Raw genomic sequence first — 127,416 nt, 5'->3', positions numbered from 1 at the left:
ATACCAACAGCTCACACAATCAGAAACCAAACCATAACTAGTCAATTAATATTTTGGAAACTGTATGCAGTAATAGAAAACTTTGATATCAGCTCATCATAAAATGAGATAAAATCAGAACTTAAATTACGCCTAGAAAATATCAAAGAAAGTGCTACGTGGCCTAAATGGCTTTATATTATTGAAAGAATATGTGAAAATGCTTTGTGTTGGAAAAATATGTGACATTTTTAAAACCAAAAATCGTTATGTATAATTTATCCAAAGCATTTCTAACCCTGGAAAAAAACGGTAAATCAACCACATCACCCAGATAAATTAGATTATTCATGGGAATTAAATTTAAAACTCAAATAATTAATAAGGTTTCTAATATAGCTTTGAATCGAATGTAAGCAAAAACACCAATATAATGCTTAATCCAATGTGTTTCAAACTAAAACAGAAGATGCATATAAGGATGAGGGTGAAAAGAGAATTTTATAGTCCTAAAGACAAAAAGAAAAAGAGACAAAAAAGAATAAAAAGGATACATTCCGTGTTTTATTTTTCGTAAATGCTTTAAGTATTAACTAGTGATTTAATGTCACATCTAAGCTTTTTGACTTCTAGTCACCGTATAAATATTTGTTTATGATATAATAATCCATTGAGTGATTAATAATTCTATATTAAATTTGAAAAGGATAATGCAACAAATTGCCAGCAAGAAACATAATGTTTCTAGTTAAGCGGCATAACATCTTTAAAGTAAAAAGAGAGAAAAATAGTTAAAAGTAATTAACCTCTCGCCTAAAGAGAGAAAAAAAGAGTGCAGTTATATATATACAAAATTGAGTGTTTCCTATTACTATATATGTAACACTATATGCTTTATGGGTATTCCAATGCGAATATTTGTTTTAGATACAGCCTTATTTTTTGGAAACCAAATTTTTCGTAACATCCTTTCGGATCAATTTTTTCAATCATTTTTTGACGCATTTTTGGAAAGTAGCAAGTTTCGAAGCAAGTTCAATTATATCCTGATATCAGCAGCTCACAGCATCAGAAACAAAACCATAACTGCTCAACTAATATTTCGGAAACTGTATGCAGTATTCAAGAACTTTGCTACCAGTTCATCATAAAGTGAGACAAAATCAAAACCTAAATTAGGCCTAGAAAATATCAAAGAATGTGCTAGATGTAGCCTAAATGGCTTTATACTATTGAAAATAATGTGAAAATGCTTTGTGTTAGAAAAGTATGTGAAAGTTTAAAAACCAAAATTGTTATGTATACTTTATCCAAGGCATTTCTAACCCCGGAAAATAAACGGTAAATCATCCACATCACCCAAATGAATTAAATTATTAATGGGAATTAAATTAAACTTAAATAATTAATAAAGTTTCTAATATAACTCTAAATCAAATGTAAACAAAAACACTAATATAATGCTTAAGCCACTGTGGGTCAACCTAAAACAGAACATGCATATTAGAATGAGGGTGAAAAGAGAATTTTATAGTCCTAAAGACAAAAAGAAAAAGAGACAAAAGGGAATAAAAAGGATACATTCCGTGTTTTATTTTTCGTAAATGCTTTAAGTATTAACTAGTGGTTTAATGTCATATCGAAGCTTTTTGACTTCTAGTCAACGTATAAGTATTTTTTTTTTTATCTAATAATCCGTTAAGTGATTAATAATTCTATACTAAATTTGAAAAGGATAATGCAACAAATTGCCAGCAAGAAACATGATGGTTCTAGTTAAGCGGCATATCATGTTTAAAGCAAAAAGACAGAAAAATAATTAAAAGTAATTAACCTCTCGCCTAAAAAAAAGAAAAAAAATGCAAATATATATACAAAATTGGGTGTTTCCTTTTACTATGTATGTAACACTATATGCTTTATGCGTATACTGATGTGAATATTTATTTTAGATACAGCCTTATTTTTTTGGAAACAAAATTTTTTGTAACATCCTTTCGGATCCGTTTTTCAATCATTTTTTGACGCATTTTTGGAAAGTAGCAAGTTTTAAAGCAAGTTCAATTGTATCCTGGTACCAACAGCTCAAACCATCAAAAACCAAAACATAACTGCTCAACTAATATTTCGGAAACTGTATGCAGTATTAAAGAACTTTGTGTGAAAATGCTTTGTGCTGGAAAAATATGTGAAAATTTTAAAACCAAAATTGTTATGTATATTTTATCCAAGGCATTTCTAACCGCGGAAAATAAACGGTAAATCAATCACATCACCCAGATAAATTAAATTATTAATGGGAATTAAATTCAAAACTCAAATAATTAATAAAGTTTCTAATATAACTTTGAATCAAATGTAAGCAAAAACACTAATATAATGCTTAAGCCAATGTGGGTCAAACTAAAAAAGCACATGCATTTTAGAATGAGGGTGAAAAGAAAATTTTATAGTCCTAAAGACAAAAATAAAAAGAGACAAAAGAGAATAACAAGGATACATTCCAAAAACTGATATCCTAGGAAAAAAAGACATGGTATATGTTGGGCCATAAACATTACCCTAAGGAAATCCATTGAGGGTATATGCACAGAGTGACCCAAAAATGGCAGTAAACCATGTACAAAATTAAATTGTTTTAAAAGTAAAATATTGAGAGTTGGAACAACTCTTCTCAAAATAGGGAGTATTGTGGTCACGCTTTCAAATTAAGTCAAATTTGGAATTTAGTAAAAATATTAAGACGCAAATACAAAACTTTCGAAATGCCACTTTTTATTAAGATAATGAACACATCCTGGTATGTGTATGCTTAATAGGAAATCGAGAAATCACCACTTCCTAGCTATGTGCGTCAGTGGGCCCCAAAAAAGTGGGGTTGATAAAATCTATAAAAGATACATTTTATGGGGACGGGGAGTGATATACTAATTTTATGTCGGACTGACCTCAGGTTCGTTAATCTTAGAAATACCTTGGATTATATGTCAAATATCATAAGTGTTCAAGTGCCTTATTATATTATATCTCACCTTAGTATTCGTATAATTGTTGACTCCCTGGGACAAACGGTCCCAGCGGCTTATAAGTTATCAGACTTGTGCTGGTGTATGTTAGCTGAATAAAAGTATGGTGTTTTAGCTCAACTCTCTACAATCTAAATCTAGTCCCTCAAATATTCCCAGCTGGTACGCCTCATTAGTCAGGTCATAGCCTAAGGCACGCTACAGAATTTTAATTGCCGTAGGGCAATAGTTATCTCCCCTATAAAGGGACAAATAAAGCCAACAACTAAAACTTCACCCTAATACCTTAAACTCACTTTACCACAATTTTTTTTCTCGCGAAACTGATTTTGTTTATGGAACTTGTTGCATGATGATTTTAGCTCGTAGAATTTGCTGAGGGCTGATTTTTGTTCGTGAAACTTTTTTTTCTGTCCTCGAAAACTTGTACAATGATTTTTCTTATCGTGAATCTGATTTTGTTCAAAGAAATAATTGCTTACCGAATTTAGTTCATGGAACGTGTTAAACGTTCATTTTTTCTTCATGAAACTTGTACATGGATTTTTCTTCTTCAACGTGAAACACGTTGCTTTCTATCTCCTTGAAAATGTACAATGATTTTTTTTTATTTTGGAACTCGTCTTGCTCGTGAAACTCATTACATGCTGATTTTTTTCGTGAAACTTGTTGCATGTTGATTTTTCTCCTCATGAAACTCGTACATTGATTTTTTTTCTCCTCACGATGGAACTTTTTTTCATCTTTGAGAAAATTCAGAACTTGAGCAGAACTTTGTTTCTTCTTTAGGGAAACTCAGAATTAAAGAGTAGCTTTCTCTCTTCCCTGGAAAAAAAATCCGGATCGAAGTGCAGGTTTTTTCTCTACTATGAAAAAATTCAGAAGAAAACTTGGACTTTTTCATCACTTCTTTGAGATAACTCAGAATTAAAATGGAACTTTCCCTCTGCTTTGTAAAAAATTCAGAATCGGAATATAGTCTTTCTATCTTCAACGGATAAATTCAGAACAAAACTTGAAATGTTTGTCTTCTTCGAGAAAATTCAGAAATTAAATGGGACTTTTTTCTTCTTCGAGGAAACTCAGAATAGATTTGTAACTCTTTTCTCTTCTTTTCGCTATGGAAAAATTCAGAAGGGAACTTGAACTTTTCTTCACTTCTTTGAGGAAACTCAGAATTAAATCGAACTTTCTCTCTTCTTTGAAGAAAAATTCAGAATCGAAGTATAACTTTTTTTCTCTTCCATGGAAAATTCAGAACTGAAGTTGTTTTTTTGTCTTTTTTGGGAAAACTCGGAATTTTAATTTCCAATCGAATGAGCTCTCATCTTTTAGAAAATTCGGAACTTAAGCAGAACTTTTTCTTCTTTGGGGCAGCTCAGAAATGAGGTCTAACTTTTTCTCTTCTTTGAGAAAATTCAGAACTGAAGAGGAACTTCTCTCTTCTGTGGAGAAACACAGAACAGAAAGGTAACTTTTTTTTCTCTTCTTTTGAAAAAATTCGTAATCGAGGTGTAACTTTTCTTTGATAAAATTCCGAACTTAAGTGGAAATTCTTTCTTCCATGAGGAAATTTACAACTGTAGTTTGACTTTTTCCTCTTCTTCGGAAGAAATTCAGAACTGTCGTTTAGTTTTTTTCTCTTTTATGTAAAAAAACAGAACAAAACTCGAACTATTCTTCTTTCTATGAAAAAAATACAGAACAGAAGTGGTACTTGTTCTCTTCTATGGTGAATCACACGACCAAATTATATCTTTTTTCCTCTTCCCTGGAAAAATATTCAGAATCGCAATGTAATTTTCTTTCTCTTCTATGAAAAAATTTAGAAGAGAACTTGAACTGTTTTCTCGTCATTGAGAGAATCCAAAGAATTTTTTCCAAAGAAGAGTGAAAGTTCCATTTTAACTCTGAGTTTTCTCAAAGAAGTGATGAAAAGTTAATGTTCTCTTCTGAATTTTTCCATAGAAGAGAAAAATTTTACACTTCGATTCTGAATTTTTTTCAGAGAAGAGAGAAAGTTACACTTTAATTTTGAGTTTCCCTAAATAAGAAAAAAGTTCCGCTTAAGTTCTGAATTTTCTCAAAGATGAGAAAAACTTCCATCGTGAGGAGAAAAAAAATCAATGTACGAGTTTCATGAGGAGAAAAATCAACATGCAACAAGTTTCACGAAAAAAATCAGCATGTAATGAGTTTCACGAGCAAGACGAGTTCCAAAATAAAAAAAAATCATTGTACATTTTCAAGGAGATAGATATCATTGTGTAACATGTTTCACGAGAATAAAAATCAATATACAAGTTTCACAAAGAAAAATCAACGTGTCACACGGTCCACGAACTAAAATCAGCATGCAATTATTTCTTTGAACAAAATCAGATTCACGATAAGAAAAATAATTGTACAAGTTTCGTGAAGAGAGAAAAAAAAACAAAAAAAAACAAGTTTCACAAAAAAAGCAGCCCTTAGGAAGTTCCACTAGCTAAATCATCATACAACAAGTTCCATAAACCAAATCAATATTTCGCGAGGAGAAAAAAAATCAATGAAATATTAAAGCCAAAAAAGGCTGATGCTTCAGGAATATTCATAATCCCTGAAGTTTATACAATGCAAGAAGAGAGAAAGATGACTCGTTTACAAAATATAAGTTTTAGTCTTACCTTACCTCACAAAACGCGATTATGCCTTATCGCCATGAAATATTAAAGCCAAGAATGGCAGGCGTTCCAAGAAAAATCATAATCCCTGACATTTTTAAAAAGCAAGAAGAGAGAAAGCCGACGCGTGTGCAGAATATAAGTTTTAGTCTTCGTTTACCTCCACAAAGCAAGATTATGCTTTGTCGCCAAGAAGTATCAAAGCCAAGAAAGGCAGGCGTTCCAAGAAAAATGATAATCCCTGACGTTTTTACAAAGCAAGAAGAAAAACGACTCGTGTACAAAATATAAATTTTAGTCTTCTTTTACCTCCACAAAGCGCGATTACCCCTTATCATCAAGAAATATTAAAGCCAAAAAAGGCAGGCGTTCGAGGAAAAAATCATAATTCCTGACGTTTTTACAAAGCAAGGAGAAAGAAAGCAAACTCGTGTACAGAATATAAGTTTAAGTCTTCCTTTGCCTCCACAAAACGCGATTATGCCTTATCACCATGAAATATTAAAGCCAAGAACGGCAGGCGTTCCAAGAAAATCATAATCCCTGACATTTTTAGAAGCAACAAGAGATAAAGCCGACTCGTGTGCAGAATATAAGTTTTAATCTTCTTTTACCTCCACAAAGCGCGATTATCCCTTATCACCAAGAAATATTAAAGCCAAAAAAGGCAGGCGTTCGAGGAAAAAATCATAATTCCTGACGTTTTTACAAAGCAAGAAGAGAGAAAGCCAACTCGTGTACAGAATATAAGTTTTAGTCTTCTTTTACCTCCACAAAAACGCGATTATGCCTTATCGCCATGAAATATTAAAGCCATGAACGGCAGGCGTTCCAAGAAAAATCATAATCCCTGACATTTTTAAAAAGCAAGAAGAGAGAAAGGCGACAGGTGTACAGAATATAATTTTTAGTCTTCCCTTACCTCCACAAAAACGCGATTATGTCTTATTGCCAAGAAATATTACAGCCAAGAAAGGTTGGCGTTCCAGAAAAAATCATAATTCCTGAAGTTCTTACAAAGCATGAAGAGAGAAAGGTGACTCGTGTACAGAATATAAGCTTTAGTCTTCCCTGACCTCCACAAAGCACGATTATACCTTATCGCCAAGAAATATTAAGGCCAAGAAAGGCCGGCGTTCCAGGAAAAATCATAACTCCTGGTGTTTTTATAGACGGAAGATGATCTTGTACAGTAAACAGTGGTCACAGATAGGTTATATAGTTCGGGGTTATCAGAACAATTTTCCGTTAGTAATTCCAAGCACGAATACTGACTAACAAAGCTAAACAATCAAGATCCACAGATACAAAGGTTAAAATTACGTTTGAAGATCAAACTACAAAAGCATTCCAAAGTAATTTATCAAATGAAATCTTTTGCTAGTTTTTTTCCAGTACCTTAGCAACTGCTAGCATGGGCGCCCATAAGGGGGAGCAGGGGAAGCCAACTCCCCCCTGGTTGAATGACACTGCCTTATATTTGTGGATTTTGTTTTGAGATTTCTATTATACACCATTCGAAGCGCCGATTACACCAGGTAAGAGCCCCCCCCCCCCAAAAAAAAATCCAGCTTATGGGCACCCATGACTGCTAAAAAAAATTATCTGGAAAGAAGACAGGCATTTAATGTGACATCAACGTTTTGGTAATAGAACATCTTAATGTGTCTAGCTCTAACGTGTACCTTAACTAAATCGGCTTTCAACCGCTTGAGGTGAACGCACCTACGCACGCCCCTCCTCCATCCCAATCTGTTCAAAGTTTCTTTCTTTAAATCCTCCCAGGAAGTTCCCATTTCCTTTAAATCTTTCTTTATGACATCCACCTACCCCAACCGTGGACGAATTGCTTTCCGTTTCCGTTTTTCCTGCTTTTCCGTTCTGCTTTCCGTTAGACGGTTGGCCGAAAAGGACAATATTTGGCAATCAGTCATCTTTCATTCGCAGAACGTACCCTAGCCATCTTACTGTTTCTCTCATTATAGCCGTAGAAAGCGGGATTGAACTACATTTTTCGTACAGCATATTCTTTGAAATACGGTCAGTCAGCCGGGTATCTAGAACCATCCGTAGGCAATTTCTCTAGAAAACATCTAGAAAATCTTCATCCGCTTTACGGAGGGCCCATGCTTCAGAGCCATATTTAACCACGGTCATCACTGTAGCTTCCAATATTCTAATCTTGGTTTGTAGACTTATCTTCTTATTCTTCCAAGCTTTTTTTAACTGTGAAAAAACACCCTGAGCCAAGATAAATGAAGCTATCCACCTTATCAATCTTTTCGTTACCCAACGTCATCTTTTCATCTTCACTTATTCCTACCCTCAGTGACTTAGTCTTCTTAACATTTATTTTCAAACCTATTCTAGCACTCTGAACTTGCAAAGCCTCTAAAAGTTCATTCATTTTGCTCACACTTTCATCTAGAATTCTTAAATCGTAAGCATAATCTAAGTCCAGGAAAGTTTTTCCTCCCCATTTGATTCCGTGGTCTCCCATTACCTTTTCTGGGCTTCTTAAGATAAAATCAATCAAAATGATCTATATAAAGGGGGATAGAACACAACCCTGCTTAACTCTTAATTTAATACGAAATCAGCTGCTAACCTCATTTCCTACCTTAACCACAGCAGTGTTATTCTCGAACATTGCCCTAATCCCTTTAATATATTTGTCTAGTAGACCATACAAGCATAAAACCTTTGCTTAAGCTCTTCTATCAACAGAACTGAACACTTGCTCATAATCTATAAAACTGAGGACCAAAAGTGCTTGATAACTTACTTTTCAATTATTAACCTACGAGTGAAAATTTGGTCGAAACATCCTCCATCTTTTCTAAAACCAAACTGTTCTTTTCTTAAAACTTTGTCTACAACATCTCTCAGTCTAAAAGGTATCATATTTCTAAGTAATTTGCTACCTAAAGAGACCAGACTAATGCCTCGATAATTACCACACTCACTCTTATCGCATTTCTTATACAGTGGTTTAATTAGGGTTTTCCTAAAATCGCTATGTACTTCCCCTTTTTCGAAAATCCTATTCATAATCTTCAGTAACTTATTTCTAACCTCAGAACCATCATATTTAAGAAACTCAACAATAAAAATTCAAATGGCTAAGGTGAACGTTTAATAGAGTTGAAATGAAAAATTATTCTAGTGAACAGTTGTCCTATCCAAATTTTGGGATAGCCATTTCATTCAGCATGGTTGAAAGGACGAAAAAATACCTTTAGAGGTTTCATGATCCCCCACTACCCCTGGGAAAAGGTCTTAAGTTACAAAGTTTTTCCACTGTTCACGTGTAGTATTTGCTATTAGGAAGTATGCATACATTTTTCGGGCGAGGGGGGCGAATTTTGTACAGGTGGGATTTTTCACGGGGACAATTTGTCGTGGGGAGGGAATTTTTCACGGGGTGAATTTTTCAGAGAAAATCTTGCACTGATGAAATTTGCCAGAATTCCAATACGAGATTCTTCTTATGTCTTGGTTTCTCTTTGTCGATTCAATTTTACGCGTAAAGATGTTAACGGTAAATGTTCCGGATAAATTTTCACCATGATTGAATTGTCTAGAGCAATGGTTCTCAAACTTATTTAGACACTGTGCCCCTTTTTACCCACAAAACATTTTAGGTGCCCCTAAAAATTTGGTGTACCCCCAAGGGGTACGCGTACCACAATTTGAACCACTGGTCCAGAGAATAAATCGGTCAAGATGAGGAATTTTTCCGTGGAGGTGTAGCCAGATTTCCCGGAATTATTTAAAAAAACATCAGAAATTATATAAAAAAAACAAGTTTTTTCAACTGAAAGTAAGGAGCAGCATTAAAAACTAAAACGAACAGAAATTATTACGTATATGAAGGGGTTTTCCCCCTCGTCAATACCTCGCTCTTTACGCTAAAGTGTCTTTTAGTACTTTCTTAAGAGTTCTTTATTCTCATTAAACTCTGTTGTGATTTAGGGGTCACTCTTAAAGAATTGGAACAAAATTCAAACTTTAGCGTAAAGAGCAAGGTATTGACGAGGAGGCGAACCCCCTCATATACGAAATAAAAATATAAATGAAAGTTTGACTCTTTCACACAACTCTATTTTTTAAAACAATAGAAAAATTTAGCGTAAAGAGCGAGGCTGTTTTTTTTTATTTAATTTCAGAACATTTTTGAATTAATGCAGGGTTTGGTTTTGGCTCACCGTACATGAATAATTAAAACACAATTTACCTATTAATTTTGCTTTTTTTGGCTAAATGGCTTTCTCAAAAATTTTATCGGACGATTTTGAGAAAAAGGGACGACGGGGAGGGCCTAGTTGCCCTCCTTTCTTTTGTTACTTAAAAAGGGCACTAGAACTTTTAATTTTATTTACGAACGTTTTTTATTAGTAATCAATATATACGTAACTTACGAATTACCTTACGTATCAAACTTCTATATTGGTATATTTTATTACGTATACGAGGGGGTTCGCCCCCTCGTCAATACCTCGCTCTTTACGCTAGAGTTCAAATTTTATTCCAATTCTTTAAGAATGATCCCTGAATCACAAAGAGTTTAATTAGAATAAACAGCTCTTATGAAAGTACTAAAAAAAACTTTAGCCTAAAAAGCGAGGTATTGACGAGGGGGGGCCCCCTTCATATACGTAATTTCTATTCTTTTTAAGTTTTAATGTTGCTCCTTACTTTCAGTTGAAAAAACTTGTTTTTTTATTTAATATAATATGGATTGTTGGGCAGTTCTGCACTCCATGTGTATGGTCCTCTTCTGAGAGAGAAGGGCAAGGTAGTCACTCCATTTCTTCTGTCACGTCTTTGGATGACACTATTCGTTCTAGTCCTAACCCGTTACCAAAACTATTTACCATTACCTTTGCTCATTTCATTTTTCCCCCAAATTAAACATTATTTTGCAATACTTTTATGTTTTGGTAAAAAAAAAAGAACCTAAATACCAAACAGTACCAATTTAACAATTGTTTTACCAATTTATTTCGTACACAATAGATATAATAAAAGCAAAAAAGGAAGTCTCCATACGGTCAAACCAAACAAATTTAAAATTGTATCAGATTTTCTATATTAACTAGAAAAACAACGAACTTTTGAAAAACATTGGCCTTACACATTAGGATCGCACTTCATTATTTTCAGTCAGGGATGGCAAAGATCTTCTCGACGGCTTTGAAGTACAAATCCGCGGCTTGTACAAATCCAATGTGTCATAGCGTTGGTTATTCCTAAAATGAAATAAAAAATAAATTAACATTATTACGAGGCTTTCATAACAATTTTACACTCCCTCCGATACATTGGGCTTCAGCGTCAAATTTACACTACTATGGCGTTTTAATTTTATTTAAAACGGTTTTTTTTTAACTTCATAATTTTCATTACACTGCTTTTCCATTGATTTGTGATGCAAAGGGACTCGATAAACTATTTTTTTCTAGCAACATGTACAGCAATGACAAAGGAAAAACTGCACTAACCATTTTACCGAGGAGAGAAGACGGGGACATTTCCGGCCAATCTTGGGGGGAATCCCCCATCTTGTGCGCAGGTATGATTAATATAGAAATATATATACATACACACACACACATATATATACATATGTATATATATATATATATATATATATATATATATATATATATATATACATACATATATATATATATATATATATATATATATATATATATATATATATATATATATATATATATACATATATATATACATATATATATATATATATATATATATATATATATATATATATATATATATATATATATATATATATATATATATATATATATATATATATATATATATATATATATATATATATATATATATGTATATATATATATTTCCAAAAGGCTAAGGCAGGTTCTGAGAAAACCAGATTCGTTTTGGAAATCAACAATAAACAACTCTAAAATTTAAAAACCTTACCTCATTAGCTCAGAACAAAAGGTGAAATTGAATAAGAAAATAAATTATTGGAATATAGTAAAAAATAATCGAGATATTTAAATAAATGACATCCAAAAAGTATCTTGGACAAAACGAGCTTTACACATTAAATGAATAGTACAAAACTACTGGATTATAAAAAGAAAGTTAAATGAAAGAGAAAAGTCCCAATTTATAAGAGAAACAAAGATTTCTTCTTTGCAAAAGATTTTGGTTGGGTAAAAGAATAAATGAAAAAAAAAAAAATAATAATGGAACCGCTTTTATTTAAGCATAGATGTTTCCATGCCAAAGGGGATAAAACTCTATCGAAATATCTCAGTAACAGCGTCAATCAGCGAGTAAGCTGGGATAATGAAGGAGACTAAACAAGGGAAACAGGGGTCTAGTGGGTTGAAAAAAAAACTTTAGGAAAATGTTCTCACATAGGGTTATGGTAGAAATAGTAAAGTGCAAAAAAATTCCCTCCAATCTTGGGAAAGACGCATAGAAATCGTTAAAAACAGAGTTAAGTTATTTTTTATTGAACAGGGGTGCAACTCACGGGCACCCTGCTGGAGAGAGGAGGTGCGGGAGAGAACGGGCCCCTTCTTATCTCTTGAAGGCAAAAAAATGCAACGGAACGATTTCACAATATTTGGGGAAATGAAGACTTTTTCAATAAGGAAAAAAATATCTAATCTCTACCGCTCTTTTCTCAAATTTCTAGTCTTTAGATATATTTTTAAGGTTAAACAGTTGAAATCAATCAATTAAGAGTCATAAAATGTACGTCTGAAATCAACCAAAAAGCAAAGAATGAATTCTCTATCATAACTTATAGGAAAGCTATAACTAACAAAAATCGCAACGAGGAAAAAACGAGGATAATCAAACACAGAAATTTTCAGAGTTGTTTTATATTTTTCATGAAAATGCCAAATATAAAACTAATTGATCATTTTACGCATTAAGGGCTAGACAGGTATAGCGTTTTTTCAAGCTTTAAAGAACTGGGGCTTGAGCCTAGCAGTGCTCAGTCTTATTCGGTGCTTGAGTCTTTTACACCAGAGTGTATTTTATTCCGATTCCATGGGTAAATTTTGCATTCATTTCGTTTTTGGCCGTCCATGTTTTACAAAAAAAAAAAAAATTCCAAGAATACACATCCTTTTTCATGGGAACAACTCATTTATTGATCGCACATGAACGACCTTAAAACACTACGTCTGTTTAGCCTTTCTTGTTTTGTTGTCTCTTAATATTCTAGTCGTTGACGATTATTTTTCGGACTATAGCTTTCTTGGACAAACGGCAGTCCCGCGGATGAAAATTAACTAAGTATGGTGAAATTCTAGTTTATGGGCTTTTTGGTATCTTGGAAAGTAGTTTAGTAAGGTGAACAAAAATCTCAAGAATGTACACAGAGCTTTAATAATTTCCTGGGAGATGCTTGACTTCTACTCCTCCTGGAAGATGTTTGACTTCTACTCCTCCTGGGAGATGTTTGACTTCTACTCGTACTTCTACTCCTCCTCCCTCCAGAGGGAATTACCCTATGGTGACCTTTAGCAATTTTTGTGTTATAAAAGTAAAACATTACAAAATAGATCTTCTGCTCCAATGAGGCACAGAAAGCGTGTTTTGGGCCTCATATCTTTGCTTAATCCTGATTTACAAGGTTTTTAAAATCAGCAAATGTATTTCTTAAATCTGAGGAAAAACCCTTGATTGGCTTAAAAATTGACTGAAATACCAGGGATTACATTTTCAAAAGTACCACCAATGGAAAAAAAAAAAATTGGAAACTGAAAATTATGGTATAATGTTTTTTCAAAATTCAGATTGGTATAGAACTGTCATGTATGCTATCTTCTACGCCAGAGGAATCAGAAAAGGTAAGACATAGTAGCTTGGCAATGCCTTCCCAGAGTACAGTTTTGGCCCTGAAATAGTTCCTGAAAGTTTCCTTCCCCTAACTCATCTACTTGCCAAGATAGCAAGAAGCCCCTAAAATAGAATTTTACCCTGAATACAAAAACGAAAAATGGTTTCGGAGATTTGTACGTAAAGACTAGCTTATAGCTTACAGTCAAAGATTATGCGCTACAAGAGAGCAGAGTGTAATCAAAATTCTAAAAAAAAACATAGATTACCCGTCATCTAGAATCACTTTTCAGAACTTAATTGGTATATAAGTAAATTAGGCATAATAATAGAGCTAAACAAAAGATCTTATGGGAAAACACCTCCAAGTGACATGTGTTTTGCTAGCCTTTATTTCGCTTTTGATCTAAAATACCTTTCGGAGACATCTACAATACAAGTACTTCCTTGATGTCACTATTGCCAAACAATTATCGTGGACTAAGCACTGAGTTCAGGTATACAAAAACAATCATTTAAAAAAAAAATCAAGTCTTCGAAATTGAATTTGTTAGTGAAACTTTATATCATAATTTTGAACCATCATAACTGTGTATTTTTCTATAAAAAGTGTATTTGTATAATTATCATTAAAAAGTCGTTGATATTAGCGAAATATCAATAGTTAACAACATTGGCAAAACTGCTGAAAACTGTTGCTGGATCTCCTCTTGTTTTTTTGTTTTTTTTATTATTTGCCTTAAAGTATTCGAGCCGTCCAAGCCGAGTGTTTAGCGCACTGGACTTAAAATTCTGAGGACAGGAGTTCGAATTCTGGTATCGCTGGTTATTTGAATTTGGAACGGGGTTAATGGTGTGACTAAGCTCAGCCCGAGTCGACCCAGCTCTAAATGGGAACCTTGAGAAATATGGGAGAAAAAAAAGGGGAGTGTAGGATGATTTGCCCCCAACCACGCACTGCACTCCCGGTCGAAGACTGAAGATCAGAATCGGTACCTTCATTGCCCCGACTCAATCGGTCAGAATGCAAAAAAAAAAACGGTTTAATTATTCAAATCATAAATAAAGAAAGACTTACTCAATAGACACCTTTTGCTTCTTCTGACTCGGCTGTTCATTAGACACTGTTCTTTCTATAAAATAAAAAAGGGCATAAAAAGAAAATTATATTTACTAAGAACCTATATCTTGTAGCCATAACTAAAAAAAGAATGTTCTAATCCGACTGTTGCCCATTATGAAACTTCGTGTATTCAAATCATAAATATTCAAACGTGCGATTACTGTCATTGCACGATTCAGCCCACTCTGAAATGGGTGACTAGGAAATCGTGGTCTGCCATGGCACGAGCAAATATTTTCGATGTGAAATTGGTCACTAGTTGTGACAATATCCCAGTATGGTAGGCATTATACCTTCATATTGTAAATATAACCTAGAATTTATCTTAACTATATCCTTTTTTTGAATAATCCCACCTCCCCTCCTTTCAGAGTACCAAAATCTTTAAATTCAACAACTGGTTACAAAATTTATTAAAGAACAAACAAATGACAAATCTGTAGGGGGGAAGGGGGAATTCTTCGGTTTTTTTCTTGTTTTTACTGATAATACTAAGAAGGGCATTTTCAACAAAAAACAGCAAAAAGATTATTTTCAAAATCTAAGAGAAGAGAAAAAATCTAGGGGGTCACTTGCCCTACCCTTGGTGTGAGTAAATATTTCCATGGTTAAATTGTTAATAGTTGTGATAGTAACCTGAGGTAGTAAGCCCTGTACTTTCACCTTTTAAATATTATGTAAAAGTTTGTAAATATAATTTTTCTTCTTTTTTTTTAACAATACTCCCTTTCCTTTCCTTTTAGTAAACCTCCTCTCCTCTCAGTGCACCAGCATCTTTAAATTCTAAAACTAATAACTATAGATATTTACCACCACTGCTTAAAAGAAAACATATTTAAAATTTTTACCTTGAATCCTAAAGTCACAGCGGTTAAAAACAAAACAGATTTAATTTAGGGGCATTCTACAATCAACTACCATCATCAAAAAACTCTCGAGCCACCCAGAAACCGAAATTACAAAAAATTCAACACAAACACTGTTCACCTTAGCTGTTCAATGGTAAGAGGGGAGGGGGCGACCGGGGAAGCTACCCCGGCGCCGTGGCTGGGGGGTTGCCAACTTTGATAAAAAAATTTCACTTTGATCCATGCTTTTGCTTATATTTGAGTAAGGAGGGAGCAATGTAACTAATTTTTCCCGGGCAACAGCAACCCTAGGAACGGCTCTGCTGTTCAATCTTTCTGTTTACCATCGATTTCTTTCCTCGCAAATACTATAAACTTACTCCAATGAAAAACCTTGTCTCTACACCATTTTACACAAGACCACACTTAACAATTAAACAAGGTTTTTTATTTCCATTCTTTAATAAATATTAAATTATTTTTACACAACCCTTTCTAACTACCCTTTAATATAATTTTTTTTAACATGGTGTATTTCAATTCACCATTTTATGGAAAATTATTTTTGTGGCATTAAAAAACGAAACTGAAAAACGGACGAAAATAAACGGTAAATGTAGAAAATTATAAGGAAAATCTAATATTTTGGCAAACCAAGCCCAAAGTCCTTCCCCTACTTTTTCGTGCAATGTCTACGTTCCGATTCTGTACTGATTCAAAATCAGAAATAAATTCAAGCTTGACTTAGTTTTAAACTTGCAAGGGTTTCTGTAAAGCAAAATTTCAACCGATACAGATACTGCTGACGAGGCAGCTCGTGAACGGCAAAATTAATAGAGCAATCCTGCCCAGCGATAGGGCAAAACTAAGGAAATTTTGGAAAAAAACATTTAAAACTTAAGATTCGATTTATAGATCATAAATGGAACATTACGATAAAGAAAAACTTTTCTTTTTTTTTTTTTTTTTTTTTTTTTTTTTTTTTTTTTTTTTTTTTTTACAGGAAAGAAAGAAAAGAAACTATATAATGGAGCATCCGAAATTACACTTTCTTCCGTGATAGTAAAACTGATTATGGGGATAATTTTACTCTAGAGGTCAGCACAAGCCAGTAATTTTTTTGAGGGAGAGAATCAAGACGCAGAAAATCTCAATAAATCATTTTTTACTTATATTTCTAACAAGTTCAAGCAATACTTTTTTTTATTTTAATAAAGGGGACAATTACTTCCTTTATAAACCTATAGCCCCCCCCCCCATTCTAACCCCAATAGGGTAAGGTCTTTGTGTTAATATGGCTATGCCCATGAACTAAGTTTTTATATTTAGAATAAAAAAAAACCTTTTCGTGTTGTGTCTTTGCTATCTGCCTTCTTTTCACTGATTTTAAAATTCATCATTTTTCTATCCGTATCCGAATCAGGGGGTGTTTCTTCCCTTATGGATTCATCTGTTTGAGGTGGTGTCATATTCTCTTCTTCACTAGATTCAACAACTTTACTCGAACGACTTTCTTTGCTTTTTCTTCCCGCTTTTTCAACACTGGAATGTTCCTTCTCTGAATAATTGAGACAAATCGAATCAACATTTGATTTATTTGAATAAGCCTTCTTTGCACCTTCGAAATTTCCTTTTTTATCCACTTCAACTTGGTTCAGCTCATGTCGGTCTCTTTTCAAAGAGGGTTTGCTAGTTGCAATTCTACTGCTCAAAGGACTAGGCTGGGAAGGGGTGTAGTCCTTATGGCCAAAACTAGGGGGACTTGGGGATGATGAGACAGGGGAGCACATACGAGGCTTAGGAATTAAGACTGTTGGCTTCTTTGACCCTGGGGAAGGTGGATTTTTTCCCGCCAAAGTACTATTCACATTGTTGCAGGCTTGCAGTTTTGGTGAAAGGTCAAAATTTTCCTTAGCTCTTGGGCTTTTAGCAGTAACTTGTGTTTTTTGCTTAGTTTTTTTCAGATGGGGTTCATAGTCCTCGTCTTCTTTGGTGAAAATAACAGGATGTAAACGCTCTTCCCCGGCTTCCCTGTAACTTTTAGGCACCATTAAGAAGTCATCCCCGTATTTAGTACTTAATTTCCTTATCCTTTTCCCTTCAACGGTATTCGTCACAGGAGAACTCATTTCCTCCCTCTTTACGGGTTTAGATTCTTGTTCTTTCTTTGTATATTTTTCTTTATTCTGTGACAGCTTTTCATCTTTATGTTTCTGGTCATTTCTTGATGGACGTTGAGGGACGTTCTCTGGTTTTATTAACGAATTTTCGCTGTTCTTTGCATTACTAGCAGTCTCATCTTTGATGCTTGGTTTCGAGTTGGAGCTGAGAGACGGCCTTTGCTTTTTCGAACTCAGAGAGCCGCCATTTTCTTCTTTTATGAGTGGGTTCCGGACACTAATTTCTGGAGTATTTTTTCTGGATTTTAATGAAGGGCTTTCGTCCTTTATAGGCTGATTTTTTGTCATTTTCTTGCCGCTCAACACATTGCTACCTTGTTTTTCAAGACCTTTCTCTTGTTTTATTGCTGGCGTCTTTGAGTTTTTCAGAATTTTACCAATACTTCCTTTATCATCAGTTTCCATATCTGAGCAAGCAGAGAGTTTTCGCTTTTTCACTCGGCGAGATTCAACTTTATCTTCTTCTTCCTCTGTTTTAATATTTTTCTGTTGGGGAGTTACTGCAGCACTACTTCTATGGCTGAATGGAAAATCACTAATAAGCTCACTGCCATTAACATCATGCTTTGTCAGTTGGCCTTTAGGTATGTCCCTACTACTTTTTCTATGATCTTTTCTTCTAGGGGCGCTTTCAATTTCTTCTGATTTGACCTTGTATTTGTTATTAAAACTGCTGGCACCATCTTCCTTTTTATTAATTTTATAATCACGTGAATCAGACAGACTGTCCCTTTCTACATATGAAGAGGATCGGCTATTAGGCGTATTCTTATTACTTCGTGTATCATCTTGTTTTTTAGGTGTATATTCTTGTTTTTCTGATTTGATCTTATTGGTATTTCTAACATTACTTGTGTCATCTTCTTTTTCATTTGTACGCGAATGAGGGACATTCCCCTTTTCTACAAATACAAACTCAGCCTTTTCTTTTTCATGTATGTTCCTGTCGGTACTTTTACATGCGGTTTTTTTTAGAACTGGTGATGGAGGACCAGTAATTTCATTGTCTACGTATTTACTGTTAATTTTCCTGGTTCGTTTGCCACTGATCTCCTCTTCCGTGTTTGTAACTGCTGTCTTTGTGTGTTTCATCAAATCAGAAGGATGCATGGCTTTTTGGACACCACTCACAGTCAAATCATAAGTCTTATTTCCTATCTGTATCAACATATAGGACTTCTTTCCCCATGTACGATATTCGTCAAACTGATACAGATCTAGGGCAGGAATAACGCTATCAGTATGTTTTTTATTTTCTTCTAATGATGACAAGATTTCATCATCAGACTTGTTGATAAACAAGTCAAGGATTGTTTTTCTGCCAGGAGGTGGCCTCATTGCACGTTGAAGGAGTTGAGCATTACTCGGCATTTCCTCTTTCTTTGGTGTTACTCCAGGTTTCACAGATGTCTCTTCAGTACCATTTACTGCCTGCATTGTAAGATTTGTATTTCCATTCGATTTTTCAATCACATCAGAGTGATTCGTCGCATGTACCGCTACTATGTCTTTTTTTACATCTTTATCAATCGATGGTTTATCGGTCAATGGAGCATAGACCACCATTTCAGCATCTTCCCTTGATTTCTGAGGCTTGCTTAGTACAGCCTGATCTTGTTTTGTTCTTTCATCCGCATCACATTCCATAGTTTCAAGTATTTGAAGTGCCATTTCTATTTGATTTTCTAAAACCGAATTCTCTTTTACATTTTCTTCAGAATCACGACTATCAGCGAAGAATGCTTCTCTGTTTAGGACTTCACCTAAATTCACAGAAGCATCACAATTTTCACTTTTCTTTACAGCTTCTTCCTCCATGTCAGTTTTAATATCTTTTTCTTTGCTCAATTCTTTCATTTTCCTTCTTTCTCGCATTACTTTACGCATTTCTTCGAAACTACTAGCAGTTTTTCGCTTCAGTTTTTGCCCATTTTCTAGATTATCCTTTTTATCGTTTAAAATTTTGTCACTTCGATTTTTATACATTTCAGTAGATTTCACAGTATCATCGCGCACTTCTTTCTTTTTGGGTTTCTCATGCTGTACTTTTTCTTTTCGGTCTTTTCTATCTTTGTGACACCGACTTGACGATTTACTAACGTGAGACTTGTCACGAGTTTTATCCTTCTGTTTTTTATGTTCATCCAGAAGTGTTTCCTTTTTAGCTTCTTTTGCGTTATCCGTTTTATTTTTTAGAAAATCAACTCGCTTTCCTTTAATGTCGTCCTTTTTAAATTCTTGGTTTCGTATCATATCAGATGCTTCTACTTTTAAAAGCTCTGTTCTACTTTTAAATGTTCTTCTACTTTTAAATGCAATAGCATTGTTTGACAAATCAGCATTTTTTAAGCTGGTTTCAACACCAGACTGATCCTCAACATCTCGCACAAGAGGAGATACCATGGACTCGAAATTCTTAGAAACTAAAGTAGATTCTGGTTTTTCTCTTGGAACTTCTTCTACCTCGACAGGAGATATTAAAGATCCCGAATCCTTAATTAAAGAAGTTACGTCTATTCTTTTATTTGGGACTATGTCCGTCTTAAGAGAAGATACTGTAGGTTCAGAATCTTTCAAAATTGAAGTAATCTCTGATTTTTCCTTTGAGATTATATCTGTCTCAGATTCAGAATCTTTTAAAAGTGAAGCAACCTCTAGTTTTTCATTAGAGACTTTATTTGTCTCAAGAACCGATATTACAGATTCAGAATCTTTAGAAATTGAAGCCAATTCTGGATTTTCAGTTGGGACTATATCCGTCTCAAGAGTAGGCATTACCGCTTCAGTCTCTTTCGAAAAGGAAGCTACCTCTGATATGTTAGATACATGCAGCGTTTCAGCAGATTCTTCAACTTTCAAGACTTCACCTTCACCTATTTTCTCATTCCCAGCATCCATCTGGCGACCCTTAGTGTCACCACTGCGATAGTAATCTTTGCTTCTACTTCCATAATAAGAGCTTCTTTGATAATTTCCTCGGCCATCATCTTTTCTATCATAGGAGCTTCGTCGAGAATATTCATTTCGATCACGATCATGTCCTCGGTCCCTGTCTCGGTCTCTGGACCGTCGCCTTCGATCTTCCTGAGACGAGCTTTCAGTTTCAGAGGTTGAACTGGTAGATGTGCTTCTGCCTCTTTCTTTCTTTTTCTTTTTATATTTATCCGAAGAGCTACTAGATATTTCGCCACTATCAGAATCTGCTATTTTTTCTTTTCTATCTTTTTTGTCATGTTTCCTTTTATCTTTATCACTTTCAATCTCTCCTTCGTCACTAGGACTTTTTACTAAGGCTTGTTCAGGGCTGTCACTGATATCACTTAGCATTGAATCTAGCCCTCCTTTTTCGTGAGGTTTTGACGGAGGAAGAGGCGATGGCGAAGAGCTGGCTAGACTGATGGATGACACTGAATCTGGAGATATAGTACCCATCTCTTTTATACCCATACGTTTCACAGATGCAGATACATTCATAACTCTAACTTCAATATCCGAGTCTTCAGTAGGCGATGAAACTTTAGATATTTCACTTGCTGACGAAGTTTCATCTTTAACAATATCAATATCTGTCAGAGGAGAGGAGTCAACCGACTCAGTAGGTGGAAGAGCAGGTGGTTCAGGTAAAGCAGGCGCATTTTCTGGTAAAGGTGGTGTTGGTGGGGGAGGCTCTTGTGGCGGTTCCGGTGGAATTGCAATATCTTCAATTTTTGGCGGAGGGGGTGCAACTACTTCATTATCAGACGGTGGTGGAGGAGGTGGCGCCTCCTTGGGAGGCCCTGGTAAAAAGTCAGGAGGTGGTGGTGGTGTAATTGACTCATCAAGCAGCGGTGTGCGGACACCGGGTGGTAGTGAAATATCGGAACTTATTTGAGAGAGTGCACTTCCTGGAGGGGCTTGCACTGCAGGAGATGATCCACGTATGCCTGTCTCTTCCAATTGTGATGTTCGCGTTTCTTCCTGAAAATAAACAACAAAATATAAAAATGGAAGCATTTTATACTGAATTAGAACGAGAAAAAACCTCAATTAAATAAGTTCATCCCTACGTTCCTAGGAAATCCAAACTTTCAGTGCTTAAGTATAAAGCAAAAACTAACTCAACATTTCATAAATAGTCAAAGGATGAACAGAAGCAGAGCAATGTGATTAATGTTTAACGGACTGAATATCTTCATCGAATAGCTTTTTTCAAAAGAGACTCCTCGATAGTCTATAGCAGTGGTTCTCAAACTTATTTAGACGCTGTACCCCTTGTTACCAAGGCCGTATCCAGGGGGGGGGGGGTCACCCGGTTTGAATCCGCCCGAAATTTTTGACAGACTCGAAAATAATTCGAAAATTAGTAAAACCTAGGTAAAAATCAGTAAAATTAGTCGAAAACTGAGTCAAAAATTAGTAACCCCCCCCCCAAAAAAAAAAGTCAAAAATTAGTAAACCCCCCCCCCCCCTGAACAAAAATCCTGGATACGGCCCTGCTTGTTACCCACAAAACATTTTAGGTACCCCTTTTCAGTTACCGGTACTAAGTAAACTATAGCTAAAATATAAATAAAATTGCCAGCCCCAGAGTTAAAGAGTTGTTTGTTTTTTTGTTGGCCGGCTACGTACCCAATACAAATTTTTGCGTACCCCAAAGGGGTACGCTTACCACAGTTTGAGAACCACTAGTCTACAGCATTGAGTTTTCTATAGATTATAGAGTAATACAAAGTGCTCCACCTCGTTATATAGTATTGACGGTGTCGGCAAGGTAAGAGAAAACCCGCTTATGGGAACTCGTGTGTGTGTGTACAGTAATGCTGTAAAGGTATGTAACTACATTTCAAGCACAGTTCTCTCGGCTGACAGAGAGAAAGGTTAAAGATAGAAACGGATTGTCAATAAGTAATAAAGAAAGTGTAGAAGAAAGAGAGATGGGCAGAACATTTGATAAACCAGGACTAAGTTGTAGGAAAATATATGAAAAGAAAAAAAATTGACAATTTGGAAGTGAGGGAAGACTTGTTTTACTACCTCAAGATCGAGAGAGTACTAAGAGGATTGAAAACAGTAAGGCACCAGGAACTGATAGGTGTGGCAAAGGAGTTTTTGAAAAATATTGGCAGCAAAATTAAGAGAGGAATTACTGAAGGTTATGAAAATGATGTTTGAAAAAAGGGAAGTACTTAATGATTTTGGGAAAACTTTAATTAAATCTCTTTATAAAAAAGATGCTAAAGAGTGAGTGTAATAATTATAGAAAGTAAGGATAGATTACATTCCGTATGGAATCATGAGTGTCCAATCTCCATTTATATGGAGTAATTTATTTGGCTTTGTCTTAAGGAACACGGCAAATGCTTTAGGAGAACACGGCATCAAATCAAAAAGTAAAACTCGCCCGATTACGGATTACTTTTTGCTCTAAGTTTGCAGATGATTTGGGTGCCATAGATAAAAATATTACCGAAATGAGTGATGTTTTGGAGATTTTTAGAGTTCGGGGTGTAAAAATAAGTTTAAAATTAATTTTAAGAATAGTAAATCGCTCCGACTAGAAATAAATGAAGGTAAAGGAAGACTAGATTAGAGACCAGTCATGCCTGAGGTCAAGCATGGCTCTGAAATTTGGTACTGCAAAAGGCTTAGGAAGATTTCTTAAATGTTTTTCATATGAGTTCTCTAAGGAAAGTTCTGGGTACTCGTTGGACTGGCTGTATATCAAACAGTAATTTGGACGAGAAATGTTTTTCATGGGAGTTCTCTAAGGACAGTTCTAAGTACTCTTTGGACTGGCTGTATATCAAACAGTAATTTGAACGAGAAATATTCTTCATATGAGTTCTTTAAGGAAAGTTCTGGGTACTCGTTGGACTGGCTGTATATCAAACAGTGATTTGGACGAGTACTGTTTTTCATAGGAGTTCTCTAAGGACAGTTCTAAGTACTCGTTGGACTGACCGTATATCAAACAGTAATTTGGACGATAAATGTTTTTCATAGGAGTTCTCTAAGGACAGTTCTAAGTACTCGTTGGACTGACCGTATATCAAACAGTAATTTGGACGAGAAATTTTTCTCATGGGAGTTCTCTAAGGACAGTTCTAAGTACTCGTTGGACTGACTGTATATCAAACAGTAATTTGGACGAGAAATGTTTTTCAAAAGACGTTTTTAAGGACAGTTCTAAGTACTCGTTGGACTCACCATATATAAAGCAGTAATTTGGACGAGAAATGTTTTTCATATAAGTTCCCTAAGGACAGTTCTAAGTACTCGTTGGACTGACCGCATATCAAAGAGTAATTTAAAGGACAAATGTTTTTCGATCACGGGTCTATAATGAACGAAAGGTTAAGATGGCTTGGACACGGTTTATGGATGAAAGATGACAGATCGCCAAAGATTGCGCTTTTTGACTATTAATCTGGGTACAAACGGAAAGTAGGTCGTCACGGAATAGGATAGGAGAGGTCATAAGAAATATTTTCAAGAAAATCGAAAATACATGTCAGGAGGTAAAAAGGGAAGCTTTGAGGAGATTTGGGTGGAGGAGGGTCCGGCAGAGTTGTGTTGACCTCAGTCAACTTGGTGCTCCAGTGAGTTTTTAGTAGTAGTAGCAGTAGATACATAGCTAATTTGATCCAATGGAAGGCAGGGATTTTTTCTATTTGTAAATGAGTCTTTCTGAAGTTACAATTTTGGTAAACTATCCTGTTTTATCTTACGGAAGGGATTCGAGTTGCAACTTTCACCAATAATGATGTTAGGAGGGGGGCGGGGGCGAGCTCAAATTTTTGTTGAGGACGCAAAACTATTTTGACTCGATCTTCAGAAAAGAGCAGGCCTATCTGCTTCAGTTTTTTTTACGTTTATTCGTATGGAATATATTACTACTAATCTATTTATGATTTATATACTAATAATTTTATTAAACATATTTAAAATTAACTACGAAGACGTTCATTTATTTTAACCTACGAAGATCTTCATAAAAAGTCTTCAGTTATTGGAAGTGCTTTTTCTTTATATTTACAATTTCACGGTAATTTATTAATTTAAATAATAAAGTAGCATAAGATCTTTACATTAAATACAAAGCCTAATATAGATTTACCGCTGGAGCTAATCACTTATGAACCAAAACAAAAACTAATGAACGCACACCGGTTGTTCAAAATCATAATATGTTATATTATAAAATCATAATATTTTGTGAAATTGAACAGACGTATTAATGTTACTGGCTTTCATGTAGCCTATCGACTTTTAAAAAATTGATCATACATAAGTCACTGTTTCCGGCACCTATTTTTATAAATTGGAAACTTTCAAGAAACATTGTTTCTATTTTTTAAAGATCAATAATCTGGAGGATTCAAAAGAACGCTAACATTTCAGGACGACAAGGCTAAGTAAAAAAAAAAACAACGATGAGTCGATTTCAGAGTATTTTTTAAAGTATACAAGACATTAAAATGCAATCTGACGGTTTGAATTGGTTTACGGAGAACTTAGACAACCATATATATCTTAGATCACTTAGATCACCTCCAAATGCAGTTATACAGTTTTTGGTGGCAGCGGCTGTCAAAGTTAAAAAAAAAGAAACATTGTTGAAAAAGCGACAAAAACAGCTTCAATGGTGCATCTTTCAAACAGTTTCAAACAAACGAAACTCTAAAAACAGAATTTTGAAACCAACAGATATATCAAAAGAATTGGCCTATTATGCTGATTTTAAATATGTAAGTTTCATTCAGTTTAGTCTTACCCATTCACGGCTATGAGCCTGAGAAAATTTGCCTGATTTTCAAAAAACGGGGGAATCACCCCCCCTAAAAGTCATAGAATCTTGACAAAAATCACACCATGAGATTCGACATATCAAAAAACCCTGCTGTAGAGGTTTTAAGCTCCTATCTGCAAAAATGTGTACTTTTTTGCCATAAGAAAGATCATGGATGTTTTTTTTTTTTTTTTTTGTTTTTTTTTTTTAAGGCTGATCATATCGACTCAGTCGTCCTAGAATATCGTGAGAGGCCTCAATCAAACAGAAATTAAAAGTTCTAGTGCCTTTTTTAAGAGACCAAAAAGATTGGAGGACAACTAGGCCCCCTCCCCCGCCCCATGTTCTCCAAAATAGTCTGACCGTATTTTTGAGATAGCCATTTTGTTCATAATAATTGAAAGGCCCAATAACTATGCTTTTGAATATAACATAACCCCCCCCCCCTCCACAGCCCCGGGGGAGACCTGTTTAAGTTATAAAATTTGCCCATTCTTTACGCATAGCATTTGTTATTGGGAAGCATGCATACATTATAGGGTGGGGGGGTGATTTTTCTGCTGGGGGGGGGAGGTCTCCACGGCAGAATTTTCCGTGGGGAGGGTATTTTCCAGGGAGTTAACTTGTCAGGGGAAATTATACACGGGGGGAATTTGCAAGAATTCCTATACAAAATTCTTTTTATATGTCTTACTTTGTCTTTTCCGTCTCTATTTTACGCGTGGAGTTGTAAAGGGTAATAGTCCTAGATAAATTTTCAGCGAGATTGAATTGTCTAGAGGATAATTCCGTGGGGAGGGTATTTATCCCTGGAGATGGGGCCAGATTTCCTGGGATTGTTTAAAAAACGATTAGAAATTAAATATTTAAATAAAACAAGGTTTTTCAACTGAAAGTAAGGAGCAACAATAAAACTTAAAATGAAGAGAAATTATTACATATATGAAGGGGGTTACCTCCACCTCAACACCTAGCTCACGCTAAATTTTGAATTTTGTCCTAATTCTTTAAGAACGACTCTGAAAACACAAGGGTCGTTTAATTAGAACAATAAGAAGTTTTTTAAAAATACCAAATAACCTTAAGGTAAAGAGTGAGGTGTTGAAGAGGAGACAATCACCTTCATATACGTAATAATTTCCGTTCGTTTTAAGTTTATTGTTACTCCTTACTTTCAGCTGAAAAAAACTTGTTTTTTTTGTTTTTTTTTTAATCCTTTGAAGGTGCAGTCGTGTTTGGGAATCAACAGACTAATAATGTTTGCACTTTAACGAACGAAAAACGTTGTCAAATTTAACTTAATCATAATTTCTTAATTTTGAAACAACTAAAAGAATTGTTGTCAAATTTAACTTATTATTTTTGTCTATTTACTTTCACTGTTCAACATGGCAACACTGACGAAAATACGCTACTACCCTAATAATTTCATAATTTTGAAACAACAAAAAGAATTGTTAAAAATCAAGTAAAACTAAAACGTAAAGGTATAATAGGTTCTAAACTTTTAAAAACGTTCCATCTTCTGGAGAAAAAAACTACTCTACCCTCCTACCAAAATTTCTTCGCATGTTTTCTCCGTTCCCCTGAATATCAACACAGATCCGCCTTCTGGCACTGAAATACGGGAAGCAGCAAAGAAAATAAAAACGGAAAATCACCGGGACTGGACCGCATATCCGCAGAGACGATAAAAGTATCAATATCTTCATTTATCTTCCTGTGGTCTTTACTTTTCACTCGGATTTAGACAACGACCAAAGTACCATCAGACTGGAAACGCAGTACACTCCTCAGGATATTCAAAAAAGGAGACACTACCGAGCCGGGCAAGTGGCGGGGTATAAGTATACTGTCGATACCTGGGAAGATGCTCTCACGTATTATGCTACAGATGATCCGAACACAACTTGATCATCACCTCGAAGACGAACAGTATGACTTCCGGCAAAATCGCTAATGTGCAGACCTTATATTCACGCTTAGACTTCTAACTAAAGAAAGCAGAGAGTTACGAAAGCAGAAAGTCCCCCCTCACAAAAAAAAAGAATCAAATAAAACTAAAACGTAAAGGTCTAATACGTTCTAAACTTTTAAAAAATTTCTCATCTTCTGGAAAAAAAACCTACTCTAACCTCCTACCCAAAATTTCTTCGCATGTTTTCCCCGTTCCCCTGAATATCAGCACGGATCCACCTACTGCCAGTGAGGTACGAGAAGCAGCAAAGAAACTAAAAAAAGGAAAATCCCCGGAACTGGACCACATATCCACAGAGACGATAAAGATATCAGTATCCTTATTTAACTCCCTAGTATTACTCATCAAAGGCTCCCCTACAAGTGAAAGAATTTTAATGAAAATCACACCGTCAGATTCAGCGTATCAGAAAACCCTATTACATTGGTTTCAAGCTCATATCTGCAAAAATATGCAACTTTGTATTTTTTGCCAGAAGAGATCACGGATGCGTGTTTATTATTTTTTTTTAAGGGGTAATCGTACCGACCCCGTGGTCCTACAACATCAAGAGAGAGCTCATTCGAACGGAAATTAAAAGTTATAGTGCCCTTTTCAGAGACCAAAAATGCTGGAGGGTAACTTGGCGGTGGTTTTTACTTTTCACTCGGATTTGGACAACGACCGAAGTACCATCAGACTGGAAACGTCGCACACTCCTAAGGATATTCAAAAGAGGAGACGCTACCGACGATAATTACCACCATATATGAGGATAGCGAATGTTGCCTCAAGACACCAGAGGGCCAAACTGGTTTCTTTCGGATTTTGTCAGGAGTAAAACAGGGGTGTGTTCTATCACCATTACTTTTTGTGACAATTGTTGATTCCTGCGGAACATACAGACAGGAGGTATCAGACTAAGCCCCGAAGTCCAGGTTAATGATACTGACTTCACAGACGACTTAGCAATGCTTAAGTCAAGCAAAAAGCGGCTTCAAGAATTACTAAACGAGATCATGGTATGGGCAAAACATCTTGGCCTATGTTTGAATGCTAAGAAAACCAAATGCATGGCGACTAGTGACTATCCTCTATCCATTCAATGTGGCGACCAAGACGTTGAACAAGTTGTCCAGTTTAAATACCTAGAAAGTATCGTCGAGAACACTGGATCGACAGTGAAAGAAGTACTCACCAAAATTAGACAAGCGAATGGCGCCTTCAACAAACTACGTCAAGTATGGAGATCTCGGAGATTTTCTCTGCGCCTGAAGCTACGCCTTTTCAACAGCTATGTTATCCCAATACTAGCCTACTCTACGCAGCAGAAATATGACGAAAATTTTTCAACGAGAAAGATAATTTTACGATATTTGTATGGAGAGTGAATCCCCTCCCCCTCTCCCCTTGTTGACAGGTATAGTTAATAATATATAAAGTTAACAGATAATACAGTGCTTTGACACCGTATTCATAAATTTTAGCCTAGTTGATCGGGTTTCTTCTGAGCAGCTCAACAATAGGAATAACTTACAAGAAAAACGTTCTATGTTCTTCAAAGACGCTTTAACCAAAGTATAATATTTTTTTTTCTTTTTTTTTCATTGTTTGTCCTTTAAATTTCATCTTCTGATAATGAATCTTATCAGTTTTAAATTTAAAAATGGGAGACAATAAGCAAAGATTTAGTTTATTTACAATACAAAATACATATAAAAGCATGATAAATTACCGAGTCGCCCAAGACTTTCTTTAAAAAAGAAACAAAACCGTCCATAATTTTTTAAGCAGTTATTTTTTTATAGAATGAATGATCTAATACAATTATAAGAATATTAAAATAACTGAGATCAAATTATTCCACCTCCCCCCATTAACAAGCTTAACAGGAATTTTGTGTTAGGGAGGGGGGATTTTCTCCAAATCTTCAAAGAGTATATGCTACAGGTTTTCCTCTTTCATGCCAGTCACTCGACAGGCTTTGTTACTAATTACGAACAGTAGAATAACTTTTCTTGGCCAAGACTGTGTAGCTGATTCTAGATTATTTTCGTAAAACCAACGAGACAAAACCTATACTCTACGGATCTCAATTAAATCCTTGGTCCTCTTATTAAGATTGCTTAGGGTTTTATAAGCAACCTTTAAAACATACTTTTATTTATAACAAACAAACGCATCTAAATTCAATCTTATCTCAACTTGAGAATTCTGTATTTTTTGTAAATATAAATTTAAAGAAAAACACACCTGAACTATTTCAGCAGATCCTTTAATCATTTCGTTCATATCAGGACTGCATGATATATCCATAGATGAAGCATCACTTTCGCTGAGACTTCGCCGCCGAACCCCTTCCATATGAAGTCTAGGCAAATTGGGGGATAAGTTTACATTTTCTGGAGATATTCGCATTGGTGACGAGTCACTGCGAGGGCTAGGAAGGCCTGCACCAATCGGTGAATAAGCTGGAGGTGTGGGGCTAGAAGAGGAACTGTCACTTTCTAGTGCCATTTCATCACTGCCGACATCAAATTCTCCTGAAATTTCTAGATTAAAATATAAACTTGTGAAGCAAAGTCGTCAGAAATAATCAAAATTAAGACAGAATTGGCAAACCATGGTGAATAAGAAGCATCCAAATATGTATCCAAGATTTTGAGATAAAAATGAAGGACGAAAGACCAATAATACTGAAGGAAAGGCTAATATGTTGGGCCGATTTTTACAGTATATCCCTCAGCCCCATAACAAATACCAAGAAAAAACGAAAAAAAGAAGGAAAAATAAAAAGACCCACGAAAAAAAAAACTAAAACTAAAAACACCCAAGAAAACAGACATGTCCTTGACCTTAATATTGAGCCTCAACAGAAATGAGCCGTCATCCAAAACTATCAGATTCCAAAAATAAACTAAAATTAAATTAAATATTTGGCTGATTCATTGCATTTCCAGATTTTAAAATTAAAAACTAGTAAATTTAGTATGACCGAATTAAGCTTATTTAAATGTTGTGGAAATTTTATAATCAATTTATAATTAATGAAAAAAATCTTTTTAATATCGTGTACGCCTCTGAGGGGGGGGGGGGTCCTCCCCAATCCTTAGAGAATGAAAGGATCCCACTACAGAAATTATCCTGTCCTTTTATAATGAAAATTTTAACCTCCTCCACAATAAAGAATAAAAGGAAAAAAATATGCCCCTTTTCGGCTCAAAATTGCCACCGCCTATGACCCAAGATCACGTCCAATAGACCACAACCTCTGTCATACTCTAGCAAAAGGAAGAGCACCAGTGACGGTTCTGGGCCCTCTTGCGCCCAGGACAAAATCTTGTTTAGCGCCCCCGCCCCTCGTCTCCCACCAAATTTTCATTTATTAACAATATTATGTTCAATTTATAAATTAATTAATAATCTTATTTCTCAAGTACTTTTTAATTTATTATTCAAATTAATTAATTGTTATTAATTATTTTAATTTCGCTATTTTAACTATTACTACCTGATTTATTTTGTTTTATTAATTAATTCGTTCATTGTTTTCATTTATTAACTGCATCCTCTACTTTGTTGATAAAAATTTCAAAAATTACAAAATTATTAATACCTTTCAGATTATTTGTTTGAAGTTTTGCACCCCTAACATTCTGTGCCCGGGGCAAGTGCCCCTCTGTCCCTTCCCTAAAACCGCCTCTGTAAGAGCACTCAGGTTGTGTCATGAACAAACTAAACGCAAGTAAGTTCATGAGATCAAAACTTGAAGTGTTTGGGATGACTGGAACAAGCGATGCTTGGCGTATTTCCCCTTTAGAAAATTCCCCCCACGGAAAATACCCCCATATGCAAAACTGAGAATTCAAAAAGAATTCGTGGAAAATAAAAAGAAGTAATTTTGGAATAAGATAAGATTTTTAACAGCAAAAAAAAACAAAAACAAAAAATCAAGAAATTATTAAGCGAATACTCTACTTATATTCCAGAATATATGAAGAATTTGTGGTGCAAAATGGTGACCCGAGTTTATCCTTCGCCCCCGAAAATACCTCCGCGCGGAAATCCCCCCTTGGAAAATACCCCAACGGACAATCCCCCTTGGAAAATACCCCTTGGAAAATCCCCCTCAGAACCGTCCCCCTCGAAAAATAGCTCCCTCTGGAAAATACCACCCCTCGCGGCTGGTTGGTCTCCAATACCTTTGGACCTTAAAAAACGAACTAGAACTCTCAATTTCTGTTCTAATGAGAACACTCCGAAGTTTTTGCGACCATGAGGTGGAGGTGTAGATGAAAGTGGAGGTAAGAGGAAGAGAATTGGGGTTTAATGTTACTCTTTAGTCTTTACTTTCATATTAACAGCGTAGACCAGAAATGTTAGCGTAAGACCATAGTGTTTTCGAGGGGGTAAACGCCAAGAACCGGTGTAGAGTATTCTATAAAATTTATTGTTGCTTTGTTGTTTAAATTAGTTACTTTTTCGTGCTTTGGGGGCTGAGTTACCAAAGCAGGGTAAGATAAAGGTTAAAGGAAATAATTTGAAAATATTAAATCAGTGGCAACTGTGGAAGAGTTGTCATATGAAGGAAGTGCACAGAGATCAAAAAGTTCGTGGTAACGCACTGAAAGTAAGGAGCGCCCCGGCTCAATTGTAACCGAAACTCTAAAAAACGAAACTTTGATACCAATAAATACATCAAAAGAATCGGCTTATTATGCTGATTTTAAATTTATAAGTTTATGGTTATAAGTTCAAGAATTTATTTCACTGTATTTTTTTTTTTCAATGCTTTAAGAACTGGAAAAGAAAATATTTGTAATATAATTCGTTTTCAGTTAAGCGCCAATGACGCAGTAATCTTTTGGTTTTCATTTACAGTTAAGGAAGGGGGAAGTATCCAAACTCTTGTCTGTAGTGAAACTATATGCGTCTTGAACAACTTTAGAAAGAACTAATAAATAAAACTGGAAACTTGATGTATAATGATATTAATTGCTGATAGCTCATCAGTTCAAAATTTTACTATAATTTTAATGTTTATGTTCAATATTAAGTACAAAAGAAAATATTTCTAATAAAATTGGTTTTTAGTGACTAAAATTACATACTAAAAAAAGGTGACTAAATTACATACTTTAAACAGGTATGGATGGAAAAATACTGTTTAACTATGTGCTGCCACCAGGCAGCTTAAAGATGCAACACGTTTTCAGTAGTAGCAGTTAAATCCTAGGTAAAACACTTCCTATGGGATCTTTTTTGCCAAACTAGTTTTTGTTTTTACCTTGTTTGCTTTCATTAATGCTTGGGACTGGGTAGAGTCCAGGAGGTGCACCAATATGTGGTTGAAGATTCAATGCCATTAGGGCTGGGAGTTTTGGTTTGGCCTTCTTGTTTGGATTTTCAATCCCCAAATAGCCGTAAACAGCGTCTTGTATAACAGGTAGAAACACTCGGTTGGTTTTGGGATCAACAACCTGATCGGTTATTCTATCTAATCCTTTGTCCAGAAATCCAGCACTAAAAAAAAATAAAATAAAAAAATAAACAAATATATGGCTTGATGTTTAGAAACTAAAAAGACGCACAAACTAAAAGAAGCAGAATTTGGCCAAAGAACCTAGAGGATAATACATATATTTGGGTGAAACACTTTTAGGGGGAGAGGGAAACCTGAAGATCTTCTTAAGGGTTAAAGGTTGAAAGGACCCTCCCCCGAGCCCTTGCATTTCAAATCAACCTTAAAATATTGTTTTTCTTAAAAATAAAGTCAAGGAAGTACTAATAAAAAAAACTGTACAAATAAATCATTGTTGGTCCAGTTCTGCACAAGTTAATAGAGTATACAGAATTTGACACTAGCCTGACAACAAAGAAAATAAGATCTTAGGCTGTCTTTAAAGATGTTGCCAGTAAATAGTTTAAGCAGGACAGATGATGTGCTTTTGTCTTTGTTCTTGTTATTATTTATTTGTTGTTTGCAGAATTCACAATAAAACTAACTTTTAGATGCAACAATCCGAGATATAAATCACAAGACTATAACCAAAAGTGGATTGGGTGAGATAAAAAATAAGACATTATGAAATGTTGAAAATTGGGTGGAAGTGGTTTACCATATGCTAATAACTTCTAAAATAAAGAAGACTCAATAAGCATAATCAACAATTAATGTGCAAGACCAGCTCAGACATCAGAATTACAATTTCATCTTCTTCTTCAGCTTAGCCCAATGTTATAACGAGGACAGGATCTAGAGAGGCTCTAATGTTCCAGCACACTTCGAGAAGCAAAGTGAGCGGAGACCCCATAAATTTGGCACAATGCTTCTATGGGAATGAAAAAGCATAGTTCGTAAAGACCTTGATGTTGGTGCATACATCAAGACATCTGCAATACACCACACGGAGACATCTGCAAATATATCTCCTCCCCATAATTTGGTCCTTTTCCACCAATATAGCAACAACATAACAGCAAAAACAATTCAATATGTTAAAACAAAATAGACAAAGAGTAATGTATGCACATCAGTAAAAGCTCTTCTGAGAGAGTTAAAACTCTCAAAAGAGAGTTGAAACTCCTTATAATGTTCAAATTCTTTCTTCGTTAAAAGAATAAAATTTGCTCTCAAATATCCTGAAGTACAGGGGTGCTGATCTCGTGGGGGAGCAATCTGTTTGCACTACTGATTAGATTCAAATGTAAACGCTCATTTTAACTGAATGAAAATTATAAAATAGCTAGTTTTAAAAACAAATTAAGAAAATCATTTACTTTTTAATGAGTATGTGGTACCATCATTTAAGCCATTATGTAGGGCCATTCTTTAATTCAGCTTCCTATTAAAATCATTCGGTCATTAAGCCAATAATTTTAATTAGAATAAATATCTCTGATGAAAGTAAAAAAAAACTTTAGCGTAAAGAGCGATGTAATGACAAGGGTACCTATATGACCCAATCATATACGCAATAATTTCTGTTCGTTTTAAGGTTTGATGTTGCTCCTTACTTTCAGTTGAAAAAACTTAGTTTTTAATTCAATTTTTGATCGTTTTTTAAAATAATTAATTTAAAAAAACAAAGTTTTTCCGAGGGAAGTAAAGAGCGAAGTTGAAACTTAAAACAGACAAAAATTATTACTTTACAGCCTATTTAATATATATTACTATAACTAGTATAAATAAACCAACTAATAATGTCTCCCTATGCTTTTAGGATTATACAAAACTAGCGCTATACTGAAAACACAAAATAATATAGGACTATGGTACAGTAAAAGCAAACCAATTATGCAGGCTTTTCAAACAATGAAAATGTTATCAGTCTTTCTTAGGGTCAACCCTTTTAATATAAGACAGCACTCCACTTTAGGATTTTATATATTTTTTACATTTAATTTGGTATCACTTCTGCAAAATAGTTTAGTCCAATGACTGGCTCTCGGTTTGGTTCTCAAAAAGAACATATCAAGATTATTTTATAGACAAGTTTGAAGAAGGACCATATTCATAGTATTAGGAATATAGACTAGACTTAGAATTTGTATCATAGCTTGAAATTCACTGTTGTACAGAAAGAAATATTCAGATTTCTAGAGTTCATATTATTTCTTATTTGATCTTAATTTCAAGTGATATTTAAGCATATTTCTTACATTTGAAGATTGTTTATTACCCCCTATTGGTATTATAGCTGGTGAGAGTAAAATGCTGCTTGATAAATCAATCCAATATTTCTGTCTGCTGTTCAATTACTTCGCGTTTATTAAAAAATATTTAGTTTTACGCTTATGTTTTTAAGATAATTTTAACTGTATACTGAAAGTTACTAATGTCGAAACTGGTGTAAGACTATGAAAAGCTCTTTTGACTCTTAAATCAATAATCCTGTTTTGTATACTTAACTTTTGTGTTTTCAGTAAAGCGCTAGTTTTGTATAATCCTAAAAGCATAGGGAAACATAATTAGTTAGTTTATTTATACTAGTTATATTAATATATATTAGATAGGCTGTGAAGTGATAGCTTTTTTCATTTTAAGTTTTAACTTGGTTCTTTACTTCCCTCAGAAAAACTTGTTTTTTTTTAAATTAATCTTTGTTCGTTTTTTATTAAAACTTAATGCAGAAACAACGCTGCCATGATCTTTTTTATTTATACGGAATAATGTATGCTCGTTTTGAGTTTTATTGTCACGTCTTAGTTTCAGTTAAAATTATTCAAAAACAAGACTAGTGGTTCAAGGGCGCATACCCTCAAAAGCCTATTTTTTAGGCTCCTTCCACACGCATTAACCGTCTTTGGCGCAAATGCTAGCTCGAGTAAATGTGAAGAAAAACGGTAAACACTTTGCATTCTATATGAAACCCAACCTTTTTTATTGTTTTTTTTTTATATAAAATGTTTTTCTATTCTTCTTTCTTTATTCAGTTTATCAAAAAAATGCATTTTCCCCTTAAATCAAAGATCAGTTTATTTCCGCTATTCGCCGAAACGGTAAATGAATAAAAGAAAACACTCTCCAGTGAATATGGAGAAAGTAGGCAACATTTAGACGTTTTGGAATTAGCACTGAAAATACTTCCTAGAATACAATATTTCTTATGCCATATAAGAACACCGAATTTTCAACAATTCATCATTCATATTTTGAACTACCTCATATTCACCAAGTACACAAATTGAAGAAAAAACGAATTACATGGATTCAACAACTGATTTTCAACAAAAAATGGTAAGTCTGTTATTATTTTCCTGAGGTTGTGAATGGAAAATATTTATATTGATAGCTTGTTCTATTCAAATATTTAATCATGTTTACTAAGGCAGCCATTGATGCCATAAAGAATTGCCCCTTCTCTCTCTGAAGAAATAAAATTTCAAACAAAATATCATTCAAAACATTAATCTAATAAGAAATCACTAATATTCTAATGAAGGGAGTGTGCAGGGAAAGCAGGCTTGCCACCCCTAGTGATTTATCACTATTTCTAGTGATTTCTTATATTGCCTAGTGATTTTTTTCTAGCTAGTGATTTCTGTTCTAAAACTAGTGATTTTTACCAAAAACTAGTAATTTTTCACGAGATAGCGCGTAGATTCATGATTCAATTAAATAAATGATAAAACCAGCTAACTATTAAAAAAACACAAAATAGCGATCCATTACAGTTCCTAGTAAGTTTCAGATTAACCTTTATACAAAAATAACACGATTTAAAGCATGTGAATATGAGAAACAGATTTCTAATTATTCATTAAGCATCTCTTTATGATGTTCTGCTAAATCGCTGGCCCCGGAAAAAAAAGAAAAAAAAAGGGAGACAGATGATTGCTACCCATGCAAAAAGGTCAATTTCATTGATGTTCATGGTGGGGGGCTGCAATCATCCTACAACAGGTTTTCGACCATGCTGATTCCAATGGTGCACTTTTTATTCAATTTGACTCCATTTTCAAGCGGTTTCGGGCTCTTTTCGAAATCACCATAAATTTCTATTTGCAATAAACTTTTACTTCCAAAACAAACCAAAATAATAGTTACCATTCCTAAATTTTAAAGAGTTCATAATGAATTCTTCCAATGGACTAGTGAGACTTACTAAGGGGGCTGGGAGGGGGATTATATGGTGAGAGTTCATTGTAAATCTCCAATTAAGGGTTTTGGACCATAATTATTACAATGGTACTGTTTTATACTTCGAAGCTTTTCAACATAAGAAATGGCACAAAAGGTGCCATTTTTCTGCTATTTGGCACTTACGGATGGCAAAACTGATTAAAATCACGTAGATATGAGCAATAGCTTTCAAATCAACCATTAAACATCTCTCTAAGAAGTTCTGGCAGACAACTAGCCCCTAGCTTTTCCACTTAAGACACGGCATCTATAGTACCATTTATAGTGCCATTTGGCAGTTGCAGGTGGCGGAATTCATAAATAAAACGTAGATATGAGAAATAGCTTTAATGTAAGCTATTAAACATCTGTGTACGATGTCTTTGTAGCCTGCTAGCCCCACCCTTTGAGAAATGGCACAAAATGTGCCGTACAGCACTTGCAGATAGTGGAATTTATAAAAAGCACGTAGATGTGAGAAACAGCTTTCTAATGAGCCATTAAGCATATCTCTATGATGTTCTGGTAAACCGCTAGCCCTGGAAAACAAAAAAGAAAAAAAAAGGGAGACAGATCAGTAACCATGCAAAAAAGTGATTTTCCTTGGTGTTCAAGATGGGGGACTGTACTTATCCTACAACAGGTTTTCGACCATGCTGATTCCAATGGTGCACTTTTTATTTCGATTTGAGGCCATTTTCAAGGGGTTTCAGGCTCTTTTTCGAAATAACCACAAATTTCTTTTTGCAATAAACTTACTTCCAGGTTCAACAAAGACAATAGTTACTATTCATAATTAAGAGTCTAATGGTAATTCTTTTTCACTAGTCAGTTTTTTGAAAACACGTTTTTCAACTTTTGATTACTATGGGCTCCTTACTTACAGTTCGTTACCACGAACTGTTTGATAAGACTTATACTAAATATTTTGGCAAGGAGGAGCGACGCGGCTCAATAATAATAAGGCTCATTAAGTTTAGTGTTACTCATCAAAAGCAACGACCCTGAGAAAATCTCCCTGATTTTCGAAAAAGCGGGGAAACACCCCTAAAAGTCCAGGAATATTAATAAAACCCACACCATCGAATTCAGCGTATCCGAGAACCCTATTGTGGAAGTTTCAAGATCTCACCTGCAAAATGTGGAAGTTTGTATTTTTTTTTTTTTTTTACAGAAGAACAATCACGGATGCATGTTTATTTGTTTGTTTTCCCCAGGGGTAATCGCATCGAAACAATAGCCCTAGAATATCAGGAATGAGCTCATTCGAATGGAAATTAGCAGTTTTAGTGCCCTTTTCAAGTGAACAAAAAGACAGGAGGGCAACTAGTCCCCCTCCCATCTCCCTTTTTTCCCCGAAGTCGTCCGATCAGAATTTTGAGATAGCCATTTTGTTCAGAATTGTTGAACAGCCAAGTAACTATGCCTTTGGGGACAACATACCCCTCCCCCGCAGCCCCTGAGGGAAGTTCTAAGTCATGAAATTTTCCTTTTTTACGTATAGTAATTGTTATTCGTAAGTATACAGACATTTTTCCGGGGGAGGGGCAATTTTCTGCGGAGAGGGGGGATTTTCCGGGGAGAGGGAAATTTCCGGGGCTGAAAAGGGAAAATTGTACACTGGGGGGTTTGACAGAATTCCTATACTCAATTTTGCATTCGGAGATGTTCCAGGGGAATTATCCAGGAGCCATTTTCAGCATGCTAGGATTCCCAGGGAAATATTTCAACAGGAGAGGGAATTTCCAGAGTGACAGGGAAAACGATTAGAAATTAAAGTGTCTTCAAATAAAAGTATGCTAAAGGGAATTTTTCAGACTGAATTATCTGCAAGAATTTTTACAGGGGTGGGGTATTTTCAGAAAGTATGGAATTGTCCGAAGGGAATGACGAGGGGTTGTATTGTGCGTGGGAGGAAATTGCCATGGAGTCGTTTCCCGTGAGGGGGGGGGGTATTTAATAAAGGACGAGCGAAATTTACTGGCATTACTTGAAAAACGGTCAGAAATTAAACAATTTTCTTTTGTTAACTGAAAGTAAGGAGCAACATTAAGACTCAAAACGAACAGAAATTGTTCCACATAAGGAGTGGTTTCCCCCTCCTCAATACCTTGCTCTTTATGCTAAAGCTTGGCTATTGTCCAAATTTTTTAAGAACGGCTCCAGAAACAAAATGGCCATTCAATTAGAATAGGAAGCTTTTTTAAAAGTGCTAAAAGCATTAGCGTAAAGAGCAAGGCACTGAGGAGGGATACAACTCCTTTATACATGGAATAATTTCTGTTCGTTTTGAGTCTTAATGTTGCTCTTTACTTTCAGTTAAAAAAAACATGTTTTTTTAATTTAATTTTGGAAGAAAAGGGCAACCGAATGCAAAAAAGAAAAGTGCATGGAAGTGACCATTCCATGATTTTTGGATTCAGTCACCTTTATCGTTTCAATTACAAAGGTGCTGATTTTTTCAGTACTGCATTTGTTCCTACTTTTTTTTTACTTCTTGCTGAATTCTTTTAAAAATATTGTCTTTCATTACTATTAGCACCAATGCCGCTCTGACATAGATCCTTGCCAAAATATCAGCTTTTTCTTTTATGCATCTATTTAACTAACTGAAATCTTTCTTTGTTCACATTTTCCTTTTCTTTCCTACGATTTTTTGTGTAAATGAAACAACCCTATTTACAACTTTCTTTCCAATTTCAAAAATAAACCCTATCCATCAAACATCATCCCTGAAAGTATATTTCGTCATTAATCAATCAGTTAGTACATAATAAGTAATCTAACCTTATAACGTGTTTCCGAAGTCTTTCACGTAATTGATTCTTATTCAATTTCTCACTCCAATACTGTTTTTCAAGAAATTTACTTACAGTTGATTCAACTCTCTGCTGCAGGTTCTGGTATGCAGGCTGAAAAAGGGAAGATTGTGTCAATACTTTCTTTGATTCAGACTTTTATTATCATTTCTGTATCAAAAGTTTTTAACTAAAAATTTTACCCATTTTTAAAATGTATTTTCGTTTCAACTATGGTGGTCAAATTTAGCATCTTAAAAGTCTCCATCATCTTGTTTATGCAACAATCTACAAATATTTTAGTTTTAACTTTAATTTCCAATAAAATTGATTGTCCAATAAAAGAGATAGAGCATATTATCTTGATTTAGATTTTGACCATTGGGTCAATAAGAACCATATCAATGGTGTTAATTTCAGAAGACATAACACAATACACATCAAATAATTATTTTGCAACAAATATATCAAGAGAGGAGGAAAATGCTCCATGTCAGATAAATTTAATTCTCCCCCTGCTGTATTTTCCTGTTATACAAGTTGTTTATTTTGACCTCAACCAGTTCCTGAATGCTTAAACCAGTCATGGACACTCCAACTTTTTTTCCTTATTTTAATAAAAACTTTTACCTTTTCCAAAGGTCTAAGTACAAAATGGCTAATTTTGACGCTTATGTCATTTTGACAAGAAGATACAGCCATAAATTCAAATGAAGCAGCTCAGTTAATTAAATTTAACCTATTTTAATGGGAATAGACAAAAGACCCAGGGCAATTGGCTAAATTACACCAAGACTTGAACTCTTGTTTCTAAAGTCATTAGGAATCTGAAATCTGAATATGAGGAAAAGCTTGCATCTGAAATTTAAGAAAGTCCCAAATCTTTCCATAAACATGTCTCTACTAGGAACCATAGCCATCACACCATTCAACAGCTTGTATATAATGTTATGACCCATTCATCACCAATAGAAAGACTAGTGTACTGAATTTTCATTTTGCTTCATCTTGCACCAAACAATTTTATGCATCTGTCTCTGCAGTGCCATTATATTCTATAACTAGTCCAGTGCTTTATTGTCAGTCAATGAGCAAATGGTTTTTCCTAGTTTTGGTATACTTGGTACCAACAAATTTAAAGGATCAGGCAAGATACATCCCCAGCTTCTCCGGGAATGTTGAAATATCCTCAACTCTTCCCTATAGAACCTCTTTCAGCTATCTCCAAAAAGGACAACTAGCTTCTGATTAGAAAATGTCATACATTACTCTAATCTAAAGAAAAAGACCTTAAGTTTGCCCTGAAAATGAATACCCCATCAGCATAACTTTTATAGTTGTTGAGGTTTTTGAAAGGTTTGTGGACAAAGCTTTAATGCAGCACTTTCAGGCCAATAACTCACTCCTTCTCAACATAACTTCAGATCAGGCAGATCCATCAACACTAACCTTCTACAGGTGTATGATTATGTCACAGCACTACTTGACAAAAGTTTTCCTGTCAACATGATCTTCCTAGACTTAGCAAAAACTGTTGCTTTCCAATGAGTTACTTATCATAAAATTGAAAGCTGCAGGTATAGAATTTTCTGTTATACAATGGATATAATAATTTCTATGAGACAGAACCCAAGTTGTCAGAATTTTTCAGCTCTGGTGGTGTTTCATGGCTCTGATATATGCTCCCAAAATAAAGAGGATTTTCCAATGGGTCTGAAGTGCACCCATCTGCATTAATAGAATTGGTGAGTTTGTTGTTTCCATCTCTACACTTAAGACTGGGGAAGAGGAATGGTATAGTGCCTCCTAAAATTTATTAGTTCTCTCGTTGATAACAAAATTGGGGCCTACCCATTGATGGTTTATAATTATTAATATCAGAAAATTTCGCCTATAGCAAAAAAAAAAACAAATTTAAAATAAGCCAGATTAGTTTTTATTTTTAATGCTGATTAAATAATCTTTGGAGAGCTAATACAAGTATATGGCATTGTTTTTTGTTTTTGTTTTTTTGTCCTATGGCAAACATTAGAACAAAAGTTAGATATTTACTTTGCACTAAAGTGAGCAAAGTCCTGGTTTAGTGCAAAAACAAGCTAACTTCTGATTTGATGCCAAAACATGCCTTACTTCAACTATAATTTTGCAAGGAGTTTCAATCAGCATGATAAAAGGCATAAAGTGCACACAGGGCACCTCTCTCTACAATCTCCTCACCAAGCATTTTGTACAAGCATGGAATGCAGAAAAGCAAGAATGCAGCACTCTTTTGTAAGCAGAATTATACAAGAATTTTCAACTCACATAATTGGAGGCATAAAACAGGCCTGTGACCCCCCTAGCTGTCAACTTCTGAGCATAAAGGTAGACAAGCTGCGCCTTATTTGAATAAGAATTATACAAGAGTTTTCAATTGGCAATGAGTAAGAAGTGAAGGGGCAGAAGGACCAAAGCAGACCCAACGCCCCCCTTCTCCTATCTTCAGTTTTTTGTTTTTTTTTATCAGAGATGTATCCACATTCTATCTTTCATAATTTAAAACATAGTATGATTTTCCATCTATGTCATTTGAGGCACAGAATGGATCCATGGTCCCTCAGAGACAATCTACCTATATCCCCCCTACTTTTTATAGCAGAAATGTTGACATTTATAACCACACCCGTTGGTAATAGTGACCATGTTGTAATTATTTCATAGTTATGTATGCCAACTAAACAAGCCTCTTCCAAGCAACAAAAATATGTGAAGTACAAACTAGTCCCCAAAAAATTTGCCAATTTCAATCAGGAACAGCTTATCACCAATGATATTGATGAGAGTTGGTCTAATGTGAAAACTGTAATTTTGCATGCTGAAGTTTTGCACCAGAATTATTTGGGCTAAACAGACCAAAAGTATACCTTTTTAACTACTGAAACAAGTAAGATAATTAATAGAAAACATCAAGCATGGAATTGTTACAGGGAAAAGAAAACCCCAGAAAATTATTAACTCTTCATTACTCTTTTATAACCAGACAACCAACAATATCAAGCAGTTGAAGAGCAGTTATACCTCTGAAAAATGTTGCAGCAGACACACAGTCCTTGATATCCAACACAAGAGTAGTTGATCCAACACAACAAATGCTGATCCTGAGCTGAAAGTTGAAATTTGCAACCAAAAATTTGAATGTTTTCTCCTCCAATTCCAGTATTGTTTTTCCCCCACCTCCTATATCTCCTATATATGATGTATCAAATAAGATGGAACCTTTTTGATTAATGATACAATAGTTCTAAAGCAACTTATGTTCCTTAAAATGAATAAATCTGCTGGTCCAGACTGCATTCAAGCTTTTATCCTCCATGAATGCCAAACATTATTGTTTCAACCTCTTTCCCTGCTGTTCAAGTTATCATTCAATCTTTCCAGACTACCTCTGGATTGGAAAACTGCACATATCATTCCAATAATCAAGAAAGGTAGAAAGGACCTTGCTAAAAATTACTAATCTATCAGCATGCCATCAGCAGTTGTTAAGGTTCTTGAAAGAATAATCAATTCTGCAGTTATTAGACATCTTGAAGCAAATAATCTCTTGCAAAGCTCACAGCATGGCTTTGATTCTGGAAGATCTGTTGATACCAATCTCCTTGAATCATATGACCATATCACTAAGTTACTTGATGCAGGGTGCCTACTGACAAGTCAGTTTGAATTTTCTAAAACTTTTGACAAAGTTTGTCACAAGCAACTTGCAATCAAATTACATGCTGTCAAGCTTGAAGAGAAGTCACTGCTCTGAATTCTTTATTTGCAATCTTAATGTATTCAGTTATTTGATGACTCTTGTAGCAATATTCTTTCTTTGTCCTAAGCATGTTTTGAGTGGAGTTCCTCATGGTAGTGTTTTGGGTCCTACACTTTTTAGTGTATTCATCAATGATGCTCCTTCTACTATCAGCTGAGAATTAACACTCTGTGCTGATGACTTGAAGCTCATCTGATCAACCTTGTCCTGTGAAGATCATGCCCTTCTACAAAATAATTTTGGAATATTTGATCAATGGACTGAGGCTTGGCTTCTTAAATTTAATGTTATCAAGTGCCATGTCATTCACTTTGGTAAAATGAACCCTTGTTGCTCTTATTTTCTCTCAGGTCACCAACTTTCCTCTGCAAATACTGAGCAAGATCTTGGAATCACTATTGACAATGAATTAAAATTCAGCACTCATGCTAGGAAGCCTGCTTCTGGTGCTAATTCAACCATGGGGCTGATTAAGTGTACTCTTCCCACTCATTCCCCTAAAGCCATCAGTCTTCTGTATAAGGGACTTGTGTATCCTAAACTTGAAGTTGGAATGTCTCTAGAGCCTCCTGTTATTAAAAAAAAAAGACATAAAAGTGTTGGAATATGTACAAAGATGTGCCACCAAAGTGATATCCAGCATGCAGGAACATTCCTGGCCTGCAAGACTAGCAAAGCTGAAACTCCTAACTCTTGTATACAGGAGAAATAGCGGTGATAGCATGTTAACCTATAAGTTAATGAGGGCTAATACACTCCTAGCATTATTTCCCACTGTTGGCCCTAACTCAAGAACTATAGGTCATCAGTTGAAACTTGTTAAGCAGCCTGCCCTATCCAGAGTCTGCACTCAATTCTTTTCCTCAAGAATCATCAACAGTTGGAACAATATTTTCTGAAGAAACTGTTACTGCTGAATCTGTGGACATCTTCAAATGAAGGCTAGATGCTGAGTGGTCCTCCAACAAGTGTAAACTCAACTAGGAAGCTATGGATCAGCACAGTGCACCTGGTCACTAAAGAATCCTGAATACAACTTAAATTTTCAACTCTGCAGCTCTACCAGGAGATATCTTAGGTTGGTCCAAGCTGCAATTTAAGGTAATGATGCACTTTGTTAGAAGCAGATTCTTAGAAACATTTATGTGTGTCTGGCTTAAGGCATAAAATGGGCCTTTGGCCTCTGGAAATAATAGGTGGACCACCACCATTCTTTTGCTGATAAACGCAATTTAAGCAAAGTAATGCAATTTGGTAAAATTACAGAATATTGGCTCTTCAGAAGGAGACATGCTAGAAGAAAATGAGAGGTATTTTAAGATTACTAATTTTTTCCATTTTTTATGGTTAAAGCCACATTTGTGACAATTCATCTCCAACCCCCTGATGATCTCACACATAGTCTTAGGATATATAGGCAATCTAACTAAAAAAAAGCTGGGCCAACACAATAAAATTCTTAGTTTTTAATATGCAGTATGTTTATTCAGGTTAACACAATGACATTCTTACTTTTTAATATACAGGATGTTTATTCAGGTTAACACAATGAAATTCTTCCTTTTTCATATGCAGTATGTTCATATTATGCACTAAGCATTCTAATATTGTATTCAAAACTGGAGCATGTGCAATGAAGATCTGAGTAATTAGATCTGATAAGCTGTAATTATTTATTTTACAAGTCAGACTTAATATAGGCCTATTCAAGCATTTCATACAGATTGTGCTAAGAGCACTATTGGTTTAGTGTAGCCTGGTCCATCCCCTCTGCTGAAGGAATCAATAGAGTAATATACCTAGTTGGACAGCTATAGGCTAGGCCTATGCTAATCATCATCTTAACAGCAGTTGAAACTCTAGACAGGGCTATCTTTTTATCTCTAAAGATTTTGGACTGTCAATTCGAGTTTTCCAACCCAATTTAGTAAACTAGATAAAATGATTGTTTGTAACTCATGCCAGCTCATGGAGGACCTTTAAAAGAAGAAGCATATTTAATAACTTGTCTGATTTAGAGGAAAAGTGTATTATTGTAACAATTGATCAGGTGATGACTTTCTATCTGAACAAGATACACCTAGTTTAGCTTGTCTGTGAAAAAAAAATTGTGAAAACTGTGGCTACAAGTGATTAATTTGTTATGATGATATTGAACTAATAAGAGAAAAATACGTGTATCATGCTGGAATAGTGTGATTCTTGCTGGAAGCACTTTATTTGGTGTTGCCTTGTTATCAGTGCCTGAAAGTTGCAGAATGCCACCAAAAAGGCATCAAGAAAGCCCAAAAAAAGGCAAAGACATTTGTGCTGCTTGTGATGAGAACCTTGACGAAGAATCTAGTGCAATGAACTGTGACATTTGTAAACAATGGCTTTGCATCAATTGCCTTGAAATTAGCAAACCCGAGTATAGTCTTCTGACAAAAATGACAAGGAGATTAGGTTGTGAATGGAAGTGTCCTGTTTGTCAAGGTAATGCCCATAGTGACACTAGTGCAGCTGAAATACAAGCCATAGTTAACAAAACGCTTGAACCACTTGAACCTGCAAGAACTGCTGTACAGAACCTAGATATCCTGCAAAAGTCATATGAGAGAAAAGGAACCAGCCAAATTCAGTTTATAAATGATGTTTCAAAATCCGACCATATAAAGAGGACAAAGCTGTATGAAGTACTTCATGCATGACAAGCTAATGGTGAAGAAAACCTAGTCATTCAAAAAACAAAATTGTTCCAAAAAACATGCCTACCCCACAGCACCAGCTGCAATGGACACAAACTAGATGATCCTCAAAGAAATATAGATAGTAGCATAAAAAGCCCCGTGTCTTCTAATGTTGAAATAAGTACTATTGATGAGTCAAGTGAATCTTTTTACAGTGCAAGATCAGTAAGCTGTATTCTTTCTGACTGTTTTCATGAGTGATGATTCAAACCACAGCAGCATAGAGTCTGGGGAATGTAATGATCTGGATAATAACACACACAGCCCAAATAAAAGTTGCAGGTAGACCCCGGCGCTGAGCCGGTGGATCGACCGAACGGCATCGACGAGAGGCCCGGTCGAACGCCACCGAAGTGTCGATACGCCGCCGGCGCGCCGCCGCCGGCAGAGGCGGTGGCAGTTGGTCGATTTCAAATTAATTTTGCAGCAATTCTCTATTGCGTCAACCGCAAAGCCAGAGCTTTCTCTTCTCCTGTGGTTTAGTATTTCGATTTTCCTGATTAGAAATCAAGCAGGGCTTAAACTATCCCCGAATTTTCGGGTATTTCCCCGAAAAAAAATTGGTTCTCCAAATCCCCGAAAATCACGCAATCACGGTGCCACCCCTAGCGATTTATCACCAGTGACTTTCCTTGCCAAATATTACTTTGCATAACATAATTCTTCGCTTCTCTCTTGTTCATTAATTTTCGTCTCTTTTGTTACTTTGCATAAAAACCAGACAGATGCAATATGCGATTGCAAATATTACAATATACAAAGTTCTTAATATGTTGACAAAGAATAGTATCGTCTTTATTAAATGAGTTTAAATCATTTCGAATGCACTTTCTAAATCGATATTTCTTACCTCATTCGTAGTCAAGAATTTTATTTTGAAGTTGAATAGAATTATAGAACGCATTCACTAGTATACAGCTTCAGCATTCAGTTGGATTTTGAAACTTACAGCCGACATATTGTTTCTAAAGCTGAATTTTAATTTTTAATATTTTTTTTTTGCTGTTTTTAGATAAGATTTTATTTATGTTTAACACTAAACTTTTTTATACCGTATATAAAGTACTATATTATTTATTAAACACTTTTACTCCCCCCCCCCCCCCAAAAAAAAGAACCTTGAATTTATACAAAATTTATCTATATAAAAAGCTATTTACAAGTTTGAGGAATTAAAGATCAAACCGGAAGTTACCCAAAAAATATGATTCATAAATAAATTGTAATAAATAACTAGGTGGGGGGGATAGGTGGCGATCATTTTCAAATGACAATACCTCATTTGTTTTTGAAAGCAGGGGTGCCAAAAAGATAATTATTTTTTTCATTTAAAGTGGAGACAGAAGAAAATGATATCAAATTCCCTTGGAAACCATTGAAATATTTTGATAGACCCAGGGCCCCCCATTAGGACTAGTTCATTGTCTTGGGTATTTTGAGATTTCTCATAGGCTCCTGGCCTGATTTAGCTTTTGTGTGTGCTCCCGTTTAATTAGATTATTTGGATGTTATTGAATGCCACGGCGAATCTATTACTCAGTTTTCCAATAATTTTAGTTATATATGAATAATTTTGACATTATTTTTGTTGTCTTTGTACCCCTTTACTCATTCCCTAATTTTTTTTTTCAAGGAACACTAAGCTGTTTAACGTTATTTTGCGTGTTTGTTTGAACCATATAGTGACCTAGTTAATTATTAAGTATATTATTTTTCTAATGAAAGCTGAGACGGTATCCTATTAAGGTGGTATCCAGGGGGGGGGGTAGGGAGGTATTAAATTTAAATTATAATATCTCGAAATTTTTTTTTATTGAAAGCGGGGATCCCAAAAAAATTTTTTTTTGTAATTTAACCCAGAGACGGCATCCTATCAAAGTGGTATCTAGAGGGAGGGGGTCGTGAGCTATCATATTTAAATGATAATACCTCGATTTTTTTTTGAAAGTAAGGTTACCAATAAATTAATTTTTTTTTTTATTTAAAGCAGAGATGGTATCCTATCAAGATGGTATCCAGAGGGGGGGGGGGATATGGAGCTATTATATTTAAGTGATAGTACCTTGATTTTTTTTTTAATTGAAAGCAGGGATGCCAAAAAGTTGAAAAGTTGACAAAAATTAACAAGATTTTCGTGAGTTATACTTGATACAGCACTTGCATGGTTTTATTGTCCAAAGGGAAAGGGACATATGCGTCCAACCCGTTTTTTTCTTATTGATGAAACTGGTTTACTTTGAAAACATTCATCCTTAAGTACCAGGCAGATTCGCACTAAAACGAATTGGTGTGATGAAAGCAATATCGACATCCCCACCTAACGTTGTGCTCGAGTGACAATGGCGCCCTTGGTCCAGTGCCCGAGTTACATCAAAAGGCCAGGTCATAATAAAAGCTTTCAATTTGGGAGGTTCAAGGAGGAGTCTTTGACAGTCTTATTATCTCAGGTTACTAGGTGTTGCAACGTTCTTACGTATCTACAGTGGTTTAAAAAATTCGATCACGCCACAAATGATTACCCAAAAAATGCACAAATATAACAAATGTAACATTTGGAATATTATAACACTTTTTTCAAAGCTTTGAAGAAAATCAAAAAAGGCTAAATACCCCTAACTACACTTGAAAGCTATTTTTAAATGAAACTCTTTGGAGATTTCCGTGGAAATGACCATAGCAGAAGCTTTGAACCTGGGTGGGGATCAAAGAGGAGTCTTTGAGTATTTTGACCACAGGTGACATATTGTTGCGACTTTCTTAAATTTGGTAATTTTTGTGAGCATTTGGAAATCAAAGCTTAAACTCAGTAACTGATACTAAGTGTCCTAACATTTTGCTTGGATTGAAAGTGACGAACTATGATGAAAATTTCAACATTTTCCTGGAGCTACTTCAGCCTGCTTATTATTTTATTTAATTACATTTAAAACGGATGAGCTTTTCATTTTTTACCTTCGAAAATAGCTGGCACTTCATTTTTCTTCATACCGAATAAAGCATTTATTTTTTTTTGTTTCATTGTAATTGAAACGTTATTATATTACGAGTTAATCATGCATTTTTCATTTTGATAAATTTATTCCTTTTAGATGCAGCTTATAACTTGACTGATATTAGGTATTTATGAATTTATAATTTTGGATGATTTACAAAAAGAAAAAATGAATAATATCCAAATAGCAGCCAAAAGCAATAAAAAAGCAGCAGTTCAGCCTTAGCCTACATGACACATATTCTATAAAGGAGCCAAAAAAAAACTTTAAAATTTATTTTTTTTTAAGTTGTTATTAAAAACAATTTTTCAATAAATTAAGGCTTTTAGGAACCAAAACGAGCAAAAACAAAAAACAATCAATATAGATGTCGCCCATTTAAACTGGTTTTATGGTGTCAAAATTGATATAGGCAAAGAGCATTGTGACAGAATTAAGCTTCTAAGTTCAAAGTAATATTCAAAATTTTGTATGCAGTAACGTTTGATGAAAAAAACTACTAATTTTTATAATTATTTATGTTAGGAATACATAGCTAATAGATACTTCAACTACTCATATTATGCAAGGGTTCTGAAACGCCACAGCCATTTCGTTTCTACCAGATTTCTACTTCTCTTAATGACTAACAAAGAAGACCAGTTTCCTGCCAGCAACTTGTGAATTTTTGAACTCATGAATAGACCCGAATCTGTTGAAAATTTATGCTGTGATTTGAGAAAGACTGATTAAAAAATTATTGTTTGCGGTAAACATGGAGCACCCCGGCGGCGCGCCGCCGCCCTAATCCGGGCGGCGCGCCCCCAACATCTTACCGGCAGCGCGGCGTGGCGTGCGGTTTTTGGCCCCGCCGCCGCCGGTCGTCCCTCATCGGCGCGGCGCCAAGGTCTAGTTGCATGCATTGGATGAAAAATGGTCTGAAAGTTGTCTTCAGTAACATAGATTGTTTAACGTCAAAGTTCCATGAGATAAAATATGCCATTTCAACAGAAAAAGCATACATTTATGCTTTCTGCAAGATTAAACCTAAATGGACCAATATTCCTCTCGGAGATACCCAGATCCAGATACAAGATTATACCCTGGTCACCAACTTATCTATAGAAGGAGGAAGAGGAATAGCCATGTACATCCAGAGCTCTCTGAAGGTAGGGAGCATAGAAATTAATTCAGATTATGAGCCATATTTTGGACAAGTGTGGATATCTGTCCTCCTACCTTGTGGGCCATTTTACATTGGTTGCATGAATAGAAGCCCCAGTTCCCCTAGTCTGGAATCCTTCCTACTTGCTATGAGTACTTCAATTGATATTAAAACGAAGCTACAAGGAAACATAATTATGTTGGTGATTTTAATCTCCCAAATATTCAATGGGTCAACGGATTCGGTTTTTCTGAAAATAGTTTAATAAGACCATTCCTGGAGTGCCTATTTAATCATTCTTTGTACCAGGCAGTTAACTTCCTGACAAGATATAGAAATGGTCAGAACCCTTTGCTACTTGATCTTCTACTAGCAAAAGACCAAGAGTCTATAATAAGAATTGAGCCCCTACCACCATTTGCAGCTAGTGACCACATTGTCATAAGTTGCAGTTTTAGACTGTATCCCCAAAGAATAGAATTTACAAAACATGTTTACACTGATTACAGTCTAATTTGTCAGGAACTGACTCAATGTGATTGGTCTTTCATTGAGAATATAGATGTGGAAGAGTCATGGACAACTATGAAAAGAATATTATTGAAGGCTATTGAAAATCACTCTGCTACAAAATGGAAAAGGAAACCAAAAACCCTCCCATATATTACAAATGAAATTAAAAAGGCTAGGAACAGAAAAAAGAAATACTGGAAGCTGTACACAAAGAATCAAAACCAGGCTGACTATTACACAAAATATAAACAGGTGTGTAACCAGCCGAGAAGTCTTGCAAGAAATACCACCAAGAAGTATGAGGAATCAGTGGCAGCTGGCAACAAAAACTAACCCTAAGAAATTTTGGAGGTATGTGTCATTGGGTAAGCCTGGAAGGCATTCTGTCACTCAACTTGTACAAAATAGATCAAAAATCTGCAACCCAAGGAGATGGCTAATGCATTAAATAAGCAGTTCTGTTCAGTATCCACAGTTGCAGATAATGCCCAACTTCCAGACCCCCACAGTACAAAATTCAAAAAAGTATGCTGCCCATTAATATTACTAAAGTAGATGTAGAGACTTGACTAAAGAAGATTAACCCAAATAAATCAACATGACCTGACAGAGCGGCCCCTTGGCTTTTAAAGGAGACATATGGAGTCATATCACATCCTCTCACCCTACTATTCCAAAAGTCTCTAAATACTAAATCTATCCCACAAGATTGGAAGGAAGCTTCCATTACACCTGTTCATATAGGAAGCAGCAGAGATGAAGCCAGCAACTATCAACCAATTAGTCTCACCTTGGGAGTGGGAAAACTTCTTGAAGGCATAGTTAACTCAGCCATTATTGAACACCTAAATGCAAACAAGCTACTATCTCCTAGCCAACATGGCTTTGACCCTAGTCAATCAGTTGATACTAAACTCATTGATGCTTATGAGCATGTCACAGAACTTATGGACATGGGATCCCCAGTTGATATGATATTATTAGAATTAGCAAAAGTGTTCAATAAAGTATGTCACAGGAGACTAAATTCTAAACTCTACGCAATAGGCCTCCACAATGAAGTCATAAATTGAACAATGCAATTTCTTGCCAACAAGAAGCAGGTGGTAAGAGTATTTGGGGATGGTGGATCAATTTTCTTCTCAGAATCAGCAGATGTAGAAAGCAGAGTACCCAAAGGCACAGCTTTGAGCCCAACTCTATTCAACATCTATATTAATGATGCATCTTCAATCATAGAGAATAAGATTTGCTTATATGCTGATGATTCCAAAATAATTGGTCTGATTTATAGACCCCCAAAGTACCAAAGACATCCAAACAGATCTCAATGCACTCTCAACATGGGCAAAAACCTGGCAAATAGAATTCAATATCCAGAAATGCAAGGTCATACACTTTGGAGCAAACAAACCTCTCAGCCAGTATTTTATGGAATCCAATGGTGGTTTTAAACAGCCACTTACAACCAGTCACTGCAAAAAAAAGATCTGGGATTCTTGGTTGATAACAAGCTCAAATTCAACTTACACACATAGTCTGCAGTAGCCAAAGCCAACCAAACTGTATAATAAAGAGAACATTCTACAATAGATCTCCAGCAGTGATTACTAAGATCCTAAAGGGCCTGATCCAACCAGAAATTAGAATTTGGGATGTCCATTGCCATGCCAGTTAACAAGCTTGACCAATCAATTCTGGAATTGGTGCAGTGGTGAGCAACAAAATGCATAAGGGGTTTACAAAATTTGCCATATTCTACCAGACTCCAGAGGCTCAATATACCATCTCTCACATACCAACGTAAGCAAGGGGATATATTGATGACATACAAATTCATCTGCAACCATGGTATCATCTGTGACTTATTCTAGTTAGATAGTTTGTTAAGAACAAGAGGGCACCCCCTGAAGCTCTACTGGAAATGTACTAATACCAGGCTGCAAAACACATTTTTCTCCAACCGTGGGGTTGGCCTATGGAATTCCCTTAGCCAGAATGCAGTCATGTCCCCTAATACCAAAGCCTTCAAGTCAGCTGTTGACAGAGATTGGTGCAGCAAGCCATGGCACACAGTTTGGAATGCACCTGATGAGCTGATGAATGCGCCTGTCAGGGAGGGGCACACTGTATCTCCCCTCCTCTCCCCCACCAACTTTTTTGGCATTTGGTAGAATTTTTGCTAAAGGCAACAATTTTGCAAAATCAGCTGAAATTTAGCAAAATTCTTGATTTCTGCAGAAACTTTGGCATAAATCAGGTAGCAATTCAGTAAAATTTATGAAGATCACCCCCCAAGGGGAAGATGGGATGCCCCCCCCCCTAGGGCTCTATAGAGAGGGGGGATGAATTGGGTACTTGTCTATTATATAAAACACACTCAAGAAGTGAAGATTGGTGACAATAAAATATGATGAAAATAGGTTAGTTTACTAGCAAAATTGTGAAGATCATTTGTGAATTATTCAATTGGGAGCTTTGGCATTGGCTGACCATCTCTAAGACAAAGAAAAGTTCATTATAAACACAATTCTTGAGCTAGTTTGTTTTAGTCCATTATTAATGCAATTCTTGAGGACACCAATTAGTTTGCTGTGACTAGTGATAGAAAATAGTTTCTCTCCATGGATGTTAAAAGAATCAACTTTAAAAATTACCTATCATTTGCATCAGAAATAAACTTTAATAATCAACCAAATATAATAATCATTTTTGTTGAAAATGAATTTTACCCTCACCCCTATATATATATCAATTCAAGGTATATATTTGCAAATTAAGGGGGTGGGGGTATTCTGATGCAAATGAGAGGTAAGTTTAAACTTTACCCACATCCCCACCCCTAATGTGAAAATATATACCCTGAATTGGTCTATATAGGGGTGGGGTTAAAATTCATTTTGAACAAAAATAATTATTATATTTGGAAAGAGCATAAAAAAGGCAGTAAAATTCTATTTTAGCTGTTTTTGGCTATCTTGGAAAGGAGTTAGGTTAGGAAAATGAAACTTTCAAGGATGGGTCTACAGGCTAAAGTATGTCCCAGGAAGGTATTTTGTTAAAATGATAAAAGGTATAATGATGTTTTTTCAAAATATAAATAGTTATAGACCTTTCATGAAGGCAAATTTCAGGACCCTCTATATGGAGAAGGAGTGGAGGTAAATAGGCCTACTTCAAAATACGTTCCCCAGACATACTTTAGCCTGTAGACCCATCCCTGAAGGTTTCATTTACCTAACCCCTTTACAAGATAACCAAAAGTAGCTAAAGTAGAATTTTACCCTGTAAACAATTTTGTTGTAGGCTACTTCATTTAAGTAGAAGATTTATTTTGAAAGGTTTCACTTTTACAGCACACAGATTTTTAAAGGTCATCAAAGGTCAGGATCCACTAGAGGGAGAAGGAGTGGAGGTAAGTACTTCAAAATACCTTCCAGGGACATAGGCTACTTTACCTGTAGACCCATCCCTGAAAGTTTCATTTTCCTAACCTAACCTCTTTCCAAGATACTAGTCAAAAGTAGTTAAATTAGAATTTTATCAAAAAGGCACTGAGTGGTATGTTTACTTTATTTGTAATTCAATAATATGAACTACAAAAATTTACCCTAGCCTAGGCCTAACAAACTTATCCAGACCTTAAACTGCAGTCAATATCTACAAAATCATATTATTGAGTTAGGACAAAAGTGAATACACCATTCAATGCCTTTTTTTATGATTATTAAAAATATAAGAAGCATTGCTATCAGAAATGAGTTTCAGCCCCCCCCCCCCTATATAGGCCAATTCAGGGTTGGGTTAGGTTAGGTATAGCCTATATAGGGGGGGGGGGGGCTGAAATTCATTTCCGATAGAAATGCTTATTATATTCATAATTGGCATAAAAAAAGGCATCGAATGGTGTATTCACTTTATTCCTAACTCAATAATATGATTTTGTAGATATTGACCTAAACTGCATGTCCAGTTAGATAAGGCAGTGCTACACAAATATTCACAAATGCCTCAATGGGAATATTGTATGAAGGCTATGGCTTAGTGATAGCCTAGGCTAGCTAGGCCTAGTAAATTTTCAAAAATTCCTAGGCTAGTCTACAAACTCCACAATGATATATATCTTATATAAATTTTATATTCCACAGTCTTTATTTAAAATAAAACAATAGTTTTAGGCGCCACTAACTGGTAAGCTTGAGTCTAGGCTACCTTCTCTTCAGTTAATTCAAAGCTGGCCCATTTAAATTTACCTTTGTGTCTACATCAGCAAGACAATCCTTTCTCCACTGATCGAATATTCCTTGAGATTTTAACTGATTTACAATATCTTCAACAAGTATAGCGTCTCCAGGCTGAATACTTTTTTCATTATTGTCCATATTTCTGTTGCATTCTATTTCTGACTGACTTTTCTTAAAGCTACAAATATAAACGATTTCAATTCATAAGTAAATGGAAAAAGAATCAACTTCTTCTCCAAGCTTATTTGATGAGAGAAAATTTTAATGAAATTTGCTCTTGTAAAACAATCATTACTTTCTTTTCGAAAATATTAGTAAACTAGTGTATATGAATATTAAACTATCAGTTCCTGAATGGCGTAATTACAGGCAACTCTATTCCGAACAAAAAGAAATAAAATCATGAATATATCAGCAATAAGATGTAAATAATGATTTAAAGTACTTTGAAATTAGCCCTGTAAAACTAGTCTATTTCAACTCAGAGTTATTTTAATGTTGTAGCCACCATCATATCTGTTTAATAAAAAATTATCTGAAGGAGGAAGAAAATTCCCAAAATTTGAAAATGGGATATGTTGTAATATTTTTTTTTTTCATACGTTTTCGGGGAAATTTATACCGATTTGATGATATATCTTATGTGTTAATAAATTTATTTTTATGAGTTTGAATCTTTATACCTACATTAAAAAAAATAATCTAAGACAGATTATACCATCTCTAAGACCTACAATAAAAAAAAATAATCTAAGCCAGATTATACTGTAACTAATAGCCCTTTTTTAAGCAAACCTATGTTCTAAGATCTTTTGATAGAAAACAATTTTAATGAAAATATAAGGGCTCTGATCATACTTCTTAGGACTGTTCTATTGAAATCTTTTTTCTTCGCTTTGCTTTGGTCAGTGGTAAAATGACTTTGATGAGATTACCATCAAAGTTCTCTCTTCAAAGATCTATTTGACAGATATATTTGATTATTCGCTAATATCAGTGAGCTGTAAGATCTTAGCACATTGAAAACAACGGGTTAATATTTATGAGAAGTCTAGCCTATGTGATAATCAGTTAATCGGCGTTCACAAGCGTGTCTAGCTAGAATCCCATGTCTACACGTGTCTACCCAGAATTCAATGTCTAGGCAACGACCGCACACAAGTAAAGTTCGGGCGCTAAAACAAGACAAGGCGCTTGGCTAGACATTGAGTTCTAGACTGTAGAACTCAATGTCTAGGATTTTCGATTACAGCCAATCAGAATGTGCTAAGTTCCACTATTTTCATAATTTTTGTTTACATTTGTAAACTGAAATTAAATTTTTGTTATCTGATTAATTTTTTTTTTATTTTAGGCAAATATGCAATACCAGACATAATAGTGAAGCACATTAAGACAATTGTTTTGCTTATCTCATCCATTATCTTGTGACAGTAAAAACAGAGATTACTATTCTGAAAGTTTTGCCCGCATAAGCTCTCTTGATTGGCTAGAAATGACAATTTGAAACTAAATTTGTAGTTTTAGCTAAAGGGCTAGGCACAAATAGCTGATTTCGGGAACCGATTTCAGCAAGGGTGTATTCCACGTCAAGTGATTATAATTAATGATGCTAAGAGGCGGGGCTTAGTGACGGTTTTTCGGTGATTAATCCTCATTAATTACGTTCTAGACAAGGAATGTACTAGGGCTTTAGAGCTTTTGGCATGTAATTAATCATATTTAATGATTATCGTAAATTTATCGTTTTAATGATTATCGTAAATTAATAATTAATGATTAATCACCGAAAAACGTCACTAAGCCCCGCCTCTTAGCATCATTAATTATAATCCACTCGACGTGGAATATACCCTTGCTGAAATCGATTCCCGAAATCAACTACGTGTGCCTAGCCCTTAAGCACCAAATTTTACTTGTGAACGGTCGTTGCCTGGACATTGGATTCTGGCTAGACATGTGTCTAGACATGGATTCTAGCTAGACACGCTTGTGAACGCCGCTTTACTCAATGGTGTAATTTTATAGTAATCTACCACTATCCTGGCCAAATTGAGAAACAACAATAGAAAGTAAATAATATCATCGAGAAACCTTTGAGTTAAGTCGAACTAACCTATTTTACCAAACATTTTATTTGACAGTCCATATCCATACATTCAATTTTAAACCTGAACTAAAAGAGAACATTTTCTTAGATTGAAAATGATCTGTGAGGTGACAGCCTTGTGAATTCTCACGGATACGAAATTTTGTAATTAATGTGATGAGTTTTATTCCTAGTAAACATATTTCCTTTCACTGTTTGTTTTGAACATTCCTTATCTTAAATTGGGCTTCTGCCTTATGAGGTTCTATAGGATCCTGGCCGGACCTCGCAGCTGAAGTTACTAATAGTTTAGGATGGTAGTTTTTGGTGGTAACATAGTATAAACAATAATGATGGTCCCAAGACCAGTCTGAGTTGACCAAAGTCTTGAACTTGTTGGTGGGTCTTTTACTTTGATTCAGTAGTTACGAGGCGTTCATTAAGGAATCTCTGAGGCTACACACCTTTTAATTTCCTCGTGAACCTGTGGTTTACACCATCTTTTTCCCACAGACTGAACAGCCAGATATTTCCAATGGTAAAAGACATCAACCTCAAAAACTCCCTTTTTTCTATCGAACTTCATTCAGTATGTCACAATGAATTAGTTAGATAATGCTCACTGTTCGTCAGAAATTGAGCGACACCCCCCCCCCCTTTTTTAATGCTCATTCTATCTATTTGAGTTTTTAAATCATTTTTAGTCTTTTTTTTACTAAATTGTGCTATTATTTCAGTCACATCACTAACTTGTTTTTTTGTTTGTATTTGTTTTAATTCGTTATAAATTCTGGATGTTTTAGCTTTGTTTTTCTCTTTAATCTTTTTGACATGTTGCCCTTTATATATTTTTTTATTCATTGATTCTCAAGTGCGAATTTGGTCCATCTTTGATAATCTTTATCATATTTATCTTAGCCAAGTTTAATCTCGTAGCTTTGGAAGCCTGCACTTGATCCAATATATTGCTAAAGCCTCTTATTCATGAATATTTATTATTATTATTTTGTTTCATCACCAAGGCTATCAAAAAGGATAAATGGATGAGTACTTAAGACAGCTAAAACATGGACTCTTGTTTAAAATAGTTACAACTTCTTCATCTGGGAAATTAAAACTTATTTAAGTTTTCCGTCTAGTTCTTGAATAGGTTATTTCAGCCAATTCACATCAAAATCACGCCCCTGAAGGGGGCCGGGGTTTAAAAAAGGGTAAGGGTATTAAGGTGAAGTTCTTCTGAAATCTTAAGGGAAGTGACGAGATAAATTAAAACACACAATGTTAGCCTGTAAAAAGGACATTCAGCTTAATTGCTAAAGCATTAATTGCTTCAGCTAAAGTTTCAATTCCTTTTCACATTTACAAAAAGTGAAAAAGTCTAGGCAAAGGGCCAACAGATAGGCCAACGGAAGATGCGCAAATAAATTTTGAGAAAATAAATTAAAACAATTAGTTGCATAAAGATAACGCCTGCAATATTTTTTCATTTAAGAAATAATTGTCTTCTCTTCCTTTTTATGAAGCAAATACAATGACTGGGTAAAACTACTGCAACGCTTTTAGGAGCCTAGGTCATTTTCAGAAAGTGTGAGAAGCGCCCTTATATTTTGGACATGACAATGTTTTCCAGATGGTAAGGAGGTCAAAATCAATTTCAAATTTTATTTTTAGCTTTCGCATAATCCCAACACTTCATTGCCTTTTCGCTTAAAAGAAAAAAACTACCACTCCTTCTCATTTAATCCCTACGCGTTCAAGAGAAATACCTTTATAATTAAAAAAAATGACTTTGTTTAATCAGAATTTTTCCATATACCTGGAGTCACAGCTTTCTTAGTGATAAGCAGAGTAGACAGCACAGGAGCTTGATGGCACTTCTGGCACTATGTATGGCAATAATGTATTTTTAATAAAGCAAAACTGTTTGATAGTCCACCATAAGAGCTGGTTGAAGAAATTTCTACTCCATGTTATTAGAGCGGGGCAGAGATGTATGAATAGTTAAGATTGGCATGTCTAGACATTAATATATAGGTGGTTCCCGTTCACATGTAGAATTCGTTGCTTGGCTTCAACAAGTTGCAACTCATCATCCAGTTCTAGAATCTAGAACTTCCATGCTTTAGCAATTGCATGGCCGGATACACAGGTCTAGGCATGGGTCTTGCTAGAAGGGCGTGTGAACGCCGCTTAAGTTTTATAAGCTATCATACTCTTTATACTGCTCCCAATGGTTTTACCTCCTGAGAATACTCTTTGAAGGCTGGAGTTCTTCAGAGTAGCATTAAGCGGCGTTCACAGGCGTGTCTAGCTAGAATCCCGTGTCTAGACATGTGTCCAGTGGCAGATCCAGGGGGCGAGCGCCCCCCTAACGTAGTCTAAAGTAGTGTAATTTACTTAATTCATGCAATTTTTCGTTAATTAAACTTGCTGCTAACGCAAGTTTATCGGATCAACCTATTTTGCGCCCCCATCCCCTAAAAACAGTCCAGGATCCGCTCGTGCATGTGTCTGGCCAGATATCGAAGTCTTGGCAACTACCGTTTACACGTAAAATTCACTGCTTAGCTAAAACAACAAATTTAGTTTCAAATGGATTAAAGTCATCATTTCTAACCAATCAAGAGAGCTTATGCTGGCAAAACTTTCAAACTTGTAATTTCTGCTTTTGTTGCCATTAAGGTATTGGATGAGATAAGCCAACAATTTGTTTAGCGTGCTTCACTATCATGTCTGATGTTGCATATTTGATCAAATGAAAAAAAGATTAACGAAGAAACAAAAATTAAACTTCAATTTAACACCGTAAATATAGATGATGAAAATAGTGGAACTTGACACATTCTGATTGGCTGTAGTCAAAAATCCTAGACTTTAAGTTTTAGAGTCGAGAACTGGATGCTTGGCTGTAACTTCTTTAGGCAAGCATCAACTTTTACTTGTGAACGGTAGCTGCCAAGACATTGATTTCTTACCAGACACATGTCTAGAAATAGGATTCTGGCACGACACGCATGCCTCATTAATCCTCTCCAAAGTTTGACTTACAATGGCACGGTCAAATCAGCTGTCCATAAACACAAAAATACAGTCTTAGATTCATCTTCCTTGCGAGCAGATCTTCAATAGATACAAGTGATCTGATGTCCGAATGGTCAATTTCGATGCATCTAAGTTAAAGGAGCTATCAGTCACCCTATCATAAGTCATGCTCTAAACTTTTGCTTCCGTACCTAATCTTTTGGGGCGAATCTATCAAGAATCGACAAACCACGCCTTTTTGGGAGCACGTCTCTCACCAGACATCACATGGGATGCACATCCTGATCGGACCCTATCCTTCTTCACAATAAAGCTGCATATAGATCTTCGTTCTAGCACTATCAACCTCCAGCGCGATGATCCCTCTACAAATCTTTATTAAGGTCTATTGCCTAAGATGGATACCTGCTTTTTACACCGCCCCCTAAAACCTTGTTACTGTTAACACCATTCAAGGGGATTTAAAATAGTGCTTTAAGATCAAACTGCAGCATCAATCGGTTATTGTTTTAACTTCTACGTAAGCGATTATGTGTTGTGTCAATGGCTATTGTATACAAATTAATCCGATATCCTTCCTCTTACGAGTTATCTCAACTAATTCACTGTTTTGGTTGTCCGACGGATGTCATCCCTGAAAGTCTGCTTCGATCCTTTCAAAATGAAATCCCACATACAAAATCCTAAAAAAAAAAAAAAAAAAAAAAAAAAAAAAAAAAAAAAAAAAAAAAAAAAAAGGAAAATTGTGGACTAATGACGAATCAGCCTTAAGTTTTTAGCGACCTGGCCCCATGAAAAACGTTGCACAAGTGACATGTTTCAAGAATGTATTTTAAAAAAAGTCATATAAAATTCAAACACTTTAAACTCTGCTTTTATTCAAAAATCTCGGCTATATATGTATAAAACATGGACATATTATAATAATAAAAATTCAGGGTGCTACCAAAAGTCGAAAAAACTACAATTCACTCACCAGTTTTATTGTTCTTTTAAGACTTTTTCATAAATCATTTTTTCTTAGTCGTAAAACAAATGATACGATATCTGGCTGAGACTGGACACTTAGGAAAGCACTGGTATAAGTCATAGAAAAGTTAAGGGTAAAGCAAGTAAGAAACCGGATTTTTTTTTCGTAGCTATCTTTTCAAGTTTTTACAAATAGATATTAGCAAATATTCTTAATGCTTAAGTGCCTTAATCATCGACAAGCGTTCAACAGCTCTTAATATCTTAGCCATATCACCCAGAGCAAACAGTAAAACTCTTCTGATTAGCAGCTATAGTTGAGGCTGTGGAAGGAGATGCTTTAATATCTTACACGGTGGTTCAAAAAGCAGTGAGACCATCCCTTAATGCTTTATTTTCAGTGTAAAACTCTTCAAGGGTAATGGCAAATTTACTAGTTAAGAGATAAACAAATACATTTATCTCAACCGGTAAATTAAATAAAACGGATAAAAATATTTTTACCTTAAATTACCACAACTCGACCTGTTTACTAAAAAAAAGACACCAAACTTTTAAATGAAAAGAAAAAACGATTCCAGTGATCAAACTATTTACCCACTTGCGGAACTAGAATGAAGGTGAAATTCTTTTTACTAATTTTTTTTTATTAGCATCTTTGTTAGGTAACGTTTACTCTTTCTTTTCTCTTTGCTATTCTTTTTACTGTTCTATTTAGTTTTACTATCAATTGTAATAAATGGAATCCGAAAAGCAACTGAAACCAATCCGTGTTTTTTCGTAAGAAAGTTATGAACAGGACTAAAATGGCTAGAGTCCGTCTGAACTAAATTAGCGCTAGCCAAAATTCCTTTTGGGAATTTTCTATTCTGTTTTACTGTTATTCTTACTTTTTTACTGTTATATGCTATTCTTTTTTACTGTTCTATTTCGTTTTACTATCAATTGTAATAAATGGAATCCGAAAAGTATCTGAAATCAATCCGTGTTTTGTTCGTAAGAAAGTTATGAGCGGCACTAAAAATGGCTAAAGAGTCTGTTTGCCAAACTAAATTGGCACTAACCAAAATGCCTTTTGCCACCGACGTTGAACCACTTCCCAAGGTTGACAAATTTTGGCCAAAAGCAGGGCTTCAATCTCTATGTTTTCACCTTTTTTTTTCTTAGAAAACCATCAAATATAACACGAAATTCAATTCAATACTGATAAACTACACATATATAAAAACTTTAGAAGTGGAAACACTGTTCGGTCTATTGGCCCTGGACTGCTTCAAATTACCTTTAGTATACTAGTCTATTGCTCGTAAGAACAAATTCATAAGATAAAAACAATCAAAATGCACAAGTTAAAAACAAAATCAAACGATTGATAATACAATTGAACAAACAGACAAAACATCAAATATATTTCAAATGATATTACAGTAATATGGTACATCGGAATGACATTGGAAATATTAAAATGCACTTCATTTTTCTTGAATTGCGTTTCATTTAACTGTATTTTTAACTTATTGGACACCGTGACCTTGGTGGTGATGACGAAAGAAAAACAAATTGAAGCTAAAATGGTGGCTACGTAAAAATTTTCATAATGGAGATTGATACCTACGCAACACAACAGTAGCGCAATTGAGGGGAAGGTGAAATTTGCCACTAGATTTCCCCCCTGATTTATATAAAACCTTTTGTGTACTCTCATTGAAAGAATTAAAAGTGATTGCCCACCCACCTAGATCTTGTAAATTAAATTCCTTCTCCCCTATCCTCAAAATTTTCGTGAACTAGCACACTTGCAACCAAAATAAATGCCGATATTAATTAATATTTTAGGCATACTAGAAAGATGGCTTGGAAGGCCCATACCCTAGTATAGGGTATAAAATGATGAGGTACAACCAATAATGATAAAAATCGTAGTTATTCTCCTAAAATTAAAGAAGGAGCTTAATTTAATTTACGAGCAACTTGTGCGTATAAGAACAAAATTAATTTCCCCGAAATCTTTATTTTGTTACAAATCTCCCTCCAAGTTCATAACTATTGCTAAGCCTGTACTGTAAATTAATCCAAGGGGTGCTAACATTTCGACTAACCGTCACAAGCACTAAACGTCATAACATCTAAAAAAAATACCCGCCAGAACCACTAACCGTCATAACATCTAAAAAAATTATAAGTTTATATAATAGTAATAAGTATATAAGTTTAGAAACAAATTTCGGCTATATATTTGCACATCAGGGGGGGGGGAGGTAAAGCATACCATATATTAAATACGTAACCTAACCTAATCTAGGTACCTCCCCCCCCCCCTAAAACCCAAAAAACTAAAGTTTTAAAATTTTAGATGTTAAGACGGTTAGTGGTTCTGAATGATTTTTTTGTTGATGTTATGACAGATTTTGTGGACGAAATGACGTTAGTGCTGCTGACAGTTAGATGTTGACGCCTTCCCAATCCTAGCTGTGGCAATGAATAGCATATCCTGGGAACAGCTTAGAAAATACAACTTAATTTTTTTTTTAGCATTGCTTCCTTATAGGGTGAAAATAAATGCCATTGCTGTTATTGTAAAAAAAAAAGTCTGCTTGAATAATAATGATAGAAATACTATGCATAGAAAATATTAAGAAATAAGCGAAAAATAAATAATAAATAGGAAATTAAAGAGAAAGAAAAGTTCATAAATAAAAAGTGGTTAAAGATAGAATATTAAACTAAATGATTGAAATAAAAAGACGCAAAACTGAGTTCAGAATCTGAACGTCGCTTAAATTATAATAATAAAAATACTATATAGAAAATACTAAAAAATAAAAGAAAGATAAATATTAAATAGAAAACTATAGAAATAGAAAAGTTCATAAATAGATGACAATACAAGTATAATATTAAGTTAAAAAACTGAAAAAATAGATATGACATGACCATTTATCTTTTGATACATATTTAGATATCTTTGAAATATTTTGTTATGTATTTTGTGTTTAACGCAAGGTCAAAGAGTGTACAATTTTAAGTCAGGGAATTCGTTGGAGGTCGTTAAGTCTCTTTTTGCCGTCTTTATTCTCGGAAAATTGCAAAATTCACAACAATATCCAACTAACTCCTCTATAATCTGCGTTTGAAATATTGTAGCATTAATGGACAATATAAGATGGCGATGTAGAACTCAGTGATTTTTAAATTGTAGTCATGAATGACAAACTGCACATCTGCACATCTGCAAACTGCACATCTACAGCAAAAACTGATGAAATGATAATAGTATGGAACATGCATCAATTAGGTCAATGTCTCTGCTTTATACAACCCACTTTATGCTAACCATGATGGAGGAAAAAATTTAAACGAATTTAAGTAAAACTATTGAAAATGTTTACCTTTAATGAAACCAGATTCATCATTTAAGAAAAAAAAATTGACGTAACTGAAACACGATAGAAACTTCATCTTGAATTAAGTTTAAGAAGATTTTAAAAGACAATCATTAAAGAAAGTGTTTTTAAGAGACAAAAGTTATCTTTAAGAAAACTATCATAGAAAAATAATCTACTCGAGTCTCTCCATAATACAGGCTGTCATAGACTTAACAGTTCTGCGCAAAGGCGTGACTACAAGGTGTCACAATGACTGTCCTCATTTTTTAATGATGGATTTTTTAAAGATATTTTTATAACCATAAAAAACGTAACATTTTTTTAATGAATTATTGTACAAACTCTCAAGAAAATTTCATTCTGATTAAAATTAAGGCTGTCCTGGAATGTTTGAATAAATGTACATAATATTATGATATAGTCTAGTCTTCATAGCCAAAAATTTGTTCAAGGGGCAATGATTGATCACATTTGTGACAATGATTATTTTATTACTAACAATAATTAATATGATTGGAAAACTGAAGAAATAGTTTTATGCTGAATTATTTTTAAGCATGATAGAGGTAAATATTAAAAAAAAAATTTTAGTCCAAATACAATTCAATTTTTTTATTTTATTTAGTTGTGGTTTCGTCTCTTTTTTAAAAAAATAGAAAGGGGGTTTTAAATGAACTGCGCAAATTTAACTATAAAAAGAAAATTCATAAAAAATTACAGAAATATACAAAAAACACCAGCTCATTTTAAGTAAAAATGGCGAAAACTTAATAATTAAATCATTAAAAATGTACAATATAAAACACTTAAAACACAAGCAGGAATCAAGAACAAATACAGAAAAAAAATTAACAGATTGACATTAAACTTCAAATTAAGCTTAAGAATGTAGTAAAGCTCTATGCCTTAGATCATTCACACCGCTTGCTGAAAAAATAAAATAAAAATAATGAATTTGAAATGAAAGAAAAATGTCATAAAAGATAAAAACAAAATCACACCGATTGCTGGGGGAGAAAATGTTAAGTAGAGAAATGATATGAAAGAAAAAAAGGAGAAGGACGTGAGCAAAGGTGAAAATTAAGGACTTCACTTTATAAAGAGTTTGACACTCCAACTAGGGCCGGATAAAGGGCGATTTGGCCCATTCGGGCCCCGCGTGACCTTCAAAATGGACAAAACAAAATTTGAAACCAACTGCTTTTGACTGAAAAGCTTGTCAAATTTAATTAATTAATTGGTTTATTTATTTTCACGGTTCAGCGTTATAACATTGACAAATATACTGGCCTGAAAATCTAAATAATTTTGGAATATCAAAAAAAGTCTTAAAAAATCCCGTTTTCTGGTGTAAATAGACCTAAACTGTGGTAAAGGGGGGGGGATAAATGTTAATTTTAAAATTGCATGGAAAATTTTAACAATCCCAAGACCACGGTCTTAATATAATCTATTTATTAAAAAATGAATTTGCCAAAAATATGCAAAACAGAACCAGGTCTGATTATATTGGATAGGCTCCAACATAGCCCCCACTCACAGGCGCTGTCCCACTACTGTCCAACGCGGGTGCTTCTGGCTGCTGGGTTTCCCCTCTGGCCCGGTACACACCTCTTTAAGCAACCTCGTGATCATTGCCTCCGCTAGGGTCACGATGTTGACGCAAGACTTAGCGCGGACGCCTACTCAACATGGGCAACTATGTCAGAGGAACCCCATCCTCAAACCATCCACTGGTTCCGGCCCCCACATAGGTTACAGAAGCGCGCTACTGCTTCCAGCCGAGAGACAAATATTTTTATCTTGTTGATGAAGTAATTTGTCGATGGTTTCAAATACCACTGGAGACACTTTTTTTGTATGCAATTACTCTTGATTCCGTAGCATTTTGATGGTGACGTGTACAATTATATAAATCTGGCATAATGACTATTAGAAATTTGTTAATTTAAAACCGGTAGGCATACTTATTCGCTCTGATTTTTTAGGGGTACTCCTGTATTTATTACAGAATTTCGAATTTGGAAATAACAGTAAAACGTTTTTTTTTATTTATGTTAAATTGCTGAGCATGATTTTATAGTCATTACAACTAATACTAAATAAGAGGAATGACAAGAGCAAAAAATTATTTTTCTAAATCCAGTGAGGGGGCAAACAATTTAGAGGCCCAAATGTCCTACCCCCATTGGCACTACTGAAGACAAATTGCGCATTGAAACAAGCAATTAATTAATTTAAAACCGACATAACAAAAATAGTTTAGACAACAGTGAGGGGATTGAAAAAACCCTTTCTCGCTGCTACATTTTTGTAACTTGGTGCCAGTGGCGTCGTTTGGAAGGGGCAAGGGGGTTGCAGTTGCCCCCCCATAATTTCGATAGAAAAAATTATTATATAACCCATACCCTTGACTCTCTGGATTTGGACCCATTTTGCCCCCCCCCCCCAATAAAAATGCTGGAGCTACGCCCCTGCTTGGAGCCACTGAAACACAGCCCATTAATTAAAAATGGGTTTTCAAACTCATTTAGGCAATTTTTCGCCATCTGTAAGGCTTGAAAAATTTTGTGCGAATACGCCTCACTTAAAATTAGTGGTTTAGAGTCAGTGACGCTTATTTGCGAAAATCTGTATGTATTTCATATAGGACAATAGCCAATGTCAAATATTTAAATTTGTATCTTTAACTCTTCAAAGATACCGAGGATAACAAACCTCTTGGACCCCTTGTCTGAAAAAAAATGCAGATTTTTTTATCTTTTTTTTTTTAAAGGGAAAGTTTAAGAGAGGTGCGAAGTAAAACCTATATTTAGTGCCATATTTTGACAAAATGTTTATTGACATGTTGACATTTTATTTTGCTTTGAAATTTTTAGTTTCCTCTCATAAGTAAAACAAATATATTTTTTAAATTTTTTTTTTTAATATTTTTTAAATAAAAAAAAAAAAAAAAATTAATTTAAAAAAAAAAAAAACAGTTAATTTACCAGTTGTTTTTTTTTCACAATTATTAGCCCTTGCCGGCGGGTTCTGAAAAAATTCTAATTATAATTAAGCAGGTAACTTCACTTCACCACTAAACAAAATATCTTCATTGGGGGCGAAAACTCAGTTCACTTTTGTTTTGGATCAAATTGAAAGAGTAGCTTATCCAACCGGCAAAACTGTGACTAAAATCAATAAAAGTTCCCGGTTTTATGTACTGATAAAAGATAGAAAGTGCCCTACTATTTCTACCATGAGCCACTATAACTTAACATAATCGTTCTGACCGTCAACATTTTCAAGAAATAGATTTAAAAGATTCGGCCAAAAAGAAGACTCTACGTAGAAAGTCTAGAAAACGCTTCTTTGCACATTTGTTTGCAACTGTTTCTAATCAAACCTGTCAAAGGTTAATACTGCTGATATTTAATAATATAATGTTATTAAATTGGGGCATCATTATTTTTGGTAAAATTTTACTTTGGATCCGCCTACTAACGCCGAGCGTATCGCCCACCCCCCCCCCCCCAAAGACACATCTTAAAATTTTAAAAAGTGACTATAAATTTTATTAAGCCTCCCATGTTCTGCCCAAGTTGCCGTTGTCTTTTAGGGGCTGTGACACAAACCAGTACCGAATGTGTACATGTCTGACGGTTTTAAAAAAGACCCAGCAAGTGCCGTCGTACACCCCGGGGGAGGTCTCCGTCACGCCCAGAGCCGAGCCGGTCAGAGGGGGGAAGGGGACCGGGGCCGCTCCCTCCCGCCCCCCCGAGGGGGGAGGGGCCAGAAGGCTGGGGCAGGGCCATAGGTTAGAAATTTTTTAAATGTTATTTGACCAGTTTTTATTTTCCTGCAGTCGTTATTATTTGTGCCCCGGCCACCACCCACCCCCGGAACGGCTCTGGTCACACTCCTGTGATATAGGCTAAGTAAGTGTTTCAACATAAAACATAAGACCTGAGAATATATGTAATAGAGGAACTGTAATTCTACAAATGAATGGTTTTTTTTGGGATCTAACATCTCTTTGCTACTAAATTAGTCAAATAGTCAGTTAGATATGTATTAGAGAAGAATGGCAGAGCAGTAAATAAATAATGGTCTTGGTAGGCTACCTGCTTAGTGTCTTATTTAACCAGAAAAAAAAACTTTCAGGGAAATGATTTCAGCATCTAAATTCTTAATTTTGGAAAACTTATCACTTTTATTTTAGCTCTGATTATTTCTCATATTACAGAAAATCAATCTATAGAATTAGATGAATTTATAATTTTTCATACAATTTAGCTAAGAAGAAAGTGAATACGTTACTTTTATGCTCTTTCCAAATACAATAATCCCTTTTGGGGCAAACTTCATTTTGGGTCCTTATAGGGGTTAAAACAGCCCATAGTAACCAAAAATTCCTGAAGCAAGAATCAGGAAGGATAATTACTATTTCGATTTTGAAAACAAATTCGCAGAAATTTCAAAACGAGCCTGAAACCCCCCGACCCCGGCGGCACGCAACTAACCACTTCTGCCCGTTTTCTAACACTGTTTGATCACCTGCCCCCTGACCATTCAAGCCTCTCCCCCCCCCCCACCTTGAACAACACGGAATCTCCACATTTTTTGCTTTATAGCCCAGAGTGCACTAAACTCGTATTTTTATTTTCTTTTTTTTGCTATCAGTCACTTAAAAATAAAAGAGGTGTTTAAGGGCTCATTTAAAAGCTAATTTTCATATCTAATTGGTTTTCAACTATTTTTCTAACTTTACATCATAGACTAGAAACTGCAATATGCTATCTTTTAGGGTTCGAATGGAATTCACCAAGAAGTGACTTTTATATTTGGAAAGAGCATACAAAAAGGGCATCTAGTGATATATTCTCTTCTTCTTAGTTAAATTATATGAAAAGGTAAAAATGTGCCGCAATAGCCTATATACATATACTTGTGACAACATTGAAACTAAAGGAACTTCTGAAAAAAGAAAGCCTGGAACATTTTTTCTGAGTTTACATATTTACTGATATTACATGGAATATAACTCCTGGAAAATTCTTCATTAGACCATTTATATCAATAAACATGGAAGTTCCTAGGAATAAAAAGCTGACTTAAGTAGGTGCTACTGAAACCACTTAATTATCACGACACGTTGAAGTGCAAAAGTCCCTAGCTTTTACACCTACTATTATTTTGGACCACTACCTTTTGCCACACCGGCGGGCACGGCCGGCCCCCGAGGGGGGGGGGGGAACTCCCTCCCCCGCACGGGTGGGGTGGCTCGTAAAAACGTAAAAAAACAATGTATAAACAAATTTTGTATGCTTTTTGGAGTTTTTTTTGTGTAACCCCCCCCCCCCCCAAAAAATAATTTTTTTTTGAATAAAACCCCCTCCCAAAAAGGACTGGATCCGGCCTTGACTGGGTGTCTTGCATTAACCCGTTTCTTGGCTTAGCTGTGCTGCTTCGCTTAATGACATTTCTTGACAATAAACATTATCTATTGAAAGTAACTGTTAGTTAAGAATATACACTGATTACATGCGTAAAGCTGCTTGGGGGTACTAATTCTATTTTCCAGTTCATTGATATCGGAGCCTTCTATTGTAACAGCAACCACTAGCACATTTTGGCTATCTCTACAGCCATGTTCGAAATTAGGGATTTGTATTTGTAGAGTATCAGCCATTTGAGCAAGAGGAAATTGTTTTAGTGAGGTTCGGAGTATTTTTGTTGCTTCCAGAAGATTCTCTTTAGTGGGTGTTCTTTTTATAGAAATTTAAATTTTCGGTTGCCCTGGACCAAAGTTCGTTGCTTCTAAATTTCTAGGCTGCTCCTAGGGAGACAGCCGTGATTGGACATCTGGACATTAACTCGCATTTTTCAGTCAGAACCTAGTGGGAAGCCGTAATAGATTGCAGGTATTCTTCATTATTTCTCTTTAGAATATGTTAAAGCGTTGTCGTAAACAGTTTTTACGACAACGCTTTCTATAAAAATCTTATATGCCCCCAGGGCATAACTTACAACCCTTGCTCTGAAGGCTGTGTTCCTCCTCAAAAACATAATATCTATCAGGAAATCAACTACGCTGAGCAAACTGGCTATCTCAAAAATTTGATTCGATGTGTTTGGGGAAATGGTGGACGTGGAAGGGCTGTTAGTTGCCTTCCAATCACTTTCAACTATTAAAAAGGGCCGGCGCCACTCCAATTTCCAATCGAATGAAACCTTTTCGAAGTTTCTACGACAACTCCTTCGATATGAAGTGCCCTGGTCTACCCCCCCCCCCCCAAAAAAAAAAATAATACATTGTGCCAACATCGTTCTTTACTTAGGCAGCGCGATTGCGCTGCCTATGATATGGGTCTCGATGCGACCACCGCTCAATTTTTTTTTAGAAGCATTAACAGTCTCGATGTAGCTGAGATGTAGAAGACTGGTATTTATGATTAGATCTTGGTGAAAGATTCTGAAGATGCGTAAGTTCCTTCTTGCAAACGCAGCGTATTTAGTTGTCTTGAGAGATCACATGAGAATAAGAATGGTTCGTGGCCAGGTGCAATAAAGAGAATACTGTATGATTGTGGTCTGAACGAGCTATGGAATGAAGATACGGGTGTGGATGTGGATGTGATAACGGAGAGTGAAAGAAAGGTTACGGGACCAGAATATTCAAATGTGGCATAAGGAGACAGCAAAGGACGTGGATATCTTAGCGGAACGAGTGACAGAAAGGTTATGGGGCCGGAAGATGGAGATGGCAAAACCACGGTGGATATAACTGTATACTGAAATCAAAAAAGCATGGAGAAGATATTTATTTTTGGTAGACGTGTCGGGGGAATGAGTTAGATAGTTTGATATCTACGAGAGCAGACGGGTCACTGCTGGGGAAAGGAGGAAGTATACGTGTCGAGTTAGGCAGAAAAAATGCCTTTGGTTTAGCCCAATGCGTCAGGGGATTGGGGGAAATCTTTTGTATTTTGCAGAAGATTGTTATGAATTGGCAGAGTTAAGCAAATAATTTTCGGGGGAATGTTTTACTTCATAATAAAAATTGGATAAGAATAATGAGAAACACTGAATTTGGGGTAATTCGTAAGCCAAGGAAATTTCTGAGACTAGTCTGAACCGTAGAGGTTTCTTTTTGTACCCCTTCTTTTTTTTTTATTTACATATTTAATATTTTTTTCTTATTTTTTTTTTCAGGGATATCGTTGGCTTTTTTTTTTCAAGTAAAATTATTAAAAAATATATTATAATTATTATAAATTATTTGTTCGCTAGGCAAAAAAACGATGGTATTACTCTTTTTGCTTTAACGACAACCATGGCTCCATAAGGACTTCGGCGTATTCCTTCATGGCATGTAAGTTTTCCTGGAACTACACAAAAGGTAAACTATCTGAACATTTACTTTGTGTCTTTATTGTTCATCCATGCAGTTATAATACTCTGTATATCCTGATTGGCTATTTCAATTGAGTCCTGTTTGACAACGATGACTTTCCATGAACTATCTTAACGATTTTCCAAATGGCACGTATTTCAACTTGGGTGGAAGCGATGAAAGACTTGAGAGCCACGAGTAATTAGAGTAAAGCCAAGACAGATAGCTGCTGTGACAAGCAAAGCTGGCATAACTTTTCAGAGTTGTATAAAAAATGATTATTTTCACATTTTGATGAGTGTAGCATCCATCCTAAGGCAGAACTAAGGTAGATAGACATACAGTAAAGGTAATTCAATTTGTCTATCAGTTCTGAAAGCTATTTGAAAGCAAATAAGAGATCAAAAAATGGTTCAATGAAATTTTACCCATTGTGGCTATATCAAATTTTTAGTTATTAAAAGGTAACAAAACCTGATCAGTTTTGTTGTGCGATTAAATAAAAGGTTTAAACCAGTAAAAAGAACGAAATCACCGATACATTCCTTGTGTATGAATTAGCTTCGTGAATTAAAAAAAAAAGAAGAATAATATCAATATACTACTACCCTACCTTGAAGATAATTTTTTCCCACGGCGTGTTGGAACACTCCAATATCCTGGTAGTGTGGCACTGCAAGAGGTGCCATTGATCGAGGACCTATCTGCTGCTGGGCCATGTGACCTGTATTTGGAATCCATGGGGTGGCATATGCGTCGTATTTGAACTGTTGTAAAGGGGTTAAAGGGTTAAATTCACATGCAAGGGTCCTAGTAAGGTTAAGACTAGGGTAGCTAGGGTAACTAAATGGGTGACGGGCATTAGGATCGGTTAAATTAGGATAAAAATAAGGCAAAACAGCGCCACCTAAAAAATTGAAACAAAGCAATGTTAAATCATGTGATTAGTACGTACATTAATTTAATTCTATTTAAAAAACCTCGTCAGCAATATTAATAAAAATACATTAAAAAAAATCTTATTTTTCAACAATCTTTAATTAGCAACAATAACTGAAATTTAATTTAAAGAATAATTTTAAAATTAAAAAAAAAAAAAAGATTTGTATAAAGAAATTTAAAATTATTATAAAAAGAATATGTGCATTTATAAAAAATTCTAAAAATAGTAATGCAAAAAGGAAATAGGGAATAATCCAGGGGCGGATAAAGAATTAACGAATTAACGGATAAAGAATTAACGAGGGAGGAGGTTACTGATAAAAATGTGGCTACTCCATCAGTTTTTTCCCGCTCAACCCTGTAATTAGTACAATTGTTGATCTTCTGGAGGAATACCCCTAAAACCACACATTGGATCCGCCCCAGAATAATTCACTTATTTTCTGGTAGGTTTGAGTAGAATTTCAATCTAACGCGTAAAGTTATTGTTTTCTTAGCAAAACGCTGGCTGAAAAAACTATTTGTGGGATATTCCATTTCACAAAACCAAAGAGAAAGAATTAGTTCCAGAACTCAATTATCATTAATAGTTAACAATTACCTTCAACACAAAATGGCAGACAAATACTTGTGTAATTCTTTAGTTCAGCAACAAATATATTTATAATAAAAATTAATTAATATTGTTTGTTTAACAAAGTATCATTTTGCGTTATGGTAATTATACTAGCAGTAAGTTTTTTTATCAAAATTTTTAGTTAAGACAATTAAACAAAAAAATAACGATAGAAGATTTTTTTTACCCAAAAATCAATGCATTTAACAGACCATATGATACACGCATAAATTAAATTCTACTGAACTATCATTTTGATTTATGGTAATTATACTAGCAGTAAATTTTTTACCCTAAAATCAATGCATTTAACAGACCATATGATACACACATAATTTAAATTCTAGTGAACTATTATTTTCGTTATGGTAATTATACTAGCAGTAAATTTTTTATCAAAATTTCTAGTTAAGACAATTAAGCTAATACATAATGATAGAAGACTTTTTTTTACCCTAAAATCAATGCATTTAACAGAACACATGATACACACATAATTTAAATTTAGTGAACGTTTATTTTGCGTTATGGTAATTATACTAGCAGTAAATTTTTTATCAAAATTTCTAGTTAAGACAATTAAGCTAATACATAATGATAGACTACTTTTTTTTTACCCTAAAATCAATGAATTTAACAGACCATATGATAAACACATAAATTAATTCATGTGAACTATTTTCTTGTACGAAATCACGTACAAAGACTAGAGGAGGATACGGAATAAATTTTTTTTAGGAGGGGGGGGCACCAACACAACTCGAGCTCCACCCTGGGGATTTGTACTGTTGGACTGTGTGCAACTTTTATCCTCCTGGGTGAAGGGGGGAGAGGGCACATGTCCCTAAAACCAACTTCTAGATCTTCCCCTGAAAGCCAGTCATTACTGCAACAGTCTTTTTGCAACCATTGATGCAATTTTTCTTGATCGTTTTTTTGTTGTTTATTTCCAGTCCTTTCTTGTCTGATATTTTTAGTTTTGAATGGTGAGTAATAATGAAATTAATATTATTATTACTAGCATAGTTGTATGCATATAGGCTTTTCTGAGTCTAGTATGGTACAAATTTTATCACAGGCGCTTTTATTATTATTTTTCGATATTAAAACTTATTAAAAGATAAAAAGAATTATTATTGGTAATAAAGTTTAGAATTTAATTAATATAAATCAGTTATTAATAGATGCAAAACAACTACAACTAACAGATAGAAAACAATTAAATCTGTCCAAACCACAGTAAGAGGGTACTACTTCAAAAGCACAGTTTATATAATTATCCAGTATGATCTTTCCCTATCTCAACAATTGCAAAAACCCGGACCGAGGTGCGAGTGCTCCAGAGAATGTTTTTGCAGATATAAACATAAGCGGCATTAGATCTTTTCACGGGTAGACAAAGAATAATCACCTACGGAACAAGTACTGACACAAACACTTCGCCGGCTCAACCAATAAGTGGACAATAAGTGCAGAAATAAGTGGGAGGAGCTTTTTGTTCGCACCGAGAATGAAGAGCCAGAAATCATCTGCGGTAAACTTACTGGTATATTATATAAACTGTGTTCAAAAGTAACCTAATTAAGAAAATAGAACGCAGCATTATACTAGCATTATTAGCGCTATTCAATTTATTGTCATTATTACTATAAAGAAAGCATCAAAGCACGCGGCTAAAAACGGGGGCTTAATTTTTTTATAAACTCCCCGCTTAAACCTTTAAAAATTTTTTTCATTTATAAAAAATCCCGTAAAAAGACCTTTAAATTAAATAAGTTTAGCAAAAAAAAAAAAAAAAAAAAAAAAAATCACGGGAACTATTATCAATGTAAAAAAAATTAAAATTAACTCCAAAATTAAAAAATATAAAAAACTAATTTAAATTTAAAATTTTATTCTTTTAATTCAACATAAAACTATAATATATAAAGGAGTTTTGCAAAATTAGTTCACCATTTTTTTTCTTTCGCTTTTCAAATCATCAATAATTTCCTCCAGCGTATCGAAAAGCGAGAGTATTTCAAAAAAATTGTTCTATAAATGTTTTGTTGACTCGTGGAACCACGACTGTTCTATGGTTCAAGATTCTATAGTGGTTTCAGTTAGTAACAACTTTTTCAAAAAATTAGTAAAACTGTAACTTATTTTTTTCATTATTTTTTTTAGGAGTGTAACAACATACTTTTAGTAAGTAAAATTACGTTAGGTAGTCTCTGGGGGGAGGCAAAGTAAACTTAGGCATACCATGGTATATAAATCGGAAAACATTAATTTCAAGTTTTTACTCCGATAAAACTTTATCAAAACAACGATACCAACACAGGGTATCGTAAGCTCAGTATCTCACGCTATTTTGATGATCCTGATGAAAAATAACGTCAAATTAAACAATGAAAATTGAACTTTTGCAAGATAAACTCTTTTTAGCGTTATTATTTTAGTAGCGTTTTGTTTTAACAACCACTGCTGCTAACAACTTACTGCAGCACCAAGCCACCTAAGCAAATACAGCCACGCACTCCTCCAGTCCTCTCAATTGAGGCTTCCCTCTCTACACCCTCCCAAGAAGTTCCCATTCCCCTAAATCTCCTATAATGACTCATAATTGTCAACGTTCTCCCTGCTTACCCTGAGGAATCTTCACAGCCGCTTAATAGAATCCCAGCAATCCCCCCAGGCATACATTTCAGCCCTCTTCATTCGACTTTACACATATGTATGTTATCTCGCAAATCATTCAATGTCCCACGTTTATACAGCAAAATGAAACACTTTCATTTATGCACCCATGCATTGGGTGTGAGCCGGGCCCTTCTTTTTTTCTAATGCTCAATATATGCCATTCTTTTCCGGGAGGCAAAAAATCACTTCTAACTTCAATACACCATTTTATAGTATCCATTTTTTAATAGCCAACGGTTCTACAACTAACTCATAGATACCCGAAAAGGGCCCCGCCTCCCTGTTACAACCCCCTTCGGGGTGAAGGTGGGAGGGGGGGGCTTTCTTCTTACCTAAGCATTTCTGAAATGTGTGAAAATCCCCCGTTGGGTCTCGGTACGGCGGTAAAAAAAAAAGTATTTTGGTACCATTAGGAAGATTAGTAAGTTCTTCAAAAGTACTGAGCATGGCTAAATCCAGGGCATCATCTTTGTCAAGCGTCAATCTTGTAGCTAAAATCTCCTTATCTCCAATGGTCACCTACAATAAGAAAACAATTGACATGGGATACAGTGTGTTCCCAATGGACATTGTAATTTAATTCGTATTTACTTCAAAGTTATTTCGAATTAACTGTCAACATTGTGAGGTTTTTTAATTAATGCTGTAATATGTATACAATAAAGATCTGTAATATACAGAATAAAGATCAAAGATACTCCACTGTGCTAAAAAAGAGCTTATTTTACTGTAAGTGTGTAAATTTGGCATAGCTTTATTTATTTGATTATTTGGGCTTATGTAAATTTTTGGTTTAGAAATCAGTTCATTTTTCTATAAAGATCAAAAAAAAACGATTTCCACAAAGGAGCATTCCCACAAAGAGAAAAATCTGACAGCGGAACCATAATCCTTTAAAAATTTGAACTCAATATCCATTAAAATATATACTATAATTATACTATATTATATATGCTATAATATATACTGTACAGCAGTAGCGTATCCAGGGGGGTCGGAGCCCCCCCCCCGAAATTTCGTTTGTTATTTCTTTTTAGTGGCAATTTAGGAAGTTCAGAAATATTCACGCCTTTTAGTTATTTGCAACACCCGTTCCTTTTTTCATTTTTTGTTAAATGGCTATCCATTTCTCCGGCAAGCTTATATCATTATTTTATCATCAAACGTGCAATCGCCTCCTGTAATCAAACAAGATGTCAAGAAATTTTTCTCACTATTTAACCCTCGGAGCTATAAGCACTGGCCTCTCTGCAATGAAGGAATCAAACAGTTCTTGGTAACGAACTGTAAGTAAGGAGCGACCCGGCTCAATGGTAACCGAAACTCTAAAAAACGGAATTTTGGTATCAATAGATACATCAAAAGAATCAGATTTTAATTTTAATTTCAAATGTATAAGTTTGATCAGGTTTAAGTTCACCCATCAAAAGTTAAGCACCTAAGAAAATTTGGTTGATTTTCGAAAAAAGGGGAAAAGACCCCCTAAAATTTATAGAACCTTAATGAAATTCACACCATCATATTCAACGTATCAGATAACCCTACTGCAGAGGTTTCAATCTCTTATCTACAAAAATGTGGAATTTTGCATTTTTTGCCAGAAGAAAGATCACGGATGCGTGTTTTTTTTTTCTTTTCCCCAGGGGTAATCGTATTAACCCAGTGGTCCTAGAATATCGTAAGAGGGCTCATTGGAACGGAAATTAAAAGTTCTAGTGCTCTTTTTCAGTGACCAAAAAAAATCGAGGGCAACTAGGCCCCCTCCCGCGCTCATTTTTTTTCTCAAAGTCACCCAATTAAAATTTTGAGATAGCCATTGTGTTTAGCATAGTCAAAAATTTAATAAATATGTCTTTTACGATGACTTAATTCCCCACAGTTCCCTGGGGAAGGGCTGCAAGTTATGAACTTTGCCCATTGCTTACATATTTTATTGTTTATTGGGACGTATAAAGCAATTTTCATGACTGATTTTTTTCTGGGGGGAGGGAGGGGGGCTGTCGAAGGGGACTAATCGGGAGAATCTCCGTGGAGGCTATTTATTGGTGGTAAGGGACATTAGTATGGAGGGGGCGCCGGATTTCCTACCACTATTAATAAAACGATTAGAAATTAAATTTTAAAAAACAAGTACTGTCAACTAAAAGTAAGAAGCAACATTAGAACTTAAAATGAACAGAAATTATTACGTATATGAGGGGGTTCTCCCCCAAGTCAATACTTCGCTCTTTACGCTACAGTTTTTTTTTTTTTAGTGCTTTAAAAAGAGATATCTATTCTAATTATCGGCATTTTTGTTTCAGGTTTGTTTTCATAATTTTTTTTTTTAACTTTTAAAGTAAATAGCGCTTTATTTAAGAAAGGGATAACCCAATCATATACTTAATAACAAATACTTAATAAAAAAAAAAACAATAAAAAAAAAACAATAAAAAAAAAACAAGCGATACGGCTCAATAGTAAGCGAAACTTTTAAAAACGGAACTTTTATATCAATAAATTTTTCAAAAGAATAGATTTATAATACTGATTATATATACATGAATTTTATTAAGTTTATTATTGATCATCAAAGGCCAAGAGCCTCAAAAAACTCACCCGATTTTTTAAAGAGGGGGGAAACATCGCCTACAAGGGAAAAAATTTTAATGAAAATCCCATAGTCATATTCAGCGTATCAGAAAACCCATTAACATAAGTTTCAAGCTCATATCTGCAAAAATCTGCAACTTTGTATTTTTTGCCAGAAGAAAAATATACGAATATGGAAGTTCGTTACGTAAGTTAATTTGTAAATTACGTCAGAACCGAATTTAGAGACAGCCATTTAGCAAAAGAAAATTAAAATTTTTATGAAAATTTTTTTTACTTATTCAATGACGGTGAGACAAAATAAAAGCTGCATTAACTAAAAAACGATCAGAAATTAAATAAAAAAAACAAGTTTTTTAAACTGAAAGTAAGGAGCGACATTAAAACTTAAAACGAACAGAAATTATTCCGTATATGAACGGGGCGGTCCCCTCCTCAACGCATCGCTCTTTACGATAAAGTTTGACTCTGTCTCACATCTTTGTTTTTTTAAAAAATAAAAAAATTTAGTGTAAAGAACAAGGCGTTGAGGTGGGGACAGCCCCTTTCATATACGGAATAATCTTTGTTCGTTTAAGTTTCAATGTCGCTCCTTACTTTCAGTTGAAAAAACTTTTTTTTTTATTTAATTGCGATAAAGAATCGGACTAAGAGGCGATAGTTCATTCAAACGCTGCTGCAATTCCAGTGTAAGCTAAGCAAAGCATTGAAACGTCATGGTCGCGTGAGAGGATAGAAAGAAAATGAAGTAACACCAGCCCAACATTAAGAATTTCTTAAAGCTTGCAAAAACCATAAATGACGGTAAGGAGTTTACTAATATTCTGACAACAGTCTGTATTTAGTAGGTTTTGAAGTACGCATATGTCACAAGCAATTAAATGAAAATCCCAATTTAAATTGAAGACAACCAAATCTAAAATTGGAAATCTTCTCGTAAGAATTTTTCTTATCTATGACCAATTAAAGGAAACAGTAAAAATTATAATTATTTGGGTGGGATCAAACTTTGTTGAAAATTAATCTTTTTCTAGAGCCCAAAATGGGACTATTAATACTTCATTCATTTTATATTCTATTTCTTGTGTAACTATGAGCATGGTTAATGTTGGAATACCTTCATATTCCCGTATTTCCAGAAACAAAAGTAGAATCCCGCAAAAACGGTAATTTTACCGTGTGAATTGATCATTTAGAGCCGTTCCAGAATTTTTAGCCGTGTCTCTAAAATTCAATACTTTTGAGGGGGGGGCAAACTTTGACAATTTTGTTTAACATACTTTTGTATCAGATTCGGTGAATGTTTGTGTGTCATTTCCTAGGAAACTAAACTCGTTATTGTCATTTGAAAATCAAGTATTAACATTTTGAAAGTCAAGTCCTGATTTATCAAGTCTATAATGCACTAATAGTTATTCTTTACTTTGTAGAATTGCAGTGGCTATATGGAGTAAATTTAACGATTTCGTATCTTTATAACTCGAATTTTCATTTGGCTTACCTCTATAACTTGTTACTTTTAAAAGTCGAATTTTATGCAGAATCACCTCGATAACTCGAACTAAAGTCGACAACTCAAATAATAAGTCGACCTCTATAACTCGAACATAAGTCGAACTATACGTAAATCGAAGAAAAATCATGGTCCAGTGAAATTCGAATTACTGAGAGCCGACAATATAATTATATTTTTGCCAACTATAAACATAAAGCATAAACATAAAACACAAACATATACATACCTTGTAAACATAAAGTCTGTTTGGTGTATCAGCAGCTGGTGGATAATTGCTTAAAAGTTGATATGTCGGCACCCCCCATCCGTGCATTTCACAAACACGTTTAATCTCCTGAAAAATATGTGTTTATCTTTAAATAAAGGCTAAAAAGCTAGGAATATGTGATACTTCTTAAGAATTACTGCAAAGCTCACAGGCATGCGAGAACTAGTGGAGTTTTTAATCCAAAGAATAGACAAAGCTAGGTAATTAGCCAGGGCCGTATCCAGGATTTTTGTTCAGGGGGGGTTTTACTAATTTTTGACTTTTTTTTGGGGGGGGGTTACTAATTTTTGACTCAGTTTTCGACTAATTTTACTGATTTTTACCTAGGTTTTACTAATTTTAGACTTATTTTCGACTCGGTCAGAAATTTCGGGGGAGAGGGGGTTCAAACCGGTCAACCCCCCCCCCTGGATACGGCCTTGTAATTAGCTAATTCACAATTAGCCAGTTTCTGACGTTATTTAAATAGAAAAATACACTGAAAAACATTGTTCATGTCCCTTAAAAAAAAAAAAAAAAAAAAAAAAAAAAAAAAAAAAAAAAAAAAACCTGTAGAAAGAGTGACAAGAAGCTATTCTTGATATATTCTAGCCTATAAATGAAAATTAATTGTCGATGCTTTACTTTTCACAATTTCAATTTCATCTGGTGGCATGTAGGCTAAGTACATATATGGGGACTCTAACAATCCCCTTAGAGAGAGCAGCTCTTTCGAGTCCCTTAAAATCCCAAGAAATGTCTAGATTCTTCTGGCATCCCACGTAGGGCACTGGAACTTTCGATATTCAATTATATTACCCCCTCCAAAGTTTATACGACCACCCTTCCGACAAAAACCTTATATCTTAACAATGGGTAGTTTGCGTAGCTTACACCCCTTGTCCTCACAAAAATCTTATATCTTAACAATGGGTAGTTTGCATAGCTTACACCTCTTGTCCTCGGGGCTGGAAAGGGGTTTGTTAAACCTGGAGGCATGACGATTTGACCTTTGGACTTATTTGAACAAAATAGCTATCTCAAAATTTTGATCAGATGCGCTGGGAAAAAAAGGTGTGAGTGGTGGCTTGTTGCCCTCCAATCACTTATGATTCTTAAAAAGGGCACTAGAGCTTTTAATTTGCAACCGAATGAGCCCCCTCCGAAGTTTATACAACCACCCCATCCCTATGAAATGCCTCTGGGAAAATATAAACAAATAAATACTAGTGCATTGAACCCTAGTGTCTCATTACTATAGGCAACGCAATGCCACTGCCTCTGACTTAAACCTGTGAGTAGAACTTTCGATTTCCCTTCTAATGAACAACCGAAATTATTTAGAGGGACTATGGGGGACCTCGCCAGGGTGAGCTTTCACAGTATATTGTTAGGGGGCAGGAGTGGGTACTTTCCGCCGGGGGGCCGCTTCGGGGGCAAAAACTCCTAGACACGAGTTTGGCATTTCACTTTAAACAATAGGAAAACGCGGATTTTCATTATTGGAGAAGTCAGCACCGAATTAAATGCATAAAATTAAGGTAATATTGACAGTATTGCCAATAATAACAACAATCTCAAAAATATTTTAATCATAATACACACATCGAAAGAACCTGGTCGAATTAACCAAAGTCGAAAGTCTGATCTCAAATTTTCTCTTTTTTAACAAAATTCCACCTATTTTTGGTAATGTTAACACGCTACTGCCATTTTTAGAATAGCTCCAAATATGATCTCGAGAAGGAATAGAAATAAAAAAAGGTTTTATCAAATGAAATTGAAGGGTGGCATTATTCATATAAAAAAAAAAAATCATGCTATAATGAATATTTTCGCTCAATACGCTTGAATTGGATAAGTGCTAGGCTGAAAAGGTTTTCTTCTTACTGCCGACTTCCGTCAATTCTTGTAAGACATATTCTAACCACTCCTTTTCATAGGAGAAGAACCAGGGCTCCGTGTGACGATCCATCCAGCACTGTTGTGGATAGGCCTACTGTACAACGTATTGGCGATCGTTTTCAAATCACCTTTTCATGGTATTCCTCTTGGTATTTTAGAGCAGGAGCATTTTATTCACCCCCACCCTGCTTACATAATAGACTGAAATACCCCGATCAGTCAAAAAAACTGCCGAATTAACTCAGAAGAAAATACTGTTGGCGTGAATACACGACCCTATAAATAATATATAATAATAGGACTATGGCTGAGATCGCGACATTACAGAAAAAAAAAACCAGGCATACTATGGATAAAACAATCAGCGGAAGATTAAGTTCACCTTATATAGGGTTACTCCAATTTAACTAATTTGAAATGATCTTATTGACTTGGTCACCAAGGGCGAACATTTTTCTAATTAACAATAAAGTCGAGGAGCGCCACAACCCTCTACCCACGGGGTATCCCAGACTTAGAGACTTGGTGCGATGAACAGTAACGTGGTATTTGGAAAAATAAAACATAGGAAAAACATTAAAAACATAAAAAAAAACAGACCTGCATGCACTCCACCAGCCACCTGGACCGTCTCGCTGTATCCTGTCCCACCCGTGTGCTCAGTAGTCCCGCGGCACCGCAATCCGGGGGGTTATACAATTGGCGGTACTTGACTCCAAACTACAAAAAGATATTTGTTAAAAATTCCGAGTTAGGAAGCTTTATTTATAAGAAGTAACGAGGCACTTGAATACAACAGAAAATTTAACAAAACGCCCAAAACTTCAAGATAAAAGATGTCTAAAAAAAAAACTTCGGCTTTGAAATGTCTGTTTTTTTTACGCCTTTGAGAAGTCATACATGGCATATAAACTCGTAAAGGCAGGGGCACCTGTGTATTATACCGACCACAATGTTTTTCTTGATCTATTTAAAACCTGTATCTCTGTGTGCATTCGGAGATAATCAGATTAGCATGAGTGAGATAAACTACTATGCAGGTATATCTTAATTAAATGTTTAATATACACAGTTGGTTAGGCTAGGTATTTAATATAATCCGTTCAGAGCCGTCTGCTTTCCATAACTCTGTTGTAATTTCCATAATTTTGTTACTAAAGTGTTATATTTTCATCAGATTTTGGTATATTTCATTAGGATTAACCTAACTTCACTTCTTGAGTGTGAGCGGTATAATACACAAGTACCAAGACAGGTATACAGAGGGATTTCCCGAGTCAAATCCTTGGGTTCGGATTATTCGTATTTTCCAGACTCGATTACTTTGACTATTCTCTTTGATGAGCTGAGTCCCATCTCTAAAAATTGATGCGTAGCCTACTGCTGTTATATAATATTTCTATAAAAATTATTTTGAAATCAACTACAACGTCTATTTTAATACAATTAAAGAAAAGTAATTTGAGGAGGTAAAATTAAGTATTATTCTACGTTAGTTGGTTGTCGATAATTTGAACTTTAAAAACTATGCAAGAAATATTGCTTTCAAAATTCTTAAATCCTAACAGGTAAGACTAAACTCAAATTAAAGTTTCAATGGAATATACACCACAGACTATGCTTTTCTAAGCAAATTCATAAATTTCAAAAATGACGCAGGGTTGTCCCCAAGCATAAAGAATAAGCAATTGAGGGGTCAATCACTTTACGTCACCTGGTGTATATCTCAGAGCACAAGTGTGCTGCACAGTTCCGCCACGCTTGGCACAGTTCCCCAAACGCTTGGCACAATTCTGCCACGTTTGGCACACTTTCGCCACGCAGGGCACGCACCATCTAGTGTATGATTTCCGGATACGAAGACCCCTCAGAAGCAACTAATTGCAAGAAATTGTCTACCAGACTTACCGTCAGTCCAAGTTATTTTTATATTTAAATCGTAAATAAAAACCAAAGTTAGATTTTTCGTTATTAAAAAAAAGTGAATCGTTTTGGGAACCAGAAAGATTTCTTGATTCTGATTCTAGGAAATCCCTGATATTCCTGATTACAGGTTCTAATAAATCATCCCTTTACTAATTGTAGGCTTCAGGGATAACGGACAGTAAAAAAAAAAAAAAAAAAAAAAAAAAAAAAAAATTGCCAAACACTGACGCCATTGAAGGTTAAACATGCGATAACTTTGCCTAACACAGACACGCTCAAGATAAACCTTGAAAAGACATTGAAGATACGAAAAGACTTAAAATACGTAGGGCTTAAAATGAAGCAGATTTATAAAAAAAGATTGAAGACCTATTTCTACACTACTATTAAAATATTTTTCGAGAAAATTTTATTAACAATTGTGTTTCCGCGATCTAAAACGAAAATTATTGATATATTTTTTTTTTTTTAGGAATTATCAAAAAAGACGAAACTTAATTGTAAACTATTGTTAATTGATCTTGAGGGCTTCATTTCCAAAAAATTGAAAATTAAAATGAAACTTGAAATCACTCAAGTTAAAGAAATAATTTTAGACAATATTTGGTACTTGGGCACTATATGGGACCTTTACAAGGAAACCAGTCACGAAAAACCCGTTTTTGATGGGTTAACCCCTATAGAGTAATACACTGATAGCGTGGTTTGTTTTGTGTATACGATGTCTAAACTGTTTTTTATTTGGGGTTTTGGGGGGGACTTGTCACTTTGTTTTTTTAGTTTACGTATTTAATATATGCTATGGTTTACCCCCCCCCCTAATATACAAATGTATAGCACAAAATTGTTTACAAATATTATATATTCATCCTATTTTATTTGATTTCATTAGCATTAACCAAACTTTACTTTTCAGAAAGGCCCATATAATGCCCAAGTACCCAATATTTTTCTTCGGGATTTGTATTGCATCTTGATGCTTGTTTCGAAATTGAAAATGCTCTTTAAAACATTTGTTTATATTTGTCACATTTTCAAATTTTCTAAATCAATTAACATCAAATAAAACGTTTTTTGCCCCCTGGATCCATCTTTAGTCTATGCATGCCCAAAAACCCGAATTTTTAAGCTTTTTCTGTTGATTGTACTTCGAAGCTATTAGGACAGTATCACATTTTCGCCAGCGCTGGAAAGTTTAACTGGAAACATTAATAAGCAAAATTAATTAGTTAAATTTGAAGACACTTTTCGTCCATAAAAATGAAACATTAACGATCTATTGATTCAAAAAGACAACTAAAAATGCAAAAGGAAACTATACCTTCTTAAGCTGTCGGGTGCCAGATGTTCTTTTTTTTGCTGATTATTCACCCACGCTTGTTCTTTTTAAATTTGGCGCCCGCTAATATCCAAAATTGCACAGCTGCATGTGGCGATTGTTTTCATTAAAATTGAATTTCAGACTTTATTCAACTTTTTAAGATAAACATGGTTGTGAAATAATTCTGAGAGTAGCCTAATCATTAGTAACAAAATAAACTTCAGAAAATAGCTTCAAGTTTGAGTCTGTTTTATTAAAATAACAACTATTATAATCAACAAAATAGAGCTTACTTTGGTAGAGGTCCACCAGGCAAACATCCGTTTGAAATACTTCTAACAAGTTCTTTTCTGGCTTCATATTCGGCTGTATTGACGGGTCTAGACCATGCGACCTCCACTACTGTGTGATCTATTATTACTGGCTCATAACCTACCAAATAAAAAAGAAATGATTTTAAAAAGAACCATAGAGTATCAAAACAATTTTTCTAGAAAAAAAAACCATCTAGATTTATCCATCATCCATCTAGATCTAGAATTATCTTTAAGGGTAGTACCATATTTTCGTTCAGTGTTGCCACGTTTAATCGCGCAAACAAATAGTTAAAGCTAATTGTTTAGCAACACTTCGTACGTAAAAATTTTAACTTTTTCAGTTTCAAAAATTTTTCTGACACAAAAAAAGACATCAGGCGGCGAATGAAACTGATTTATTCATAACAATATAAACAGGGTAGCGAACGTGGTCCATAAAAACGCAACATTTACAACAGTCATTTTAAAAACGCAACTCCCCAGTGCCGTTATTTTGGACCATTACGCTTGTGCACTATAAAGCGCATGAATTTGTATGGCGTGTATTAGAAACTATACCATCTGCCTCAAATTTGAACTAACGGTAGTGTGAAATGGTCTTTTATTGGATGGAAGTGAACAAATGACATCACTTTCAACTAATCATGGGCGTTTTCCACTGACGTCAAGTGGTTGAAAGCGAAATTGTTATTTGATTCCTTTAGTCAAAGCGTCACCGACAGCCAATGAAAACCACTCTCGGTCGAGAATAATCAGAATTCCACGCTACTATTTAATTAAATTAAAGACATATACCATCCTAATTGAGACAGAGGGTTGACACCAGGGGCGTTGGGAGAGGGGGGAGCTGCCCCCCTCCCTAGACCTTCACTTTACTTGCAGAAGCAGAATCAATATTTCGATCCATGTGATAGTTTTGACCTCACAAATGCCTTTATTCAGGCTAATAACTCCAGAGGCCATATTGCCTTTACATTTTTATGTAAAGTAAATTTTATAAATCCATAACTCAGGGGTTGGGGGCCGCGGCGCCCGCCCCGAGGCCCGCAGCGACGCACTCCCAGGCTTCACGACCTTCCTCTCCCACTCCCACCCACTCTCGACTGCCCCCCCCCCCCTAGACAATATGCTGCCTACACCCATGGTTGACACATGGGCAAAATAGCGACACTGGGGTCTTACGCAAATGAGACTGGTGGACCACCGTAGTCAACCTGATAAGACTATAATATTTGCACATACGGTTGTAAGGAAGGATGCAAGAAAGCAAAGCAACCAACCATTTTAAACCAACGAACACTGTGGTTGGTTATTTAAACGCAAGACAAAGAAATCACTTGGCAAGGGCACCAATTTTCAACTACAGGAAATTTAACCAGCGGGACTCTCATGTATCAGCCCACGCCATTGAGACAACCAGAGATGCACACAAATAGTGAAGTCTCACTAGTCTCCTTTACTTTAAACTAGCGCCACTAGTCAGATATTTTAAAATAAAAGGTGTAATATAAGGGCTTTAAAAGGCAATCTGGCTAAATTTACACTTGGGGGGGGGGGTTCATTGTGGCAGCACGGGACTGAGTACTAATGTAAAACATAAGGAGAGTCCCACCGTTTGAGGCCCTGCCGTGAGTTTAATTATCCTAAAAACAAGGGTCGCTTGCACGTTTTTAGGGGGGTTACCCCAACATTTAAAAATATCTGTAAAAAAACCAAAATACTTTTTTCTTCGCTTAACTGCCCCCCCCCCAAACCTTGAAACGAATTCCGACCTATATGCCTGAGGCTGAGCTCAGAGATTCGTTTTCAATTGTTAGCATGGGTTAGGCCCGTGATTCCCATCGTGGGGCACGGGAATATTCTGGTGGGTCATGGGCAGGACGTACACCCTTCAACTCGCAATACTGTAGAGCCTTAATAAAATGACATTACATTCACATACATTTAAAGAGCAAAGCAAATACATGATAGTATCACAACGATGACATGCATTGCAAGAAAACTTTTGAAAAATTTTGTAACATTTTGAATTTATTAAGGAATTTGAATTAACATTTTGAATTTTCTGTAACATTTTGAATTTAATAATAACATTTTAAAAAATTTTGTAACAAAAATTTTAAGTCTCATAAAATATACATAGAGGACAACTCTGAAAAAGATACACAGTTAATGTCCTTTTAAATCTTCAGTTGGATATGCGTAACATTTTGGTTTACAAAATTTAAATAGGTAATTGTGCATTATACGGTACCCACGAAAGAAGTCAAGTTGGGTTAATACTAATGAGATAAATAAAATAGGATGAATATATAATAGTTTAGAAAACAAATTTGGGCTATATATTTGCACATTAGGGGTGGGGGGGGGGCAAAGCAAATCACATTAAATAACAAGCCAAAACAATGTACCTTTCCCCCCCTAAAACCCCCAAGCCCCCCGGGGAAATAGTGGAAATACAATTCTCAATCACGCGTTGCCATCCCTTTCTCTAGAAAATACCGGTTTGTCTGGTTTCCTGTAATAGTTCCTTGTACAGGATATAGAGGTGGTTGACATAATGTACAAGTACCTTTAAATATCACGAAGGATCATTAGGATTTAGAAATGCTAGGTGGGACAGGACCTGAAATCGGTTGGGAACCGCTGACGTAGGCGATCTTGCTGTCCTTGGTAAAGCTGTACTGTCAAGCGGCGTTCAAAAGCGTGTCTAGCTTGAATCCCACGTCTAGACACGTGTCTAGCCAGAATCCAATGTCTAAGCAACGACCGGTCACAAGTAGAATTCGGCGATTAGCTAAACACACTAGACAAGGCGCTTGGTTAGACATTGAGTTCTAGACTCTAGAACTCAATGTCTAGGATTTTTGATTACAGCCAATCAGAAAGTGTCAAGTTCCACTATTTTCATCATTTATGTTTACATTTTTAAACGGAAATTTAATTTTTGTTTTCTCATTAATTGCTTTTTTCATTGTAGGGAAATATGAAGACATAATAGTGAAGCACATTAAGGCAATTGTTTCGCTTATCTCGTCCATTATCTTGTGACAGTAAAAATAGAGATTACAATTTTAAAAATTTTGCCCGCATAAGATCTCTTGATTGGCTAGAAATGACAATTTGAAACTAAATTTGTAGTTTTAGCTAAGCACCGAATTTTACTTGTGAACGGTCGTTGCTCAGACATTGAATTCTGGCTAGACACGTGTCTAGACATGGGATTCTAGCTAGACACGCTTGTGAACGCTGCTTCAGTGGTACATGTGATTCTTAAACCGTATCAAACAGTTCGTGGTAACGAACTGTAAGTAAGGAGCGACCCGGCTCAATGGTAACCGAAACTCTAGAAAACGGGTTTTTGATACCAATAGATATATCAAAAGAATCAGATTTTAAGGATGAGTTCAAATATATAACTTTCATCAAGTTTAGTGCTACACATCAAAAGTTACACGCCTGAGAAAATTTGGCTGATTTTCAAAAATAGGGAGAAAGACCCCCTAAAAGTTATAGAACCTTAATGAAAATCACACCATCATATTCAGCGTATCCGAGAACCCTACTGTAGAGGTTTCAAGCTCCTTTCTACAAAAATGTGGAATTTTGCATTTTTTGTCAGAAGAAAGATCACGGATGCGTGTTTGTTTTTTTTGTTTTTGTTTTTCCCAGGGGTGATCGTATCGACCCAGTGCTCCAAGAATATCGTGGGTGGGCTCATTGGGACGGAAATTAAAAGTTCTAATGCCCTTTTTAAGTGACAAAAAGATTGGAGGGCAACTAGGCCCCCTCCAACGCACATTTTTTCCCAAAGTCACCCGATTAAAATTGTGAGATTGCCATTTTGTTCAGCATGGTAAAAAATATGACAACTATGTATTTTAGGATGACTTAATTCCCTGAAGTCCTCGGGGGGAGGGCTGAAAGTTATGAACTTTACCAAATGTTAACATCTGGTACTGTTTATTGGTAAGTATAAAGACGTTTTCAAGGGGGTATTGTTTCTGGTAGTGGTGGAGGGGGGGGGTGGGGGTTTTGGGGGGAGGCACTGTCAAGGACGGAACGGTCAGGGGGGCCGGGACAGGGCTGCGACGGGGGCGCCAGATTTCCCAGCATTATTTAAAAAAAAAGACCAAAAATCAAATAAAAAAAAAAGTTTTTCAAATGAAAGTACGGAGCAACAACAAAACTTAAAACGAACAGAAAATATTACGTATATGATTGGGTTCACTCCCTAGTCAATATCTCCCTCTTTAAGCCAAAGATGTTTTAGTACTTTCACAAGAGCTATTTATTCTAATTAACGGCGTTTGTGATTAAGGGTCATTTTTAAAGAACAAAATTCGAAATTTAGCTTAAAGAGCAAGGCATTGATTAGGAGGCGAATTCCCTAATATACGTATTAAGAATATATGAATATAGAAGTTCGTTACGTAAGTTAATTCGTAAGTTACGTATATTTATTGCTAATAAAAACATTCGTAAATAAAATTAAACAAGTTTCGAGAAAGCCATTTAACCTAATAAAAGTAAAGTTAATATGAAAATTTTGTTGTAATTATTCATGTACGGTGAGCCAAAATCAAAGCCTGTATTAATTCAAAAACGTTCAAAGATTAAATAAAAAAAAACAAGTTTTTTTAACTGAAAGTAAGGAACGACGTTAAAACTTAAAACAAACAGAAATTATTCCGTATATGAAAGGGGCTGTCCCCTCCTCAACGCCTCGCTCTTTACGTTAAAGTTTGACTTTCTCACAACTCTATTCTTTAAATAATAAAAAAATTTAGCGTAAAGAGCGAGGCGTTGAGGAGGGGACAGCCCCTTTTATATACGGAATAATTTCTGTATTTTGGTTGATTGGAAAGCCATTTAGCACAAGAAAAGTAAAATTAATATGAAAATTTTGTTTTACTTATTCAGTGACGGTAAGCCAAAATAAAAGCTGCATTAACTAAAAAACGATCAGAAATTAAATAAAAAAAACAAGTTTTTTTGACTGAAAGTATGGAGCGATATTAAAACGAACAGAATTTATTCCGTATATGAAAGGGCTGTCCCCTCCTCAACGCCTCGCTCTTTACGCTAAAGTTTTTTATTGTTTAAAAAAATAAATTTGTGAGACAGGGTCGAACTTTAGCGTAAAGAGCGAGGCGTTGAGGAGGGGACAGCCCCTTTCATATACGGAATAATTTCTGTTCGTTTTAAGTTTTAATGTCGCTCCTTACTTTCAGTTAAAAAAAACTTGTTTTTTTTTATATTTAATTTCAAACAGGTTTAATCGGAATATTTGTTGCCTAGTGGTGCTATTTTTTGGCGATTTTTTGAGTTGACTGAGCATTAAACTTTTCAAATTGGCGCATTGCGCCAATTTCGCGCATGTCAAAAAAATTCGGCGCTCTGTGGGCGCATTTTGCCTTCACAATAACAATGACAAAAATCAAAATCTTAAAGCCTAGTGTTAACTGACAACTTCTGCTGACAGATTCAGGAATATGTTAATAAAGACAGATGGAATTTTCAGAACCCTGTATGGATTTTCTTATCGCATTCTAGGCTCCATGACGACGTAAATTTTAAATTATCAAAGCGTGAATCAGCCTTGGCGTGAAAAACCAGATATGGAAATGCAGTTACATTTCGATAAAAATACAGAAAAGAGTGGGAAAAGCTGACCCTTGTTCGACATAGCTCAAGCAACTTACCCATCAGCAGCGCCATCGTCGAGAGTGTTTTCTGTCATAAATCTTGTCAAGTACAGAATGCGAAACAGAATGCAGCTGAATGTGTTTAATTCTATTATGACCATCTGATTTTGGCTAAATTGCCAGGGAAAGTGCTGCAGGGACTTTGATCCTACACCCGTTATGCTGAATAGATTTACCATTGGCATGGATGATATCAAAAAACCATTCAATGACAATGAAAATGAAAATGAAACTCTTGAGGAAGTTTCGGGCGATATAGAAGGAGGGTTTGCTGTTTAACTTAATGATCTTGAATACTAGTCGATGATAAATATAATATATGATTAAATATATAATATATAATCATATATGATATATGATTAAAAAATGTCACAACTAATTCGAAGGTCATTAAAAGAGAAACAAAAACAAAATAACAATCGGAACTGTGGGAGGACCTTGCCAAGTGCATTTTTGTCTCATATGTATGTCTTTGGCCTGCAATTAATAGTTGCATTAATAACGGCCGGTCTAATTTCGTATCTTTGACTTGGCCGTTCTAATTTATATTTTGAAATCTACGAAATATTTCGTGCTCATAACTAAGTTTGAGAATTTACATGTTTTTGAAGCTTCAAATTGCAATGTCATAAAATATTCTATGAATAAGTAAACTTCGATATTCACTTACCTAAATGACATTTTGGAAAGATGTGACCTTCAAGGATCAGGCTTCTCTTTAGTTCTTCATGAGAAAATCTTATCTATTAGTTATCTTTGTCAAATGCGTTTTTGTATAAATTCCACGTTTTTTGTATAAATTATCTATACTGCAAGACCAGTATACTGAGTACCAATTTCTTTTTTTAGTTCTTTAATCACAATTTCTATTGTTGATAGAGAATAATTCAGCATATCAGCAAGAAAGTAACGTAAAATACCACCTTAGATATTGGCAAGCATTTTTTTAGTTAGATCTTCTTTAATTCCCGCTTTTATTTAATTCTCTGACATATCAGAGAAGTGAGGAAAGTATTTTTCTTGTCAAGCCAGAGACTGAGAACAGAAAATTTTGACCACAAAGACGCATGTAATCAGTCAAAAAATGCTTCACTGTTTCAGATTTCAGAATCTGGTGCCGAAATTTGTCAATTAATACTGAATACTAAATCTTACCAATTTTGAGTTCTAGTATTCTTAAAAGCAAAATTCACACAATTTGCGCCTATCTGGTAACGTTTTCTATTAATTTTTTTTTTTTTTTTGCACTCATCCCTGCAAGATCTAAATCCCCCTGAATTTCGAACACCACCCAAAAAAAATGCAGCAAAAATGCACCGATGGCACAATTTCGCTTCCCTTGGTGCGCTATCTAATGTCAGGCACCTGGCATCACTAATCCGAATAGCTTTCTACAGTTATAAGAACATGCTATAACGCTGAGGGTTCACACCAAAACTAACATGAAATTTTTATTTTCATTAAATAAAGACTTATTTTTTTAAAAGCTAATCTGACGAAGACTATTTTAAAATGCAAGTAAGAGAATTCTCTACCCTAAGGCTATAGATAATTGCTAAGCCCGTCTTACAACCTATCTTCAAAGAGGGGAGAGGCAAGCCTCAATTCAAAGTATTTCGGTCCAGGGGGTGCCAAAAGCCCAGGGGCTTTTGGTACTCCATTGCCATTATTTTTGGGGGAGGGGTGGAGGCAATTGGTCTTTGTGGCCTGAGCCTCAACTCAGTTTGTGATTATATCTATAACACTAATAATAGCAATATTAGTAACTATGTTAATTCCTAAAGTGGCTTTACGAAAAGTGTTTCAATCTCGCTTTCTAGGGCTATAACGAGAAACGTTGAGATGGCTAGGGCACTTTCTCTGTTAGCCTTTATCTATATTCAACTTATATGAAATTACCAAACTTGAGTAAATTTCCTGTTTTTTTATCCTCTTTGTTTTCTATGAGCAATTTCAGTTTGTGTGTATCTTAAATAATAATGAAGCCAAGGTAGTCTCAACATTATCAATTTATTTACATTTTATTTTTTGTTTCGATTAATAAACGACTAACAGGGCCATATCCAGAATTTCTGCGTGAAATAATGGGTTTTATTTTTCCGGGGGGGGGAGAGAATAAAAAAATAAAGAAAAAATAAAACTAAAGTGTATATTTTTTTAATTTTTATTACGTTTTTACGGGTCAGAAAAACATTAGGGGGGCGGTCAAACCTCCTAATGCCTCCCCTGAATACAGCCTTGACGACTAATAATTGTTTTATCAGCCGACCTTCTTAAAACTGTGTGAAAGCCGTCTAGAGTAGTTCATAAAAAGAATACCAAGTTTACAAAAAGCTAAATAAAAATGGTCGTTATGTTTTTTTATAACTTTACTTAATATTAATATGTGTCAATCTCAATATTGTCAAATTGATGGCATTGTAATTATCAACCTCTATTTGTGCATCTCAATTAAATAATAAATCTCAAGTTGTGAATTTACCGGCATTATTATTCCTAATTTTGATTAATAAGCTCACCATAATTGTTTCACTATCTAAGCGTCTTAAAAACTGCAATCGCCATCTAAATTATTTAATAAAAAGATGTCGCAGTTCGTAAAACGTTAAATAAGAATTGTGGCATTTTTCTTCTCTTTATTAAACTTCGTTTAATATCAAATTATGGTGATCTCGATGTCACAATTCATAGAGATCAGCACTATATTAATAAGTAATAAATAATTGCTTTGTTAGCTTAGCTCAAGGTTTTTTGGGGGGCGAAGGTGGATTTTAGGAGGCGTATAGCCTGTATAGACGTATATACCTGTATAGATACCGTTTATCTCGCTAAGGCTAAGCTGATTATCTCCGTGTAAACACAGAAAACTGGTTTCTTTACAGATCGAGAACAAAGTGTGGTCGCTATAAGACGTAAGTACCGAAAATATTTTCGATAATTCTGAATCAACTACCATTGAACCCAGTCGGACAGCAGGCTGCAGCCTGCAGGCAAAAAAAGACCAAGAGCCGCAGAGCATTGACTCCTTCACGAGGATAAGAATAAAATCGTGTCTGCCCAACAAAGCATAAAATTTTGAGTCTTCTTACTTACGTAAAGAGCGACCCGTGTCATTAGCAACTGACACCCTAAAAACAGGAGCTTCATAAAAGCATACAAAAATCTGCTTTTAACGTTTATTTCAAAGATGTATTACTTATTAGTTTAAATTTACCCATCCAACTTATTAGTACAGTAGTACTTTAGAATAAGGCGAAAACACACACAAAAAGGGGTGTGGCTTTCACAATACATTCAATATGTCTGAGAACTTACATAAAACCTAATATTAACAACTGGCGAAACTTGTATACAACAATTACTATATCACCGCATATAACTGATAAAGAATTTTCGGATAAAAAAAAAAAAAGACAAAAGTTTCTTTAATTAAAATTTTTTTAAATTTAATATAATTTTAACTTTCTTTTAATAAAATATTTTTTTATTTTGGGTAAAGTAAAAAAAAATTAAAAAAAAAAAAAAAAGCAACGTAACAAAACTATTTAAACGATTTATAAAATTTGCCCGACCCCAAAAAAAAAAAATTATAAAAAAATCGCAAGGGTTAAAAATTAAATATTAATTGAGTGATAAATTGATGAATATTTGTGGAATTCGATTTCGGTTTTAAGATCCTTCGGTCTCAGAAAAGCCGAAATAGTTCAAAACCCATCAATACTGGTCTTTGGAGTCGGAGTCAAGAGTTGTGGAGTCGGAGTTTTAGTAAATTGTTGCTGAACAAAGTCGGAGTTAGAGTCAATATTTTGAGTATATCTGGAGTCGGAGTTGGTTATATCTTATAAAATCTAGTTAAATGAAGCCTTAAAACAGGGCTGTGGAGTTGTAGTCGTGGTGTCGAAGTTTTAGTAAATTTTTTCGGTATGGCGTCGGAGTTGTAGTCGTAATATTTAAAATGTATGGAGTCGGAGTCGGTTATAAATTATAAAATCTAGATAAATGAATCTTTAAAACATGGCGGTGGCGTCGGATACGTAGAGTCAAGGCCAGGTGTGGCGCAGAGGGCGTTTACAAAGCTTCGCCAGACGTCTTGGAGCGGAGCTGCGGCAGTGACTTCCTCCCATTACGGTCGAAGCGACAGCTCTGCTGTCCTCAAGTCCCGGTCGTACTGTCGTCTCAAGGGGTGTTTCGGTCGACCTCTTCTACGCCTCCCTTCTGGGCGCCACTCGTATACGGTTCTTGGAAGTCGGTCCCCAGGCATTCAAAGGACGTGACCAAGGAATGTCCATCTCCTTCGCTTCAGGAGATCGGTAATAAGAGGCTGATCAGTACCTTGACGAACCTCTAAAAGCGTAGCCTTCTCCTGCCACGGTATGTTCAGGAGTCTTCTAAGGTGAATATTCTCAAACGCTTGGACACGCTTTTCCAGCTGTAAATTTAGTTTCCAGCCCTCGCTAGCGTAAAGGAAAATGGACATCACGTTACTGTTTAGAAGACATAGCTTTAAGCGTAGTGAGTATTTACTACTACGCCAAACTGGTGTCAGTTTGTTGAAAGATGAAGTTGCTTGTCCTATTCACGATCATGTTCAATCCAACTCCCGAGATATTTGAATTCTTTGACTTGTTGAATATCTTTATCCTTGCATCTCAATATCAGCGGTGAGTTAGATGTGGCCACACACTTTGACTCATCCACGTTTACGGTCAGTCCCACTTTCTCGGCCTTATCAGTTATGGTGTCGAGTAGCAGCTGCAGTTGTTGTTTCGCTTCTTCTAGGAGGACTACGTCATCTGCGAAGTCGAGATCCAAGATCTGTCTGCTGCTAATCTTTACTTCACAACCTGATGACTGCCGTAGAACGTAGTCCATTTTGATTACAAACAGAAACGGAGATAGAACGCATCTCTGTTTAACACCAGAAATTATCGTAAAGAACCGTGTCTCCCCGTTTCCGGTTCGGACACAGCATTCGCTACGTTCATAAAGAGCTATTATCATGTTGACTAGTTTCTCAGGTACTCCATAATACTTTAAACGTCCATTAAATATCTTGGTTAATAGAATCAAACGCTTTTTCAAAATCGATGAACAGTAGGTAGAGCTTTGTGTTCCATTGTCTAGACTCCTCCACTATTAGTTTGAGGATGAAAATTAGATCGGAACAGGATCTACCAGGCAGGAATCCATGCTGTTCTTCCCCAAGGTGCAAGTAAAGGGCTGCTCTTAGGCGATGCAGTATAACTGTGGCTAATAATTTACTAGGAACCGACGTTAGATTGATACCTCTCTAATTGACACATAGTAGGGAATCTCCCTTCTTGAAGTCTAACTCAAATTCCTCTAGTCAAGTCGACTGGAATCTTCTCGCTGTTCCAGATACTTACGAGAAGGGCGGTCGATATAGCTATACGGGCTCGAAGGGATACTTTTAGCATTTCTGCTATGATTCCACCGACTCCTGGTGCACGCCCATTTTTTAGCTTTTCGTGGCTATTATTACTTCTTCGGTGCTGGGAGGGTCAGCGCTCATTTCAATTTGTAAAAAGGGTGTGTCAGGTACTTTTTCTCGGTCGTCTGGTGGGGGTATATTAAAGATTTTCTCTAATTGTCACGCCAATGTCAAATAAATTTTGTGGGGTTCATATATTACCTCTCAAGTATCATATTTTTTTATAAACGACCGGTTTGCTTTCTTACCGACTATCTCATTTGTCAGACGATATCCCATTTTCGAGCCCCCTTTTTTGACAGAAGTGCCCCTTTCTCCTCCATCATTTTAGTAGATTTTTGCTGAAGAGAATCGAAGTTGGAGTCAGTATATTTAAAATGTCTAGAGTCAGAGTTGGAGTCAGTTATAACTTAATAACCAATTCCACAGTCCTGCATTAGTACAAAAAAAACATCACGACAAATTTAATACCCTATCCCTTTAACTGCAGCGTTACAGAAATGACCAAGAAGAATTTGTAGCTTCTCCCACCAGATGATTTATGCATTAATATTAAAACAAGCAATAAATTTTTCGGTACTTTCCCATTATATGGGCACTTCTAAAAAGTCAAGGTTGGTTAATGCAAATGAAATAAAATAAAATCGGATGTATATATAATATTCTATAAAAAAATTGGGGATATATATTTCACCATTAGGGGGGTGGGGGGTAAAGTATGGCTTATATTAAATACATAACCCAACCTAACCCACCCTAGTTCCCTGTTTCTCCCCCCCCTAAACCCCAAAAAACAACAATTCAAATATTGTAAATTCAATGAGAAACCACGCTCTTCGATCAACTTAGATAAGAATTACCCGCTTTACAAGTCTCCATCACTGCATTCATTCCACTGTCTATAGCCGACGTGCCCATATAATGGGACAGTACCAAATTTTCTTTTCAATTAACTCAGTTTTTGTTTATTTAACTTGGCCAAAATGCTTCAGAACAGTTTATACAATGACTTTTGGGCAATGATTTAATTAAAAGCATTTAGTTAAATGGTGTTGTGGTTGAGTAGAACGAGGATTGATTTACAGGCATACCATGAGTATGATCTAACTGATTAGAATTGATTAATATATTGGCATCGTTCCAATGTCAGCTCTTGCTCACTAGACCCTTTTCAGGAGCCAAAAATTAACTCATGAGTTCTGAGTTAAAAACGCTTGGAACAAGAATAGTTATGCAATTAATCTAAATTACTAAATATATTGGCTTTGTTCCAATCTTAAAACTTAGTTACTCAGAGTAACTTCTGACCCCTCCAAAATTTTATAACAAAAATGGAGTTTTCATAAACCCTTAGAAGGATGCAAGTTACGAAATAAGTGAAATCTCATCGTCTCCTTTATTTAGTCTATCAGAATAAGTTAATTAATTATACTGCATATTAATAATAATAATTTATTATAAGCCAAAAAACAGGCCATACAGAACAGTATTCTTAATCACACTCCACAAGAAAAATAACATAAATATCAAGTTTCACTCATTGATGTCAACGCTTCATTTACATATTTACATAACTGCCTGATTGTCCTTTTTACAGTCGTTTTCAGGCTCCCCGGGCACACCAAGTTAACACCCACAAAATAATTTTACTTTAATAGAGAAAGTTGCTGGCACTCGGTGAGAATATGGGCGACATCCTCAATACCTAGGTTACATCTGGGGCAAGAGTAATCCGCATTTGCATCTGGGGCCACCCTATTTCTTTCAAATACTCTTTTTCCATTTTTTAGTGGCAGGCAATTCGCTCGGATCTGAAACCAAGTCCTCAATGTCTCCCCCGGTAATCCTAGTTTAAAATAATATTCGAATCCAAATATCTCTTTTACATGGGAATAAAACTTCAATGTTTCAGATGTTTTAACTGCCTGGGTCCACATTTGGACTTCCTGGTCTTTTATTCATATTTCAAAGCATATGTAGTTTGAATATAATGCTTAAAATAAGGTTCGATACATTTTTTGCATTAGCCGCTATTAATAACAGACATAAGTTATAAAAGTTTCCAGGATATAGGTGATAGGTTATACATCTGAGAATTGGGCAGTTTTTGGGGTTACTCAAAGCAACGATAAGAGCACGATAATAAAATTACATGGACTAATTTACGCAGTGGCGGTTCTGAGCTCTTTTGCGCCCGGGGCAAAATCTTGATTAGCCCCCCCCCCTTTTCTCCCAAAAATTTTCAGGCCAATTTTGACAAATTTTCATTTAATAAAAAAATTTTGCATTTGTTTAAAACTGACTTTTCTTAATTTAAATGAGAAAAGATAAGGGAAAATTGAAAATTTCGAATTCAATTTGCTTATTTTTACTACAAACTGCACACTACTTTATTTTAAGAACAATAAAATTTCAAAAATTACAAAATGATTATAAACGCTAGATTATTCATTTCAGATTTTACGCCCTTAAAATTTCCGCGCCCGGGGCAAGAGCTCAGTCTCCCCTAAAACCGCCTCAGAACTTACTTACTCGATCTACTACCGTAAGTGAAAAAAGTACCAAATACATTAAAATAAAAGCATTTTTGGTCAGTGAAACCCATCTTAGGTCTATTCATACATGAAAACCAGGATTTTCTTGGAATTTTCTTTTAGTTACTTCAAAATTATTAAGTTGGTACTTGTCTAGAATCCGGTAAGCACGCGAGAATTGTATTGCAAAGATGAGATAGACATTAGCCGGCAATTCATATGAGACACTGTATAAACAAGGGGTTTTCTCACTCCGAGAACTATATTTAAACTTTAGTTATTTGGGGTTTAGGGGTACCTAGGTTTGGTTAGGTTACCAATTTTGCCTTCCTCCAGGATGTCAAACCCGGTCCCCCCCCGTTCTGAATACGGTCTTGTCTGCAATATATACCTTTTTAACTGGTGGGTTATCTTTATCTGTTTAATCACAACGTAGAAAATTAAACTGAACATCAATTTATGGGGTGAGAAGAGGTCACAAGACAGGATTTTAAGGAAGACAAATCTCCATCAGAGCAATTCAAGAGTTAACCTGGCTTGTGATTGAGCGCAGCCAGGAAGGCGTCAGGCACTTTATTCCGACGATTTGTTCATAGACCATTTTTATACACTTAAGCGCCGTAAGGTAAGTTCTTACGTCGCAATGTGAAAAGTCCATAATACTCTCTGTCTAGATCTTCTATAAAATTAATAATAATAATAATAATAAACCCACAGAGCTGCTGTGGCGAGCTCCGATATTTCTTGATTTTAAAAATCGACCTTCACTGCGATTTGTCACCTTAAAAATAGCGGTACTTGTTAAGAATCCAGAAACACGCGAGAAGTGAAGTTTCGTTAGTGCTAATGAAATAAAACCAAATAGGATGAAATATAACAGTTTAGAAACAAATTTGGGCTTTATATTTATAGGCTACATTAGGGGGGGAGGTTAAGCATAGCGTATATTAAACATGGTACTGTTCTATTAACCGGACTCTTTTATATAGTGCTAGTTTGGTTAATGCTAATGAGATAAAATAAAAAAAGTATGACTATATAATGGTTTAGAAACAAATTTGAGCTATATATTTGCACATTAGGGGGGAGGGGGCAAAGCAAAGAATATATTAAATTCGTAACTTAACCTAACCTATTGGTACCTCTTCCCCCCCCCCCCAAAAAAAAACAAACAAAAAACAACAATTTAAATACAGTTCTTGCCTTTGTTTATATCCCAGAAGGCATTGTAAACATGTTTTCTTCACGCGTCTAGATCTATTTCGTGACTGGTATAATTGCCGTATTCAATAGAGTCCGGTTAATAGAACAATACCTTAAATACGTAACCTAACCTAGATACCTTTTTTTGCCCCTAAAACCCCAAAAAACTAAAGTTTAAACATAGTTCCCAGAGTGAAGAATACCTCACAAGCAGCGGAAACCTGTTTTTTTCATTAGGATTTCATTATATTCTAGATGCAGTCCATCGCGAGTTTCTGGATTCTTAACAAGTACCAAATTAGCTTTTGAGAGTTGAACATGGTCCAACTCATCAGAACCGAGGAGCCATTCACTTCTTGCCACCTGATGTACATCTCGGAGCATCATGTTTGCCGCATTGTTCCGATACGCGTGGCAGAGTTCCTACACGCTTGGCATAGTTCCGAAACGCGTGGCACAATCCCAATAACGCTTGGCACAGTTCCGCCACGTTTGACACGAGCAAAATGGTGAATGTGATTTCTGAAAGTTGATACCCCCTCCATCAGAATTGCTTATGAAATACAATAGAATCCTGCAGTCATCAGGGTTGCCAATTGGATATATTTTATGCCCAAAGGACAAATTCCTGTGTGCCGGGACAAAATGACATACTAGGGCAAAAAAGGGATATATTTTAGAAATTTGGGACATAGTTTGCAAATTTATGACAAAATGGAATATTTCCCCGCTGGATACATATTTTTGTAAAAAAAAAATGTAATTTTTAACCAAATCAGTAAATTTACTTAACTACTTATTTTCTACTAATTTTTTTTACAAACTTAATTGTTTTTCTGAGTTGCTTGATATTTTCTGCAGACAACTATTTGTAAATACTCTTGAAATTCTTTACAAGTTTGTATTCTTTCATCTATAAACGATTTTATTTATCCTTGCTTTTACGCTACAGTCAAGATAATAGGCAAGCAGGCACCTTTTTAATTAACAATCGCTTCCAGCTTCCAATAGTCAGGCAAAAGCATCTATCTATTTATCAAGTATTACTAACTGAAAATGAAAAGTTAGCAAAAGAAAAAAATTAAGGTTCTTGATGATCTGGAATCAATTTTGATATCAATAGATGTACCAAAAATTAGCTTATTGTGCTGATTCCAAATATATATTATTTTTTAAGTACAGGGTTACCCATTAGCGGCCCTGAGAAAATTTGCCAAATTTTCGTAAAAGATGAAAATCACCCCATAAAAGTCAAAGAATTTTAATGGAAATCACGCCATCAGATTCAGCGTATCAGAGAACCCTACTGCAGAGGTTTCAAGCTCCTATCTATAAAAATGAAATTTTAAAGTGTTTGCCAGAAGAAGCATCACGGATTCGTGTTTATTTGTTGCTTTTGCTTTTTCCAGGGGTGATCAAATCGAACCAATGGTACTAGAATTTCACACATGGGCTCGTTCAAACGAAAATTAAAAGATCTAGTGTCCTTTTTAAGTGACCAAAAAATTGGAGGACAACTAGCCCCCGCCCCAAGCCCTGTTTTCCTGAAAGTCGTCTGATCAAAATTTTTAGATAGCCATTTTGTTTAGTATTGTTAAAAGGTACAATAGATATGTCTTTTTTAGAGATGACATGACCCTTCAGAACCACAAAAGGTAGAGCCGCAAGCTATAAAATTTGCCCATTGTTTATATATAGTATTTGTTATAGGGAAGTATACCGGCATTTTCCAAGGGAGGAAGGAGATCTTCTGGGGATGGATTTTCTATGGAGGAGAATTTCCCATTGGGATGGAAGTTTCTGGGGGTGAACTTTTCAGGGGAAATTTTACACGGGGAGAATTTACCAGAATTTGTATACAGAATGTTTGTTGCTTGTCTTTTTTCTCGTTGTTGATCCCATTGTACATATAGAGACACTCTGGGGGAACTCAGGGGGAAGTTATCAGCAGAGTTGGAATTCTCTTGGGATTTTTTTTTTGGGGGGGGGGGAGATTTTCCACGTGAGAAATTCCCATGGGGGATTATCACAAGGAAAAATTATCCATGGAAAATTTCTGGGGGATAAACTTCCCAGGGGGGGGGGTATTTTCCAAACAGGGATATTCCCCAATTACCTTAAAAAGGGTCAGAAACTAAATGAATACAATTCTTTCTTCAAATAAAAGTATGGTAAGGATTATTTTTAAGGCAGAATCGCAAGCAAAAAAATTTCTGGGAAGGTTTCGCAGCAGGGATGGAATTGTCTGTGGGTAATTTCCCGGTGGAAGAATTTTACATGGGAGGAACTTTAAGTAGAGGAATTTTTCGTGGAGAAATTTTCCACAGATAGAGTGGATTTCCTGGGATTGTCTAAAAAATGATCAGAAATAAATACAAAAAGCAGTTTTTGTACCGAAAGTAGGGAGTGACATTAAAAGTTAAAACATACAGAACCTATTCCGCATATGGCGGGGACTACTCCCTCCTCAATACACCCCTCTCTACGCTAATGTTCTATCTTTCGTCTAATTTTTTGAAGAACGATTCTTCAAACACAAGGGCCGTGCAACCCTTGGAATAAACCCCCCCTTCACACACGTACTCTTTTCCCTAGTTTCATCAAACAAAAATTTTGAGATAGAAATTTTGTTAAAAATGGCCCAAAGAACATATAACAATGCCCTCAGCGTTTACACAACCCATAAGAGCCCTGGGACAAGGGTTGTAAGTTATGTCCCAGGGGCATATACGTTTTTATGGAACTGGTAGTCATATAAACTTTAGATGGGGCTTATTTGATTGAAGTTTAGTTCGTTGTATAAGCGTCAACAGTGATTTGAGGGCAACCCGCCCCCGTGCCTAACAGTTCCGTCAATCAGCATCCACACAATAGTTTTATAAATATAGTTTTTTCATACGTTTTCAAATGTCAAGTAAAATTGGCGTGGGGGATCCGCCCTCTCTGATTGAAGGGCACCGCAGCTTACCTTGCACTCCGCTACGTTGCTTGACTCCTGAATTGTACCTTATGACCTGCGTTCGAAAAACTCTGATTGGCAAAAAGTTACCAAAAGAAGTGAAAATGCTGACCCTCATACTTGTCAAGAGGAACTCTCGTAGGAAGATGCAGCTTAAGCTCCCACAAGTAGTTTTTACTTTTTACATGTTTTTATGACTTTAGTGCTTTCACACTAGTTCAATAAAATAAAAGTTCAAAACAGGGATAAAATCCTTTTTATCACACAAATAACAGCGATATCGGTCACATGGACAGTGACCATCATCAGTAGTAATTTTTGTGAATTTATATACACTGTCTATTAAAAAGGATTTTATCCCTATTTTGAACTTTTATTTTATCGTCATGGAAAGGCAGTGTTGTCTCCGAAATTATCCATACTAGTTCATTTTTTATGGATGAACTAAATGAATCTTTTTCGTTGTCATTATATTCGATGTTAACTGACCACTGTGAAAGAGGTTTACAATTCGTCAAAAACTAGTTTTTGAGATTTCAAGATGGACAATCGGACATATTATGGACATAATATAGACAAAATCTGGACATAATTTGGCTGAAAAGGACACATTTTGGGATGCTTAAGGGACATATTCATTTACCAAAAAGTTGGCAACCCTGGCAATCATGTATAATACTCTTTCTATCCATAAACAAAAAACAGGACACATGAGTTCGTCCCAATTCTCTTCCAAGAAATCCACTGACCTCTAGCTTCTCGAAAGTAAACCAGGTGACTGGTTTAATTGACTAATACAAATATGTAGTATGACAGCAAAGTTTGCACTTTTGTGCGGCTCGCCCGGCGCCAGCCCGATCTGCAACTATGATGGCATAGAAAATATTACATTCTTGACTGACCCCCCCCCCCACAGATTGAAAATTCAGGCTTTCCTCACACACACCCTTCCCATGTGCGTTGCACATAGAAAACACCGTAAATATTTTAAAATATATAGTATTACATTTTATGTAATTATAGGCAGCTTCGGCTTGAGCCCTAGTTTCGAAATGAACGAAGCAAAAGTCTTTCTTTTTCTTGAATTTTTCTATTCCGTTAGAGAAAATATCAAAAAATCGTCCTATGTTCCCTTCCGTTGTATGAAGCTGAAACCCGCGAACGTATAGTATTCTCACCTGAAAAAAAAGAAAAGACATACCAACCGCGAATAATGCTTAAAGCTAACCCTGCACGTACGACGTGTTTTATTTCAAAGGGCCCATAGTTTTGGGGGCGAGGAGACAGTGGCGGATTTGAACTCTCCTGCACCTGGGGCAGAATTATAATTAGCACCCTTCCTCCTTGTCTCCCGAAAATTTTCAGGCGAAATTTTAACACAATTTTCATTTATTAAAGAAATTTTTCTGTTATTTTAGTATGACTTTTCTTTCTTAAGCCTCTGAAATACTATTAATAATCTCATCCCAATTGACTGCTTCTATTTCTGTAATTCGACCTAATTACTTTTTACTTAAAATTCAATTTAGAATTGCTTCAATTCGGTCTACTTACTTTTATCATAGGCAGCGCCAGTAAAGAACGATGTTGGCACAATGTATTTTTTTCCAGACCAGGGCAATTCGTATCGAAGGTGTTGTCGTAGAAGCTCCGAAAAGGGCTCATTCGATTGGAAATTGGAATGGCTAGAGCCCTTTTTAATAGTCGAAAGCGATTGGAAGGCAACTAACACCCCTTCCACGCCCAACATGTCTCCAAACACATCCCAATCAAAATTTTGAGATAGCAATTTTCTTCAACGTAGTTGATTTCCAACTAGAAATTAGGTTTTTTCAGAAGGACACTCCCCAAAGCCTCCAGGGCAAGCGTTGTAAGTTATGCCCTGTGGCATATTCTGTTTTTTTTTATAGTAAGGTTTGTCGTAGAATCTTAAAAAAGGGCTCATTCGATTGGAAATTCAGAGGGCTAGTGCCCTTTTTAATAGTCGAAAGAGATTACAGGGTAACTCACCCCCCGCTCATGCCCCTCTTTTCCCCACACCACAGAACTACAAAGTTTGCGCTCTCCAGGTTTTTAACCGTCTTTTAATGTTTTGAAAATTAGGTCTTTCAGGTTGCCAACCCCCTCCCCCCAACCACAGCAGTTAGGGTCATTCTTCAATTTAGAATTGCTTAAATTCGGTCTACTTACTTTTATTTTCAAGAAATGGTGATGCAGATAAGGGAAAAATAAAAATTTCGGATTCAATGTGTTTATACTTACTGCCAACAGACAGTGCCCTCTACTTTATTTTAATAAAAGTTAAATTTTGAAAATTACAAAATGATAATAACCGTTATATTATTTATTTGAAATTATGTGCCCTTAAAATTTCTGCGCCGGGGGACGTGCACCCTCTCTCCCCTAAAACCACCTATGTGAGGAGAGGCTGTACAAATCATATAAAAAAAAAATTTAAAACAATCCACACGAATAATAGAAGAAACTTTGACAGTTTGGGGCAGGGGGATTTGTACTTGTAACTAGCGGTTTTTAATAAGAACATAAAAAAACATCGAAAAGTATAAATATACTTGGCTTCTTAATGTCAATTAACCGTGTCCTAAGGTTAAAATTTAGATTTTGTGGAAAAAAGGGACCATTCCAGCGTAGAGTCTTCCAAATTGTCCATTAAAACGTTTCCCAGCCCCGAACATGCAAAGTCCAATCTCTCATTTTTTTCAAAAATTGGACATAATCTCTTTTTAATATTGTGGATATAGTATGTGTAAATGATCTCTATATTAGCCATGATTTACAACATATGACAGTTTCAAAAATTATGTCCAGATTTTTGAATGGCAGAACAAAAAACAAAAGACAAAATTGTATGCTATTTCCAAAAGAAGCACAAAAATAGGTGAATTATACCTAAATTTCAAGAAATTAGAGACAATAAAAAAATCTCGATGTTTTGGAACGAGCGAACACTTAATTTAAGCACTTTAAGACAAAGAAAATTTCACCTACACGTCTTCGTACTCGCATGGACTTTATTATCACTATTTTCTCTGAACTAATTTCTATAATGAGTCAAACCGGCCGCGACTACAAGTCCACAAAGTTGTTTTTCATTCCCCCGCCGGGGGGGGGGGTGCCTCTATCCGAATCGTTTTTGTTAATAGGGCGGAATATCCTCTTAATAAAGTAGGAGGAAAAAGTGATTCGCGGAAGGGAAAAGATCGATCAAGCAAAACCCAACTATTAATAACATTATTTTTGCATGGATTTAACGTGCAAAAAGTATAAAAGCCAAATTTTTGGGTGCAATATAAGTATTTGTAACACCTAGGTCCAAACGATTTACAGAGAAATACAATAGAGTACCGGTCGGTTATTTTTTTAGTATCCAGGAAACACGCGAGAAGTTAATATTTGTTAATGCTAACAAAAAAAAAATAATGAAAAAAAGTTAATATTTACTAAACAAATTTGGGCTATATATTTGCACTGTTTAGGGGGGGGGGGTGGTAACGGAGAAACTAGATTAAAAACGCAGCCTAGTCGAACCAGGGTGCCTTTTTTTCCCTTTAACCCCAAAAAACTACCTTTTATATATTTTTTTTGTAGTGAGCAATACCTCACAAGGCAGCAGAAACCTTTTTTTCAATAGCATCTATGAGATTCTATATGCGGTTCTTCTCGCGTGTTGCTCGGATGCTAAAAAGTACCGTTCGGAGACAGTGGAAGCCCTGAACAGAAGGCAACTGATGACAGTGATGACTGATGAGCCAAGAGTAATGCAAGAGAGATGTGATACCAAGCTCTCAGCTGCCATACTTGGGAGGCATCTAACAGTTTATAAGCGGCCACGGAATTCCTGTTGTTTTAAAATAATTTTTTGTGAATAGGTGGCGCAGCAGCAAAGTGCACCTTGCACTTTGACGATATTCACATCAGTCTAGTTGTGTCTAAAAAAAAAGGTTTCTCAGTGTTTTTTCCTCGCCTGAGTCTGGGCGGGCTGCTCTCCATCAGTCTCTGTTGTAGTGTCTATAATTTTGTAATACAGGTATTAAATTTTCATCATATTAAGCAATACAGTGGACTTATAATATTTTTTTTCTTATCTGCCTCAATCTGTGGTCTTTTACAAGGGGTTTATATATATAATCGAATTTTGTCTTATCAAACATTTCTACTAAAAGTAAACATGCATCTGGCACATTATTTTGCGATAAAAATAATTTAATATATAATGAATTATTTCGTTACTTATTACTAATTATATAAACAATCGAGACTGAAACGTTATTTCACTCTCAGTAAATAAATAAAAAGAGGATTAAAATATAGAATATTATTACAAGCTTTGTGCTTTATAATCTAACATTAGAGGGGGGGGGTGTTACACAAGATAATATCTTCAATGAATAAACTCCAATCTTTAACAGTTGTCACCCTTCAACCCCAAAATCAAAATTTTAAATATTTGTCACAGAGTGAGCAATACGTCACTAGGCAGCGAAAACCTGTTTTTAATACAGATTATTTGAGATTTCGATGTGGTCTTTCGGGGGTTTTTATCATAATATAAATAATTACCCACCCATGTTTCTGTTCTTAACTGTGTCTTTTAAAAATTTTTACTTGTTTTCTTTTTTTTTTGGGGGGTGGGGCGGGACTAACCGCCTTTAAACAAGTATTAATTAAGTAAATTAGGACATTTAAAAAAAAATTTAAGAATATACAAATTAAAGTTAATTGCAACAAGTTAATTTTTTTTTCTGTAATGATTGGTTCCTTTATACCAATATCAAGAGAGTACATCGTCACCCTGGGTTAATATATTATGGATCGTAGATTACTGACTTGTGAATGTTTGATTTTAAAAAGTTGTGTTTTAGATTTAATTTATTTTTATCATACAGTAAAGCCGGACTTTATTATTATTATGAAGTTTTTTCATATACTTATTTTGTTTTTTATTCCCATAATCAATTTAGTCGATTTTGATTTTTTATGCATGTGTTTATTTTAGAATTAATCTTAAAACTTCCATAACGAATACCCTGCTGTGACATCTTCGACGGAAATTAATTTTTAAACCCTCTCTCTTAAATAAAGCTTTGATATGCACCTAATTTGAAAGAATTCTATTCTGTCTTCAAACTTCAATTTGAGTATCATCACCCTTTCCTTATCATACGTTTAAAATTATCAAAACTTCAACGATACAATTACTTATAACGAACACCTGGGATAGCTCTGTTAAAATTTATCATTCTTTGGCCGTTACTTCGAAACTACATAGTTACACAAGGATTTTTGGTTATGTTAAACATAAGTAATATGTTAAACATAAGTAATATAAGGGGATACAAGCTTGTCATTACCTTTGTTTAAGGAAAGAGTCTTCTGTCACCATTTAGATTTTTCTGTGACCATTCATGATTTTACTGGACAATATTTGGGGGGAAAGCAGGAGGCATGATAGGGAAACAATTAGACTCTGTATGCTTTAGTACAAAAAGGTACATAAAAATACTACGGTTCCAGGTGTTGTGTCTAAAAATAAACAAAAAATTACGGTACTTATATGTTGTAGCGCCTATGTTTAAGTTCTTCATCTAAGCAGAACCTGTTTCTCTGACTAATAATAATGAAATATCACAAAGATGATTAAAATATTTTAGAAACAAAATGGGCTATATATTTGCACATTAGGGGGAGGGGGGTTAAAGTATAGCAGGTGGGCATGCAAAATGTGTTTTGTATAACTATTCTGTGTATTATGAAGTAAGAATTGTTTTTTTACTTTACCCTGTCCAAATACTTCACACCCCCCCCCTAAAGTGCAACGATGTAGCCCAAATTATATATTTCCATCTATTCTGTCACTTTCCTTTGTCCAACTCTAAGCTGAAAGAAACTAACGAACAACCGGTTCACAGTTCGTCAATTAATGTAGAACTTAACCTCGTCGCTATAACATAAAAGTACCAAAATTACAGTCAACTGAAACTTGTTTTTTAATTTTTACAACTTGGTAACTATATATCCAAGTTGGCTTTTATTGCAAATATATGAGATGATATTCCATCTCTTTAACATTTATTAACCAATTTCAAGCTCCCAATAAGTGAATTGCACCGTTAAATTTTTTCGGGTGGGGGGAGGGAGTTCGGGTGGTCTGCGTTGTATTTATTTGTCACCCCAGTTTTCTGATTCTGCTTCAGTTCCCAATCAATCCCCGAAGAAGACAGTTTCTCCCTTTCTTATGACCACATAAGGTCTCATATATACCAAAAATGATTAGTATTTCAGATTATTTTAAAGCTCATTTTAAATTAATTTCGATTTATTTTAAAGCAATTCTAAGTGAAACACTTAATTGCGAATTAATTTGAAACACAAGCATAAAATTATAGAATATGGGTATGGTTTAACCCAGGTACGAAGTTCGGGAAAAGCTTTGTGGGGGATGGGAGCTCTCCCCATCCCTGAAGAACCAGTTTTCTTTATTTACCTTGTTGAGAGTTGAACTAAATTTGTGGTTTATTTTTTCAGTACCACCGTGATCATGGTTGTGAGTAACTGACCGTCTACTGACAGATGACGCTGTTTGATTGTAAAACGGTATATACAAAAAAAAAATTGCAGGCGGTTCGCCTGAAAAAAAATCCGATTTCCACTATAACGTCTAAATAAAAAAAAACGGTACTTGTGCATTATATGCTACAAACGAAAGAAGTCAAGTTTGGTCAATGCTAAGGAATAAAATAAAATGGGATGAATATATAAGAGTGTAGAAACAAATTTGGGCTATATATTTGCACATTAGGGGGTATAGCATAGCATATATTAAATACGTACCCTCCCCTAGGTCTCTCTCCCCTCCTTAACCCCAAAAAATAATCGGCTTAATTTTGTTAACTTGATTAGAAACAACGCGTTGCACGAAATGGATATAACAAATAAACGTATGACGGGTCTCCAGGTCGGGTTTGGTTGTACAGTATATAGAGCTGTGTAGAATAAAATGAACCATTACCAAGAATACTTTTGAAAAAAAATTGCTGTCAACCGAAACCTTGCTATTTACGATGTTTACATCTTGGTAACTATCTATCCAAATTGTTTTCATGTAAATAGTAAGACAAGGTTTCTTCTCTTTTTAATTACTGACCAATTTTGAGTTCCAAATAGGAATTTTGGCGATAGCTGTGACGTAGTAAGTTCGTTTTCAGAGATCGTCTAGGGAGAAAAATTGGCCAGACGAAAATTATTCAGAAATAATATCTTCCCGGTCCCAATTTTACAATCCCATTTCATAATCCAAAATACTAAATTTCGAAGTTTCAAAAAGTAACTTGAAACCAATTAAGAACGGTGTCAAATAAAAACAAAAAGAAATTAAAAAAGTATAAACAAAATTAACATTATATTCACAAAAATCAAGAAATTGCAATTTTGTATAGTCTTTTTTCTTTTTTTCTTTTTTCCTCCATTTTTAAAATTTCTTTTTCTCTCCAGTAGCCTATTCTATCGTCGGAGCTTGCTGATTCGGAGATCATGCGACTGATCAATTTTGTATTTTGGTATTTAAATGTTATAGCGACCACACCAAACTCAAGTTAATCCTAATGAAATATACCAAAATATTATGAAAATATAATATTTTGTAACAAAATAATGGAAACTAAAACAAAGAAACATGGAAAATAGGCCACCGAGGACGCATTATATTAAATACCTAACATAACCAATTCTGTATATTAAATATTTAATTAAAATACACCTGTATAGTGGTTTATATCACTGAGACTAAGCAAATTAGCTCCGCATGCAGACAGAAACACCGGTTTTACTCAGATTAAGAACTTGAGTGGGGTCACTATAACACGCAAGTACTATAATTTTTTTTCAACCCTTTCTGACATTACCAGATCGAGTGCCATGTGGCTTTAAACTGGTCGTTTTTATATTCTTTTTTTTTACCAGTAATAACAACTAAGTGGGCGTTTGATGGACGCTGATAAAAGCTCATCTCGACCGATAATTTTGACCCCTACATGCTTTTTATAAATATGTTGTGACTGCGCCAGATCCTAGGGTTAAATGGCAAAAAATACATCGGAACTGAAAAAGAGCCATCTTAAACCCCCCCCCCCACCCCCACTCATTTTGTACAAATTGGTATTTACACTAGAACACAATATATTATAAAACAAAGCTAATTTATTAAATACAAAATTATGTTTATCTTAAAAAAAAAAAAAATCATGTTGTCAATAATAAAATTGAGTGATTTGTCTCAAGCTCAAACAGCCACTTCAAGGTTATGAGGGGGGAAGGTGGTTGCCCAAGGCGAGTTGATGTTAATTTCAGTTATAACGTCGCTCTTTACTTGTTCTTGAAAACTCTGTTTCTCCTTTTAGTTAATAAAAAGTCCATATAAAAATATTATCCCCAGTAGAATTAAAAAGCTAATTATTTTTGTTAAATTTGGAAGATGACACATTTTAACATAAATATCAATTTTTTATATCAGACAAGACATTTTTTCTTCAAAGCTCTCCAGAAAACGGCTCTTAGTTGCAGTAAAGTGTTCAGTACCACAAGAGATATGTATAATATCAGGTCTGTGGAGGCAATAATTTCAATTTGGTTATTTCACCCATTATTATTATTGTCGTGGGTGGACTCACCAAATTGAGTCGAAGCTGAGGCCCCAAGGGCCCATTTCTTTAACACTCCAAATAACATCTGTTTTGAAGACTAGGGGCTAATTTCCCAATCCTTGTTATAAATCCTGCCAGATTTTGGACCTTATACTCGACAACTCTGTCCTCCAGTTTAGTATCCAATACTCCATTATTGGTGCTTCATCCATAATAAGAGCATTTCCAGATCTTAGGGGTTATCTCTCCCCTTAACCCCCTACTATCTACGCTTTGACTAGTATGCTCCTGAAAATGCTATAGAATGCAACAAATACAGCCAATTAGAAATTACAATTGTCATATTTACTGACCTCTTAAATATGCAGAAGCCTCCCTACCCCCTTGAAGCCCTACTTGTTACGCGTAAGTTCAACTTTTATCAGCTTTGATGTTTAAAAAACTAATTTTCCGTTCAAATACCCTATTCTGCAACAGTAGGGTAGCTATTACCCTCTTTACGTTCCTATAGAACGCTTGGTTCAAATAATGTTTCTCCAAATAAAAAGCAGTCAGGGGGCAGGTTCCGTATTTCTCATATTGATATGAGCGATATTTGACGCAAATTTTAATATTTTGCCTTAAAAAATACACATTGAGGAGTACCTAATGGCGGTTCTAGTGGGGGACAGAGGGGGCACTTGTCCCAGGTGCAGACATTTGAGGGACGCAAAATTTCAAATAAATAATCTAGCGGTTATTGTCATTTTGAAATTTTGGATTTTTTTAAAATAAAGTAGATGGCGTAGTTGGCAGTAAGTATAAGCAAATTAAATGCGGAATTTTCATTTTTCCTATATCTTCATTACCAATTTTAAAAAATAAAAGTAAGTAGACCGAATTTAGCTCATTTTAATTTTTTTGTGATGTTTGTGTTGAAATTTTGTTAATAAATTAAAATTTTGTTAAAATTTGGCCCGAAAATTTTTGTCAGAAAAAGGAGGGGGCGCTAATCAAGATTTTGTTCCGGGCACAATAGAAGCCAGAACAACCATTGGGAGTGCCCCCCTTAAAAGTCCATAGAGCTTCCTTTTAACAACTGATGCTGAATTATGTGACACTGCATAAACCGTTAGTATTACCCTATACCTGGCCTGTAATAGTGGACTATCTTAAGGACCGTTCAGGCTGAAGTATAAAACAAAAATTTAAACTGTACGTGTATAATCCTTATTCTCTGTAACCGTTCATAGTGTGAAAAAATTGTACACCAAATGTTTTCATTAATCACACCAAGCTTAAACTTGTTGTGGTTTACACAACTCTCATACTGTTGCATAAGCAGAGCCGGTACTCTCTCTTTCTTATAATGCCAATAAAAAAAAGGAACTCCCAAAATTCCATTGATATCCCATTTAAACAACTCATTTTTGGCAAAATGAAACATTAGGCCCGTTCTTTTGCACTAAGATCTTAAATATAAGATATCACATATTTCTGCAGAGTTCCGTTCTGTTAAATAATCTTTGTTCAAGCTCTTACAGCTCACTGATGTTATCAAAAAGTTTGAACGACGCCATCTTTCTGCCATATAGGACAATGATGAGAGAACTTGATGATATACTCATCATTGTTTTTAGACCGCTGATCAGAGCAGAATGATAAAAGAGGTTTGCAAAAGAAAGCCATAAGATGTAAGATCTTACTGCTAAGATTTCACTTTTAAGCGTTCTTTGTCAAAAGATGCAAGATCTTAGCAAAAAGATGAGTGAAAGAACGGCCCTATTGGTCTCCTCTTCTTTTCGTTTCTTAGATTCACAGGTAACGCGAAAGTCAGCAGCCTTTTGGCCCCGGATAGCCTACGTACAATTTTTAGCAAGTAAATAGGATTCGTTTCTATTAATTTTTAACAAACGGAGAGGAGCGTATAGAAATTTTTACTGATTTTTGTGTAAAGGACGCATAATTTCATGAATTATACGAGTTATTCACTAACGTGAACGTCCTTTAGACGAACTGCTTATATATTTACGTCGAATTACGTCCCCACGCGATAGTATGAGACCTGAAACTAGGAGACTGCATAATTAGCTTTTCGATAGTTCATAAGTCTAAGATTTTCTTTCGAGAGCATTTTTTCTTGTATATTTCTGCCCATATGAGCCCTCTTCTGACGTTGTACGACAACTGGATCGACACACAAATCACGCTCCATGACCATCCTTCTAGGATAAATACGAAATTTGGAACTTGTGAGGTTATAACCTACAAAGTTCTCAGAAAAATCGAATTTAGTTATGTACTTTTATGTGAGACACGGCCGTATCCAGGGGGGGGGGTTACCCGGTTTGAACCCCCCTCCAAAATTTTTTACCGAGTCGAAAATTAGTAAAACCTAGGTAAAAATCAGTAAAATTAGTCGAAAACTGAGTAAAAAAATAGTACCCCCCCCCGAAAAAAAATCCTGGATCCGCCCTTGCCTGGGGATCAAGGTCCTTTTTAAGGTTTTCTCAAAAATAATTATAATTTTCCTGTGCATTCCTTTTTGAAAGCTAAAATTAAAATTGATTCGCGAGGCTATACTCATTTTAAATGTTATCGCGAGTTCTTCAGAACTTTCTGGTCAGCAAGGGGATAGATACTTGCAGTCTACCCAAGAGAAAACTCTAAAATGACAGTAAAAGTGATATTAATTCGCGAGTTAAATGATAGTCGGTATGGTGGCCGGCGTTTACCCACCCTGGAAAATGCCCGCTTGTGGTAAATGCCCCCCGCCCGCGGAGACATGGCTAATTGTAGAAAGAAAAAAGCCAAGACGGCGCGTCCAAGGCATTCCCTGTTATTCCGTATATGAAAGGAGATGTCCCCTCCTCAACGCCTTGCTCTTTACGCTAAAGTTTTTATTGTTTAAAAAGAGTTGTGGGAAAGTCAAACTTCAGCGTTAAAGAGCGAGGCGTTGAGGAGGGGACAGCCCCTTTCATGTACAGTCTATTTTCTGTTCGTTTTAAGCTTTCAGGTCGTTTCTTACTTTCAGTAAAAAAAAACTTGTTTTCTTTATTTGAGTTTTTAAAATTTTTGAATAAATGCAGGTTTTGATTTTGACTTACCATACATGAATGATCAACAACAAATGTGCATATTAATTTTACTTTTATTTGGTTAAATGACTTTGTCGGAAGCTGTCTAATCTTCTTTAGGGACGTTTGCACGATGATAAGTTATATGTAACCTAAAAGTGAACTTACATTGTAATATATTTTTAATACGCCTACTAGGAGGTTCACCCCCTATTCAATAAAACGCTCTTTACGCTAACATTCGTAATGTCTTCCAATTCTTTAAAAATGACCCTTAAAAACAAAGGCCGTTAATTTTAATGGATATATCTTATGAAATTACTAAAAATCTTTAGCGTAAATTGCGATGTGTTTACAAGGGGGCAAATCCAATCATATAATTACTGATTTTTGTTCTTTGTAAGTTTTGATGTTGCTCCTTACTTTCAGTTGAAAAATTGTTTTTTTTAAGGTAATTTCTGATCTTTTTTTAAATAATGCTGGGAAATCCGGCGCACTCTTCATAGCAATGTCCCTTCCCACATGAAAACTTCCTCCATGTAAAGATCCTCCCACATACACCCAGACCCCTCCCCCCCCACTACCAATAAAAAAACCCCCTTAACACGACTGTAAACTTCCCGAAAACCAATACGATCTGTTAACATTGGATAGAGTTACTAACTTTAAGCCCTCCCCCGGGGACTTGGGGGATTAAGTCATCCTAAAAGACATAGCTAATTTTTTGGTCACTTAAAAGGGCACTAGAACTTTTAATTTCCGTTCCAATGAGCCCTCCCACGATATTCTAGGACAACTGGGTCAATACAATCACCCCTGGGGAAAAAAACAAACAAAAAACTTGATGAAACTTATATATTTGAAATCAGCATTAAAATCTGATTCTTTTGATGTATCTATTGGTATCAAAATCTCGTTTTTAGAGTTTCGGTTACTATTGAGCTACTAATACCATATTGAGCTTACTAATATTAATTAAAAAAAAACAAGTTTTTTAAACTGAAAGTAAGGAGCAACATTAAAACTCAAAACGAACAGAAATTATTCCGTATATGAAAGGGGCTGTCCCCTCCTCAACGCCTCGCTCTTTACGCTAAAGTTTTTTATTATTTTAAAAAATAGAGTTGTGACACAGAGATAAACTTTAGCGTAAAGAGGGAGGCGTTGAGAAGGAGAGAGCCCGTTTCACATAAGGACTAATTTCTGTTCGTTTCAAGTCTTAATGTCGCTCCTTACTTTCAGTTTAAAAAACTTGTTTTTTTTATTTAATTTCTGATCGTTTTTTAGTTAATGCAGCTTTTATTTTGGCTCGCCGTCATTGAATAAGTAAACAAAATTTGCATAAAAATTTTACTTTTCTTTTGCTAAATGGCTGTCTCTAGATTTGGTTCTGACGTAATTTACAAATTAACTTACGTAACGAACTTCTATAGTCGTATATTTTTCTTCTGGAAAAAAATACAAAGTTGCAGATTTTTGCAGATATGAGCTTGAAACCTATGTTGTAGGGTTTTCTGATACGCTGAATCTGACAGTGATTTTCATTAAAAATTTTCCACTTTTAGGGGATGTTTCCCCCCTCTTTAAAAAATCAAGTAAGTTTTCTCAGGCTCGTAGCCTTTGATGAATAATACTAAACTTAACAAAATTTGTATATTTAGAATCAGCATTATAAGCCCATTCTTTTGATACATTTATTGACATCAAGGTTCCGTTTTTAAAAGTTTGGCTTACTATTGAGCCGTATCGCTTGTTTTTTTTTTGTTTTTTTTTTTATTACGTATATGTTATTACGTATATTATGGGGTTCTCCCCTTAGTCAATACCACGCTCTTTACGTTTAAAGTTCAAAAAATATTTTAATTCTTTAACACGACCCCTGAATCAGAAAGGCCGTTTAATTAGAATAGATAGCTTTTTTGAAAGCACTAAAAAAAACTGTAGCGTAAAGAGCGAGGTATTGACTTGGGGGAGAAACCCACTCATATACGTAATAATTTCTGTCTCATTTTAAGTTCTAATGTTGCTTCTTACTTTCAGTTGAAAAAACTTGTTTTTTTTATAGTTAATTTCTGATCGTTTTTTAAATAATGCTTGGGAAATCCGGCGCCCTCTTCATAGAAATGTCCCTTACCCCATAAGAAACATCCTCCACGGAAAGATTATCCCGCAGTAACCCCTCCTCAGGCCCATCCCCCCCCCACCAAAAAAAATTCTTCCTGAAAATGTCTGTATACTTCCCAATAACCAATACAATATGCTAAGCAATGGGCAAAGTTCATAACTTGCAGCCCTTCCCCTGGGAACTGTGGGGGATTAAGTCATCGTAAAAAACATATTTATTAGATTTTCGACTATGCTGAACAAAATAGCTATCTCAAAATTTCAATTTGAGGACTTTGGGAAAAAAATGAGCATGGGAAGGGGTCTAGTTGCCCTCCATTTTTTTGGTCACTTAAAAAGGGCACTAAAACTTTTAATTTCCGTTCCCATGAGCCCTCCTACGATATTCTAGGACAACTGGGTCAATACGATCACCCCTGGGGAAAAGAACAAAAAAAAACAAACAAACAAATAAACACGCATCCGTCTTTCTTCTGGCAAAAAATACAAAATTCCACATTTTAGCAGATAGGAGCTTGAAACCTCTACAGTAGGGTTCTCTGAGACGCTGAATCTGACGATGTGATTTTCATTAAGGTTCTATAACTTTTAGGGAGTCTTTCCCCCTTTTTTCGAAAATCAGCTAATTTTTCTCAGGCGCTTAACTTTTGATGGGTAGGACTAAACTTGATGAAACTTATATATTTGAAATCAGCATTAAAATCTGATTCTTTTGATGTATCTATTGGTATCAAAATCTCGTTTTTAGAGTTTCGGTTACTATTGAGCTACTAATACCATATTGCAGTTCGTTACCATGAACTGTTTGATATTGTTGGTATGTGTTTACCGCATAATTACCGCCTGAGCATCGGTCTAACCACATAAGGTATTAGACATCCGTGAACAAGTGCTAGAGCGAGAGAGAAATTTGGGACATTTTTTGGGGGGATCCCACCTGTCCAGAGTCCTAGGCAAATGACCCAAAACTTAAATTTGCTCACATTGCGGGGCTGAGCTGTGCCAATGAATAGGTGCTATCTGGAAGATGATTGGAGAGAAACTAGGGGGAGAGAAGCAAAGTATAGCGGTACAATTATAGAACCCAAAAAAATCGGATTCTATGGTGGAAGCGGCGGACATGGGCTAAATTGGGCGCCTTGTGAAAATGAAAATACTATTCTAATGTAAATTGCAAATGGTTAGCGGGGGGGGGGGTATTTTCGGGGGTATTTTCCGGGGTGTATTCGCCAGATTCACCGGGGGGGGGGGATTCACCTAGAACCAGTCCGTACATGTCCATAAAACGAGCTAACGTTTATGATTGGCTTGTCTTATTCGTTCTATAGATGTAGAAAATTACTGATATGGCCAGGAGCGGATTCAGGATTTCTTTTAGGGGGGAGGGGGCACAAAATAGGTTGATCCGATAAAAATAATTTTAGGGGGCACAAAATAGGTTGATCCGATAAACTTCCGTTAGAAGCCAAGTTTAATTAACGAAAACTTGAGTTAATTAAATAAATTACACTATTTTAGACAACGCTAGGGGGGGCTCTCACCCCCCTGGATCCGCCACTGGATATGGCAAGAAATTAGTTAAAAAGTTTGCATCAACATCACTTTTTCCCACTTACTGGCTCATAATATTATGTCTTTGTATGGTTTGCCATTACAGAGGGAAAATATGCAGTTCTAAGCTTCCATCTTTTCAATTACGAAAATTATGTCTCAGACCCATACTTTTATCGATCACTAATGATCAATAATTTATTATAATGGATTAATAATACATTTTATGCTTGAAAGATGTAGAACCAGTAATCCTAGAATATAAGGAGAGGGCTCATTTTGAGGATGGCTTGACCCCCACAGCCCCTGGGGGAAGGGCTGCAAGCTATGAACTTAGGTCATCGTTTACATATAGGCTAGTATTGACTATTTGGATGGATTTTTTGGGGGGGAATTTCTCTGGTGGGGGGGAGGGGCACATGAGAGGATCTGTACATGGAGAAATGTATCGAGGGGAAGGGAATTCCCAAGGAGGAGGAGCTGGATTTCCCGGCATTATTTAAAAAACGATCAGACATTAAACAATAAACAAGTTTTTTCAATTGAAAATAACTGGCAACATTAAAACTTAGAACGAAGAGAAATTAGAAGGGGGAGGAGGTAGACTCCTCCTCAATACCTCACTCTTTAAGGTAATGTTTTTCTTAGTACTTTTAAAAAGGCTTAAAATTGTAATTAACGACCCTTGTGTTTCAAGTCATTCTTAAATAATTAGAACAAAAAGTAAAACTTCAGCGTAAAGAGAAAGGTATTGAATAGGGGCAACTCCCCTCATATACGTAAGAATTTCTGTTCTCTTTAATTTTGAATGTTGCTCCTTAATTTCAGTAGGGAACTTTTTCTTTTTTTAATATTGTGTAGGGACGTCAAATCACGAAAATGCAGAGTGCAAGGACTCTTTTATAATGTAGATGCAAAACAAGGTTTTCAAAATCGGTGACAATTTTGTTGTTTTTTATCTTTTCAACTTCAACATCAAAATGATAGCTTTTAGAATCTATGAGGTGACACTTGACCTCTCCCTTAATACCTCCCTCTAAAATATGGCACCGTGATTTTGGGGTCCGGTCACAAAATTAGAGGGAAAATATTACCCTATACATATTTGAGGCTTTAAAGTGCAAGAAATATAGGTAGTTAATAGTTGCAACAGTTTCATTCACCTATTGTATGCGAAAATATTATACTGAAAATTTGTACTGTTTAAAGCAAATGCGGATAAATAGCACTTTCATTATCAAAGCATTCATTCTTAAAGAACTAATAACAAATCTTAGTGAAAGCAGGGGATTAGAGAGGAGTTGCAGCCTCCTCATGTATAGGATAACTTTTTTGTCTCAAGGTCTCTACTTCAACCTGAGAATACTTTTTTGTTCGTATCTAATATAACATTCAGGGCTATCCTCAACATGTGGGGGGATTTCTCCCTCACCCAACCGTTCACATCATATTCATCCTTTATCTTCAGTATGACAATAAAATATGCTTCCTAATATAAGGGAGGATGTGGCTCTCATCAAAACCCCGCTCTTTCTGCTTAACTTTAGCTCTTCATCACTATGCTTTGATACTTAAAAACTAAAATTTTCACAAAAAGATTGGAGCCGTTACATTTCAAGAACACATTACAATACTGGCAACAGTGGCAACTAATGCCAAGGAAGACTTCTGCGAAGAAACACAATATCGTCATAAACAAAAAGATAATATTCCGTCAAATTTAGCATTAAATTGAAACAAAAATTTAATTACTTAAATCATTCAGAGGAGAAAGACAACAATCGGACGACAATAGTAATTACCGAAAAATCCTCAGGTAAATATTTATATACTCTTCTGAAGAAAACATGCTCAAAAATGAAAGCTAGTGCCATTGGATTCCTTATTTTATGCTATTTAAAAATCTCATGCTCGCTTTTCTGGCAAAGCACCCCCCCCCTGATGGTCCCATATATAGCCCTAATAAAATATTTCACATTAATTTATTGTACTTAAAATTATAAATATACAGCGTGTTACAGCGACCATACCAAAGAAGTAAACTTAGGCTAATTATAATGTAATATACAAAACTGTGATAAAAATAAAATACTTTAGTAACAAAATTATAGACAATACTATAGAGAATTATAGAAAGCATGCCACCCAGACCGCATTATATTAAATACCTAACTTAACCTATCATCTCTACATCTTAGATATTTAATTAAAATATACCTGCATAGATATCGTTTATCTCGCTCAGGCTAAGCTGAATATCTCCGATTTGACGCAGACAGCTGGTTTCATTAAATATCAAGAACAAAGTGTAGTCGCTATAACAAATAAGTACCAAAAATATTTTTTTTTTAATTATGACTAAAATAACCCAGAACACTATCGGACATCAGACTGCAGGCAAAAAAAGAACAAGAGCCGTATAACATTTAATCATTCACGAGGATTATAATAAAATCGTTTCTGCTAAACTCCAGCATAAAATTTTGAGTCTTCTTACGTAATCTTACTTAAGTAAAGAGCGACCCGTGTCATTAGCAACTGAAACCCTAAAAACAGGAACTTCATAAGAATATACATGGATCTGCTTTTCATGTTTATTTTAAAGATGTATTACTTACTAGTTTAAATTTACCTATACAAACTTATTAGTACAGTAGTATTTTAGAATAAGGCGAAAACACACCCAAAAAGGGGTCTGGTTTTCACAATAAATTCAATATGTCTGAGAACCAAAGTATAATCACCTACCGAACAAGTACTGACAAAACCTATCCTCTCCACACAAAAAAGTGACCCTTTGTTTACCTATACGAACCTGGCAACTAAATTGTGTAGTTATACAATTCATCCCGGTCACTCGTCGCCTGAATCACGCTCTAGCATAATTATTGTCCGGAGCAAAGTACTTTGGCTCGGAGCGATTAAGTAGTACAACATTTTGCGTCTAGAGGCGCTGAGGTACGTGGGGTCACTTTTGGCGAGTTTTACCAGTACTTGTTCCGTAGGTGATTATACTTTGCTGAGAACTTACATAACGCCTAATATTAACAACCGGCGGAACTTGTATACAACCATTACTATATTACCGCATATAACTGAGAAAGAATTTTCAGAGAAAACTTCTGAACAAAAACAACAAACATGGTACATGCAGTCGCCCTGGGGAAGAATTTTATTAAGAAACTTATGTTCATTTTATATTTTCTAGGATGTTACTCGCACATTCTGTTGAAAAGTCAGACACAATATATTCTTTTGGTGACGTCAATTCGAGGAGAAGGCAGGGGGCGGAACTTGTCCCTCTAAATTTTTTCTCCTCCTAGACTTTGAGAAAAAATCGGTACTTATGTATTGTACGAGAAACACACTCGATACCTTTTATCGCCAACTTGATACATTACCCGTTTGTCACGGTCTTAATCCCCGACACTTTGCTCCGGCTGATAAAACTACAACACAGATGTCTGGAGGAGGGGGCGCCCATAGCGCATTATATTAAATGAGTAGCCTAAACTAACCTAAGCAAAATGCCAAGTAAATATTTAATTAAAAGCAGTCAATAGTGTGATGGAGTTTTATCAACTGCTTTTTCCAAACCATCTGCTTTTTCAGCCAGATCTAATGTAACCCTGAAGGTCTAGGGGGGAAGCTCCCCCTCCCTACGCCCATGAACCACGCGATATATTGTATAGGGAAGATGCTAAAGAAACTAGTCAAATTGGTCCTTTCAATGGAGAAATCCTGTGCCAATGATTGCAAACAGTGGTTTCTCTCTGCCTTTACAATATTTATACTTTGGTTTTTTAGGTTTAAAGGGAAAAAGGTAACTAGTTTATGTTACTTATTTAATATTTACTATGCTTTACCTCCCCCCCCTCCACCACCCTAGTGTGCAAATATATAGCTGGAATTTCTTTTTAAACTATTACTTTTTCATCATATTTTTTTTTATTTCATTAAGATCTAAAATTTTTCATCGTATTTAGTTTTATTTCAAGAGCATTATCGAAAATTAACTTGTCGCGTGTTTAGCGTCTGTTAATAAAAAAGAAACAAATTGGACTATATATTTAAACAATATAGGGGGGAAGTGTAGCGGAGCAGCGTGCAAAAAAGGTACTTTTAAATTAGCTGGTACCCACCACGATATATTGTATAGGGAAGATTCTAAAGAAAACTAGTCAAACGGGTATCTGTCAATAGAGGATTGGATCGCAAACCGTGGTTTGTTATTGCGTTTACAATATTTAAACTTTTAGGGAGAAAAAGGTACCTAGGTTAGGCTAGGTTACGCATTTAATATACACGAAAGAAGTCAAGTTTGGTGAATACTAATGAAATAAAATATTATGAAAATAAAATAATTTAGAAACAAATTTGGGCTATATATTGTCACATTAGGGGGTGGGGGGTAAAGCATAGCATATATCAAATACGTAGCATAACCTAACCTAGGTACCTTTCTCCCCTAAACCCCCAAAAACATTCGTTTAAATATTTTAAACTCAATCAGAAACCACGCTGATTACTATTGCAAAAGCCGTTCGACGGGTTTCGTGTCTGCATTCCTTGTCAAGTCTATAGCGCCGTGTTATATATAAAGCAGAAGTACCGTGCAAACATATTGCCCAAATTTGTTTCTAAACTATCATATTTTCATCCTATTTTGTTTTATTTCATTAGTATTAACCAAACTTCACTTCTAACGTAGGTACCAGCTAATTGAAAAGTACCAGAAAATGTAACCTAACCTAACCAAAATTCCAAATAAATATATATTAAAAATATACCTACAATGTAGTTTTCCACTTAAGCGAAGCTAATTGTCTCCGTATACAACCAGCAATAAATCGGTTACTGTCTGATTTTATAAATCAAAATCCTCAAGTGTGTACTGGCTAACAGATCGGTACCTAATTTTATGCTAGTCCTTTAGTTTACATATAGGTTATTTTGACAAATCTTTTTTAATTTTATTTGAATTATAAAGAAACTCATTATTCCATTTTAACCTAACGCTGCTCGTCTCAATATTGCTACTCAACTTAAGCAATCTGTTCAATTGAAAATTTTTAAGCCAAATTCTGGGAAAAATGTACGAATGAAAAAAGACTCTGACGTTTGAACTGACCTTTTGATATAACACACAATCTTCAGCGTCACCCGATCTTCCATTGTCAAATTTCACAATCCCATGTAACTTGACAGTCTATTATATTACCTGAGATCAAAATAACACCTTACAGAACAATATAGGTGTCGTGTAGCTACTTTCTCTGACCATTTTGTATTTCAAGGTCACGCAACACCAAAACTAATCATAATATTGGCCAGTTGGTATGCTCACCTCCGACCATTAATCCCGAAGTGAAATCAACCACGACCTCCAGGGTACTTAAGACTCGACCCCGGCACCATGCCGGCGTACCGATCCAACGCCGCCACCGCGCGGCCCGGTTGACCGCCCCCGGTGCGCCACACGCGCGCCGCCGCCGGCAGAGGCGGCGGGGTTCGGTTGACTGTGAATTAATTTTGCGGCAAGTCTGTATTGCGTCAACCGCAAAGTCGGAGCTTTTCTTTCATCATGTGGTTAAATATTTTAATTTTCCTGATTAGAAATCAAGCAGAGCTTGCACTATCCCCGAATTTTCGGGAATTTCCACAAAAATCTATGTGTCACTCCGAAAAAAAATTTGGTTACCCGAATCCCCGAAAATCACCCAATCACGGTGCCACCCCTAGTGATTTATCACTAATTACTATCCCTGCCAAATATTGCTTTGTATACCATAATTCTTCAATACTCTCTTGTTCGTTAATTTTCGTCTCTTGTGTTACTTTCCATATAAACCAGACTGATACATTTGCAATATACATGGTTCTTCATATGTTGACAAAGGTATCGTCTTAATGAAATTGAATTAAAAAAACAAGATTTTTAACTGAAAGTAAGGAGCGACATTAAAACTTCAACCGAGCAGCAATTATTCCGTATATGAAAGGGGCTGTTCCCTCCTCAACGTCTCGCTCTTTACGCTACAGTTTTTATTGTTTTAAAAAGCAAAGGTGTCAAAAAGAGTCACACTTTAGTGTAAAAAGTGAGGCGTTGAGGAGGAGATAGCCCGTTTCATATACAGACTAATTTCTGTTTTTTTTTAAGTTTTAATGTCGCTCCTTACTTTCAGCAAAAGAAAATGTTTTTTATTTAATTTCTGAACGTTTTTCAACTAATGCAGGTTCGATTTTGGCTCACCGTGCACGAAAATTAAAGTACAATTTGCATACTAATTTTGACAGATTTAATCCGAATATGAAGGATCACCCCCTTTTCAATACCTTGCTCTTTACGCTAAAGCTGTTAACACTTTTAAAAAAGCTTCCTATTCTAACTAGACAGCCCATGTGTTTAAATTTTAGTAAACAGTCAAACTTTAGCGTAAAGAATAAGGTATTGAAGAGGGGCAACCCTTCATATATGGCATAGTTTCTGTTCGTTTTTCAAATAATGCTGCTAAATCTGGCTCACCCTCTATGAAATATACCCCTCCCCCTCTAGGAGCTCCTCCGTAGAACTTGAATTTAACGGAAAGTGCACCCCCCGGCACATTCCCTTCAGACATGTCCGTCCTCGCTGAGAATCCCTGCCCCTCTCTGTGATATTGCTTTTGGACGATTCACCCTGAAAAATTCTCCTTAGCATTTTTTCACTGGAATAAGACTTTAATCTCTAATCGGTGTCTCGGTCACTCAAGAACCGTGAAAATTATTTCCCAGAAAACAAAACGCGCGGAAAAAAGCCCCCGACGCATCCCCCCGGCCCGTCTCCATCTACGAACTTTGGCCAAGCGCCTGTCAGCCCCTTAAAAAGAATTTCGTGTCGTACTTGTGTCGACACCCCCCAGTGCACCATTTCCTCTCGACTATTGACTCCTCCGAACTTTCCCTCCCACAGGAAGATTCTCTCCTTAGAAATCCACCCCAATAACAACGCCCCCCTCCCTAAAAAAGGCTTTATACTTCCCAATAACAAACACTAAATGTAAACAATGGGTAAAATTGACAACTTGCAGCCCTTCTCCCGGGCACTGTGGCGGGTCATTTTACACCCAAAGACATAGTTATTAGATTTTTTGACTATGCTGAACAAAATGGCTATCTCAAAATTTCGATCCCGTGACTTTGGGGAAAAAAATTAGCGTGAAAGGGGGCCTAGTTGCCCTCGAATTTTTTGATCACTTAAAAAGGGCACTAGAACTTTTGATTTCCGTTCGAACGAGCCCTCTCGCGATATTTTAGAACCACTGTGTCGATACGATCACCCCTGGGAAGAAAAAACAAACAAATGAAAATGCATCCGTGATCTTTCTTCTGGCAAAAAAAAATCCACTTTTTTGCATATAGGAGCTTTAAATCTCTACAAAAAGAAGGCAAATATTTCCGAAAAGAAGGCAAATATTCTCAGGCTCGTAACTTTTAATGGGTAACACTAAACTTGATGAAATTTATATATTTGAAATCAGCATAAAAATCCGATCAGATTTGTGCGTGCCCCCTTTTAATTAGATTCCTTGGATTGCCACAGCGAATCTAATATTTCAACTATTATGCAAGGGATCTGAAACGTCACAGCCATTTCATTTCTACCAGATTTCTACTTCTCTTGATGAATAACGATGAAGACCAGCGTCCAGCCAGCATCTTGCCAATTTTTTAACTCATGAACAGGCCCGAATCATTTGTAAATTCAAGCTGGGATTTGAAAAAGACTGATGAAAACATTAATGTTTGCGGTCAACATTGATCGTGCCGGCGGCGGCGTCGAAAAATCATGGGCGGCGCGCCGCCGGTCATCCATTATCAGCGCGGCGCCGGGGTCTATTTAAGACCATTTAGAGGACATCGGAATTGCGAGGGGGGTAGCACTACAGAGTTTAGTGTATCTGTGCTATTTTGGAAAGTTTTTTGACTAGGTGAATAAGACTTTCAGAA

At 35.4% G+C, this 127,416-nt stretch overlaps 3 protein-coding genes and 1 non-coding gene across 5 annotated transcripts in view; 1 reads left to right on the top strand and 3 right to left on the bottom strand.

Moving 5' to 3' along the window:
* Positions 1 to 10,654: 10,654 nt before the first annotated feature.
* On the bottom strand, positions 10,655 to 55,564 carry LOC148950977 (uncharacterized). 2 transcript variants are annotated; one of them, XM_089090535.1, is made up of 7 exons: positions 55,262 to 55,564; positions 39,823 to 39,947; positions 32,698 to 32,933; positions 29,664 to 29,962; positions 16,848 to 21,642; positions 14,613 to 14,667; positions 10,655 to 10,920 (listed from the first exon to the last, which is right to left on the bottom strand). In XM_089090535.1, the coding sequence occupies exons 1-7, from the start codon at positions 55,388 to 55,390 to the stop codon at positions 10,809 to 10,811; spliced, it is 5,751 nt and encodes a 1,916-aa protein (XP_088946661.1). In that variant the 5' UTR covers positions 55,391 to 55,564; the 3' UTR covers positions 10,655 to 10,808. The 2 variants fall into 2 exon arrangements, with proteins under 2 accessions (XP_088946661.1, XP_088946662.1); XM_089090536.1 differs by having other exon boundaries at positions 29,664 to 29,953; positions 55,262 to 55,563.
* Positions 55,565 to 65,528: 9,964 nt separating this feature from the next.
* Positions 65,529 to 80,795, bottom strand: LOC148950975 (uncharacterized). Its single transcript, XM_089090079.1, has 4 exons — positions 80,691 to 80,795; positions 76,764 to 76,875; positions 72,730 to 73,023; positions 65,529 to 65,665 (listed from the first exon to the last, which is right to left on the bottom strand). The coding sequence occupies exons 1-4, from the start codon at positions 80,775 to 80,777 to the stop codon at positions 65,619 to 65,621; spliced, it is 540 nt and encodes a 179-aa protein (XP_088946205.1). The 5' UTR covers positions 80,778 to 80,795; the 3' UTR covers positions 65,529 to 65,618.
* Positions 66,227 to 66,520, bottom strand: LOC148950976 (signal recognition particle RNA). The gene has a single exon (XR_016141939.1).
* A 20,600-nt stretch (positions 80,796 to 101,395) lies between the features above and the next one.
* The window catches only part of LOC148950974 (bile salt-activated lipase-like), a 60,533-nt gene continuing 34,512 nt past the window's right edge, over positions 101,396 to 127,416 (top strand). Inside the window, exons 1-2 of the mRNA XM_089090973.1 lie at positions 101,396 to 101,586; positions 124,725 to 124,818. Of these exons, the coding sequence (XP_088947099.1) occupies positions 101,396 to 101,586; positions 124,725 to 124,818 (285 nt within the window). The remainder of the gene's footprint in view (positions 101,587 to 124,724; positions 124,819 to 127,416) is intronic.

Source organism: Artemia sp. Qi Xiang Cuo, chromosome 6 (assembly GCF_049724085.1).
Source record: "Artemia sp. Qi Xiang Cuo chromosome 6, ASM4972408v1, whole genome shotgun sequence".
Classification (NCBI taxonomy): domain Eukaryota; kingdom Metazoa; phylum Arthropoda; class Branchiopoda; order Anostraca; family Artemiidae; genus Artemia; species Artemia sp. Qi Xiang Cuo.
This window is presented reverse-complemented; position numbering and strand designations above follow the sequence as displayed.

Bases quoted from the DNA above. Each gene is read 5' to 3' on its own strand.
- LOC148950975 (XM_089090079.1), bottom strand. From the start codon at position 80,777: ATGCACGGATGGGGGGTGCCGACATATCAACTTTTAAGCAATTATCCA. The intron at 76,876-80,690 runs GTATGTATATGT...TTCTTATTGTAG, and splicing joins ACAGACTTTATGTTTACAAG to GTGACCATTGGAGATAAGGA. The intron at 73,024-76,763 runs GTACCAAAATAC...TCAATTTTTTAG, and splicing joins ACTTACTAATCTTCCTAATG to GTGGCGCTGTTTTGCCTTAT.
- LOC148950977 (XM_089090535.1), bottom strand. From the start codon at position 55,390: ATGGACAATAATGAAAAAAGTATTCAGCCTGGAGACGCTATACTTGTT. The intron at 29,963-32,697 runs GTAAAAACAAAA...ATTTTAATCTAG, and splicing joins CATTAATGAAAGCAAACAAG to AAATTTCAGGAGAATTTGAT. The intron at 10,921-14,612 runs GTAAGTCTTTCT...ATTTCATTTTAG, and splicing joins AAGCAAAAGGTGTCTATTGA to GAATAACCAACGCTATGACA.